Source organism: Dryobates pubescens, chromosome 6 (assembly GCF_014839835.1).
Source record: "Dryobates pubescens isolate bDryPub1 chromosome 6, bDryPub1.pri, whole genome shotgun sequence".
Classification (NCBI taxonomy): Eukaryota; Metazoa; Chordata; class Aves; order Piciformes; family Picidae; genus Dryobates; species Dryobates pubescens.
Genome location: NC_071617.1, coordinates 31321120 through 31465298, shown reverse-complemented (window position 1 = coordinate 31465298; position 144179 = coordinate 31321120). Strand labels below are relative to the sequence as shown.

The following is a 144179-nucleotide window of genomic DNA, read 5'->3' as shown; positions in this document are numbered from 1 at the left end:
ACAGAGAGAGCAACACCACCACCTTGCTTAGCTGATCTACCTTTTCTAAAAAGGACACAGCCATCCATGACCACATTCCAGTCATGTGAGCTGTCCCACCAGATCTTTGTAATTGCCACTAGATCATAACCCCTTGACCGTAGATGGATTTCTAACGCCTCTTGTTTATTCCTCATGCTGTGTGTGTTGATGTACAGGGAGCAAGCTGAGTACAGCAATTCCACCCTGGGGGGGTGGGAGGCCTTCTGGTCCACTCAAATACAAGGACACTGCCCCACTGGTGCAAGCCTTGAAAAAACACTTGCATTGTTTTACAGCAGGAACTGCATGGAAAAGGGAAAGACAGAGCATGGAATCTGGGGAGAACTGGCATGAATAATAACCAAGTGAATGCCTGATCAGGGATATCTGTTGTTTTCACGACTCTCTAGTTTTATTTCATTTCACTTTCTAAATCTTGGTGCCTTTTTGGTTTTTGTGTCTCATTATACAGGGCTAAGGGTAAAATATGCTGTTCATCTTGTTTATGGCTTGTTTACTGGTTTTTTTTGTTACAGTAAAGTGTGCTGCTACTTCTTTAACCTTCTCAGTCTGTATTTCAAAAATGAAGCAGCATGTTTTCTCCCTGAAATGAAGGATTACAGTAGATTTCACATATGAAACACCTGCACAGTAAGAAGTGAAGTAGAACTTTTTATCTCTCGCTGTTTCATGGCAAGATTTCTGTTGCCTTTCCTTCCTGTAAACAAAAGGACTCACTGAAAGAGTGGGAAATAAGCTGTTTACAGGATATTTTCTGTATGAAAGGAAGGAAAAGTGCCTTTGCAGAGATCAGCCTATTGTGTTGGGAATATTAGAAGTTATATGCAGTTATATTGAGTTTAGTGTTTGGAAGGGAAGTAAATGGCAATATAAATGTATCATTTCAGTTGCGACCCTGAGAAGGGTTAGATGTCCCCATTAGTTGCTGAAATCAAAGCAGGTTAGGATACAGAGTGGTTTGGATTGGTCCCATATTGTATGTATAACCTGTGGTTGGTGGAAGAACTTGGTCAGTTGTAGGTTACACTTTAGAATAAAAGCTAAGAGCTCAAGGAATGTGGCTTTTATTTAAAAACAAGGACTTTTGATACTTTTTAATTCAGGTGACTTTTGCACTTGGCTGTCTTTGAAATACAGTTGTCTTTGTTAGAGGTGTCTCTGAAAGTAGTGGTTTTAAATGGACATGTAGAGTGTACATATTTTCCAAGTTCTGCTTCACCTGTGAAATATGTTAACTATAAATGTGGTCAGAGTCGGTGTATCTTATTCTTGCCTGTGTTACAAAAGGAATTTCTGTGAATAGCTATTTAATTTTGATTTATCTTCTGTAGCACCATGAAGAACCTTTATCACGAGTAAGAATTGTGGATTAGATACTTAAATTTAAATTCTGCTTAAAGCATTATAGAATAACCTGGATTTCTTGAAACCTCAGATGTTATCTATAAGCTGATAGGACAGACAATAGCTTTGCCAATAAAACCTAGAAGGGTAGAGAAAAGTATGCATACAGTATTACTTGTCATTAGATGTATCTATATTTTATCAGCAGTTCTTTTACTCTAGTTGCACTTGAAAATGGAAACATACTGTCATGGAATATGTTTAATGAATTTATAAACTACATGGCAAATGGATATTAATAAAAATACAACTTTTTATTAATATGAAAAAATTGCCAAAACCTATTAAATAGGTTTGATGTACAGTTAGAATATATATATTTACAGTGGGAATGCACAATGTTTAGGCAAATACAACGATTTTAACAATTCTGTGCAAACCAGGATGAAATAACAGGGAAAGAGAGAATCCCTGGGAGTGAAATGGTGCTCGACCACAGTGGGGGGAGACTCAATAAGAACTGTTAAGGCAAAGAGGCAATCAAGTGATTACTCATAGCTGATTCCACCCAAGTGGGGAGCGCTGCTGCTGTGTATTTGCTGTTGAGGCTTTTGGGATGCTCTCATGCACCAGGCACAGCTGGTTGCCAGCAAGAAAGGCCTTGCAGTCTTGGGGCTGGTCTGGCTCCCGCAGGACAGTGGGCAGTTTATGATGCTTCTTGTGAAGGGCACTGAGCTTTCCTGGGTAAACTGAGGCACAGCAAAATTCTAGTTGCAAGGGGAATCCAGGCATGGCTCTGGCTCCATGGTTCGTGGCTTCTGTAGTTTTCAATATGTAAGCTCATGGTTTTATCCCAGGCTCTGGACCAGGCAACTCGAGGCCAGGCAACTCGAGGCAACTTCAACCAAGATAGGTCCAATCAGGATCAAGCAAGGCAAGGCAAAGGCAACTAGAAATTGGCTGGTATATATGTATCTTGCCTGAGATTCAGTTGGGCCAATAGGGCAGTTGAAGCCAGCACATAGTTACCCAATGTAAAGAGGTTCTGCCAGGCTGTGGCCATAAAAGGCATGGCCCTTAACCCCAGAAGGAGAGTTGTTTACCAGACGTGCATGGTCCTGTCCCCTTTGTTCCTTTTCCCACATTACCCCAACTTTCTGCATGAAGGAGGGAGGAGAGGGACCATGTCCAGACACATCAGGCCTTGTCTGGGTTTTGTGCTGGGCTGGTTTGTGCCCTACCATGACAATTGTAGCAGTTTTTGTCATCTTTTTTCCTTCATATATTAAAAGTAGTTAACTCCTTAATAGTGACAAAAGGCAATTGCAAGCTTGGAAATGAAGAAAGTGAAAAAAATGTTGTTTGTGTAATAGTGACTGGGAAGCCCCTTTTCAAAAATGGCACTTAAATACAAGAAGTCTTATCACAGGGCTTCCTTTTACAGAAATTATTTTATTTTTGTCCCGATTTGAGGCCAGGCAGATCCTGTCTTGCCTCCAAAGGGGGCAAAAGAATAACACTCACACAAATGGATTGCAGAAGTGATGGAAAGTTTAAATGGAAAAGTAATTAGTGTTTTACAGAGAGCTACAAGCACAGTGACAGAAGAGGTCCCAAAGTATACTGAGTCTCTTACAGCATACCCAAAAGCCTCCCAACATTTCCCTTCTCCCCACCTGAGGGTATACCCAAAGCCCCCAGGGCTCTTTCTTCCCCCTCCACTGTTAGCCTAATCTCAGCTGGCCAGATCTGAGACCACTCATCCCCCTTCTACTCCTGGCATTAGACCTAAGAGGCCGTGAGATTACCCCCTTCCATTACCAGATAGGGAGCATTTCCCATGGGAGCAGCGAGGGAAGAAAGCAAGTGAGAGACTTTGCAGATAGCTGTATAGGGCACAGGACATAATGGGTGTGAAATACACAGCTTCCTGTGTCCACCTACTGGGCTGAACCCTCGGGACACAGGAGGTGTATCTCATGTGGCAGCAACAGGGGGCACCCTGCCTAAACTGCCACAATTTTTAGTTGGTTTTTTGGTGTGGTTTGTTTTTGTTGGGTTGGGGTTTTTTTAGTTCAATTTTGGTTTTGCCCCCAGTGTGGTGGATCCAGTTCCTCACACAGAAATCCTAATGTCCAGGTATTTGATTCTAATTTGGCAAATAAGACTGGAGCGTATTGGGGGGGGTGGGGGGGATGTGTGTGTAAATGGCAACTGAATGATCTATATCCTGGTATGTCATCATGAGTAGAGCATGTGCCCTATCTTTGTCCTTACAGAAGAAATGGAATGACACTTTTTCTGCCTGTATTTCATTTTGTGTGCTTGTAGGCCCCAAGTATCTGTCTCCTTATTTTCTTTCTCTCTGTAGTTTTTAAATCCCTTGTTCATTCTATGTAGGGTGTTACCAAAAGAGCTACTACAGTCATGAATGTGACTTTTAAGTGCAGAGGAAGGCATAAGGTATGTTTTTATAAGTTAGTGGAGTCTTGAAGAAGCAAATGTCAACAGTATCTTACAATCTAGACAAAATGACTCAAGGCATTAGCTAGTCTTCATGATGCTGTGTGGAGTTTGTTTTGCTGGTCTACATATAATTATGAACATAATATGGGATCTCAGGTATATTTTACATTATTTCAGTTTTAGCTTTAGTGAGGTTTGTGGTTGATATTTGTCTTAATCAGACGTAATTTTTTGGTTAGGGATGAGATTTTTCTCTTTAATGTCCTTAGATTTCAATTTTCTCTTCTGTTGGGAAACTGATTGGTGATGCTGGTCAACACTACTGCTGGTATAGATTAGTTTTGCTTTAGGTTTCCTATAAAAGCTGCATTAGTGAAAGTGTTTGGTCAAGCTCTAGATTACAGCTACAGAAGAAGGTTTTTCCCTACTGTGAGCATACTGCAGAAGTAAACTTAAGTGGCTGCCTGGTTTTGGCTAGGCCTAAAATGAGGATAATAGTATAAGATATAGTGTAATATATAAATGCCATTTATATAGGTTTGTGTTGGTGTGGGGTTTTGTTGGTGTGGTGGTGTGGTTGGTTGTTGGTGGTGTTTTTGTTGTTTGGTTTTTTTTTTTTTAATGTTTTGTTTGTGGTTTGTTTGAATGTTACAGATTCACAGAACAGTTTGGGTTGAAAGGGACCTTTAAAGATTTGTGGTTGACTTAGGATTTTGAGGCTTTGTGTTCTTTTCCGTTGTATGCACTGTTCTGTAAAATACTTACTAGTATTATTTTTATCTCTGTGGTGGTGATTTAATACAGGAAATAACATTGGTTCCTGCTCTGTGTGCTTTCTTTTTCCTTTCTTTCAATATGAATGTGACATTGTATATTTTCAGGCTCGATTTTACTATCTGAGGTCATGCTAAAATGAACTCCCTTTGAAACTTTGTTAGCGCAGATATAAAATAGGAATCCAAAACACTATTGCTTCATGATGTCTTTATGTTTATATCTCTGTATGTTAATCAGAAATACACTTTTACTTCAGAAGTAGTAGTTTTAGGTACTTTACTGTCTGTAAGTGATCTCACAGATTTTCATAGAACGTTTCTAATTTTTTTGGGTGAACTGACTACTTACATTCCTTCAAAACATTTTATAGAACATCATTAATTTTTTCTCTATTTGTAGCTGAAAATATAATTAAGCTACTTGCTTTTTATAATATGATTCTAGGAATACCTTTGAACCCTTTATCATGACCTTTGAAGCACAGCCATATGAAAGAGTCTGGTTCAGCAGCTACTGGTTCATGACCTTTACCCCTAGCAAAGCTTTTTTCCTAGGTATTGGCAGTAACTTACACAAATAACAGCTCTGTTACAACACATACACATAGTATGTGTTACACTGTCCTGAATTTTAAAGCCATTGAGTTGTTCTTGATACTGTATTTTCATGTATAAATTCTCATTTTACAAAAGTTCTCATGTAAGTAATTTTTTACTTATGCTTAGTGAACAAATCAGTCTATAAATAAATGCAAAACCTTTCTTGTTTGACTTGCAGGTATCTCCGTTTTATTGATACCCGGGGGAAAAAAGTGTCTCAAGTTGGCATCCTTTGGGAATACTTCTAGCCAAAGGTAAGCATAATTTCAAACCAGGGGCAAATATATTTTTAATATGTTAGCATTACCTTACCTCTTAATAAAGGCATTAGTACACCTGTCATTTTATTTAATGCTTGATATCTCACAAACTGAATTTCCTTTGGTTATCTAAAGCATCTTGACAAACTGATAAGTGAATCATTCATTTGGCTCAGCATACAAGTGGAGTTCAGTCTTTTAAAAAATCTGTAACTTGCAGATGGCCTGTCATTAATCTCAAAGTATATGGTACAGGCATTTTGAGGCAATGCTTATTATCCAGCTGTTATTATACAGAAGAATGATTGCATTCCTTTACAGAGTGAATGAGCCAAAAATAAAATCATCATTTTGGTGATTTGGAAATTCCTATCTTGGTCTTCCTCTGGAAAAGAGCTAGTATGACCAGAAATAGAAACTGGCATAATAGTCTGAAAAAGTGTTCTTTGTAAGGGCTTAAATAGGCTGTTTGTAGAAAATCCTGAGCCTCCAGTTTTTGAAAATCATGGTATCTTGATATTTTCTGCAACAAGAATTAAGCATTGTAGTCTTTCTCCTTTAGCTTCTAATTCTGCCAACTCCTTGATCTACTCCGACTGAATTGTTCTCTAGTTCTAGCATATGGCTCAGGTTTAGAATACTTCATGCTGGCTGAACACTGTCATCTAATGAAGACATGCTGCCTGCAGCACCATGAAATGGTGAATAATTTATTGAGGGATGAATGTTTTCCTCTCCATGTGTGCAAGCATATTTACTTCTGAGTAAAAGCTTTTTTGGGTGCTTTGTAGATAAATTGTTTACTTTCAACAACGTGCAAACATTTGGTAAATATTTCAATTGAAACTTGAAAATTTTGAGCAAATTAGTTCTATTTTCACTGTATAATATTAATCAAGAATACTATAGAGAGAAATCTGCCACATAAACAATTCCTCAGTATATCTAGTAGTCTGATCACTGTCAGGTATTGTAAGTATGTGCTGTACCTGCTTTTGTTTGAGGAGTGGAGTATCTTACTGATAATGGTAAAAGGTTAAAAAATAAATTGTATAGAATTGTGTGAAACCTGAGTAAGAGTTTCAAAATTATGCTTGGTGGCTTGTGGTCCAGATAAAAAGCTTTCAGTCTTTTATAAACTGAAGAAAACTAACTTAAAAGAAAAGCAGTTATCTATATGTGAAAACAGCAACATGGATTTCTTACACTACAAGGTGAGAGAGATTGTAGTGAAAGGGAGAAGTAGCTGTGGGTGATTCCTTTTGTCAAGAGAAAATAGAAGAGTGTGGGGCCACAATATGACTTGTGGCTCATTCAACAATCTGTGAATGGTTTAGTGTCACACATATATCAGAGGCACATACCAAAAATTAAATGTAAGAGGTAGGATATGTTTGTAGACTTAAGGCTACACTGTGATACAACTTGGGATTTCACAATTTTACAGCTACTGTAAAAGAAAGTAGGAAAGTAAAATGCTGAAAACTGGTTTAAGAGAGGCTCTTGAAGTTTTCCATTTTCACATTAGTACTGAAGTTATCCTTCAATGGGTGTCATAGCAGAAAGTGCTGTACTTGTGTTGCTTCCTTCTGTGTAATAGGCAGATTTGGGGGACAGAAGGGGGAGTTGAGTTCTTTCTACCTCCTCTCTTTCTAAATTATTATATGATCATATGATACATAATATGCTGAATGTGAAATCTGGTTGGGTTAAAAACGGGGTCAGAGTGTACTCTCAGCAAGTGTCTTGATGATACAAGCTTTTGACACTGTCTTCCATAACATCTTCATAGGTAAGCTTAGGAAATGTGAGTTAGATTAGTGGATAGTGAGGTGGATTGAGAACTGGCTGAATGACAGAGCACCGAGGGCTATGGTCAGTGGTGCCAGGGTCTAGTTAGAGGTCTGTGGCTAGAGGTGTTCCCCAGGAATCAGTACTGGGTCCAGTCTTGTTCAGTATATTTGTCTTCAAGCTGGATGAAGGAAAACAGAGTGTACTCTCAGCAAGTTCGCTGGTGATGCAAAGCTGGGAGGTGTGGCTGACACACCAGAAGACTGCGCTACCATTCAGCAAGACCTGGACAGGCTGGAGAATTGTGCAGAGGTGAACCTCAGGAAGTTCAACAAGGGCAAGTGTAGGGGTTCCGCACCTGGGGAGGAATAACCCCATGCATCAGTAGAGGTTGGAGGCTGACCTGCTGGAAAGCAGCTCTGTGGAGAAGGACCAAGAAGGCCAATGGTATTCTAGGGTGCCATTAGGAAGAGTGTGGCCAACAGGTTGAGGGAGGTTGTCCTCCTCCTTTACTATGCTCTGTTGAGGCCATACCTGGAATACTGTGCCCAGGACTTGGCTCCCCTGTTTAAGAGATGGGGAACTACTGGAGAGAGTCTAATGGAGGGCCACAAAGATAATGAGGGGACTGGAGCACCTCTCTTCTGGGAGAAGACTGAGAGACCTGGGGCTTTTTAGCTTGGAGAGGAGATGACAGAGAGAGTATAAAGGGTGGAGGTCAAGAGGATGGTGCTAGGCTCCTTTTAGTGGTGCTCATTGATAGGACAACAGGCAATGGCTGTGTGAAGAAGGGTGTTGCCAGGAGGCCGAAAGAGGTAGTCCCCTCTGGACTGGTGAAGGGGTACTGTGCTACTGATACCTGGAATACTGTGTCCTGTTCTGGGTTTTCCAGTAAAAGAGATGTGGTCATACTAGACAATATAAAGTGTGGGCCACAAAGAAGTTGAAGGAACCAGAGTGTATCTCTCATGGGGAAAGGCTGAGTGAGCTGGAACTGTTTGGCCTAGACAAGGCTCAGATGGGTCTCAGGAGTGTAAAGAGGGTGGGGTGGAGCTAGGTTCTTGTCACTGGTGTCCAGTGACAATACATAAGGCAACAGGCATAGACTGAAATACATTAAATTCCATTCTTACATAAGAAAAGACTGTGAGGATGATTGGATTCTGGAACTGGCTTTCAGGAGAGCTTGTGGACTCTTCATCCTTGAAGGTATTTACCATGAGCAGCCCATCTATCTGACCAAGCTTGAGCAGAGGACTTGGGCTTTATAATGTCCAGTGGTTCCCTCCAAGCTCAACTATTCAGTGATTGTGAGAAAATTTATAGGAAAAGAGAATAAATTGATGTGTGCTTTCCAAGCAGAAAAATCTAGAACATACTGATAAATTCCATGGATTGAAGTTTAGGTCAAGGTCACTTACAGCTCATTATTAATCAAGTTGTAGGGAAAATACACAGATAATGTATTCCTTGGTTAGTGAGGTTGGGTAGCAAGGTAATACACATCAGACTTCTTTTTCAGGCTCAGTTCATTAGGAGGGAAAGATTTAATGAGGTTTTGGAAGCATTTTTCAGGGTCAAATTGTATTGTCTAAAAGAACTATCAGTGCTTTGAATTTTGTGAACCTGGGTATGCTCTTTTATCTTTGCGCTCTTTGTGGAATGCCCTAAGTGATTGTTTTCAGTAAATTTTAGTCTTAAAATATAGATAATATGATACAGATGATCTCTTGTTATATTTGGTCTTCGCTTGTGTAGCTTGTCACATCCACTCCTATTTAAAAAATGCAGACAGCTTAAAATAATCTCTTGGTGGCTGACCTGGTCTGGTTATTAACCCAGCACACTCTCAGCCCTGTCTGTTTGCAAAGATGGGGGAGGAGGGGACAGGAAATGAGGAAGCATATAGTTTCAAAAATAGAAATCTCTAAAGTACTCTATCTTTGACAGTCCTCTAAAAAAATATTAATTTGCTATAAAATAATACTTCATGGTTCTTCTCTGTTAGATTTTTTTTCTCAGTTGTTATCTTTTTCTTGCCGTCTCACTCTTGTCATTTAGCCTAGTAACCTGATTTGCTGCCTCATCACATTCCTCCTTATGAATGGAGTGTGTACTGTGTCATGCATGGCAGCCCAGGGAGGCTGGGGGGAGGGAAGGAGGAGGAATACAAAATCCTCCCAGTCCCTCTGCTTTATCTAGGCTCTGCTTGTATTTTTTTTTTCTGTTTCATCTTGCTGCAAATGGAAGAAAGTGAAATGCGTGGAGAGGATTCATACTTTAAAAACCACATAGGACAATTTTCTTCTTGAAATTTCTTGAGATTTCTGTATCATCTTTAAGACCAGTGACATTAACTACTGTGGACAGCTTCAGAAAGGGAATGGCTACGTGCCAGCAAATGCTGAGGATCAAAGTCGGCTGCTGAAACAAAGTTGTCCCAAATATATAAATGAAACGTTAAACATTTTTGTAAGTGATTGCTTCTAAGAGCAGGAACACAAGCTTCCCTTTCATGTACTTTTAAAGTATATATACTGACTGTCTCCTTAGAAGGAAGAAGTTCAGCCATTTCTGCAGGTGACATCTTTCTTTTTGTCATTTGTCTCTGGGAGATTGTAGAAAAGTAGTCTTCTTTATTATTAATGATAGGAACAGTGAATTATATTTGGGTGACTGACAGATTAGCTAGAATGTCTATTTCTACCTTGCCTGCCTCTATTTTTCAATTGGTTTCAGTGCATCATGCACAAATATTGACTTATTTTCACTTTCTTAGTAATGAATGTTCCTCTTACCATATTTTGAAGCAAGATACAAAGACACTGACTTTGATTTGATTTTTCATGTTTCTCTAAAGCAGGATTTTTTTTTTTAACAAGGGAGATATTTTCTGTATTATAAATTTTAAAATGAGCAGGAAGTTTCATTCTCTTTGGCAAGCTTTTCTGAGAATTTTAAAGGCTAGAGTGGGCTGTGAGTTTAATTCAAAACTATTTTTTAAGGAGCAGATAAACTGATGTCATACTGTAGCCCTTTTCCTTTACATATGCTAATTATTAGATTACATTTGGCAGTTGGTAGCTTTGTCTGAGGAGGAGGAAGAGTGTGGATTATATGACAGCTGTATGCATTTCAGCTATCTTGGTCTCCAGGGCAGACAGCATTTACTTTTAGATTTAGCAAGGTAATCTTGAGTCTCTCTTACTTTGCATTTGATACAGTTTGCCTTTGAAATAATGTTCTTAAACTACAGAATAGAAACAAATATTTGAAATACTACTTTTTCCTCAAACAGGTTAATGTATGCAACCACAATAGATGTTAAGGTACTAAAGTGTGGTGTTACTGGATGAGGTGGAAATGAAACACAGGATTATTACCACTATAGTGAGTTGTTGGGATTGACAAAGTAATGAAGTGATGTCACAAACAAAGTTAAAATTAAGTGTGTTTTTTGGTTTAAGCTTGCTTTCTTTTGTATTTTTTTAGTGGGGGTGGGTGGAGGGTAGCAGAGTATCTTGTTAAAGAGGTGTGAAAATACAACATTTGACACAGTGATACTGTGGTGTATTTGATAAGTGTGGTTTATGAAATAAAATTGCTTTGTCAAGAATCTCCTTATTTATATTCATGAGCTCTTGTGTATTTTGTTATTAAGCTCTCACAGAAAAATACAATACTACATTATGTTAGGTGTATGTGGCTTACTATGAGGTGGTGTATGCATGACTTCTAGAACTATATACTGAAGTCATTGTTTAATTGTTGGAAGCTTTAGATTTCCTAGTTTGAGAAACTAGGGTGGTTTGAAACCAGATACAGTCATGACTGAGGAACAACATGACAGTTGCCAGTGGAACAGCTGCAGGGCTACAGAAAGTATAGGGCCCACAGAAATTATACCTGAGACTGTATTTCTGAAGCAGAAATTGAAATCTTACGAGGATTTTTGGTGCTGCTGTGACAAGAGAGGTATTTAATAGCTTTTGTTTCAGAGATAAAGTTTGTTGGTTTCTAAACTTTCAATTTTTCTGGATGATGACTTTAAAATCTTAGTTTTGGTTCAAGGAGATTAAACTTAAAAGTTATTTTTTAAAAGAAGAAAAAATGAACTGTTTTAGTAGGATCTTGTAAAAAAAAAATATACTTTGGATGTAAGATGTTTTGCTGAGGGTCACATGAGATACTGACCTTTGTGTGGAGCATTATCAGAAATAGTGAGGTCTTGGAATATTGGGATAAAATAGAAGTTCCATTCTGGTATAGACTTCGTAATATCTCTCTTCTTTGTGAATATCCAGCTGAAGTGGATCATGTAGTATTAACACTTTAGTTATTTTAAAAAACCCAAACCTTTAACTAAGCTGAATTTATTTTTTTTTCTTTTGTCAGAAAAACCAGTCCCTCATACTAATCTCCCACCAGAGTGTTGGCCATAAACTGAATGGCTGATGAGGGGCTGCTGGTGATAGAATGCATTCTCCTGGGGACATATATTCTACTGTGTGCCCCTCATGACCCACATGCTCCCTTTTCTGGAGCTTTCTCGTGTTTTTTCCTTCTCTTTATTTCACTCACTTATGCAGTACTCTCCCCTGTCCTTTCTTCTTTGTCTAAAATAATTGTCCAACAGCTTCTTTTACTTTTGCTTCAATTAAATCACGCTATGTACATGTGATCCACAGTTGCTAAAGCGGAGAACTGAGCTCAACCAGCTAAGTATAGTGTAAATAAACATTTCTTTAATTATGTTTAAATCTGAGAATTATAGAAGGTGTCAAATGACCTTGTTTCATAGAATGGAAGGAGGCTTTAAAGGTATCCCGTACCTCCTGTGAAGGCTGTCAGTTATGATGGATTGGGGGTGGATGGATGTTTTTGTTTAAGGACTTCTAGTTCACGTGCTCCCTTACAAAAATTGCCTTTACAAAGGCAAGATAGAAGTCTCTGTATAAATTCTATGGAGTGTATCATTGCAGTGTATCATTCAGACTTAATTTAGTCAGTAATGTGCATGCTACCATCTTTATGTAGTTATAAGGTCTGCTTATTAATTGTATTGGAAGACTAATTTGAACCAGATTTTGATACTGATTCATGTTTTTTAAGAAAAGTTTCAGCAGACCACATATATGGTCTGTGATATTCGTTCCTTCTCTGGAAGCAAGCACTTCCACAAAAGTAGTACTTCCATTGTTTTAGCTAAAGTTATTAGATGATGATAGCTAGACTTGGGAATATTATTTTTTCCCCATTAAGGGAATATTTTGATCTCCAAGTCTGCAAACTTTTCTCAACTTCAGAGTAGCCTCAAGCTTTGTTGTTTCAGTATTTCAGTGGGGTGTTGATTGCAGAGGTTCTGTTTTGTAGAGTTGTGATAGGATTTAATTTATTTCCTTGCATTAAATGGAGAAGTGAGCACTTACTTCTAACTGGAATCTGAGTGTTACAACACAGGAGGAATACCTAATTACAAATACTACTTAGAAAACAAGCGTTATATTGGACAGACTGTAGTAATTTTTGTAATTACTAATTAATTAATTGTAATTAATAAAATCACTTCCTTCTAAAACCAAAACCCATAAATACTTACCACCTCCTCCAAAAGAATGAATGCAGCCAACCACAAACAGGTAAACAACAACAAAAAATCACCACAGACCCCAAACTCAAATTCAGATCCTTCTGAGAGTATTTCAGGGTGGGAAGATGTTGTACTGTGTAGTTGCTCTGGATACTCTTTTCTGTACTTGTGCTTTGGTTCTACAGTTTTCCACAAAGCAGCTTTTCTCCAGTAGGCTCAGAATTTTTATGTTAATGTGTACTCTTTCCCCAGTCACTTCACACTGTCACTGGGGTTCTATAGAGTTCAATGGAAATAATGCCTGTCCTGTTTAGCTAAAGAACAATATGCTACTGTAGTAGTTCTACCCAACTTTTTAAAAATGTGCTAAGCAGTTTGCATGGTGTATTCAATTCTTTCTCATTCTGCTATAGAGTCATTGTTTGTGTAGGAATAGTTAATTGTATATCAAAGTGCATTTGCTTTGTGTGCTTTTACAATAATGTGCAATTTCCTAACAGAAGTACTGCTGATGCACGCATTAACAGTCGGATTTATTAAAAATCAAAGGAGATTCAGCAAATATTCAAGTTACACAAATACGCAGTCAGAGCTCAGTTCAGGAGAGAACGTTTCTCTAGGTTATAAAGAAAATAAGATTTGTTTGATAGTGTCTTGAATGGGGAAAAATAATCTGTGTGTTTCACTGACAAAGCGGATGAGTGTGCCTTGGGTAGGAAAAGGAATGCCACTTACTTCTCTTATTATCTAAGAGGAGCTTTCTAAGAATCAGAAACTGATGTGATTGTTCTTAAGTTCATCTTTTGAAATAAATCTGTAGTTCCTATTACACAGGTATGTTACAAAAGAGAGGGAGATAATGCACTGACACCAAGTAAAAGACCGTTCCAGAAATGCACAGCCTGCCTGTTGGCTGACCAGAAATAAAATTTCGAGGCAGATACTTTTACAATGCCTGTACTGCATTACTGTGCTTCTGTGGGAACACTTTGGGTCTGTTAACTGTACCCTCCTTTTTGAACGTTTTCCTTTACATAAGGAGCAGAACTTTAATGAATATAAAATTCAGTGTCTGAATTGTTAGTGTGTTATTTAATCATAATTTTAGAAGCAAAAGTTAAATCAAAATTTGCACAGTAAAACCATTCCAGATGAATGTGAGTTTATAATTAACGTTCCCCATGCTTACCACAGCTATTTTACACCCGTTTCCTACTAGTGTTATTTCTCATTAGTGAAACTAATAAGACTTTTCTTTCTAAATTTTTTTTGCCTTTTGGCCTGTTATTATAAAGTAGTAAAATTAGGAAAATGATAGCACCCTTACAGTAGCTTGTAGCTATCATCTTGCTTGTCACCCCATATAAGATTTTTTTTTTTCTCTTTTACAGAATCCCAAGAAAGAAAAAAAAACAAAACTGGGCGGTGGGAACTAAGATTTCTGAATTACTCCTGAATCATTTAAATTATTATTTTTTTAGTGTTGTGCTTTTTAAAGGCTACTTCACTCCTTTGTTGTCATTCCTAGACTCAAGAAATTTGACAATTTATTGGATGCCTTCATAACAGGAAGGAATATAGCATTGAATCTGCATTCCATAACTGTAGTTGTAATGATGACTTTGTCTGGAAAATGTATAGAAGCCATCTTTTCAGTTTAAGAAAATGAAGTCTTACTAATCTGGCTCAGAATTTTGGAAAAATGTGTTACCCTACGATATTTTTTACGACAGTTTTCCTCCTATTTAAAATGAAAATACGTAGCATCTTTTCACAGCAGGACAATTCCAGGAAGTTTTCTGACATGCTTTAACTTAACAAACTAACATCAAAACTGTAGAGCAATGACTAACCGATCTTGTTTGGTTTGGTTGGAGGTTTCTTGGGTTTATTTGTTTGTTTTGGTTTGTGTGGTATTTTGTAGTTTTTTGGACTTCTTGTTTGAGGTGTTTTTGAGGAGTGGGAGGATGATTTCTCTAAAGTTTTAGGTAAACTTTAGCCAAAATATATTCTGGTTTGATGCTTTTAAGTATCATTGATAACAAGTTCTTTGGCTGGGCAGCAATTTACTTCCAGATATTGCTATCAAATTGTGCTGTCTCAGAAGTACTTGTTTGGCTGAGCTGTATTTTTCAGTGCTGTGTCATCCAGGCTCAACTGCATGTGCTTGGAAATGTCATGTGGATACAAGTTACCAACTTATTTAGTAACTACCAAGATAGTTATTGCATTTCATTAATATTATTAAATCTGCTTTGCAAATTTACATTGTAAAAATAAGAATAATGGTACTTTTATATAGTAAGACGCTGTTACTTAAGTTTATTATGGTTACCATAGGTTTCAACTTATGTTCTGTATGAATTTTCTATTATTTTGGTTTGGAGGTATAGGATACAAAAACAGTGAAATAGCATCGTAGAATTGTTAGGTTGGAAGGGACCTCAAGGATCATCTGATTTCAACCCCCCAACATGGGCAGGGACCCCTCACACTAGATCACGTTGCCCTGAGCCACATCCAGCCTGTCCTTAAAAACCTTCACGGGTGGGGCTTCTACCACCTCCCTAGGCAACCTCTTCCAGTGTCTCACTACCCTCATGGTGAAGAATTTCTTCCAAACATCCAATCTGAATCTACCCATTCCTCTTTTTGCTCCATTGCGTCTAGTCCTATCACTACCTGACATCCTAAAAAGTCCCTTACCAGCTTTCCTATAGGCTCTGTTAAGATAGTGGAAGGCCATGATAAGGTCCCCTTGGAGCCTTCTCTTCTCCAGACTGAACAAACCCAACTCTCTCAATCTGTCTCCCTAGGAGAGGTGCTCTAGCCCTCTGATCATCCTCGTGGCCTTCCCTTGAACATGCTCCAGGTATGTCCAGATCCTCCCTGTAATAGGGGCTTCAGAACTGGATGCAGTACTCCAGGTGTGGTCTCACCAGAGTGGAGTGTAGGGGGAGAATCACCTCCCTTGATTCATAGCCACCTGCTGGCTATGCTTCTCTTGATGCAACCCAGGATGTGATTGGCTTTCGGGGTTGTAAGTGTACACTGGTGGCTCATGTTGAGCTTCTCATCCATGAGCACCCCCAAGTCCTCTTCTTCAGGGCTGCTCTCAAGCCAGTCACTGCCCAGCTTATATTGGTGCCTGGGATTGCCCTGAACCTGATGCAGGACCCTGCACTCACTTAAGTCTTCTTGAACCTCATGAGGTTGTCATGGACTTGTCTCTCCAGCCTGTCAAGTTCCCTCTGGAGGCCATCCCTTCCCTCTGGCATGTCTGCTGCACCACACAGCTTGGTGTTGTCAGCAAACTTGCTGAGGGTGCACTCAATGCCACTGTCCATGTCGCCAGCAAAGATGTTAAATATCTTTTCACAAAAAAATAACTTTAAAAGATCTTTATGTGTGGTGATGCAAAATAATGCTTTGGAATTCTAAAACAATGCAGTAGTATGTGAGAAGTTACATTCTAACATTTGACACTGTGGAACCCCAGTCAGTTCAAAGGATTCAAAAAACTGACCAGCAGTATTATCAATCAGTGTTTGATATCTGACAACTTATGCCAGTTCATAGAGAAGCAAGGTCAAACTAAAACAGTTTCAGTAAAGAAACAATGAAGATAAAGGCTCATGTTTCCTTTTCCTTTAAAACTTACTTTATTTTAATCAACCACTTCCTTCATTACTACTAAAAATAATTCAGAACTATGACATGAGAGTCAGTCTACTACCAAATGATATGGCATGAAACTTCCTGGTTTATTTTCTTGAAAACATAAGAAATAGTAGCAAAGCTAGTATATCTATTTTTTCCATAAAATGTGCCTCTGTACTCTTACTGAATCAGTTAAATCACTTCTGCACTAGAATATTTTGCATGTTTGAACACTGTCTGCTGTCATAGGAAGTGTTCAATGGCTCTTTATTAGTTAGTGTGAGAGCATGTTCTTTTAGACTTCTGTTCATTGTTGTGAACTTTTATGATGGATGGCGTTATTCAAATTCTCCTTTGCTTTGACAATGAAGTAGGCCTAGGCTTTCTTCCCCTAGAAATGCACTAACATCTAAAACTGCATTTATCCACATTGTGATTCCCTTCCCTAGAGGCTGCAAAGTGTTGAAAAGGTGGTGTTAGCTGCCGCAGCTTGGTTTCTGAAGAGTGCGTAAGTGAATGCCTGCAGTGTCATTTAGTAATTACAGACTATTTTCATCCATCCTGGAGGAATGCGGCTGGTCAGGATGGCACAAAGACAGGACTTTTAACAGGAGCCACACTCTGAAAAAATTTAAGAAACACTGTGTTTATTGTTGTAAATACTTGGTAAGAACTAGGCAATAGCTGTCTGAAGCTGACCAGTTATAGAACTGACCTTTAGGCTGGCTGTCCCAGAGGTGGTTTTTGCCCAGGCTGCATTGTTCAGTGCCAAGTGGTGTTTGGAAATGTTAGGTGAATGCAATAGGTCTAGCAGAAGACGGGAAGGGGATTAGTATATTGCCTTTGTGCATTTCTTTGGGAAACTGTAGAATCGCTGGGTGATGATGCCTATATATGTAGAGAGGCTGTGAGTGTGTTTGCTCGGTCACATGATAGTAGCAGTAGCTGGAGGATGACCTTCTGCTGTCCCTGGCCTACAGTTGCAAAACCTGTCTGTAGGACTTCTCTTGAGCATTACCATTGTGGTGTTCTTCTGGAATAATATTTTTTCCAGAAGAAGCTACAGCAATTAACTTTGTGAGCCTTAGTACTAGATACAGAAATTTGAGTCCAGTGGTTGACAAACTTGAGTACCATACATGGTGTTGTTATTACAGGAAAACTCACAAAGAACGTAAGCGTGTCTTTCATACTGGGTAGAGGAAATATAAGGTAAAATCTAAGGTAAATCTAAGGTAAAACCTGTACTGAGCAAAGTTTGTTAAATATTATTTTAATCATTGCAGTTCTATGTCAAATACATGCATACAACAGGAAACAGGATAAAACAGTATGTGTAACAGAATAGTGTAACTTTGTTGGAGCTGAGCATTAGTATCGTATCCAGATGTTCTGTGGTACTCAAAGTTTTGTATAGTTGATGGATCTTTGAGAGGTCATCTCTAAAATATGTATTTATACATATGTCTGAAATACAAAATGTGATTATTTTGAGCCAGTGAGGTCTACTGCAAGGAAGTATATGGAAACCTCTAGGATGACATACCCATTTCTCATGAACACAAGCAGAACAAAAGTTAAGCCTCTTCTCAGTTAGAATTAGAGTCCTGACAGCTCATACCATTGAATCCACTTTGGAATGTCTGTTTCCCTTGGGCACTGACAGTCTTATTGATGATTATTTATCAGACCAGAAGAGTGGTGGAATGGAATAGGAAGTTTATTTCTGAAACTCAAGCTATTTTGTCCTCATGACTGAAATCTATGCACCATCTTTGGTTAGCTCTTTTACCATTGGATGTATTGGGTGTGTCTTTTGCTTTTAAGGAAGCTCACTTTTTCTACTAAGAAATTAGGTGGCTTTAAAAGTCATATGCAGTATGTCTCAAGATGCATTGCAGAAGGTTTTTCAGGTAAAAATAGCATGAGTATTGATCTAGTGCCAACTGTTTTGTTGTTTGGAGGAATTTGGTGGTCTTTGGAGATGATGTGCAATGTCTGGATTTGTGAGCCATAGAATCAAGTGTGCACTTAGGATAATAAAAATAATCTGACCTCTCCAATGTGAGCATGGTAGGTTTAATCTCTGTGACTGCTGGAAGCAGCATTTTACTGTGAAACACAGTTATAATAGAAACATATAAAAGAACTTTCTCATCTTGACAAAAGAATGGCTTCCTACACTTTGAAAGCTCTCCTGAGTACTGTGTCTGAATCTGGACTTTGCTTTGTGGAATGGGCAGGCTTATAGATTTATTGTTTTATCTTTTCACTGAGTAGATGAAAAAACTTTATTCTGGGCTTCATTGTACTAGACTCATAAAAAGCAGAATTGCTTCTTACAAACTTTTGTGGCATATTGATTCTGAAAAGCCAAAGCTTACAATCTTACTCTCTCTTACTGAATAATTTCTCCTCGTCCAGTACTTGACTCCTTATTCAACTTCAGTGCTCACAATTTCCACCTCCAATGTGAAATAACAATCAAAATGTTAACACATCTCATCTTTCAAGTCAACCTTTAATTAAACCTTGTTTCTTCAGATATCCTAGGTAGTGCTAACTCCACTATTTGTTTTACATTTTTTTTCCAGAATAATCAAATTGTATGCAAAAGCAAGCATACACACATAACCCCCCAAAAAGTTTGAGGTCATTTCTCTAGAAAATACAGTGTTACCACATTCAGTCAGAAAGAATTCTGAACATAATTTTCTGTTGCAAATCATCCTCTGTTCCTGAAGTTTTGTGGTTTTTTCTAGATTGATAAGTATGGATAGTGATACTTAATGGCATCTAATTTTTCTATCACATCATTCCATCTCTACTGATTTGTTACATATAGTGAGGGCAAAACCCATTTTTTCCACTGTGCTAAGAATTGTAAAAAAAAAAAATAATAATTTCTGATGTTCCTAATTCTGGGAGAAGGTAGAATATGTTCTTGCAATGGTTTTAGAATAATGGAATATACATCCATTATTTCTTGTAAATCACTGAGTTACTTTTTGTGACTTAGAATTCTTAGTATTCGTTAATGTGTATTAAAAACTTGAAGGTAAAAAAACTCTTTTGAAATTAAACACATGTAGTATGTTCCTTTCTTAATATACAACATTAATATTCTTCTTTTGATATAATATTCTGCTGGTTGGTTTACAGCTGCTGATTTTCTTTCTTCAGTGTTATCCCAGTGCATACAGTTGGTTGGCTGAAGCTCATTTTCATGGGATAGATTATTCAGCAGCTACTGACTTTCTTTTTCCATTATGCAAATGGTTCCTTGTAGTCAGTACAGGGTAGTCCTTTTCCTTGTTTGAATGATGTGAATGTGGTGTACAAGTCCTGTCTTTTTCTTCCTAAGCTTTGCCTCTGAAAGTGACTTTCTACCCTTGTCTACCAACTGTATTGTTGTACTATTTAGCATCCCATACAGCGGGGCCATTGTATGAGGATCCTGTTTGAGCAGGACAAAGAAATAGTCCACGCCTTGCAGATTATACAATTTAAATGAGAATATATGCGTTCAAGCAGGAAAGGGCAATTAAAAAATCAGTGGGCATATGAGTCTATAGATTGTACTGTTTCTGCTGAGGATTCAGAGATTGTCAAACTTGCTTGAGAAGAATGCTGAAAATTACTTTTTTGTTGATTTTTTTGAGTGGATCTTGTTTCAATGCAACGTTTCAGTATTGTAACTCAATGTGAATCATCTCTACTCTTCCAGAATAATTCATGCTTTGTCTAATCTGAATTTTCTCACTGAATAGATTCTACTAGCTGAGGAAAAGGGCATGCCATGCAAACAGATTTTTACTTCCTATTTTATAGGCTTTTGAGCTATGCTGAATATATACAAAGTTTAGTTGTGTATATCTGCTGACTGATAACGTATTTCTTTGTATGAATCTTGTTTTTGACATGCGTTTATCATTGTGTTAAAGATTCTTCATTCTCAAAGATGAAACTTAGAATTCTTCATTAGTATTTTAATGATAGATATATTTACAAGGAAATTGTAATTACTGTGAAATGTTGGAGGCATAGAGGTAAATGCATCTAAATAAATTAAGGTAGAGAAATGTCTTAGCCATCCAGTGTTCCATACTACTTTCTGTCCTGGAGAGATAATGATGTGGTGGTTTGGCCCTGGCCTAGGGGCCAGATGGCCACCAAAGCTGCTCTGTCACTCTTTTCTTAAATGGACAGGGGAGAGGAGGAAAAATATAACAAAAGCCAGAAATAAGATAGAGGCAATTTAATAATAATAAGCAAAGGTAATAGATCACGTGGAAGCGAAAACAGAGAGAGAGAAGTTAGTCTCTACTTCCCATCAGCAGGATGAAGGTCGGGCTCAGGAAGCAGGACTCTCTAAGCTTGGTGGTTCCTTAGGAGGATAGACACCAGGGATGAATCCCCCACTTCCTCCTTTCACTTCATTCCTGTATCTGAGCTGACGTCGTATGGTGTGGAATAACCCTTTGGCCAATCTGGGTCAGCTGGCTCAGCTGTGTACCCCTCCAAGATCTTGCCCAGCCCTTGGCATACTCTTGGGGCAGGGAAATGTTGAAAAGACACAGCCTGGATACTTAATCAACAGTAGCCAAAACACTGCTGTGTTACCAACTAATGCTGTAAAACAACACTAGAAAGATGCTGTGATGAGAATTGACTCCAGCTCAGCCAAACCAAATACATGTCCAGACATGTAAATTTATGGTGTAGTTCTAGGCTCCCTGTGGAAAATTGATTAGTTAATGCTCAGTAAGGAGGTTTCTTTTTTGTTATCCTGCCCTTTGACACCTAGATTCATCAATGGAATGAATAAAAGGAAGTGGTCACAGTTTGGATTCTGATTATTTAAGAAGTTCACAGGTATATATACTTTCTATTTGCAATTAGTAAAGCATACTAAGAAATGGTATTTGTTAATAATAATCTGAGGAGGTTTATTAAATACCAAATCTTACTCCAGTCCCAAACTAGTGCAATTCCAGTGTTTTGATAAGATATGTGATGGTCTTGTGCCAACACTGAGATGCATGTAGATTGTGGTCAGCCTTGGTTGTAGCTCCTCCTTCACAACCACCACATCAGCAAAGGTTGTGGTGTCCTTGGTAGATTATTTTGTAGATACATTTCTGTTACTATAGTGCTTCACAGAGGATTCTTTTCAGTTTCTACTTTTGCCTTTCTCTCACAAGCAATGTCAATATGAAGAAATACAGCACAAGTAAGGAAGTGTTGCACACTTCCTTAAATAGACACTGCACAGCAGTTCATATGTATTTCTGTTACTTAAATGAGGGGCTTTGCATCCTCCTTCTGCCTCTTGTCTATGTCTGCATATTAATTATCTGAAATAGGCATGAGAGAAGTACCATTTGTACTGTAGCAGTTATTTCTGTAATTGTAAATCTGATGTATAATTTGAACTATTTTCCTCATGAGCTCTGCTCATAGTTTGTTCATTTTATTATTTCCAGTCCATTTTCCACAGATGCAATCTGAATAAGTGGCTCAATTATACTTTGTGTTATCCTTTAAAATTCAATGTGGATTACAAGAAACTCTGAAACAAATACTCTGTTTAACAACAATTATTCTAAAAATATTTTCATGAAAACAGACGCATGGAGACATAATTTCCCTCTTCCATACTTTTATCCATACTAATAATTCTCCCATGTGACATCATAATCAACTGTCAAATAATATAATTCCACAGTTAACTGTGACCAGAATTTTTTGGCTTGGACACACCAAATAGCATGGCTTGAAAACCAGATGTAGCTCTCTTTTTGCTTCTTCAAATTGGATAGTTCTGGTTTAGGTCTCATGAAGAAATAAGTGTGGTTAATAAATATACTGAAAATATGTAAAAAAAAAAATTTTTGTTGTATCCTGTTTTTAAAAACAAGGAAAATGGAAAAAAGTTTGAACTTGCACAAAAAAAAGCTTTTCTTTTTGGTATGATTTTCTTATTTGACAGAAGTGTGTGCTTTTTTTCTAGTGGCAACTTTTGTTTTAGGAAATAATACCTAGTAACAGATTTGTTCAGTGGGTTACGTGGTTCAGAACTTAGCATGTTTCATAAACTGCCTCTATTAAGTTTTTCTTTGCACCGTTCTCTTTCATTGCACTTAAAAGTATGGGCCTGAAGGCAGAGTTTTCTTGCAAACTTTGGATTCCCATCAAGTAACCATTGTGTAACTGCTATACTGGTAAAATTACATACACTAGAGCCCTACTATGTGTTTCTTTGAAGGGTGGAAATTAATCAGACTGAGTGCACAGAATATTTTGTGTAGAATCAATTGAATGCAAATTAAATGTCTGAGCTTTTGGCATATTATTCCTGCCTATACTCCTATTTTATCAAATTGCACTTCCTATTTCTTAAGATTAGTAGAGCTTGAGAGTCATGGTTTATAGAATTGTGATCTTGATAAATAGGAGAGATTAATGCTTTCCTCCAAATTATGCATTCTTTTTAGGATGATAACATTACATAATAATAGGGGCAGATTTCCAAAGTCTTGATCAACAAAATGATCACAGAAAGACTTCTTAAATAATTCATTTCCATCTATCAAGGCTGACGTGAGGCACCGTTACCAAACAGCCTCCTTTTGACAGGATGGTCCAATAGTACAGTTCTTATTCATTGCTCTGCTACTGGCATAGGAACATTTATGGGCATGTGTCCAGGTCCCCAGGAAACTTGGAATCATTCCATGTTAAAGAACTGTAACTGTGGCTAACAAACCAGCTGCTGTATTGAGCTCAGAAGGAAGTCTTTGTAGCTGCGTGGAAGGAACTTAAGTTATTTGCATAATATCCAGCAGCCTTAGTGGGATGGGTTGGCAGGAGCACAACAGCAGGGTAGGCACTCAGCTTTTCTTTTCTGACCATGTCTGTCAGTGATTCCATTCTTAAATGCTAGGACGAGACAAAAAGAGGGAGAAGTGAAGAACTTTATCAAATAGACTGTGCAGATCTGAAGAGCAGGGTACTCGTGATCGTATTGACAACATTCTTTGTGGAAACAGTAGTTTATTAAATTCTGAAAACAAAGTCAGTTTATTATAAGTAGTACCAACATCTATAGAGGATTGTTTGTGAGTTGTTAAATTCTTAGTATGGACAGAGAACAACCTTAAAGAACAACAAACACCAGGGAAAGTAGTGCTAACCTTCAGTGTAGGATTGCTGTCAAGCAAAACATACTGTTGTACTGAGTTACAGCAATTCACAGAAACTGTTATTTATGTTAGAAGCAGGCAGGGTCTGTCAATGAGGACAACTTCAAATATTCTTTAAAAATTACTATTGTACCTTAAACATACTGCATCAGATCTTCAAATATTAATATTTCAAATGTAATGCCAGTCTACAATTTGAAAACAGGCATTGCTTTGGTATTTTCTCACACCAGCTTTACACTGTAATGAAAAATAATTATCTTTTAAGTTCCACCTTTTACAATGTAATTTTTTTTTTATTTAATAATCAGGTATTTAAGCTACTACAACCAGAAGGGGGGTGGGGGGAAATCATTCTTCCCTGTGGCATTCAGGCTCTCTCCTGTTTTCCACAACTACAGCTTTTTGTGAGGCCAAACAGCAGATCACATTGTGGTTTTGGATTGAAGGTAAATGGGATTGTAGTGTGCATCTGTTGCTTGTTCCCAGTTGAACTTCAGCCTGGATTATGTTCTGGTCCAATTCTCTACTTTTGCAGTTGTGACATAAAAGGGGTTAACACGGGGCAAGAATGAAGTTTTTGCAGGATAGCATTTCCTTACCTTATATGTGTGTTCCCATTTTGTAAGAGATTTTTTATTATTATTTAAAACAATTGAATTTGCTAACGATTGCTATGAATGTCTGTTGTGTAGGAAAAGCAAAAAGGTTACAAGATGTAATTAGGTTGGACTCGATGATCTTTGAGGTCGCTTCCAACCTTAGCGATACTGAACTGAATTACTAATTCACCATAATTTCAAAGAAAATGGAATTAATCTTCAATGAGATGTTAAATAAATTTCCTGATATATGAAATCTACCTTTCTGTGTCCTCACTTTGTGTTTTTGCAGAAACATCAAGATGCTTCTGGAATAGTTTAGTTTCCTACAGTGTTTTTATTTGGCAAAGGTTTGCCACACTTCTACGGTGGGATAAATAACACTTTAAGAGATGATTTTAAAAAGCCATCAGCTTTTCATCTTAATGATTATCCCACAAAAGATTTCTTGTATTTCACCTTTGTAATATCACTTGTGCCCCCAAAATACTAAGCATATTGACATATCTGAAAGCAGCCCTGTGGAGAAGGACCTGGGGGTACTGATGGATGAGAAACTGAATACTAGCCAAGAGTGTGCATTTGCAACCCAGAAAGCCAATTGTATCCTGGGCTGCATCAAAAGAAGTGTGGCCAGCAGGTTGAGGGAAGTGATTCTCTCCCTCTATTCCCATGAGACCCTACTTGGAACAGTGTCCAGCTCTGGAGTCCTCAGTAAAAGAAAGACATGCGCCTGTTGGAGTTGGTCCAGAGGAGGGCTGTAAAGATGGTCAGAGGTATAAGAGCACTTGCCCTGTGAGGAAAGGCTGAGACAGTTGGGGTGGTTCATCCTAAAGAAGAAACAGCTCTGGCTAGACCTTATAGCTGGCTGCTAGTACTTAGAGAGAGCCTTCAGGAAAGACAGATTATAGAGACATGTAATGATAGGATGGCGGGTAATGCTTTTAAACTGTCAGAGGGGAGGCTTAGATCAGATATTAGGCAGAAAGTCTTTATTATGAGGGTGGCGAGACAGTGGAACCGGTTGCTCAGAGAAGTTGTAGATTCCCCCTCTCCTCTCCGGAACTGTTCACAGCCAGGCTGGCTGAGTCTTTGAGCAGCCTGGTCTAGTGGAAGGTTTCCCTGCCCATGGCAAGGAGGTTGGAACTTCATGATCTTTAAGTTCCCTTCTAACCCAAACCATTCTATGATTCTTTGACTAATATTTTCCTTTTTGTGTTGTATTTTCATAACCTACATGCAACTCTTGCAATTTTTTTTTCCCCTGAATATATAAATTTAAACAATCTTTTGGATCCCTGTAAGGAGGAAACAAAAGCTTTGCTTTAAATGTCAGTGTTGGCCATCAAACAGGAGTTCTGAGGAATTTGTATGTAGTGAAAGTAAGCTGCGTTCATGTTATTATCAATTTCTAGTAGCAGTCATTTAGAAACTGTATCAGTGATGATGCTACTGTAACTCTAACCTGTTTATTAATGTATGGTGGTAGAAGAGTCCAAAAGCTTGCTCTGTCAAACACAACTTTGTGTTGATTTCTAACAGAAAAAATAATCTGTCAAGTTTTCATTTATATTCTTCCCTTGCCCTTCTCTTCTTCTTTTTAGGATTTCAATGGTATTAAATGTGCAGGGCAATAAAAATCATCTTCTGAGCAACTCTTTGCACCTCATACCTTGACTGAAATAAGGGGAGAATTCACATTACAGGCTGGTTTTTATCTGACCTTTGTTTCAACTCTGGTAAATTTATATTATGCTTATTAACAGCATCTTAAAAGAGCACACTTTTGGTGGTTTTGTTCAAGGAACAAAAGCTGAAAAGGAAGTACATAATATGCTGTCTTGTCTCTCATTTTAGTCTGGTTCTATGTGATGGGTTAAAGGATAGGTTCTGCCTGCAAATGAGCCTTTACAGTATGAAGCATGGTCATTCTCAAGGCCATTAAAGCCATTGAATAGCATTTGTGTATGCTGACAACTCCAGTTTTGTAAGCAAATTAACACTTATCAATGGGACTAGTGTCTTTGCTTTTGTGGAATACAACAGATGTGATCTTTAGCACAGTACCTGAGTTAACGGTCTAGGTTTCCAACCAGAGGAATATAATGTAACAGAAACAACTGTAGCTGTTTTAGACAGTTAAATAATAGTATTAGAAAACAGGAATGTCAGTAATTCTCCCTTTGAGGAGAGAGATGTAAAAGAAAATGCTAAATGCATTTGTTCAATGAATTAATCATAGTGGAGCGATTACTTGCCTTTAAAATGTTCTTTTAAGTGAGACAAAATATTTTTCTTTGTCTAGAGTCCTATCTGTTTCATATATTTCACTTAAATTTCTACCAGTCTTGCCTCAGTAACTCCTATGTGTTTTGGCCAGTTTTAAGCAAATTTGAAACAAGTGTCTTAGGCATGGCTATATGCTTTCATGTAGTGTAAAAAGCCCCGGTGATTGGACAGAGAATAGGTATCTAAATTGCTGTCAGCACTGAAGGAAATGCAGAGAGATTTACACATGGATGTTCTTGGCAGGACCTGGTCTGCTGTTCTGTTGTGTGTGTATTGGTTAGCCCATGAGAGATAGGCAGGTTCAAACTGCTTACAACCTGTGAGCACCATGAGGGAAACTGGAGTTACTGCATTTTCTTGGTTTTAAGGAGGCAGAGAATAGGAAACCAGGTAAAGCAAGTCTCATTATTCCCAACTTTGTGGAATGTTGTGTATATACAAAAAAACATTGAAGTTTACTTTATACCATTATTGACTATAAACATTTTAATATACTCTTTCCCCCCCCCTTTTGTTTTTTATGAACAGATACAAGGAAATTTTCTGGATTAATACTGAACTGAATGCATCTGAACTGACGGAAATGTTTTAAGATTGCTCTCCTGGCAGAGGCTGTACAAAAATGGTACACTGAGGTTTCTGTTTGCACTTCTCAGAAGACTGTATTTTTATATTGCAGTTTATTGACCACTAAGAGACAATGTAAAAACAAAAGTAGCAGTGAATTTATGCAATTGTAGCAATTCCTCTCCCACTGACTGGACATGAGCGATCAAAGGTCTTTGCAAGAAGATAAGCACAAAGTTAGCAGAACTCCCTCAAAGTTCAGGGAGTCTTCAAGAAGCATGCAATCTGATGATTATTTTGCTAGAAAACTTAAAGCTTTGAATAGTAGCATGGGTCCTCCTATTCCTTCAAATGCGTCTAGCAAAACTGAAAATAATCAAACAAATGGTACACCAGCTGTGCCTAAAATGGGGGTTCGAGCAAGGGTATCTGAATGGCCTCCCAAAAAGGATTGCTCTAAAGAGCTGAGTAAAGCTGCTTGGGAAAACAGACCTCCAACCAGTTACGAAAGCGTTGGCTCAGTACTTCCAAATGGACAGAATGACCAAAGCGATGGACAGCAAGAAGAGCTGGAATTGGAATTTACGGAGGGAAAATATTCGATTGGAGATCTTTTTGTTCATTCCGCTCAAAGGGGACTTCATCCCATAAGGCAAAGAAGCAACAGTGATGTGACAATAAGTGATATTGATGCCGAAGATGTTTTAGACCAGAATGCTGTTAACCCAAATACTGGAGCAGCTCTTCATAGAGAATATGGCAGTACCTCTTCAATTGATAGGCAAGGCTTATCTGGAGAAAATATTTTTGCAATGCTAAGAGGATACCGTGTGGAAAATTTTGAACATAAACCACTTGCTCCATTTGGATTTTCTGACTTTTTCCACTGTGATCCTACAGTTTCTCCAAGTTTACGTGCTGCTACACAGATTTCCAGGGGAGAATTTGTCAGGATTTCTGGCTTGGATTATATGGATAGTGCCCTACTTCTTGGTCGAGACAGGGAGAAATCTTTCAAGAGGAGACTAAAATCAGAAGCAGTAGAAACATCTCTGTTTAGAAAATTGCGGACAGTTAAAAGTGAGCATGAAACTTTTAAGTTTTCATCTGATCTAGATGATAGACTTGACAGAAGTGTTCGTTCTTGGAACTGTCAGAAATGTTTTGCACATTACGATGTTCAGAGCGTTTTGTTTAACATAAATGAAGCAATGGCTACCAGAGTAAATGTAGGGAAAAGGAAAAATATAACCACTGGGGCTTCAGCTGCGTCACAAACTCAGATGCCAGCAGGTCAAACAGGAAACTGTGAATCTCCTTTGGGAAGCAAAGAGGACCTCAATTCAAAAGAGAATTTAGATGCTGATGAGGGTGATGGGAAAAGCAATGATTTAGTGTTGAGTTGTCCTTACTTCAGGAACGAAACTGGTGGGGAAGGAGATAGACGGATTGCACTTTCTAGGGCAAATTCAGCATCTTTTTCATCAGGTGAAAGTTGTTCTTTTGAGTCCTCTCTGAGTTCCCATTGCACAAATGCTGGTGTTTCAGTACTGGAAGTACCAAGAGAAAACCAGTCCATTCACAGAGAGAAAGTGAAGCGTTACATCATAGAACACATTGATCTTGGAGCATATTATTACCGCAAGTTCTTCTATGGAAAAGGTAAATTTTTCTTATGCAACTGTTCTGAGATATTCATGCCTTAGATTTAAGTTGCTTAGTAAAGGTTGGTTTGTTTCCACCACCACCCCCCCCCCACCTTCCTTTCCCTTTTTCTCTATGGAGAGACCTAAATATTGCAGAAGATCCTGAAATTCTGTGTTATTCTTGCTTTCCTGGAGGGAAATTCAACAACAGTGGGTTATATGTAAAGTTATGCAATACTTGTGTTAATTCACCAAGTGTGGGGTAAATTAAATAACCTAACTTCTTGGAACCAAACTTTCTTGGTGGGCAGGAGGAAGAGGGGACATTTATACCCAGTAAATCCTTGGAAATGCTGATATACAGAGTGGAAATCCTTACTATCTAAAAGGTGTCTCCAAAAGAGAAGGCTTTATTATTGAGGCTTCTGATTCCATTCTTCTAGGTTCTGCTGTCTTCGAGTGTCTCTTGGAGCCTTTCATACTGTACACACATATATGTAGTTCTTAAAGAGCTTCTGATGATACTCAATTTTTCAGCTTAGAGAAGGTTGTTTCATGCCTGTCTCCTAGCCGTTTACTCTGTTCTTTTTTGGTATGTTCACACTACAAAGTGCCAAAGTACTCTCATCAGAGTAACTGTCTTGGCTTGAATCTTTATTCAAATAAACCGTTTCCACTTCGTGATCAACTTTACCTGTCTATTCAGTACTGCATTGTGCACTGTTTCTGTGAGAAGAACCCCAAAACACCTGTCTCTGTCCTGCCTGTATTATCAATTGCAGCTTAGTCATCTTGCTGTTAAGAGAAGAAAACAAATCTGCTTCTGTCCTTAAAAGATTGTTACTGCCTGAGTATTCTGGAAATCATAATTCCTCTGCTTTCTAACTATATTTGAAACTATACCAGGTAACAAGCACTGTACTGTACCCCTTTTCATTGTGACCTTTTACAAGGGACTCAAAAGAGAATCTGGTACAGTGGTTGTTTTCACTCTATACCAGAGAACTGGAACGTATTGTCTGTTAAAACCACTGTATTTAAAAGGCAAGTAAAAAGAAATCTAGATCTATCATGGAACAGAAAGAAAAAGACTCAGAGCTAAGTAAGGAGTGGGCAGTAAATTCAGAAGTTCCAAATGGCTTTTAAGATAAGTATGTTGCAAAGGATAAAGTGTTGATTGATGCAGATTAGAAGAGAATGAAGGAAATTTGTAACAGAAGTGTGGCATAGTATTAGAACGAGGAGAGAGAATAAATGATCGGTGTAAATAGAAAAGCAAGAAGGACTGTCATTGGACAGAAGTGGTTGCAGGTTTGGGGGGTGAGGAGGGAGGGTAGGGAAAAAGCCAAAATTAAAGAGGTCTTGTTTGTGGAAAGCTTTTTTTCATGGATGAGTTACAGGTTCTGAAGGGATGAACATTCCAACCCAAACCAGTCTGTGATTGTATGATTTATTTATTTTTTGTGTGAATAAAAATCTTGTCAGAGATTTAAAAAAACCAAAAAACCCAAACCAATCATATACTACAAACCATCCTAATGACTCTTCTTGAAAGTTGATGCAGATGTAATTAGTTTTATTTAACTTTTGTTCTAGTATTTTTATATATGTGTGTGTATATATATGTATAAGCTTTTGGCTAAAGATGGTTTTTTTTATATCGGTATAGTATTAAAAAGTTAAGAAATTGTCTGAGAGGTTTATCCTGCATAGTGTATGTGAACTGTTACTGTCCTTGTTACTTTACAGTAGGTAGAGTAAATGTGTGATGCATTTAATATTCAGTGATAAATTGTTACTCTTTTACCATTACAATGGTATAAAAGCTATGCTCTCTTCCACATTATCTTTTGGTAGAGCTGTAACAGAACCTACGTGAGAGCTTGGATGGCTCTTACGAGGCAGATAGTAAAGGCAAACATACTGACAGAATTAAATCTTTATTTTTTGATACCAATTGTCTCAAGGGATCAAGCATGTAAGGAAACTCCAGATTACTTCCAGCTGAACACAGTTCTCACCTAAGCAAAATTCATTATGGATAGTGGAAAGGAAACAGGTGTTTTGCCTTGGGCACCAAAATGTCCTGCTGCTGGGCTGATCTACCATATAAGAAAAAGTTGTATTTGTATGCATACTGAGTCTTTTACTTGATGCTTTTCCATGACAGTGAGCTCTCCTAGCTGATTGTTCATTGAATTGTATATTTAACAGCACAGCTGAATTTAGCCAAATAACTGTGGAAGGATGAAATAAAAAATTAGCAAACATTACTCACTTGTATATAGATATATATGTAATGCCATTGATTTCCATTACCTTTAACAACATCTCTATGAAAAAGAAATAACTCTCTGAACATTTGATTTAGTTCACAGTTTTATAATTGGCACTTGTCAGCATGCAATTTTTATTTCTGTTTTAAGATGCACCGAAGAAACACCCTGGCATGTGTAGCACTAATTATTCCATCCCCTTTCAAGAAATGAGAGATTTGGAATTCAGTGTCTTCTGAAATGAGCTGTAGTCTTATACTGCATATTTATAAGCTTTGTAACTATTGTTAAAGCCAAATCCAACACGATTGATGTAAAATATGTTAATATTTATGGAAAATAACATCTCGGTTTTCAGTTAAGATTTGTAAAAGCCAGAATATTTTATCTCATGGTTTTAATTTATTAATGGTGTTCTTTAATAAACTATATTTTTGTGGGATAAGAGGGGATGACAAAATAAAGCGATGTTGGTTTTTAAAAAGGGTAATTGAAATATGCCTTTGTTATCAACGATTTGTCCTTTTCCCCATGTCAATTATCCTCACAATACCTTGAGACTTGGCTATTACAACCATGCTTTTTATTTGAGGAATCCTTGCCACCATTTCTTAATACATTATTGTGTCTATCTGCTACAATGAAACTGAATAAATGTCTTAGAAGAAATATACAGGCTTAGCAAGCTTTTGGAATTGACTCTGGGTTTGTGTAAGAGTTTTGACTTAGAAGAAAATTTGACAGTTCTTTCTCAAAATGAGAAAGTAAAAACTTACTAATATTTTACCATCTCTCTATACATACCTAGAAAATGGCACTTATTCCCTTCTCTCTAGTCAATACTTTTAAATCCATGTAAATACAATTAAATGAGCTTAATGAGTTTGCATGTTATGAGATTTTTTAAAATTTAAATGTAATTAAAATTTAAATTAAATTTTAAATTAAAAACATTTTCCCTAAGTCCCAGAATATCAGTAGCCCTACTATTCTTTAATTTGCTTCTTTAATTCCCCTTATTGAAACTGTTTTATCTGTTTCCATGAATGTAAACAATTCCATTTTGTGTTTTGTCTGCATATTTTACAACAAATAAGCAAGTATCTGCCAAGCTTGCATTTTTCATTCAGTAATACTTTAGCCAAGATGTCTGATAACTGTGTAATATCCTTTTTTAGATTTACATTGAAATGGAACCCTAATGTAGAACCCTAACTGAGAAATGTACTTTTTGACAAAGTCTGAATTTGTAGTTGTTAGGAGTTTTTGTGTTGTTGAAAGTGTTTGGGCTATGAATCTCTCTCCCTGCCCCACTTTTTCACCCTTTTAGGTCCTGTCCTATTGGACAAATTTGACAATTAAAGTTCAAAGTCAGGTGTTCCGTAGAGTATAATTTATCCTTGAAGGTATAATGCTTGGGCTTGGAAAGGAATGTAGTTGGTGAGCATGAGCAAGTGTTCCTTGAAAAAACCAACCCAACCAAAAAAACCCAACCAGCCAACCCCCCCCAGAAAAAACCCACAACAAACCCAAACCCCACCCCAGCATTTGCTACCTGTGCTGCTACTGGGAGATGCACTGTAGCTACCAACATAGTTTTAGGTAGACAGATTTTATTTTTTTTTAAAGGTTACTGGAAAGTTAATTTAAACTTGGGTTGACAAGATAAATTGTATCTTTTTGTCTGTATTTTAAGACTATGGTTCACTACTTAGTGAAAGAAATTTTGCAAAAATTTCTGTGTTTCTATAAATAAATTTTAAAAAATCAAACTAGCTCAGATATGGCAGCAAAAAGTTTTTAAAATCTGATCTTAAAAGAATTCAATTAATTGCTATTTAAAATGTAAAGTCATAGCGTAAATTGAATGGGAAGACATTTCTGCAGGTCATCCAGTCTAATTCTGTTTAAAGCTTCCTTCAAAGGTAGGTTATGAATAGGTTGCTCTTGAGGTGCCCTTTAACTTCTGACTAACTATAAGGATGGAGATTTCACAAGCTCTCTTGTTCCTGTGTTTGATACCATGAAGGGCTGCATCTTGTGATGCCTTCTATGTATTCTTCATCTTGTCTTGTCTCTCTGTATAGTGGTGAAGAGTCTGCCTCTCACTTCTCTGTAGCTCCTCATCAGCTAGTACGATACTGTAATTATTTCTCCCTCTTAACCTACTTTTCTCCAGGATGTACAACTGACCTCTTTTAACCTCTCCTCATCTGTTACCAGCTCCAGCTCCCCAACTGTCTCGGTAGTTTTCTGCTGTCCTTGTTCCGCTCTGTCCAAAACCCGACACTGCTCCTTGTTATGCAGTTTCAAAAGTGCCAAATAGAGAGGCACAATGTCTTCTGCTGATATACTTGTGCTACTGCAGCCCAGTGTGGTTAGCCGTCATCTCTGCTAAGGGTTTTGCTGATTGCTGTGCAACCTGTTGCTCACCAGGGTCCCCAGTCCTTTTCTACAGAGCTGTTCCTGAGTTGGTCGCCATTCTGTGCTATTGGATGAGCTTGCTCTGTTCCACATACAGATTTTTGTTGGCCTTCATGAGTTTTTAATATTTTTTTTGGTCAGTTTGTTTTTTTCAGATTGTCAAAGGGAGAGGTTTTTTTAACATGTCAGGTTGAGAACCTCGATGAATTGCTTCACATGCAGGGCAACAGTACCATCTCAGCAGCAGCTGCCTTCCAGGGAAGGGGAGTGGGCAGTGAAGCACAGGCACCTTACACCTCTTAGACTCTTCTTGTGTGTATGAGTTGTCTCCTTTACCTGTTCTTGTAAAATACTGCAAGACTTACGCGTTTCAGTATCTGCCTTGTGCCCATTTCACAGATTTGAAAGCCTGCCAATTGAGGATGCATTCTATTCCTAATTTAAGGCTATTGAATTAGGTAATTAAAACAAACAAACAAAACCAAAAAACCCCACCCCAAAACTAAACAGTAGCATCTCCATTATCAACTTTTGATAAATCTTTTAGTAACTGCCCAGTAATTGGAATTTGTGTTGCTGATCACAGTCCTTTGAGGCCAGCTGTCCAGCCACTTTATGGCCGCCTTGTATTTTCCATGTCCATGTTTTCAGTTTAGCTACAGGGATGCTATGGGATACCATGTGAAAAGCATTGGTAAAGAACAAGTAGGTGCCAGTCAATACTTTGCCTTCATCCATAAAGCCAGTCATTTTATTTTAGGAAACACCTGGGCTTGTCATGTAGGATTTGGTACATCTATGCAGGCTGTTTCCAAGCATCTTTTTGTTCTTCATGTACCTGGAAATGTCTTCCATAAGAATTTGTTCTTTAATCTCCTTGGGGACTAAAGTTTATCATGACTAGTTTATAGCTTCGCAGACCCTCTTTCATGCCCTTTTTAAAGGTGGGTGTAACCACTCACTGACTTTTCAGAGGTGATAAAGAGTGGCCTTACAGTGACACTAGCTAGTTCTGTCAACATGTATCCTGTTTGGTCCCATGGAATTGAGTGTGTCTAGTTTGCTTAAATGGTCTCTAACTTGATCTTTCTCTTCTCTTGGTAGTTCTTTACTCTCCCAGGCTGGACCAGTTAGCTCAAGGATGAATTTTGCTATTCATCGAAGACTGAAGAGTTACTAGCTTCAGTTTTCACTTGTTAAAACTGAATTGCTGCTTTGAACATAAAGCTTCAAATAAGAATAAATTGAATGAAGTGAAGGAAGCTATACAGCACCTAATGTGTTTGAAGACTGTTGGCTTTTGTTGGAGACTTTATGCAGATATAGCTTCTTTAAAGTAGTTTCTTACATCATCAAGTAGAATGATTCATTTTGTAGTAAAATCTATGTAAAAAAAATTCACAGTAGCAACAGTTGCAGTAGACTTACGTGGTATGAGGACTGTTCTGCTAATCAAAATTGGCATCTTGTGATTTATGTACTGTAGAATTTTTTTAATGCAACTTGATGAATGTTTTCTAGGAGACTCACATTTCATTATTCTCTTCCCTCTTCATTCACTCGTGCGCAAAAGAGCATCAGAACTACTTTGGAACAGATGAAAATCTTGGACCTGTAGCAGTCAGTATCCGGAGGGAGAAAGTTGAAGATGCCAAGGAGAAAGAAGGATCTCAATTCAACTATCGTATAGTTTTCAGGACAAGTGAGGTAATGTTCTCTCAGTGATACTACAAAGGAACTGAAAAGTTAACTTGGAGCCTGCAGTACCACTAGCTCACTAACTTTGAAAGTGACTCTGTTAATGGGAAAAGGGTGTTTCCTGTACCATTAGTAAATGTAAATTCTCCTGACACAAAACTGTCTTCCTTTGTACTGCATAAAATTAGTTTGAGTGGTCACCCAAAAGGAGGTAAATTGGCTGAGGGCAAATACTAGGGGCAAACAAGGGAACAGATGATAAGAACAAAGCCAAAGATAAATTTGGATTGAGCTACTTTGATTTTAAGTTTCTATGATAGAAGACTAAGAAATGTAGGGGAAAATATGAATGTTAGTACTATGACTTATTTGTATATTTGTGTTTTGTTTCAAAATACTTTCTTAGAAGGCTTTTTTTCTGTGAGGTGTTTTTATATACTTGCACATCCCTGATTTGTGGAAGAAATATCGATATGTTGATTAAAAAATTGTCTTAATTGAAGGAACAGATCTCTTGTGAAGAAACATCTCAAGGTCTGTTTCAAGTAAAATACTTGATTCTTTGTTATAGCAACTAGCTTTAATTTATATGAAAATACACAATAGTATTATTGTGGCAGGCAACTATGAATTTTCATAATCCTTCAGACTATTGCTTGTTGTTATGATTAGGCTGTAGAGATGTTAGCTAGATCTCCTGATATCTCTCACTTCACATGCTTACACAAACTGATGTAAAACCAGATACATAACCATTGACTTTTTAATTATTATTATTATTTTTTGGCTAGGTTTTACTTTTATTGCCAAAAAAGGGATATCTGTATCTATGTGTGGTGTGGTGATTCAGCTAACTCACTTCTAAGAAATTATTCTTTTTGTCAAATCCAATATCAGTAAAGCAACATGGTTAAAAAAAAATAGGTGGGTGGGTTAAATGAAGGTGCTATTCACTGTTGCTTACCAGTCCAACCTCACCTTGAACAATTGTGTTAGGGTAGTATTGCCTCAAAGTTAACAGTTTGTAGTTTACATAGTGTTTTAAATATTTAATTTTTAAAAAAAATAGGTTTTTTACCCTTTCTCAAACAAAACAAAAGCCATAATCTTAGGAATTGGAATAAGTAAATCAATGAGTTTCTTTTAAACAAAAGATATATTTGTCACAGAAACTGTAAGAGCCTGTCTCCTCTTTAAAAATTACTTAGTAATCTTTTTCTGATTAAAAAAAAAGAGATAGGGATCTTCACATTCTTTCTTCTATGCCTTTGCTAAAACTTGAGGTTTATATCTTTAAAAATCATCGTAATACTAGAACTAATTTTTTGTGTGTGTGTTTTACCTTCACTCCAGCTTACTACACTTAGAGGAGCAATTTTAGAAGATGCTATACCATCCACTGCTCGGCATGGCACAGCAAGGGGTCTGCCTCTCAAAGAGGTACTAGAGTATGTGATACCGGAGCTGAGCATTCAGTGCCTGAGGCAAGCTTCCAACTCTCCCAAAGTACCTGAACAGCTGCTTAAACTAGATGAACAAGGGGTATGTAGCACATGACTTTTCTTTGAAGAATAGTACTCATTAAAAAAAAAAAAATTCTTAAAGGTTTTTCAGACAATGCTAATAAGTATGGATTTGTAGTGCAAACCATTCACTTCCTTGGTTTTGGATGTGTATTTTCATGGGCATGTGTACTTTCATGGACAAAATGAAGTTTGCTGTTGTAGGCAACCTTGCAGCTTGGGGAAAAAAATTGGTCTGTAGAGATTCTCTTTAGAAAACTGAGAGCGTGATTAAATTTTTCACATCAGTGAAAAGTGATTTTCACAATCCATCTATATTTGCACTTTTATGTGTACAAATGCTGACTGCAAATGTAAATATGTGTAACATTTTATTTCTCTTCTATATAGATGAGGCAAAAGGATGTAACATATGAAGTCTCTACATCTATAATTTCGTGTTTTCCACAATAACATTTTCTGATTAACTTGTGGTTAGTCTTACTACAACAGAATCCTTCTGGATTCAAATAACTTAAATTGTGATTGAGACTAATGAATTAACTACGTGAAGTACTTGTGTGGGTTAAATTTGGAAAGAATATGGTGAGACTTATTTGGCTTATTAAAGTTAAGCATTAGTTTTTAATGAAGCTGATTAAATTTATAGCTTCTAAATACTTTGTAAAGGACAGACTTGTGATGGCTTTTAAAACAGCTTTTTTAATAAGTCACTTAAATATTGCACTTTCTAGGCAAAAGTTAGTACCTATCTTTTGAAGATGAATCAACTGGTGGATGCAGTTATACTTGACATCCTACGTTGAGGACTGAATTTAAATGTATGAATCATCATCTAGAGGATTAATGCTGTTAGCAGAATAATATTAGTTTTGCATTAGCAGGCTGAAGACTGTTTCAAATTAAATCAAAAGATACAGTTTTCTATCTGCTTAATAGTTTTCAGTGAAATCTAGTATGGATTACAGAGAGACCAAATTTTAGCCACACATTCCAAAATAACAGTAGAAAATATATGCAAATTGGATGGTTGGCCTAATTTGAACATACAAACAAAGAACACCCGTTTGTTCCAAATTTGTTCTGGTGCACAATGATCAACATTAGATTTGGCTGTAAATTTACAAGGAAAGTCAACTATTTATCTATGATCTGGACAAAACTTTATTTTCTACCCCTCTGTTGCCTCACTAGATTCCCCCCCCACACACCCCTCTTCTGCTACTCGTTTTACTTCTGCGATGGTTTACTTCTGTCTAGGCCAAGGGCTGAAATAAACAAAAAGCCTAAAGAAAGTCTATAGCTGGAAAGTTGGTGTGAGTTTTAAGGGAATCCTGTGTGACTGATGATCACTGACAGTTTGTGAAGTTCTAAAAGTTGTTGCCAAAGAATAACAAACCTAATCCATTCACATGGAAGTTTCCTATTTGTCATCTGAAGTGTGCATAAAACCTAAGAAAAGAAGACATTACTGAAAAAGTAATAATCTGTTTTTCTACTTAACATTTTATAGTTTTTAGACTTACTCTTTATGGAAGTAATTTGTCATCTTTTAATGTTCTAGAATTGACACTCTAGTTTGTTTAACCAAACTATATAACTAAAATCTGATTTCTAGCTTAACATGTGCTCTTGAAAATGGTGATTAATTTTTAATGATGCACACTTTTATGGGGAGGACAAAGATTACATATAACAGAAATTACTGTTCTGAGGGCCTGTTTTAACTGAACTGCACTGAAATAGAAGTAAGATCACCTTGTTTTGAATCTGAGAAAGACAGTTATGCAAAAATCTCGTATTAAAGTCCCATACCATTATAAGAAGTAGAGTGTGCTTTTGTAGGTGACTGACTGAATTAGGTACTCATGTACTGCTCTTATCTGCATTTGGATAGTGACAATCCAGTTTCCTTTCAAGATAGTTAATAGAATTTTCTTAGCTTTTTGTTGTTGTTGCTGCTGCTTTTTTATTAATTTGCTTTTATTTTCTTTTTATTTCTATTTAAAAAAAAATATATTTCTATATTAATTTCCCAAATCAGTACTTCTGTCAGGGGTTATAACAGTGTTAGTATGTGATCTGGTACTGACTTTCCTTCTGTAATTTTTTTCCTTTCCTGTCTTTGGTTGTTTTTGTTTTGGGTTTTTTTGTGTCATTTGTTTGTTTTATTTCAGCTGAGTTTTCAACATAAGATTGGTATCCTTTACTGCAAAGCAGGCCAAAGCACAGAGGAAGAAATGTATAACAATGAGATGGCAGGACCAGCTTTTGAAGAATTCCTTGATCTGCTGGGCCAGAGAGTACGGCTAAAAGGATTTAGTAAATACAGGGCTCAACTAGATAATAAAAGTGAGTTATGTTTTTGACCTCTAATAGAAACTATAATTATCCAGCTGATGTCCTAAAAATATTTGTCAACATCTTTTCTAACCTGGTTAATTCTATTCTATTCTATCCTATCCTATCCTATCCTATCCTATCCTATCCTATCCTATCCTATCCTATCCTATCTTGATGTTGGATTTTGGTGAATAAGATTATGTGGAAGTGAGGAACATGAAGCATATGATAAAGAGCATGTATCACACCCTGTCTGAAAGGTGATTTACTTTTCTGTGGCATTAGTAGAACTGAAAGCCAAAGCAGCTTCTTTCATTTCTTTGCAATCCTACTACGTGAGTGATATTTTTTTTTTTTTTTAGAATTTCACAACTACACTTTAACATCCTTAAAAAGGCAAAAGAGATTATTTCAAAATATGGAGTCATGAAAAGAGACCACTTTCTTTATTTCAGCTAAACTCTTGTACATCTTTTTAATCATCATGTGTACTGAGGTTTACATTTGAGGAGTAATCCAGTTTTCTCAGTTTCCTAGTTTTTCCACACACCCAGAAGTAAGCATGTTAACATTCTATGGTTGATAAACATTCGTTTACCAAACTGCTGTGCATTTACTCAGGACTTTCAGTTTCCCTAAGTGCAATTGTATAATAATGGAATTGTACAAATGTATTGGGTTTTGTATCAAAAATAGGAACTGAAGTATTGCTGTTAAAAAATTAACACACTACTTTATTAGCACTACTTTTCACTGGCCTTAAATTTAATTTAAATCATTCTTAGTGTAATGTAGTTTTAATGGGATTTTTATAACTAGCATACTATTTTTCTAGATTTGAGGACTAGATATAAGGGAGAAGTTTTTTACAGTAAGGGTGATGTAACACAGGTTGCCCAGTGAGATGATAGATACCCTAGAAGCATTCAAGTTCAGGTTAAATGGAGCTCTGAGCAACCTGATCTACTCCAGAGGGGTTGGACTTGGCAAGCTTTGAAGGTCCTTTCCAACCCAAACAGTTCTATGACTCTGTGATTTGATTTCCATCCTTACTTTTGCTGTAACTTGCATATTGGATCCTGAGAGTAGAGCAGCACTCTGCACTGGGTTAGGAACTGGCTGGAGGGCTGAGCCCAGAGAGTGGTGGTGAATGGTGCCACATCCAGCTGGCAGCCAGTCACTAGTGGTGTGCCCCAGGCATCAGTGCTGGGCCCCATGCTCTTTTTTATTGATGATCTGGGTGAGGGTATTGAGTCCATCATCAGTAAATTTGTAGATGACACCAAGCTGGGGGTGAGTGTTGATCTGTTAGAGTGTAGAAGAACTCTGCAGAGGGACGTTGACAGGCTGGACAGATGGACAGAATCCAATGGCATGAGAGTTAACACATCAAAGTGCCGGGATCTACACATTGGCCACAGCATCCCCATGCAGTGCTACAGGCTGGGGTCAGAGTGGCTGGAGAGCGGCCAGGCAGAAAGGGACCTGGGGGTACTGGTTGACAGTAGGCTGAACATGAGCCTGCAGTGTGCCCAGGTGGCCAAGAAGGCAAATCGTATCCTGGCCTGTATCAGGAATAGTGTAGCTAGCAGGAGCAGGGAAGTCATTGTGCCCCTGTACTCAGCACTGATTAGGCCTCATCTTGAGTCCTGTGTCCAGTTCTGGGCCCCTCAGTTTAGGAAAGATATTGACTTGCTGGAACGTGTCCAGAGAAGAGCAACAAAGCTGGTGACGGGTTTGGAACACAAGCCCTATGAGGAGAGGCTGAGGGAGCTGGGGGTGCTTAGTGTGGAGAAGAGGAGGCTCAGGGGAGACCTTATTGCTCTCTACAACTACCTGAAGGGAGGTTGTAGCCAGGTGGGGGTTGGTCTCTTCTCCCAGGCAACCAGCACCAGAGCAAGAGGACAGAGTCTCAAGCTGCACCAGGGCAGGTTTAGGCTGGATATTAGGAAGAAGTTCTTCACAGAAAGAGTGATTGGCCATTGGCATGGGCTGCCCAGGGAGGTGATGGAGTCACCATCCCTGGAGGTGTTTAGGAAGAGACTTGATGGGGTGCTTTGTGCCATGGTTTAGTTGATTAGATGGTGTTGGATGATAGATTGGACTTGATGATCTCGAAGGTCTCTTCCAACCTGGTTAATTCTATTCTATTCCATTCTACAATGTATCCTGTAAAAATTTGATGTTTTTTAAATGTCTGATCTGCTGTATGTGTTTTAATACCAGCTTTGAAGTAATATCGTCAGTTTATTTTTAGTATAGTATGGGATTAGTCAGTTGTCTGTATTAATGTTTTAAATACTACAAGTATGTAAAACTATGCTGAAATAGATAAATGTTCTTTTGTTCATGAAATGTAAGTATGTTCAAAATTATTTCAGTTCAAAGTTATTTCAGTCTTGTTGAAAGTAAAGTCTTTGTGCAACTTCTTGCAGAACTCTTCTCTGTCATAATAGGAAACTAAAGAGTAGATCTTTAGCTGATGCAAACTGTTTTTCTTCTATTGAAAACAGTTTTAAATTGCATGAGTAGTTTTAAACCATAGCATGCAGAGTGATGTTTTAAATAATATGAATGTTGTTTCACTGACCTTGTGGTTAAATTCATTTTTAGCTGATTCAACAGGAACTCATTCCCTCTATACTACCTATAAAGATTATGAATTAATGTTTCATGTATCAACAATGCTTCCATACATGCCCAGTAACAGGCAACAGGTAGGTTTTTTAATTACTCATTCTAATTTTACATTATGAATGTTTGACATTGAGGTTTGTTCTCTTAAAGTGACACTGATTTAAAAATTGCATTGCTTTATATAATGTATTGTAAATTTTTTCTTGAAATATTATAAGGCATTAGAAGTCTCGTAGGATTTTTATATTATATAATTCAAGAATTTGTCCTATTTCCCCTATTTAATTTTATTAAAAAGTCATATTGCCTGTGGTGTATGAGTTATTTTCACTTTCAACTTCTTACATATGTTTTAAACATTGGAAGAATGAAGACTGAAAATAGTCTTATGGTTAAAATGTGCATGTAATATTTTTTTTTTAAAGATTCCACTTAATCCTTATATTGCGTATCTTGAAATGTTTATTCATGTGCCAGCAGAGTAATAAATGATTAACTGTATCCTTCAAAGTGTCTGCTTCTGAAGACAGAAAACTGCAGAATACTTACTTTGTTTTTGGAGAATTCTCTTTGCTTATGTAATAGTACAGAATTTATTTAAAGCATTAAGGATGGCTAAAAACCAGCACAGCATCTAAAGTATGTGGTGCACCAGTAAGGTTACTGTCTTGCCTGCACTGAATATTTCTTGTGACTGAATTAAAAAAACAAGCACATTTGGTATAATATATCAACATTAATGCTGTAAAAAAAAAAAGGGGTGGGGGGAATGGGGCAGTAGAAATAAACACTAAGGCTTAAAAAAAAAAAGGCAGTAGAATTACTCATAGGTCAGACAAATGATAGTTCATTACTCTGTGTGCTACTGCTTTGCATTTTTCTAGGTCTGCAGAAATCATTGTTGGATTATTTAGTTAGATTTAGAATATTCTCTCATGGTCAGGTGCGATCTAAAGACATCAGTTGTTGTGAAGGATTGTCATGAAATAAAGACACCATCTCACTCTTTTTGAACAGCATACAAAAGACAGTTGCTGATTGTTAAACCGTATGTGAGTTGTATCTTTTATATCTGTTCTATCAGTAGGTCTTGTGGGAAGAAGAGATGGCGAGGTAGCAAGAAAAAGATAAAATGCAGTTATTAAAGTTGAGAAAGGATAAGTGAAAATTGAAATGGAAGAAAGAATATTATATACTTATGCACTTCAAATAGTGTATATATTCTGAATGTTTTGAAGTGAACTGTTAAGACAATTGCAAATATTACTCTATTACACTTAGGATTTAAATGTGATAAAAGAAACCAAATTAGGAATCCAAATACAGAAACTCTGCACCATATGAATAATATGAATATTTAGGTGACCACATCTTAAGATGTGCGGCTATATGACATATTAACTGTGCTAATAGCTAGTAATTATGTCACTAGATCATCATCATCACTTGTCTGAGATTGCTCTGCTCGTCTAAACTTTAACATACACCTTCTTACAGTACAGCATTAATTCAGTAAATGCACTAGGAGTTCTGTCTGTGGTTAGTCATAACAATGTTTGACTGGAAAGTACAAAGAAATAGGGAAAATTGTACACTACTAAGAGGATATAATAACTGAATGAGCTTGCCTTAAAAAGGGGAAGAAAATAAATTTCATAGTTAATCACAGGCACTGACAGCAAATATGCCCTTACTTGGAGTTTATTACTTCTGTTGTCCTTCATGACTTTCCTTTGTTTGTGAGAACAAGATATCCTCTTGCCACAATCTGCTAATTTTCATAATTGTTGTTTGTTAGCATCACGGCAGTGTTGCTCAGCCACCTCCTGTTACTGTCCTTTCACTTCTTTCTGTGCCTTCCTTTAATTCTCATCTTTTCCTTATGTCTTCCTTTATAGTCAAATGCCAATTCTTGTGTATAACAGTCTTCCAATTTTAACTCCATGGTTTTCCCCAGCCACAAACACACCTTTCCATTGTCACTTCAATAGGTTCAATATCTAGAAGCACCACCGTGTTGTTGTTCATGGCTTTCTAGGCATGAAAATAATGTGGCAGTTTTCCAAGTTCAAGTATTGTACCTATCTCAAGACCCACCACATTATTTTATTTTAGATGTTGATCTAGTACAGCATGGACACTGTCTTAAGGAAATGTGACAAATGCACCCAAATGCACAGAATTTAGCCAGCCTTAATGTGCAGAAAGGATCTAGAATCATTATTTAATTTTCTTGTATTACTGTTTAGCTCCAATATACATACTGAAGCATGAAATGTATCAAAACTGATATTTCTCACAAGCTAGGATCTAATTCTGTGGGGTCTTTTCTCTTGAGGCATTTTAGATGATGAAGACCACAAATTCAGTTACATCAGTTGTGTTCAAGACAGAGAAACTTACAGGTGCTATGGAATATGAATGTAGTTTGTCTCTTCAGGATCTGGCTCAGTACTTCTACATCCCCAAGTAAGGGGAAGTTAGACCTGATGGAATTTTCTTTTTAGCTAGGTTAGCAATGAAGTTCCCCATTCAATAGTTATTTTGTGCTAGCATATTGCATATATACTGGCAATGAAATTATTGCACTTTATTCTTATGTGCCTTGTTTGATGATAACTGGGCAAGGTATTCAGTCATTCTTCATCATCTAAGACTACAGCCTTCAATGAGCAAGCACTGAGCGTTGCTTAGATTCCAAATATCTGTGAGCCAAAACCAGGCCACACCAGAAATGTTTATTGCTTCTTCCAGGACATAACTACGCCCTACTCGGTCCCAGATCAGGACATCCCTCTAGTTTTAGAGCCAGCAGGAGATCCAAAGAGCAAGGTAATTTTCACTTTGGTTGCAACATAGGCTGGGAACTTTCAAGTCAACTGGTCCTTCCCTCGGACAGAAAAGACTGCCAGCCCTGGTGTGGCCAGCATTTTTAACTTTACTGGCCTCTTAAAATCACAGTTCAAGGCTTTCCCCTTTAAACTTTACCTTTACAACATCCCTTTCCAAATCATTCCCTTGCAAGTTTCCCATTTACACATTTACAGTCTGCTTGTGGTCCAACCTGATTAATCCAAATCAATTCAAATAATCTGTTTTCACCTGTTTTAATGAGAACTTGATAACAGAACAGATATGCAATAATGAAATAAACTTACTGGATTTAAGCTACTGCTACAACAGTTGGGATAACAAGACATGGAATTCATGTGATCATACCAAGCTGTTTAACCAGTTCTGATGAAATATCTTTTTGGCATTTGGTTTCAGTTTTGGTACTTGTTAAGAACACAAATTGAAAATGAAACTTTTGGAACCACTTATTTTAGACCTGTACTAACATAAATTTGAAGGTTTTCTTCTTTGACTCTTAATATTTCTTGTTTTAATTGAATGAAGACTATATTTCACAAAATTTCTTGTTGTGTTGCAATTTGACCAGGACAGTAAATTCCACAGAATTGGATAGATTTTTATTCCTAGGCATAACCTGTAAATGTCCTGAATTTAAAGACAGCACTTTTCTTTGCAGATGCATATCTGAAAGCATTGAGTAGTTAAACTCTCAATTAATAACGTAATTATTAATTGGTAGAAATAATTTTAATCTCACAGATGCTGCTTTTCTAACATATTTTACTTTTTGTCTTGTCTTCTTACACAAAACTTCACTGATTTCCTTTTGGCTGCTCATCATGCTTGATTGAGTTCATCTTCAAATTCTACCTTGCCAATTTAGAATATTAGATACTAGAGTGATGTAGAATTGTGTTTGATGTCTCCTTACTGAAAGTAGTTCTCTATAATCGTTCACCCTGTTGAGAGTTCCTATTGTGCTGCAGATTGGCATGAGACTCTGGAGTATGTTAGAAAGGCAGATTGAAAAAAAAATTATATGACAACCCCAAAAAAACCCAAACCTGAGCAGACCTCAAAATGGGAGAGGAAGGGGAAACTGAGAACCTGGAAAAAAACAAACGAAACCAAAACCCCCAAAAAACAACCTAGTAAAATCTTGGAAGAAAAAAAAAAAAGTAGGTTATAGAATGGAAACTAGAAAAGGGTTTCTTACAGATATTTTTGCTTAGTTCTGGTTTCCTTCAATTCCTTTTTCATTTTCAGTATGCTATCCTTATCTCACATTTTCCAGGGAAGTATGTATTCCCTCCTCCTTCACCATCTAATACTTTATTCTTTTCCCGTTCCTTTATCCTATCCAAAACACTTCTTTCCATATTCCCGATCACTCCAGTGTATGTTTCTTCCTTTTCAAAGTTCTTTGCATTATGATGCTCTGTGCACAGCTGCAGCTGTGCTTTGCCCTTGCATTGTGTTGAAGTTCACTGATCACTTATGCATGACATTTATAACAGTGTTACACTAATTTTATTCTAAAATGTTGAAGAAGCCACTAAGATCTCTGCAAGCTGGTAAGGCTCTTAAAAATTATAACCTGACTTCCCATTTTCTGTTTTGTGCCTCTTAATTTAAGCTCTTAAACTGATAGGATATGGGAACTGCTTTAATTTTGAAAATACTTTTTTTTTTTTTTGCTAGTAAAATTGCAAGCATTTCTACAATTTAACTTTTCTTGGGAGACAGCTGTTCTTGCTTAAGAAACCTAGAATGACAAGCAGAATGTCCTAAAGAGATGTACAAAAGCAGAGAAATGAATATAACTTTAATCAGGATGTTGCTTCCTAATTTTTGTAGTTTTGCTCTGTGGAAATATATAGGCATAGACATGAACCACTGTAGCAAGAAAGAGTAATTGAGCAGTTAATTATATAACAAAGGCAGAAATTAATCACCTTGTACTTCACAATTGGAAGGTTTCTTATAAATTTGACTGCAGTGTAAATTCCAGCCTGAAATGATGATGATAACCTCTAAACACAAGCTAGTGCTTTGCTAATATGATGTAATTGTATGGTTCACTAGCTGAGTAAATGAAAGTATACCTGGCACACGGAGTTCTGAGATCAGTTCCATGTAGTGTATTTCTACTGTAATTTATACATAACAGGATGTGTATCTTAAATTTCTCAAATACCCAGTTAATTATTTTTAGTCTCAAAAATCTGAAAACTTGACTGAGCCACATAATAACTTATACCAAATACTATTTTCTGTTCTTACACCTCTTCTAAAGATTCATGAGACCTCTTATTTCTTTAATCTGTAGTTGGGATTTTGATTATGTACAAAACATACTGGGTGCCTTTAAAATTGTGGCTTTGGCCTTCTTACTATCCTTTGTGTTACATGTAATGAAACATATTTATGGGTCTTAACATTTAGAACGTGCAGCTTTACTTTTTTGTTGTTGATAGCTGAGATATTAACACTTAATGGAACTGAGAAAATACAAGCAAATACTCTTACAAGCTTATATTCTGTAAAATCACTTCAACAGAACAATTTTTACTTGTTCTGTCAGAAAATTTTCACATTTATTCTTGTATCTTTTCCAGTTACACATGAGCTAAGGTCTTTGGCAGACTTTGAATGGGTATTAAAAACATAGCACATGCTTGAGTACTTTTTTCCATACAGTAATATACATCGATGTTTTATAAGCAAAGATGTTTAAGGAAAAAGTGTGAGAAATTCATGAGGTGCAATAGACATTCATGAAGAAAGTGAACATCATTATACTGTGCTGTCTTGTTGAGGATTTTGAGGGAGAGAGAAGAGGTCTCTTATTGCTGAATGTGGTTTTTAGTTTTTTTATTAAGTTTTAGCCTGAGGAAATTATTTACTACTTTAAATTATTCCTTAAATATACTTTGATGATAAAAGGTACCAATTTCAAGAAAGTTTTTGATTCATGAATTTTTAATAACTATTATTTTTCAATGAGTTTCAGCTCTGTTTCTGAAGTATGCAGCTGTTAAAAATTTTAATGATGCATGATTTATTTTAATTATAATATTAAGGATAGAGTTTAATGAAAATACAACATAGAAAAGGAAATTTTTTTATTCACAAATAACAATATTAGGTTTTTCCTATAGAAGCAAATATTGCACATGCAAAGAGATAACTGAGCTACTGGGTTGTGAGAATTGTCAAGTTGTGTAACATTTTTTTATTACTAAAGCGACGCACAAAAGTAAAGGAAAAGTATTTTTCTCATAGAATGAAAGTGAGCAGAGACAATGCAGAACCAGTGTGATGATGTAAGAGAACTCACTAGTATTTTTGTTAGCCCAGTTTTCTTTCCCTATGTTTTTGCAGCTCAGTCCAATATCCTTTATCTGTAGCTATCCAGGATATGATTAAGTAAGTTATTTCTGAAAAATCAAGCTTAATTTATTTTTGTTTAGTTGGTTCGTGTGGTGGTGTTGGTTGGTTATTTCCCTCTAAAATTAAGACCTTTTTTTTAATGTAACTAATTTTCCAATGCATGTTTCTTGTCTAGCTGCTCAGGAAAAGGCATATAGGAAATGACATAGTTACCATTGTCTTCCAAGAGCCTGGAGCACTGCCTTTTACTCCAAAAAATATTCGTTCCCACTTTCAGCATGTGTTTGTCATAGTCAAAGTGCATAATCCTTGCACTGAAAACGTGTGCTACAGGTGAGTAGAGCCTTATAACTATTTAAGTTTGTTAGTAAGACTGCAATGGAATTTCATCTTCTAAAATTTTGTATTTCCTAGAGATATTATGTGTATAGTTTTAAAAATTTTGCTGCATTCTTTGCAAGTTTGAAACCCTAGGGTCTCACTTGCATGCATCTACAGTTATGGGCCACAATGAGTAGACTTAAATGGGTATATGCAGAACTCTGTGTTGCTGATTTATGGGTACAAAATTGGGATATTTTGAGTTAGTGGAAGTAAGATTTCCAGACCTAGTAATAGAAGTTGTTTTAGAATTCATATTATATATTTCCTTTTCCATGGAAAGTGATTTAAAATGAACTATTTCAGAAGGCTATTTACCTGTGTAAATCCCTGACTATGAGAATACAAGTAGGATGAGTCATGGCCTTTTGAGCACATGAATGAGGACTTAAAGAATGTATAATAACATCTCAAATTTCAGATGACCTTAACGCTCATATTTTGGTTACTGCATCATGAATATGAGCAAGGTAACTAAAGTGGAAACATACTTCTGAACTGATTGGGAATTGTGAAATTAATGATAAGGACTTGGAGCATAATGGTACAAGTTTAGCATGTATAAATGTTATTTAATTGTTTGAAATGAAATGAAAGTACAACTTTAAACAGGTGCAGAATGCTCCTCTTATAGACACACTCAACATCACGCCTTTTCTTTGTCTTCACACTTAATTGTAACAAAATGTCTGAGAATTAAAATAAATTCTCTTCCTGATTGTATATTTCTTAGTTTTAAAATCATATAACTGAGTGGCAGCTGAAAATGATAGCCAGACTTACACAGAAAAGTATTTAAAAAAATTTCTTGCTCATTTGTGTGTCTCAAAGCATTTTTGTATTTATTCCATTAAAGAAGGGAGGCTGTGGTACTGTAAGATATCATCTTGATTTTTTTTTTTGAGATACATTATAATGGGCTTTACATATTTAAAAGATAAATGGGATTTTAGAACAGACAATTCAATCTGTTTGGTATGTCTAAAATGTCTAAAAATTGACACGTCAAAGCTAAACTCAGCTGTGTAAATGGACTGCATAAATCACATTTCTGCTTATCAACTGATTTGTTTGTTGGGGTTTTTTTTAACTTTTTTTAGGAATTAAATATTGTATTTTTTTCTTTCCATTTCCAGTGTCGGTGTTTCACGGTCAAAGGATGTACCTCCATTTGGTCCACCCATTCCCAAAGGAGTCACTTTCCCCAAATCGGCAGTCTTTAGGGACTTCCTGTTAGCCAAAGTTATTAATGCCGAAAATGCTGCACATAAGTCTGAAAAATTTCGAGCCATGGCCACAAGGACACGTCAAGAATACTTGAAAGATCTAGCAGAAAACTTTGTTACCACAGCTACGGTGGATACTTCAGCAAAATTTAGCTTTATTACTTTAGGGGCAAAAAAAAAAGAAAAAGTGAAACCAAGGAAAGATGCACATCTATTCAGTGTTGGAGCAATTATGTGGAATGTTACTGCACGAGATTTTGGCCAGTCTGCTGACATTGAATGTCTCCTTGGAATTTCCAATGAATTTATCATGTTGATTGAAAAGGAATCCAAAAATGTTGTATTTAACTGCTCCTGCAGAGATGTTATTGGATGGACATCTGGACTAATGAGCATAAAAATATTCTATGAAAGAGGAGAATGTATTCTTCTGTCTGCAGCAGATAATTGTACCGAGGACATAAGAGAAATTGTTCAAAGACTTGAAGTAAGTATGCTTCTAAACTGGAATGCCAATTTTTTTATGATGAATTGCTTGTATACATTTCCTTTAGGGTAGAATTTAAACTGCCCTATGTTTATACTTTGGGAGTGTTTTCATTCTTCAGGGAGCATTACAAACAATAATTGTCACAACAGCATATAAGTGTTACCAACCCATTTTCAGGGATGAGGAAGCGGATACAAATAATCTGGTAGACTTGCCCGTGGCCATTGATAATTTCAATATTGAAATCAGGATGGAAAAGTTAAGCTTTTTTGTCTTCTCATGCTGTAGCCTTTTCTCAAATTGCACATTTTTAGGAAGAAGTATTCCTTAATTAAAAAAATATACAAAATTCTAATGTAAATGGTAAAATACACTCACTTTGACTTTTTATAACCACTCATGTGAATGGTAGCAGAAAAGAATAGTGCAAATGATTCTGATTCTAAATGATAACCTTTTTCTTCCGTAGTGCAATTAATCTTTCAATGGACTGTCCTTAAACTCTTCTGGCAAGTGTTCTACTATCCTTTCCATTATAATCTTTGGTTTCTCTTTATTTAGACAGGAAAGGTTCTGAAAAATAGTTTGCATGTAGTTCACTTCTATTAAGTGTTGCTAACAATATAAATTGAGTGTTGCTAACAATTTAAATTGGCTAACACAGGTGAAAACAGGATTCAAAGTTCTAGTGAAAACTTCTGTTGTCAGCAGTGCCAACAATTTCTTTTGCAGTTTTCATTACTGAGTTCTACAAGGTATGGAAATATCCCAGCTGCTGAGCACAGATCTTTAAAATTTAACAATTAAAAACCACAAATGAAATTATTGTATATATTGACTTGAATGCTTCATCTTTATAATGGTCAGATTTGGAGTTAAATAATGACAAACTAAGACTGAAAAAATTAGCATCAGTTAGTGCCAAGTTAAACTGAATATTGGCTTCAGGTATCTGTTCCAAAGAACTCGAACTGACTTCTGGCCACCATGAGCCACTAGTGCTACCAAGAAGGCCAATGGTATCTTGTGATACATTAAAAAGAGTGTGACTAGATGGTCAGGAGAGGTTCTCCTTTCCATCCACTCTGCCCTAGTAAGGCCACATCTGGAGTATTGTGTCCAGTTATGGGCTCCCTAGTTTGAGAAAGACAGGAAATTACTGGAAAGAGACCAATGGAGGCCTGGAGCACTTACCTTATGAGGAGAGGCTGAGAGACTTGAGGTTGTTTAGCTTGGAGAAAAGAAGACTGAGAGGGTATCTTTGTCAAACTGTAGATGAGCTTGGCAGGCTGTGCTTGAAGGCAGAAAATGGAGTGGTTCTGAGCTTTATGATAACAGAGAATGGCAGAGTGATACAATTATATGAAAATGTTGAATGGATCTTTAGACAAGAGTCTGAATGGAGAAAATTTGCTTAGAAATCTGTATACTGAAAAAAAAATATCTGTTTTTATGGGACTTTGAAATGATCTCTAATCTTTTAATTTAATCTGGATTAAATGCATTCAGAGAAGCTGGCTCTTAATTCATGCACAGCCAGGTGTTCCATGAGGCAGCAATCAAGTGAGCAGAATGGCCTATTTTGAAGTAGAGCAGCACTCTTTTTCTGTGTTACATTACTGTGTAACATGTGGTGTCACCTTTTAGGGGATAGCTTGTGGAGGACTTGGTCTGCTGGAATCCATTCCACTGAGAATAGATGAGTCTTTGGCAGGAACGTTTATCTTCCTTGTCTTTTAACTTCTGAATAGTTAACTAACTTGAAGACATTTTCAGGGAACTGAGTTGGGGAAATCCATACAATGGATGCTGGTGCATTCACTCTGCAATATTCTCTAACTGTGTCATAATCATAAAGACTTGTCTGTAGACACTTGGCAGATCCTTGCAAGATCTTTCTCCAGTCTTTAACAGCTCATTCAACCACAAATGTACATTAAATGTATGTAATGTCAAGCCGTACATGGCTTTATAGTGTTTGACAAGACATCTATTAAAGTGTCCAAAGAAGAGAGTGTCTGGATAATAGTGTAACAATCTGGTACTTCTTCAGATAGTGACAAGAGGATGTGAAACCACAGAAATGACCCTTCGGAGGAACGGTTTGGGCCAACTTGGATTCCATGTAAACTTTGAAGGAATAGTGGCAGATGTGGAGCCCTTTGGTTTTGCCTGGAAGGCAGGTCTACGGCAAGGGAGCCGCCTGGTTGAGATCTGTAAAGTGGCTGTGGCAACTTTGACTCATGAACAAATGATTGACCTTTTACGTACATCAGTGACAGTAAAAGTGGTGATTATTCAACCACACGAGGATGGAGCACCTAGAAGGTAATGACCAACAGTTCTCAATGTGATATTGTTGAGTGGGGACTTTTGGGTTGTTGTTGTTTTTGTTTGTTTTGTTTGTTTGTTTTCCTTGCTACTGCATAAACAATAGCTCTTTTATTGGAGGAAATGGATACTGTCTCTCATGCTTGGTGGTAATGTTATTGAGATGCTTAAAGCAATCTTTTCCCCCAAACCCCTGTTGGCTTGTAATAGAAGACTAAATAGGATCCTTTAAGAATTTTAACGGGAAATGTGCTTTTATATGGTTTTGAGTAAGAAGTAAACTTTACTGTGGCTTTACAACTGAGCTCTCCAGAGGAGAGTTTTAATACTAAACTTGAAAATTGCTAATCCTTCTGTGAAACTGCACCTTCTCTGTTTGTGATGTTTCTCTGACTCCTGTGTATTGAAAAAAGATAACTTTTTTTTTTTTTGGTCTTTCATGGAAATTTTAGCAAAAAGTAGTGAAATGCTAGGTTGTAGCCACATGGTATCAAGTCCCTCCTCACATGGAGTTCTCCTCACTTTCTACAGATACCTAATTTAGTCATGTTAAATAATAAGAAGTATGAAATGAATGCTCACACACTCAGCAAAAACTATTAAATATTAATACAAGTACGGTACCATTGGTTTCTGGGATTAAAAGCAGTTTTCTTTTCTCAGTGTTCTTTTTTGGTGACAAAATATTTTTCTCTTAATTTTCAAATCTGATAGAGAAGTAGGAGGAAACAAATCAGAACTTTAGAATAATACGGTGTTGTTTCTCACATACCGTGTCTATGCACTGTTAATTTGGCTCATTCTGAATGAGGACTGTACCAGAGTAAATTGAATTACTTGTCTTCTAGTAGAAGGCCAACTTTAAATCTCGTATTGATTTTTAATTTAACAGAAAAAACATTAGATGTGTTGCTTTTGGCAAGACAACAAGCCATAAAATTTTATGTAGCATGCAGCACTATGAAGTTGGTGCCAACTGTACACGAATACTGTTTAATTGGTGGAAATTCTCCAAGTACTCATTGGCCTGATGAATGACACAGAAGTGCCCTCCCCTGCCTCAACCTGCATGTTGATACAGTGCATTCCTTTCTGAAGAAAATGACTGTGAATACCACTGTTTTGCTTAGATGGATAGAATTTGCAATTAAGCCTCTCTTTGCTTAGCTTTGCTATTCTCACCATCTGCTTCTGGATATGAATTTTCACTGATTTGTTTGGTATACATTTCCAAGCTGTTTACAGAATAGTAGCCTAATGAGCTGATCCTATTATGGGGAAGGTAAAAATATGTGTTTTATGGGCCCTGGTGGAAACATACATACTACATGAACTGTTTATATATTCTTTGATATATTTTTAGAAGTAAAATGTTAAATCCCCAAATCAATGTGAAACATGGCACTCAGTGTATAAGTAGGAGTTGTTTTAAGTGAGTGCCACCAAACTGGGAAAAACCTGCAAAAGCTGTTCTTGTTTGTAATTTTTTTGTGTTTTTAATACTGCATGAGTAATTACTAGGAAAATGATGTTTCTGTTCTAAAATACAAACCCACCAAAGCGTTTATGTTTAGGTTCTTTTCAGTTTCATTTCTCTAATCTGAAAAGAAATCCTCTTTCTTTCAAATATCAATTTGTCATTGAAATAGAAAGCTCCTCATTTTCCCTTTCATATTCACAAAATACGATTAATGATTTTGATTACCCAACTTGAAAGGGATCTGATATCCAGAGAGTTTTGAGCGTGCCTTTCTTGGTATTTATAATCTAAACAGAGCAGACAGAGAGCAGTATAGATATCAGGTGACAAGACTGAGCATTTCAGGTGACAAGCATGACCTATGACATTGTTTGTAAAACACATGAATGAGTGAGGGAATGAGAAGGCAGCAGTAAGGCTTAAATCACCAGAGGTTTGGAGAAAGAAGATGGTCTATGACAGCTACTTAATAGCTACAACTTGAGCAAGTATGGCTCCTTGTCTCTTCAGTTGCTTGTTTTAGCCATCTGCAATGTCTTATCTTGCAGAATCGTAGAAACAGAATAGTAGAGGTTGAAAGGGGCCTCTCAAAATTGTTGAGTCCAATTCCATCGCTCAAAGCAAGGTCAGCTAGAGCAGATTGATCAGGGACATGTTCATTGGGTTTTGAATGTCTCCAATGATGGAGACTCCCCAGCTTGAGTTCTGGTGTTCAACTGCACTTACTGCAACAAATGTTTTATGCTTAAATGGAATTTCCTGTATTTCAGTTTGTTCATCTCGTCTCCACTTTTATTGGATACAACTCTAAATAGCCTTGATCTTTTCTCCCCATCACCAACAGGCATTTATACACATCAGTAAGATGCCTCTGAAGCCTTCTTTCTCCCAGGCTGAACAGTCCCAGCAATCTCAACTTCTTTTTGTGTTTCAGATTTGCAGATCCATTAATCATTTTTGTGGTCCTTTGCCAGGCTTGCACCAATGTATGTACAGGTCTGTCTTGTACTCTGGTATCAGCCTTACCCAGAAATTTACAGGCAGTCATTTTGGAAGTAAAACAGGAGTATCTGGAGACCTGGAACACACTTCATCGTCATTTAATGAGAAATGTCACTGTCATAGGAGGATCCATGTGTGGCTATATAGGGTAGAATCAAGTCTCTATGAGTGATTTCCAACCATATCTGTGAGCAGCACTTAAGGAAAGTGTGCTAATGTATCAGGAGAGAGCTTCTGTGCTGACAGTAGCTCTAATAATTATCAACACTCAAAACAGACATACAGGGTCCATCAATCCTTGATCAACACACTGCATGTGTCTTGAATGTTGGTTCAGAAGCAGGAGAAAGCTTCAAATGTATGCTCCAGTTATTGCTGGTCCTATTTAACAGCTGGTTTTAGACATTTTCTTCCAAGAAATTGTAGTTCAGTCTCCAGTGTATATTGAGCAGCAAATTTGAGGTTGAGCCTTAAAAATATGACTCATCATACAGAATGTGTGATCATTTGGCAGTTGAGTGGGGGTTTGGTTTTTTTTGGTGGGTTCCCCCTCCCCCCAGTGTATTTCAGCCTTTTTTCTCAAGGTAGATATTGGCAAGGGTTAGGGCTGGGCTGGCTAATAAATGAGTGACAGATGCTGTCTGTTAACCCTTCTCACTCATATAGACATCAGAAAAGGAACTTGGACCTTGCTGAAGTGAAATGTAAGATCGTTGAACAGAACTAATTCTGATTTAAATTCTAAAACATGTTTACTTTAAATACTATATAATCTAGGGTTTTAAGTTTAGCTGCAAAATTTTTGTCCCCAATGCATAGATACAAAAATAGATTAATCTTTATTTCTACAGGAATCAGTTGCATTAAATGCTGACATTTACAAGAGCATAAAGATAATTTTAACAGCAATAAAAATTTTCATAATTTCATGAAAAATCCCCACATATCATTTTATTAATGCCTGTATTTCATTTACTGAGATAATCACCTGATTTCCACTCCTTCAAAGAGTAGTTTCTACTTAGCTTTTTCTGCTGGGTTTTAGGAATATGTAGAAATGAGGACTTTCTCTTTAGGTTGCTTATTAGCACTGGCTCCTCACTGGGATCAAATTTTGAAGTGAGTTCTCACAGTTGAATTCTCATGACTGAAACTGGCTGTGAGCCATTTTTGAGTACTGCTACATTTCATTTGAGGTTGTTTTATTCTCTTGAAATTTCCAAACTTTGATACAAATTAAATCAGTGTCATTACTTTCTGTATTTTCCAGTCCTGATGCTTGTTCTTAAGCAATCACGATCATTAGACGATTATGTTTGTAGAGCAGAGTATACAATCATGGAATGGTGATTTGTTGGAAAAGACCTCTGTGGTAGTGAGAAAGTTCAATTCTCCACACACACACAAACCACAGCTAACTCAATAGGAGAAGCAAATGGAAAAGGCTGTATTTTTACAAGCAGAATGAAATGCAATGAATATATACAAAATAGACAGTATTTACAGTATATACAAAAACATACAGGAAAGAACATAACACAGAAAACTCCCTCCAGAGGAGGGTTCCCCCGCAAACCCCTTTTCCCCCTTCCTCCCTTTTTCCAAAAGGGATTAAAGAGAGAAAATGGATATTAAGGGAAATTCTGTTAGTTCAAAGCAGATGTTAAGGGGAAAAAAAGAGTTAGTTTCTTATCTCATTAGTTCAAGGTCAGCACCGCCAAGAACAGAAGAAAGAAGGCAAATGCGCAGCACAGAAAAAGCTGAACAGCCTGAACTGAAACTAAAATCCTTAAAGTTACATTCCTACTAATCTACCAATGAAATTAGTTTAGAATTATCTTTTCCTTTTTACACCAAAACATTCAGCTAGAGTATTCAGTAGCTGTCCTTTCCTTAAAGGCACAGCCTAAAACTGTCACAACCTCAAAGATCACTGAGTCCAGCTGTCAATCTGTCACCACCATGGCCATTAAACCATGTCCTGAAGTGCTATGTCCACATGTTTCTTGAACACCTTCAAGAGTGGTAACTCCACCACCTCCCTGGGCAGCCTATTCCAATGTCTGACCACTCTTTTAGCAAAGAAATTTCCCCTAATATCCAATCTAAGCTTCCGTGGCACAATTTCAGGCTGTTTCTTATTGTTCTGTCACTTGATACTAGGGAGAAGAGACTGACCCCCACTTCAGTACATCTGCCTTTCAGGTAGTTGTAGAGAGCAATGATGTCTCCCCTCATCCTCTTCTCAAGACTAAATAATCCCAGTTGCTTTGGAAAAATGTTTCTATAAAGTTAAAGGGTTTACTGTGTGGAGGAGTTAAAATCTTCTTCTGCGGGTGAAAGAAGTCAGATCTAGAATTGCTGTCTGCCACACTAACAACACTTGAGGCAAGTTAAAGCAGAAAAACCTGAAACTGAACTTTTGGTTGTAAAAGTAGAATTTGGATATACCAAAGCTTTTAATTACCAGCCCTGTTACTAACTTAAGAAGGCTGAAAACTAGATCATGATGTTTTCAAAGAGGTAACTAAAAGAACTAGCACTAAGAAAATGCAATGAAATTAATTGGAAGTCATATTGCTTGTTGATCCCTTGTATCCAACATTAAAGACAATGGTATAAATGCTTAGCTTTCTTTAGTCAGAATTACTGTACTTTTTAACAGCTGTTAAAGTCAAGCAGGGGAAAAAAAAGGCAAGGCAACGCTCTGATTGTCTCTATGGAGATATGTAAATATGAATTGCAGACTTTTTCCCTCTCTTCTCTCTATTATTTAACATGATTGAAAAAATCAAGAGAACCAGATGGTTTTGCCGTTTTGAAACTTAGTATATTGCCTACTTATGTCTGGGTCAGTGTGGCAGTTTAAGGCTGTGCATGGGAAATTTTCCACAGATCTTGAACAGAAAGTAGTAGAATGTAAATAGATCACCATTGGATCCAAAAGGAAAATAATGATAAGGCCTAAGCAATCCCACTGGTCTGAAAACCAATATGAAGTTATTTTGGTAAACTAACCATCTCTCTTTTTGGCTTCCTGTGCTCTGGCAGATACAAACAACTACTTCTGCTGGCTTGCTGACCTTGGCAGCATTTCTTTGTTGTGGCTAAGTACTAACAAGCGACTCTCTGCTCTCCTCTTGTCCCTTGTACAGGGGGGAGGAAGAGGGGGAAGCTGTTGGTAACCCTCTGGTTTTGTCCAGGGGGTTTCTTGTGTTGTTTATAAATTGTAAATATATGTAAATATTGCATGTTTTGTACATATTCATGGTATTCATATCTTAGATTGTAGTTTTGCTTCATTTGTAAATACAGCTTCATTTGCTTTCAACTGAGCAGGTCTGGCAACTTTATGTTGCAGGGGTATTTCAACCCACCACAATTAGCAAAGAAATTTTACATAGTAGATAACTTGCTGTGTATATACTCACATGTAGGAAATTGGACAAGGAGGGCAAGAGACCACCATGACTTGCTGGTCAAACTAAAAGGCAAGATGGGGCTACACAGGAAAGGGAAGGAGGGACAGGCATCCTGGGAAGATAGGGACGTTGCCTGTCTGTGTAGGGACAAGGTCAGGAGGGCCAAGGCGCAGCTGGAACTGAACTTGGCAAGGGGTGTAAAGAAAAATAAGAAAGGTTTCTACAGGTACATTAACCAGAAAGGGGAGGTTAAAGAAAGCATAACCCCCCCAGATGAGCAGCAGTGGGGAACTTGTATCAACAAGGCTGAGATTCTCTAAAACTTTTTTACCTCAGTCTTCACTGGCTCTTGTGTTTGATGGCCCACAAGTTGGAGACCAAGATGACAAAGTCCCTCCCACTCTAAGCAAAGAGGGTGTGTGATCATCTAAGGAACCCGAAGATTTACAAGTCCATGGGACCTGATGAAATACATCCCAGAGTCCTGAAGGAAGTAGCTGATGTAGTTGCCAAGCCACTTTCCATGGTATTTAAAAAGTCATGGCAGTCAGGAGACTGGAAGAAAGGAAACATCACACCCATTTTTAAAAAGGGTAGAAAAGGGAACCCTGGGAACTACCAACCTGTCAGCCTCACCTCTGTGGCTGGGAAGATCATGGAACAGATACTCCTAGATGCCATGCTGAGGCACATGGTGGACAGGGAGATGATTCAGGAAAGCCAGCATGGCTTTACTAGGGGCAGGTCCTGCCTGAGTAACCTCGTGGCCTTCTATGATAGAGTGACTGTCAGTGGATAAGGGACAACTTCTGGATATGATCTGTCTGGACTTCTGCAAGGCCCTTGACATGGTCCCCCACAACATCCTACTTGCCAAGTTGAAGAGATGGATTTGATGGGTGAACTGTTCAGTGGATAAGGAATTGGTTGGATGATCCATATGGAGAGTTGTGACAAGTGGTGTCCCTCAGGGGTCTGTACTGGGACCTGTGCTGTTTAATATATTTATCAATGATACAGACAGTGGGATTGGTTTCCCTCTAGCTCCATTCCTTGTCTATGGGAGGAGATTGTTGAAGTAGTCTTACCTCTACAGGGAAGCTAAAATCAGAAAATCATTATTGTGAAATTCTCTGATGCTTTCAGCATGTTCAGCTATGATTTGTCAGCAGTTTACACATGCTGAATTTTAATAGTGCCTTCAATACTGATATTTCTGATCAAGGAATAAACTTGAAAAAAGAGAAATTTTGAGTTCTCTACTGAGTTCTGCAACATTGTAGTGACCCCTTTTCAGCTCATCTTCATGCTGTCTTCTGTCCTACATAGGCTACAAATCTCCATTCTTAGTACTTTATCCTTTCTATTTTATAAGTCTTTTTTTTTACCTTTTTCATATATTTGAGTGCCATCAGGGTCTGAGATTTAGGATTTAGTGCTATAGGATAAACAGTCTGCTTGTTTGCTACCACAAAATTCTGTGCCTAAAGGATTTGCCTCGATCAGACTGGGCACATAGAGAGTACCTAGAATGTAACTGCTACAGATGCACATGTATCTTCTCTTCATCAACCTTGAGTAATGTAGTTAGCATTTTTATAATACCCTTTTTTTTTTCTTTCTTTTAAAGTATTCTTTCCAGAACACTGACAATTAAAAAAAAAATGCTGGTTTGATGTTCAGTTCAGAAGCTTTGGGGTACAGTAATTTAGTGTATGAGAATCTATGTGATTTATTTGAACTGCACATTTGTATTAAGCCATCCATTTGTGTCAGAACATTTTTCAGGATTAAGATTAAACACTTTACACACTCCTTATTACAGTTTTGCTAGGTAATTTTACCATAGTTGGAAGTTTATTGAGTTTTCAACAAAAACAGAGGTTGATCAAGACTCAGCTCAAGGGGTAGAGTAGTAAATGAGACAGAGAAGAAAATTTTCCCTATTTTGCCCTTAAACTTGATTTATTGCATTGGAATTACTGAGGATGTTTTCTTTATAGATGTTAATTTAGTACACATTGCATATCAGACAAAAAATGAAGATACGTGAGAATATAATCATAACTAGTGCTGGTTTAAAGCAGGTGTGCAACTGCCATCAACTAACTTCTTTGTCATTAGGCAAACTGTCAATACGTTATCCTGAGTTTAAACTCCTGGAAATACTGTTAGTATTTAACCACACTGTAAGCTTCGAGCGGAGGTTGTAAGGCAGATTTGTCTCCTCCTTCCACTTCCCCATTTCTCTTCCAGGCATAGGGACCCATGGGAAGAGAGAAATTAGAAAGTACATGTGGAAAACAAATAGAAAAATATTTAGATGCCACCTAATCATTTTCATCAGAGCATATATTCACTGTCACTTGGTGAGGACAAGGCGGGATTCTAAAGGAGTTCTCAGTACTACTAAGAAAAGTGTAATTTGCTGCAAAGCAACAAACCTGTCATGTTATTTTGGCTATGCACACTTTTGCACTAAGAAATCATTAGTATTTATGAAATCTAAACAAACTACAGGGATTTTAGAAGTTGATGCTTTCTGACTTCTGAATGCTTTGTTTCTACTACTTTTTATTAGGTAAAATACAAGCTGGAGATTACTATATAAGAGCATGGTATTTTCTCCTTTTTAAAGGAGCATGAGAGCAAATCTTTTCTTTTGAAATTATTAGCATTATAGTTTTGAAACATTCAAAGGGTTGTATGAACACCTTTGGGCACCTAGAAGAAAACTGTGTATGTGCTTCTGACTGTAGAATGCGAGATGTCTTTTTCTGTTCGCAACAGTGAGACTGATCAGCATTGTTATTTTCCACAGGGGTTGTTCAGAACTTTGTCGTATACCCATGGTGGAATACAAACTTGACAGTGAAGGCACCCCATGTGAGTATAAAACCCCTTTCAGAAGGAATACCACTTGGCATCGGGTGCCGACTCCCGCTGGGCAGCCTCTCTCTCGTGCCTCTCCAATCCTAGGAACATCTGACAGACTGCAGTGCCAGCAGCTTCTCCAGCAGGCTCAGACAGCCATTCCTCGCAGCACTTCCTTTGATAGAAAACTGCCAGATGGTGCAAGGTAATATACTCTGTTTTAATTCCTGTCATTTCCTCAGTGTGCCATAATTTAGGTGTCTCTGCTTTCTAGAACTTGGGTATACTTAGTTTTTAAACCTTATTTTGCAGTAATTTTAATTCTGAGGCTGTATTAGAGAGCATTCACTGAGCCAAGTTCCCTCTACTTGAAACGAGTGACTTTTGTTTGTGATGGAAGCGCACAGTGCTGAGGTTCCTACCATGGAGGACAAGTGACCTTTTTGTTTAGTCTGAAATCAGTGAAGTGGGAAACTGCCTTGTAACTTTTTGATCTAAACAATATCCTGTCCCCCACCTTTGGGTAGCCTATTGAGGCAAATAATGAATGTAAATAGAATTAACTCATCCCTTTAATAATGAATTATTTAATCTCATTACCAGGCTATTGGCGTAGTTTCAAAGGGTTCTGTAACTCATTACCAGTCCTTATGCTTTGCTTTGCTTTTAATTAAAGAAAACAGAGCTTTTGATTTGAATATGTAACACTTCTTAGATGCTGGGACAGTATCCTTAAATGCTGTCTCTCTTCTAGTTTAATCACCATTCTTCATAAGATAAAAAATATAACATTAAGTTACAGACTTGTAAATACATTTGACCTTTGAATTATTTAGGGAAACCATACATCTTGAGCAGAACTCTGACCTTTATTGTTTGCAATTATTTCTGCTTATGTCCTTTTCCCATTGACTAATGGAGCTATTTCCAAGGAAATAAATACTACATGTTGAAAATATCTAACTGATACAAAAATATGTGTCTTAAACAGCTTTTACAAATTCTGGATGAAATAATAAGAATACTTCTATTGCTATACTATATCCCTTATTTAACAGAAAAGAATTAGTAACTTTTTACATTGTTTGAAACATAGACAGGTAATAGTAGTACATATTTGAAAACATGTCTATGCCCTGGTCTGGGAAAGGCAGACTCCTAGCTATGAACATTTGATCATGTATATTCTCCTTCTGCCCTGTGTTCCTCCTTACCCCTTCAAAAAAAGGAGATGTGCATTTCTGTAAGCATGTATGTACCTTTACAGGGCTTAACTTTTCCTAATGCTGTGTTACTGAAATTCTCTCTAACATCTAGCAAAAGCCAACACTGTATCAAATGTCTAGAAATACTTCAGGATTTATGGAGCTTTATTAAGCATACTGCATGCCTATGCAGAGAAAAAAAGGAGAGCTTGCAGACATAACACTCATTTCTAAAAGACTTCACAAACTTAAGTTTTGCTTCTCCTATAACACTCAGTGAAGCATATGAAAAAATGCTGACAGAAGCAATCACTTGTAATGAAGAAATTCCTGTATCACTTAAATAAAAGAAGTGCAATGCAGAAGTGTTAGTCTGAAGAAGACAGGGTACAAAGTGTAAGTCATGAAAAGTAAGAAAAATGATGAATTGTGGGTCTTGAAGCATGAAGGTGATGATAGGGTTGAGTCCTTATGGGTAAGAATCAGGAGTAAGGCCAGCAAGAGTGGATGGGAGGGCAGAGGCCAATGGGATGAGATTTAACAAGGCTAACTTCAGGGTTCTGCACTTTGGCCACAACAACCCCGAGCAGCGCTATAGGCTGGGGTCAGAATGGCTGGAGAGCAGGCAGAAAGGGACCTGGGGGTGCCAGTAGATAGTAGGCTGAATGTGAGCCAGCAGTGTGCCCAGGAGAGCCAGTGGCATCCTGGCCTGTATCAGGAATAGTGTGGCCAGAGGGACAAGGGAGGTTATTCTTCCCCCATACTCAGCACTGGTCAGGCCACACCTTGAGTACTGTGTCTAGTTCTGGGGCCCTCAATTCAAGAGAGATGTTGAGGTACTGGAACGTGTCCAGAGAAGGGCGATGAAACTGGCGAGGGGCCTGGAACACAAGCCCTGTTAGGAGAGGCTGAGGGAGCTGGGGTTGTTTAGTCTGGAGAAGAGGAGGCTCAGGGGAGACCTTATTGCTGTCTACAGCACCTGAAGGGAGGTTGTAGCCAGGTGGGGATCGATCTGTTCTCCCAAGCAACTGGGAATGAGGGGACATAGTCTCAAGTTGTGCCAGGGGAGGTTCAGGCTGGATGTTAGGAAGAAGTTCTTCATAGAGAGAGTGATTGGCCATTGGAATGGGCTGCCCAGGGAGGTGGTGGAGTTGCTGTCCCTGGAGATCTTCAAGAAAAGACTAGATGAGGCACTTAGTACCATGGATTGATTGGATAGGGCTGAGTAATAGGTTGGACTGGATGATCTTGGAGGTCTCTTCCAACCTGGTTGATTCTATGATTCTATTCTATGAAGAGTGATATCCTGGTGGGAATCTGTTATAGACCACTCAACCAGGATAAAGAGTTAGATGAATTTTTTACAAGCAGTTGAGAGAAGCTTCACAATTGCTTCCCCTTGTTCATGTGGGAGACCTCAACTTCCCAGATCTCTTCTGGAAATAAAATACAGCAGGGAGACAACAGTCCTGGAGGTTCCTGGAGAGTGTGGAGGATAATTTCTTGACACAACTGGTGAGGGAGCCAACCAGGGAAGGTGCCCTCCTGGACCTGCTTCTTGTGAACAGGGAAGAACATATGGGGGAAGTAAAGGCTGGAGAACATCTAGGGCTCAGTAATCATGAGATGATCGAGTTCTCTATCCTTGGGGAAACAAGGAGAGGGATTAGTAAAACTGCCACATTGAACTTCAGAAGGCAAACTTTGGCCTGTTCATGAGACTGATGGACGAAGTCCCTTTGGAGGCCACTCTGAAGGATATAGGAATCCAGGAAGGTTGGGCATACTTCAAGAGGAAGTCTTAAAGGCACAGGTGTAGGCTGTCCCTGTGTACTGAAAAATGAGTCAGCAGGGAAGGTGTCCAGCCTGGCTGAATAGGGACCTTTGGCTGTACCTCAAGAACAAAAGGAGAGTCTATGGTCTTTGGAAGAGGGGACAGGTCTCTCATGGGAACTATAAAGATGTTGTGAAGCTATGCAGGGAGAAAATTAGGAGAGCTAAAGCACAGCTAGAGCTCAACCTAGCTACAGCCTTTAAGGATAATAAAATTGCTTCTATAAATTAATTAACAACAAAAGGAAGACTGGGGAATCTCCATCCTTTATTGGATGAAGAGGGAAACATAGTGACTAAGGATGAGGAGAAGGCTGAGGTGCTCATTGCCTACTTTGCCTTGGTCTTTCGTACTGTCCAGTTCCCTGGACACCCAACCTCAGGAGCTAGGAGTCAGGGATGGGAATCAGAATGAGGTCATCACAATAAATGAGGAATTGGTCAGTGATCTGCTGTGCTGCTCAGACACACACAAGTCTGTGGAGCCAGATGGGCTACATCAAAGGGTGCTGAGGGAGTTGGCAGATAGGCGCACCAAGCCACTATTCATTATTTACCTGAAGTCCTGGCTAACTGGGGAGGTCCCAATGGACTGGAGGGTAGCAAATTTAACACCCATCCACAAGAAAGGAAAAAAGGAGGATCCAGGAAACTATAGACCTGACAGCCTGAACTCGGTATCAGAGAAGGTCATGGAACAGAACACCTGGAGCGCCATTGCATGCCATATAGAGAACAACCAGGGGATCAGGCCCAGTCAGCATGGGTTTATGAAGGACAGGTCCTGCCTGACCAACCTGATGTCCTTCTATGACATGACCTGTATATTGCATGAGGGAAAGGCTGTGGATATTGTCTACCTAGACTTTTGCAAAGCCTTTGACACTGTTCCCCACAGAATTCTCATGGACAAACTGGCAGCTCATGGCTTGGATGAGCACCGGCTTTGCTGGATAAAGAACTGGATGGGCAAACAGGCCCAAAGAGTGGTGGTCAATGGAGTTAAATCCAGCTAGCAGCTGGTCACAAGTGGAGTTCCTCAGGGCTCAGTATTGGAACCACTTCTGTTTAACATCTTTATTGATGACCTTGATGAAGGCATGGAGTGTGTCATCAGTGAGTTTGCAGATGACACCAAGTTGGTTGGGAGTGTTGATGTGCACGAGGGTAGGAAGGCTCTACGGAGGGACTTGAATAGATTGCATCCATGGGCTAACATTAATGGGATGAACTTCAACAAGACCAAATGCCAGGTCCTGCACTTGGGTCACAATAATCCCAAACATTGCTACAGACTTGGGGAAGTGTGGCTGGAAAGCTGTCTGGCAGAAAGGGACCTGGGGGTTCTAATTGACAAGCAAGTGAATATGAGCAAGCAGTGTGCCCAGGTGGCTAAGAAAGGCAATGGCATCCTGGCTTGTATTAGAAATGCTGTGTCCAGCAGGAGTAGGGAGGTGATTGTCCCCTTGTACTCAGCGCTGGTGAGGCCACACCTCAAGTATTGTGTTGAGTTTTGGGCACCTCAATACAAGAGAGCTGTGGAGGTGCTGGAGTGAGTGCAGAGGAAGGCACCAAAGCTGGTGAAGGGCTTGGAGAATAAATATTATGAAGATTGACTGAAGGAGCTGGGGCTGTTTAGTTTGAAAAAGGGGAAGCTGAGAGGAGACCTTATTGCTCTCTACAACTACCTGAAAGGACATTGTGGAGAGGCTGGTGCTGGTCTCTTCTCCCAGGTAATTAGTTATAAAACAAAAGGGAATGGCCTCAAGCTGTGACTGGGTAGGTTTGGACTGGGCATAAAGAAAAATTTTCTCATGGATAGATTGGTCAGGCATTGGAATGTGCTGCTCGGGGACATGGTTGAGTCACCAACCCTGGATGTGGTTAAGGGTCATTTGGATGTGGTGCTTAGGGATATGGTTTAAAGGTGAACCTTGCAGAGTAGGGCTATCAGTTGTACTTGGGGATCCTGAGGGTCTCTTCCAACCTGAATGTTTCTGTGATTCTGTGAAAGGTAACTAATTGACAAGGTCTTCCATGTGGGATGAGGCACAGTTTATGGCTTGGCAGAGAGATGGGCTTTAATCAGAGGAGTTTGAAGTGTGATTGATTAGTACTTATAAGTTGTCTTGCAAGAGTGAACATGTATACTCAGCCTTGGAAAACAACAAAGAGATTTTAGAGGGTCAGAAACCTGCTATCAGTTTAGACAAATTGAAGAGTGCAACCAGGGAGAAGCAAGTTGTTAAAACAGCAAGGTTATAGAAACTGACTTGAAAATGAGCTAACGTTGAATTCACTGATAAAGTGGTTTGGGTTAGATATAAAAGGAAGCAGCAGCAACAGAAATATGGGCTCGATATAAGAAAAGACAAGGAGCAATAATTAATCTGCTCTGTCTTGTAACTGTTAGGTGTCCGGTTCCTGATGTGAAATTAAAAACTGCAAGCTGGACAACTATGCTCTAGTATACAGTTCCTGAGGAGAGCTAAGCATTGTGAGAAAAATTATCCAAATGTTTTTTCTTCTAATCCTTGTACTCAGAAGTGCAAGGATATCCTTGAGCTCTACTCCTGTTTTTACAAAATGCCTTATTCAGTGACAACTGCTCATAGTGAGTTCCCAATATTGACTCTTTAAGACTTGCTCTTCTTTTGTTTACTCACTGTGTTCTTGAGTGCTTGAGTTATACTTGTAGGCGAGTGTATGCTTTCACCTAGAGTCTGGAATCCATTCCTGAGAAGAGGAAGCTATAACTCTTCTGTAAAGCAACTGTGTTAAGCATTTGCTGATTAGATTACTGTGGTTAGACATTTTTCCAGAAATGGGAGGCCTGGGATCTAGACATTCTTCAGCCTGGGACAGTACAAACCAATGTCCCAGTTTTGAGGACAATGCCCTAAATATCAGTCTGAACACTGGAAACCCGTGGAGTCTTAATTTTTCCATACCTTAGTGCTCATCAACTCAATCTCTGCAAGAAATATGAAGTTCTTTGTGATAAGAAGCAAGAACAGGCAACTGAATTCAACTATAGACCATAGACTATTTCAGTTGATTGAGAGAAGCCTGGTTCTGTCAGTGCACATCAGAAAGACATGCTGAATAACTGGGCACTACACTCATTCATGCATTTTGTATGTGTCTGGCTGCGAAATAAAATATAATAGCTACTGTCTCTAAAATTTTCAATCTGAAGAGTGAAGCTGCTTATTGAATGTCATGTCCTTGGGAAAGTGCATAAATCCTAAACTACCTCTTTTTACCTCTCCCCTGAGTTTCAACAAAACAAAACACAAACCCACGATAAAACCAAAACAAAACCACAAACCCACAAAAATACCACCAAAAATCAATAACAGAAAAAAAAAAAAGAAAAGAAGGGAAATAGAAGGAATTCAAGGTGATATCATTGAAGGAGTCTGTATTACAGTTATGGACTGAGATACACAAAAGTGAGGGATAGGAGGGTGACCAAAACCCAAATTTGAGCATTGTGTTTCAACTGTGTGGCAATCGAAGAAGAATTATAGACATTGTTAACACATCAGGCTCAAAGGTTTAATAAAAGTTTACTGCTCTAATATGTTAAAGAAGTAATAAAAAAAAAAAAAAAAAAGTTTTCCTATTACTTCTTTGAAGTTAGTAATTACTATATTGAAAATTGGAGTACTTGCAAAGCAAGTAATTTCTGATCCATCACAAGCTTCCCACACATAAGTTTAGAGAAGTAATTCAGCTACTTTGACTTCTGAGTAATCCCACTTGTTCTGAAGTAAAACTAGATGTGAGGAAAAGATAATTTGGCATTTAATGTCTCTCTCTTTGTGCCTTTTAAAACATACAAATATAATAAATAGTATGCTTGTTCAAGTTTTATGAAAGCTAAAACTGTGAATTCCAAAAATGTGCACAATTGAGTGTCCATACTGCATCTGCAGTATTTATGAAAAGGAATATATTTTTCACAAGAAGCACAGCCCAATTCAAATCTGAAGCCCCACAAGTAATTCAGTACAGTGTTAATGACTGTAGTCAATGTTGCAGAAGTTCTCCAAGCAACCAGTCCTCCTCCAGTGACCCAGGACCCAGTGGGAGCAGCCAGTGGAGACAGCAAGTTGGATATGATGGGTATTGGTGATATTTATTTTTTTGTTTGTGTATTTTAAATCTTGCTATAGCTCCCACACGTCTTTCTGAATATCGAAGTTCTGTGTAAACCATAGATTTATTTTCAAACTCCAATAGTATATTTTAAGATGTACATTTTCTTGTCCTAAATGCTGCATTTTAAAGACAGACTGCTTTAACTCTTTAGGACCAAATTGTTACAATTGAAGTAAATAGGAAACAGTTCTTAGGTTTGCAGAACTGGAATAAAATAGCATCTTCTCCTATTGCTTCTGTGGCAGAGTATTTGGTTAAAACATTACCTTTCTAGTTCTGAAAGGTTTTATTTCCAACTCTGCTTATTCTGATAGCATCCAGTCCCTAGCATCTCTGCTCAACAAAGTACTGCTCTTTCAGAGGTCTCTTCTCTGTAAAAGGCTATTGAAGTATATAGGTGATTGTTTCACATCCCTGTTAATCTCTTCGTGCTGAAGTTTCGGAAGTAGGCTGTGTATGGAAAAAACAGCACCCCAGTATACTGTCATTGTAATAAGAATATTATGCAATACATCTGTTCTAAAACACTTTAAATGTATCTCCTTCTTGTATAAATATAGCTGCTAAACCCACTCTTGCTATAAAATGTATGGCAGTATCCACATAGCACAATACAGAAGCATTCTAGATTTGCCACACAGCTTTCAGAAGCTACTTTTCAGAAAAAAGAATATGAATATCAGCTTGATTCCTTGTCTGTAAGCTTAATATTGCTTTGGCATGACTGTGGATAAGATACTCCATGTAAGAGCTGTATGTGCAATATCATGGAGATTCCTCAAGGAATTGCAGAATATTCCATGAAATCTCTGGCAGGTGAACAGATACCAATAATAAAAATAAAACTATAGCAATTTATTTTTTTTTTGCCAGTAAATGCATGAAAGTGCATCTTGTGTAATTTTTCCAGCACAGCTATTTCTAATAGCAACCTTGGTTTTAGTGTGTTGCTTTGTCAAATAATTTAACTTTCACAATATAATGCAATACAGTGGATCTGGCACTAGCCTTATGTGTTCCAAGAGTGAAAACCTCAAACAGAGCTACTTTCTTTGGGGCTTAGTTCAAAAAGTGGTGAAGCATATATATATATATATATATATATATATATATATATATATATAACCATACTTCTTAAGTATAAACACTTTTGGGTATATAGCCTCAATGCATTTCTTTCTTTAAAGTTCAATGTCTTTTTGGCCTGTTCATGCTTAAGTTATAACAGTGTGCTGTTGAATAAAAGGATGTAAATATTTGCATGCAGTGTTTGGAAATGTTAGTGTACTTGCTTCGTGGGAGGGGATGATGATTCTTTAAACAAATCACTTGCAGAATATTTGGGTTGAAGACTAAAAAGTGTTGTTACTCATCATGTAACTAGTTTCCTGGGGCTAGGGGTTAAAAAAAAAGCTTAATTTTCTGCTTACATTATAAGGTGTCAGTCCCCTTTGCTTCATGAACACCATCAAGGTTCAGGCTCACTGGAATGTGAAGGAGGCAGGGAACGAGATGAACCTTTGGAAGGATCCAGACATTCTGGTAATAAAACCTACAGTATCTTAAAAATAAATATTCTTTGCAACACAGTGCCAAAATGCAGGGGTTTGATACACAAAAAGCATGTAACATAACACTGAAAACAGGGGCTGTTGGAGACAGTCTAACAGAATGTGGTGTGGGATACTGAGAGTACTTGGAACAAACTCCTGAACTTCAGAAAGCCTCATGAATGATGAAGAGCTGTTTGAGCTTTGTTTAATTATCATTGAAAAATTAGATCTTCGTAAATGCTGTAAAGATATACATCTCTGATTCCAATGAGTGTGCAGGCTTGAAACCTGATGCTAAGCCATGTACATTTTTTTGTTGTATGGTATACTTATCTTTTTAGCATTCAGAAATTAAAACACAATTATTTATGGCAGAAACCAAGTGGCATGCACCATCGACAAAAGTCCTGAGCTCCTACAAAGACCGGGCTTTACAGAAAGAGGGTAGTGGCAAGGAGTCACCAAACAAACTTTCACATGTAAGTCTCTTACTTTGATGTCATTCTAAACTCTAAAAATGTGAAAACCAAAACAGCACCATGGGCTTAAAGAAATACATCTTAAAAATACATTTTAATAATTTGTGAAGAGAACTGCGTGTTTTGGGAAGCAAAGTGTAGGTTGACCCATATGTGGGGTGAATTTGGTATGTTAAATCTGTGTTTTTAAACTAAGAACTCCAAGAATGCATGGGTCTGGAGTGTTAAAGAGATAAAACTAGTGTAGTCTACACTCAGCTGTGCATTTACATCTTCATTTATACTGACTTTCTTGATCTGTATTTCCTATTTTTTAAAAAATAAAATGGTATTTACCATACAGTTTTTCATGTTGTGCAAAATACCCATCAGTAAGCTCTACAAAATTGTACTTTCTGTATTGAGAATTCTGCCCAGATTTCTAGGCAGCCTCACTTAGTGGCTTGTCTTCAGTAATGGCAAACCCCTCAGTGACCAAGTGGTTGGAAAGGACCCTAATGACATGTGCAGTCCTTTTTTTTAATGTTCGTTACATGGAAAAACCTGCTATATAGAGTAGGAATATGTACACTGTTTGTAGCCTTACATTGGTAAGAATATGAGTCTAGTTTCTCATGTCCATTTATATATTAGGAGAGTCTAGCTTGATTCAAACACCCCAAGCTATCATAAGCAGAATCATGCTGTAGAATTACGCACACGAGGACAAAAATACTTTCTTTTACTTTAAGCCAAAGGTGTCAGGGAGCTACAGTGTCTATAACAATGAGCACAGAGTACCAATACCAGAGTTAAGTGATGAGTTCATGTAACTTACAGTTTTATGCTAGTGGCCGCTCTCATGCTTTTGGGATGGTGGCGATCAGCACAGAAAATCTCATAAGGGGCTTTTATTTGTGTATGCCTGCATATACCTCTATGTAGTTCAGGTGCAAAAGAACTATACTGTAAAAAGAACCAGCATTTTTATAAAGATAATGCAAACAAAATGAGACTATTTGTTTGATGGTGTAAACCAGAAAATTGGCCATCACATTGTAAAGGATCTTGTGTATCCCCTATTTTGTTCAGCTCAATGTGCCACATGACCCTGACAACCAGTGAAATTCACACTGCAGCCTACAAGCAAATGTACAAGAACTCTATTTAACCATTCGAAAAGAAGTCTATGCTCTCTCTTTTATCAGTTTTAACTTGGGGGAAGAAGGGAGAGGGAAAGGAGCTTCACTGGCTATCTTCAGGTTTCCTTTGTTCTCCTGGAATAAATACATTCCTGCTTGTTTTGATTTTACTTGGTTTTGTTTCAAATCTTGCTCCACAATACGGTCTTTAACAACATGTAACAATTAGAGTCATAATGAGCTTTCATGCAATAATTTCTCTTGGCACAAGGAAATGTGTAAAGTGATCCTAAGCTATGGCCACAGTGAACTTCAAGCAATTCACGATATCTGTATAAATAGCTGTTGTTCAGATTCTCTGCTACCTGCAGCATCAGGAAGGTGCAATTTTGGGGGGATTCATACATGCAATACATCTTCTGAGACTCATGTTATGCCTTGGAACTCTTTCCCCCTTGAGTCATTCCACTTTGGTTCCAGTTTTCACTTAGAGTACAAAGTGACATCTGTCTTACCCAGACACCTTTCTCCAAGTCTCTCTCCTTGGAGAAACTGTTCAATGTATTGTTATCAGTTATTCTGTTGCTTTTAAGGCAACAGGCATCTTGTAAAGGTAGCTCTCCTCAGATTTTGAAACCTGTTAATTTTCATATGGAATAGAACTATCATTTCTGGAAAGGCTGTCATGTCTAATTTCTTTACTGTCTGAGCCACAGCTGTGTTTATATGCATCTGCTAGGAGGATGATCTCTAAGATAGTCACCCTTGCATTTATTTTGTACCTAATAGATGTCTCATGTGCCCTTATTCTGGCTGTTCTGTCAAATAGATAAATTAATTCAACTCTATAAAATTTCTTTAAAATGAAATTCACAGAACCCCCCAACTTCATTGACACAAGTGCCAGATGTAGTTAGCCAACATGCTTCACTTACAGCCCTCGACTTCAGTTACTTTCATCTGGTACACATATGTTGCAACTGGTTTCAATTTAACTAGCCACACATCCAAATGGATTTTATCCAATAAGCTGCATGTTTTACACACACTGAGAAAAAGCCAGTGATAATCCAGTGTTTGATGGTTTTGAGATTTGCTGTAGCTCTTATTGAAACAAATAGTTACCAGTGCTTCTAGCTTTAACAAGTGCTTATTTTAACTGTTCAGAAATTGAATGCTGAGGACATTGGGCAGGTCCTGTAATCAGAAAATTCAAGTGTGATCTTAAATTTACGATAGAAGATGGAACTAGAGCCTTCTTATTCGCAGTGGCATCAGCCTTTAATATGCAATTAATTCCATAGAAACGGATGGTGTAATTAGCTCTTTTCATAATTTGCAATTGCAGCATGCTGTAAAAAATAATGAAATGGTCTTTGAGTAGCACAACTCCAGTAATATTAAAATAAATATTTAACTTGAGGAGGCTCTTTTTTTGCTTATTTTCTTGTTAAGATTGGAGACAAAAGCTGTTCAAGCCACTCAAGCAGCAACACGCTATCCAGTAATACCTCCAGCAACAGTGATGAAAAACACTTCGGTTCTGGAGATCTGATGGATCCTGAGCTGCTTGGATTAACATATATAAAGGGGGCTTCTACTGACAGTGGAATTGATACAGCTCCATGCATGCCTGCTCCCCTTCTGGCCCCTTTGCACCTTGCTGGCAGCAGGTCTGGAGTACATTGTCATCCTGAGCAGTGGACTGAGTCTTCTGAAACTCCTGGACCAGATGATGATCCAGCTAAAATATATGCTGTTCATACCTATGCTTCTGCTATGTCTACTAGTCATACAGCTGAAGGCAGTATGGGAGACCTAAGTGAAATCTCTTCTCATTCCAGGTATGTGTCTATTAAAGATCATGGGCTATAGGCTAACATATGGAGAACTTTTTTGTTGTTGTTATTTAGAAGTGCACTTACCTGATTTTGACTTTCTGCTGTTTTTAAAGGCCTGTTTGAGCAATTTTGGGGCAACTTTAGATCAGTCTGTCTCAAAAGTGTAACTATTCCCCGCTCCCAAATCTGATGGAGACTTTATATGTGACCTTGTGCATATTGCTTTGGGTTTTAAAGTTGGAAAACATCCCTCAGCAGATGTGAAGATATTTTAGGAAAGTGCAACAGATTGCCTGGGGGTTAATGCTATGGGAAATCAGAGAAATTGCAGTGGACAATTATTACAGATAGTGATGGACAATTTTTTCCTATAGTAGAACTGCATTACATACTATTCCCCCTAATTTACATCCTTGTGATGATGTATGCTTTATGAGTTTGTTTGTTGAACTTAATCTCTGGTTGGTTTTCAACTCTTTTTGTTACCAATGGAATGTGTGCATGGTACTTCTGTTGTAAAGCAAACTTGGAAAGTACACATTTACAACTGGTTGCCTTCATCTCCCAATTTCTATTTTGTTGTGAATTTGAAGTTGAAGCTTTGGTCTATGTATTAAGATTTTTATTCTGTAAAACAAAGAAGGAAGTTGTTCTTTCCCTCTGATTCTTGTTTGCCATGTCAATGAGTACAGGAAAATAACCAAATATCTTATATTCTCGTTTTATGTGCTTGGCATGAGTGAATTAATCTTGTGTACTTGCTCTAAGTTGTACTTTTTTTGTACACAAGTTATAGAAGAATGTATAGACCCAGGCTTTCACAGGCATTTAATTTCTTTACATCAAAAATATTCCCTTATTTGAAACAGTTACAATAGAAGTCTTAAAATCCATTGCTTAATGTCCATATTGTTCATCTGATACATATGTCCCATTGTGCTTCACTGTTTGCTTCATCTTTAGATTTCAGTTTTTCATAGCAGAATTATTTTCTTCATCACATATTTGCAAGGATTGTAAGCAAACAAGCTTTTAACTTCACTCAGCTAATTTTTTTTCCTGCAAAACTTCATAATCTTGTTTATACTTCTTAGGGAGGAAGAGTGAGGAAAGGAGAGTAAATAAATTACCTTTAAGATTAAATGCACATACTAACTGTGGTCAGAATTATTGATCTATTGCCTTAATGATTCATCTTGATTCCACAGTAGATATTTTAATATGATCCAGAGACATCTATGCATGTTCATTGCTTGTATTTGGCTCTGCATGGTCAGCAAAGTATCCATATTTGTTCTCTGTGAATTGGGATTTAGATTAAAAGACAGTACTGTGTTTGATTTTTGTAAACTAACAACAAAAGTTAGGAGCTGATACTTCAGGTTCCAAATACAGTTTTAGGCAAGGCACTTGGTTTCTTAATGCTTTACTTACTTCACATCCAAGATGGGAAGAAATTTATTCTTCAGGGAAGTGTTTGTTTTAGTTAATTTTAAATAATTTTGAGAGTCTTCAGTAGAGGTTTCATTAGTGCTTACTAGTGTTATTATTGATAATAATAAGAGGTATTAAAATTAGCCAGAGGACTGTTTGAACTGAAATTTACTTCTGTTAAATTCTCAACAACAATGCATGAAAACACAGATTAAACGGGTGTGAACTGGCAAAAGAAACGTGAAGTTAAAAAGCATTTAATTTTTATAATTAACAGGCTATTTGAGGTAATTCCCTTTATAGTTCTTGATGAAAATTGAATTATGTCATTAGTAACATACGTACATTAAAGTTCTCAAAGGGCGTATACTCTTGCCAGTAGATAGAAAATTACTGTACCAGTATCTGCATACTAAATATGAAGCATTTCTGATTCAACTTTTATTTTTGTGTTTTTTCTTTGTTTTTAGTGGGTCACACCATTCAGGAAGTCCATCAACACATTGCTCTAAAAAGAGTGGCTCCCTAGATACCTCCAAAGTCTACATAGTGTCGCAGCATAGTAGTCAACAAATTTCTGGGTCAGTTTCAAAACCATACCATAGACAAGGAGCAGTGAATAAATATGTCATTGGATGGAAAAAATCCGAAGGAAGCCCTACGCCTGAAGAATCTGAAGTTTCTGAATGCCATGAGTAAGAGCTATGTTTAACTTTATGGAGCAAGAAGGGTAATGACAATGAATTTTAAAATAGGATAGAAAAGGCGAAAAATTACAAATTCTGCTTCAATTTTAAATGTATGCTTGTTTGGTTTTTTCCTCTCTCCCTTTATGTAGCAAATGTACATACCAAAAAAAAAGGTACAAAAGAGTGCACAAGATGCTGTTTTGTCCTCTGTTCTATCCAGCTGCATCTTTTCCACATGTCAAATAAAGCAAACTGGCAGAAATTTCTGAAAGTGCGTGTAGGCAAAAATGTATGGCTATGTCAGACAGCCTGAATTCCCGCTTGGAATCTCTAGGGAACAATTGGAAAGGTACAATGTTATTAATGCCCTGAGGACTTTTTCTACAAATCTTCAGGAGCTTTAATTATTTGAAAAAAAGCTTACTTCCTGATGTTTCTATATTAAACCTTAGTACCATACTGTCTATTACATCACCTAATCCGCTACAGAGGAGAAACATGGCCACAAAGGAGTTGGTGACCTATGGTAGATAATTTTTTTTAATTTATTGCCATTTAGGGGTATTTTAGTGATTCTTTGGTATATTTTCTGACTTTGTTTTTAATTAGTAGGTACAAACTGGTGGTTAGTATCCCGTAAAAGATCAATTAAGTATGGGTGTATCCAACTCGCTCTTTTTACAAGACTCTATAAAAGGTGCCGACTTCAATAAAACGGCACATTTTTGTAACGACTGACATTTAGAAAAAAGGAGCAGTTCTAACAAACAGCTAATTGTACAGCTTAACCCAGCAATAGCTCATAAGAAATGTGTTCTTCTCAGGTGGAAGAAAAAGTCTCGCAATCATTGTGAAAGATGCAGTGTCCAGTTCTGGGCCACTCAGTTCAAGAAGGCCCCTGTACACTGCACTGGTTAGGCTGCACCTTGAGTACTGTGTCCAGTTCTGGGCCCCTCAGTTTAGGAAGGAGGTTGACTTGCTGGAACGAGTCCAGAGAAGAGCAACAAAGTTGGTGAGGGGTTTGGAACACAAGCCCTATGAGGAGAGGCTGAGGGAGCTGGGGTTGCTTAGCCTGGAGAGGAGGAGACTCAGGGGTGACCTTATTGCTCTCTACAACTACCTGAAGGGGGGTTGTAGACAGACGGATGTTGGTCTCTTCTCCTAGGCAGCCAGTACCAGAACAAGAGGACACAGTCTCAGGCTGCGCCAGGGGAGGTTCAGGTTGGATGTTAGGAAAAAGTTCTATAGAGAGAGAGTGATTGCCCACTGGAATGGGCTGCCTGGGGAGGTGGTGGAGTCACCGTCATTGGAAGTTTTCAGGAGAAGACTTGATGGGGTGCTTGGTGCCATGGTTTAGTTGTTTAGGTGGTGTTGGATTGGTTGATAGGTTGGACACAATGATCTTGAAGGTCTCTTCCAACCTGGTTTATTCTATGTATTCTAATGGAAATTGAGACTCTTGAACGTGTCCAGAGAAGGGCAACGAGGCTGGGGAGAGGCCTCAAGCACAAGCCCTATGAGGAGAGGCTGAGGGAGCTGAGATTCTTTAGCCTGGAGAAGAGGAGGCTATGGGGAGACCTTACTGCTGTCTACAACTATCTGAAAGGAGGTTGTAGCCAGGAGGGGGTTGGTGTCTTCTCCCAGGCAACCAGCACCAGAACAAGAGGACACAGTCTCAAGCTGCACCAGGGGAAGTTTAGGCTTGAGGTGAGGAGAAGGTTCTTCATTGAGCGAGTCGTTCGTCATTGGGATGGGCTGCCCAGGGAGGTGGTGGAGTCGCTGTCCCTGGAGGTGTTCAAGAGGGGATTGGACGTGGCACTTGGTGCCATGATCTAGTTGTGAGGTCTGTGGTGAGAGGTTGGACTCGACGATCCTTGAGGTCTCTTCCAACCTTGGCGGTACTGTGAAAACCAAAAATGTTGTTAGCCATTGGAACATGCTGCCCAGGGAGGTGGTGGAGTCACCATCCCTGGAGGTGTTCAAGAGGACACTGGACATGGCACTTGGTGCCATGGTTTAGTAGTCATGAGGTTGTGGGTGACAGGTTGGACTTGATGATCTTTGAGGTCTCTTCCAACCTTATTGATTCTGTGATTCTATCTGATATATAGATAGAGGTGATGCTTTTCCAGTGCTGCTGCAATAATAAGTGATGTTTGAATCTCCTGTTAAAAGACTGTTAAATTCCTGTTCTCTTCAAAATCATCATCTCGGATAACCTCTTTTCTTTTTCTGCATAAGCTATCTAGTTCTACCTCTCAGTAAATCATAGTCAGTCCTATGTAGCTCGATAAGTTGACAAGATGACATGCAGTACCTGACTTTCCGATGTTTAATGTAAGATTAATCTTTGTTTAATGGGAATGAGGTATTTGCATCTAGTATCTCATATTGCATATATGCTCATATTTATGCAAGTTTCGTATTTTTAAATAGTAGATATTATTACCTTCCTGTCTTGGTTATTTGTGTTACTTTCTGTTATTTTACTGGTGAACCTTGTGTGTGTGTCCCAGTGTTTTAATTGCTTAAATTGTTCAGTCTTAGTAGTAGTTGTACTTAAAGTGGAAACTTCACTGATTTCCACAAGATTTTACATTTGTAATTGATTAACTCCTGGAACAATTTCTCTTTATTTTGAATGGAACTGCATAATAATAAAACTGCATAATGAATTTATGAATGTATTTATACTGAAATCACAGCAATTTAGAAAAGTTGTAGTAGTTCTGTTTAAGGAATTAACTGGATATGGCAGAACTTCATATAACAAAAAATATTTTCAGATTTTTCCATGCTGTGCATCATTGCTTCACTTCTCGTTCTAGTAAAGCTTTCTGTACATCACAGGGAGGAAATATGTCTCTGAAGATAATTACGTTGAAATAAAATAACATCTGTAATTAGCGATAATAATGAAAATTAGGTCAGTTGCTGAATGTTGTGCCACCATAGGATATAATTCCCTAAGAATTATGCTTTACCATAGCAAAGTTTGCCTTCTCAGTGTTGAAGACAGTCACTGGTAATGCTGCACTTGGCAGAAAGTACTGGCTTCAAATGTACGTTCTGTGTGACTCTTTCAAGTGCATATCAAGAGTAAACTTGTTCAATTTCTCTCTCCTTTCTCACTGAAAGGAAGCTGAAAGATAACAATTCTGTTAGACAGTCTTTTGTTGAATGTAAATGCATCTTTATATGCTGATAATTAAGGAAGGTAGCTTTTTATCTTCAGAGCTTTATGACATTTCTGGTAACAAAACACACTTGGCACGTGGCACAATCAATTACCAGCACACTTCAAATTGCCTATTGATGACCATAGTAATTTTGTCAGACTGTGAAGCCGGATTTAATATCATGCTACAAAATATGCATCTTATTTGGTAAAGATGTAAAAGTTAAAATATTTGGTACTGAACTATTGGAAATGTTAATATAAATACATCTTTAGTAATAGAGAAGTGTGGTGTGAAGAACTGAAGAGAGAGGCAGGGTAGGAGAAACAAGCATTATGCTTTTTTAAATTGTTCAGAATTCCTAAAATAGATTTTTTTTCAGTGATTTAAGAATTTCACTTTGGACCCACAAACAGTTTCATAAATATAAAATGTTGGAGAAAAGTGTTCAATTTAAGTAAGAGTATGCTGTGTCAGGAGACAAGAGCACTATTGGTTCTCTTGCTAAAAACATCAATTCTCTCAACAGAGTGTATGATGATATTGATGCTGTGTCTACATCAAGTCCACTCCAAACTTCTGTGAGGAATGCCATTGTTGAAAACCAGCAAGTCTTGTCCAAAGAAGATTTTCTGAAATTGATGCTGCCAGACAGCCTCTCTGTGGAGGAGGGGAGAAGAAAGGTTAGCTACTTGCCTTTTCATCTCTCTGTATCTTAGATAGTTACCTTAGAAATGAATTTCTGATATTCCCAAAATTATTATAGAGAAGGCAATACCATTTTGTGCAAGCTAAGTATAATCTATAAGGGTGCTATGAATACTGATCATGAGTTCCAAAATATAATTTCCAACAATATAAAAATGATATTCAGTTTGAATATATATGAAATAGAGTATTTGTTAGAGATCCCTTCCAACCCCTACCAGTGATTCAATAATTCCATATATCTTTGCTTAGCTTGAGCACAGGCAGTTGCAGTTGAGCAATTTAATTATAATTTCAAAGATTAAAAGTAACATTTTCAAGCTTGGATGCCTAAATATGTACACATCATATGATATGAAGGCACATGAATAGAAGCCCACTTTTTCCTGCCTTTTGATACTCAGTACCGACAGCTCTTTTTGAAGTCTGAATCACAATTTAACATATTGGTGGTGCCTATTCAAGAAACATAATTGTCAGTGCTAGTGGAGAGCATACATCAAATCTTTATAGTATGAAGACAATTGGTAATACATAAAAAGTTCACAAAAAGTGGATAGAGAAATTAAAATTTAATACTCCCCAAAGTGTACATGATTATGAATTCTGTGCTTAATGTGGAATAAAGCACTGAGCAATTAAATGACCTGTGATAACTGTCACACTTTGGTATTAACTAAATGCTCTCTTAACCCACCATGTTTATACAGTGTGTTAAACAACATAATCATTGTGTCTGAACAGAGTACTGTGTGGGAATCCTGGAAGAGCAGAGTTGAATTTAAAATTCAGATCATGTGTATTTTTAAATGTGCACTATGTTAAGCATGCATTTTATGTGTTCGAATTCTCACGAGTAATGTCCTAGAGGGCTTTATGATGTATGATTGATACAATAATTGGTTTTCTGTGATGATTTCAAGAGCTGCTGATGTTTCTGTCTACCTGAATAAGAAACAACAAGGAATGAGGATGTGTAGCCATCCTGAGATAAATTTCTGCTATCGTCTTCCCCTTGCAAGACACCCAAACAAAATCTCCCTAAGTGAGAGAGACTGTAGGCCCTGAATCACAGAGGATCTCCAGTTCCAGGACTCAGTAGTATCCAGTCTTAGATTATGCCTTCACGTCTTGGTGTAGATGAGTCAGCTGTCTTTGACAGCAAAGCTAGGAAAGAATTTTCTGAATAGGTGAGATTCTTCAGAACCAAATGGCATTCTTAATTTGACTTGATTTTACCTTTTTCATAGACCAAGGAATAATGAGCCCTCTTGGTAATGTTTAATTTTTGCTGCATCCTGAAAGGAAACTCTGTAAAGGTGCAACAATTGATATTCAACATTGTTTGATAGCTAATGAATACTTTTCATAGACAGAAGATGTGGTGTAAGGTGGAGGAGTCTTGAGTAACAGCCAAGAATTGCAGCAGGCTGCTTTTTGGGAATCTTGAGTGCAGAAAAGAGGATCACAGACCCTTCCATTTGGAGGGCGAAGGCTTTTGCCCAGTGTGGTCCCTAATTAAGCTTGCAATCTTCTGATAATTCTTTAACCACTGCTTATAGAAGGACACATATATCCATTCATTTAAGGATGCTGTATATGTCCTCATTCATTTAGGGATGCTGCTTGTGTTTATTTTTTTGGTCATTGTATGAATGCACTAAAATTAGGTTTTGTCTAATTATTCCCACACCTCATATATCTTTCAGGCTGATGTCTGGAACTGACATAGTATTGTCATGGGTTATGTTGAATCTTCTGCTGTTCATACCATGCTGCCGTCACAGCAGCTCAAAACTAAAGTTCTGGCTAGAGCAAAGTATCTTGGGTCTTGAAGTTCAGATTGGAACATGAGAGGTTTCTTGTGCTGGTATCTGGGTTTGGGGTGTCAGTCTCTTCTGCTAGATTTGGCATGGGATGGCAGGAGTGAGAGGTTAGCTTGCTGCCTTCTGCTTACTGCTGCTTTGTACATTTTGCTGCACTGTTTCTGCAGATAGACAATCTGCAAATTATGCATTGTTACCTCATTTTTCTCATTAAAGCTCTTTATCTCAAGCCACAGGTGGTTTTATTGTGTGTGTTACTTTCTCACACTTCTGTGTTGAAGAGAAACAGGTGGTGAACCCATTACAAGTATTTTGATGCTTGCCTAGATTAGAATCTGACTATCTCCCTCAGTTTTCTCTGGGACATAGTTAAGCCTTAAAACAATTGAACATGTTCTGTATTGCCATCAAGGCAGATGCTTTCCTGAACTAGCACTATGGAGTGTATTTAAGCATTCCATAAAGACTGCATCTTGTGGTGTGACTGAGTGTATTCCTTTTTAAAGCATTTATAACTGAGCAACTTTTGTCAGAAGTATAACAATGTAAATACTTTCAAACTTACATTATTTACTGTTTGAAAAAGCTACTGCTTTTAAACATGCATCCTGCATAGGAAGTGTACAACTCATAATTAATTACAAGGAAAACAGGTCAGGACACTAAATTGTTCTGTGCAGAATAAACCAGTTAAAATAATGAAGGCAATTACTGGTTTTGTAGATGTGAAGTGTAACTATTTGCAGTGCTGATGGATGACTTATGAAGTGGAATGACCCAGTTTTACAATACAGTAACATCTTGCTTTACTACAGCTATTTTTTGAAATGTATAAACAGTTTTCATTGAACTCTCTCCTCTTTTCTAAGCCTGTTGTATGATACTGGGAGAGGAGCCACATCTCCAGTCACTTTTGTCATCCAGTGAATAATACTGTGCCATATACGAGTTCAGAATGTTTTACAGTAAAGCATAGTCATTTCAAATGAAAATCAAACACTTCTGTGTATAGTCTTGAATAAACGTTGCCAGACTGGGTAACCTTGTATGTATTTCTGAAAAACACTGCTGTCATAAGGCTATGGAGGTTTCATTTAACATTTCAGAATTAATGAGACTATACAATTTCCATAAATTTATGGTGATACATTTCTAAATGTGATGAGGAAGGATGAAAATCCAGTTCAGTAACCCTTTTGAGGCCCCAGTAGATCTGATACAATGGAATAAAACTCTGATCTTACTGTATTAGCTCAAGAATTCCAGAATGCCTGCCTGGAAAAGTAGTACCAAGAACTGGTGATGGGATATGACTGTGTGAATTATTTTAATATGTGGCTTTATATCTTTTTATTTTGATGTCTAGTTTTCATTTTATGGAACCCTTTCTCCACGGAGGACACTTTACCGTACCCTGTCTGATGAAAGTATATGTAGCAATCGAAGAGGATCCTCATATGGTAGCTCTCGAAGTTCAATGCTAGACCAGGCCTTGCCAAATGATATCTTGTTCAGCACTACTCCACCATATCACAGTACATTGCCTCCCAGAATGAGCCTGACACCCGGGATGGGAAATCTGAGAAGTAAGTGATTGCTCCTGTCATTGCCGGGTTTGGAATGTTTGTTGCAAACTCAAACAAATCATCAAGTATCGTTAGATTTTTGTTTAAAGTGAAATTATGAGATGTCAAATCAATATTCTGGATGTCCCACTAAAAGCATATTTAGTCAGCAGTATGTGCTTATTCTTGCCACAGTGATCAATTCAAATTTATCATGTTTGGAGATAGAATTTACTTCCCAAAAGCTTTTCATGAGACTAGTGATAGGCAACAAACATTTTTCTGAAGATATTTCTTGTTACCGTTTTATTCTCCAGTGGTGACCTAATTAAGCTAGGTATTATTTATTTGGGTTTTGTGCATCCAAAATACTGAAATGTTCACAAATATATTCAAAACAACAGCTAAACTGGACAGCTTCTATTTTAGATGATCCTTTTGATAACATCTTGGAAGGAAATGTGCAATAGTTCTTATCTCCAATTTCAAAACTGAATTTGCCAATACTGCTTCTTAATCATGCTAATGTTGACTTTTTGTTGTTGTGGTGTTTTTTTTTTTTAATGCTGAATTTCTTCAACTCTCAGTTATTTTGGGTTGATCAATCTAGAGGGAAAAAAAAAAGGGGAGGGGACACACACACACTTCTTAGTATTAAACTTTTTTAAAGTTTTAACTTTAGTATTGAATCAGAGCTCACCACAATTACAAAAATTGTAGAGTGCTTATGGACTCTGAAGTCCATAGTGAAGAAGCAGTGGGTAGATTACTTGAAAATAGGAAGGACTTTATTAGGCAGATTTCTATAGAGAAATAGTAATTAAAAAGGGACCTATTATTTATCCTGTCCTTCAGGAACTAGCAGTCACTTAGCTTTCAGAAGTCATAGTGGCGGCAGCTATGAGACTGAGTTCTGGCCAGTAACCACTGGTTAATTTTAAACTGATACCATTAAATTGCTGCTTCAGATGGGACTACAAGTTTGGTGTACCTTTTGCCATTCTAGAAATATTCCTTTATCAGAGTAAAACTCTACTATAAATACAATACTACAAGATCATTTGCTTCTACTTAGAGAATAAAGACCCATTTTCTTCTATTGAGATTAATTCAGTAGGTTTTGTAGTCTGCAACATATATAATCAGGCATCCTGAATGCATTTTATTCTTATACTGTGTTAGACCTGTGATTTTAGAGACCTGTCTTATAAATATTAGTGTGCAGTGGGATCAAACCTTCAGCATGCTTCCATTCCAGGGATTGACACAAGAATTAATGGTGTACACTCAAGCTGTACAGTGCTCATCCAGCAGTGAAATTTTATTGTTCAGTTTATTAGTTCTGTCTTGAACACCTTATTTTCCATTCTTACTGCTTCTTAGATACAGAAAATTATTTATACACATAGCTGGGAAGGAACATGAAAATAGTATCCTGTCAATCAAAATGAAGCTGTTTTGTTGGTATCTATGGTAGTTCATGCTATTTTCCAGTAAACCCCTTATTTTGTATTACAAAAGTGCCTTTCAATGACAGCAATATAGGATCCTTTGTAATGGCTATTTCAAGGATGATTTAATTTGTTTTCCTAAATACACTCTCAAAACAAACATCATGACTTGCTGACCTTTGTTTTCAAAATAAAATTAGTCAGTATCCTCATATAAAAAAACTAACTGTGGCTCTTGTGAGGAAGGCTTTTTTGTAATCAGTGCATAGCAGGTATTTGCATTCTGTAGCAGTCATGATGTGAGAGGTTTATTTTTCATTTATAATTTGAGCTTGAGGTCTTAGTTTCATGTCTCAGGATTCTTAGTTGTCATAGTAAAGTCTTTTGCAAAATGCATACATTTCTGATCTTTAAAGGAAATTACTGATATTTAAGGTTTACAGAAACCAGTGTAAATAGTGTGGGTTTGGCTGGAATTAATTTCAGGAAAGTATGTTCTTGCATGTTATTACCCAGCACGTGGTACACAAAGTATCATGGCAGCCAGCACCTAATCTTGTGAGATACCTCTAGCAAGGCACCACCAAAACTAAAGCATAATAGGTAACCTCAAGGGTCTCACCTTACTAGGAAATCAGTCAAACAGTATGAGCATGCAAATATGGAAGAATAAACTTTAACTGTGTACAGTGTTGACTGTTAGGAGGACATTAGGAAATGGAGCTATAGGGGTGTTTGGTTTTTGTTTTTTTATTTTTTTTTATTTTATCACTGGAGTTAAAGTGAAGTGAAAGAGGAGTTGCTTTCAGTAAAGCTTCAAATGCAAGCCCTGTTGCGTGCTGTTGATTGCACACAGTACACAAATGCGGCTGAGGACGCAACCTCATTACTCTCTACAGCTACTTCATAAGAGGTTTGAGTGAGATGGGGATCATTTTCTTTTCACATGCAACAAGTGACAAGACAAGGGGAAATGGTCTCAAGTTGTGCCAGGGGAGGTTCAGGTTGGATATCAGAAAAAATTTCTTCACAGAAAGGGTTATCAAGCAGTCGAATGGGCTGCCTAGGGAGGTGGTGGGGGTCACCATTCCTGAAGGTATTTAAAAGATGGATGTAGTGCTTAGGGATGTGGCTTAGTAGTAGTGGTCTGACTGCAAGCTCGAGGCAAGTGGCTGGACATGATGATCTCAAAGGTTTCTTCCAGCCTCAACAGTTCTGATTCTATGACTTCTAATTTAGCAGAAGTCATATATCTGAGAGCTCTAGAATTTTACATTAAAGGCTAACCAGGGACAGTAAAGATTCCCTAACAGAGACCACACACTTCACATTGAGCGATTCTAGCATGCCATACATGATTGCAGGTTCAGATCTATCCCCGTTTCGCAAGCTCACGGCATCTTAACTAGCAGGGAAAGAACGAGAAATACTGACACTGAACTACTGTACTAACACAAGTCAGAAACTTGGGAAAACACATGGAGGCTGTCTGGCTGACATCACAGGCACAGGTGGTCCTCTACTATTATGAAATACAAAAAGCAGAAAGAAAAATTTGGGAAGTGATATATTGGCATGACATGCCTGTGCTGTGAGGAACAGATGTAGGTGCAGTATAATTTGGAGAAGAGTCATAAGGAAGGGAGTATTTTGCAATGGTACACTAACACATTCAAAAAGTTCTCATATCGTAATGCAATAGGGAACAGGCTGCCAGAAGTGCAGGCAATGTATCTTCAACAAAGTTATTCAAGTCTGGCTTACTACTAGTGATGTAGTCACTCTATTGTAGAAAGTCACTAGGTTGGTGAGGCAGGACTTGTGCTTGCTGTCCCAAATCACCTCCCTGTCCTCCATGTGCTTTAGCATACCTTCCATGATCTTCCTGGCCAGAGAGATGAGGCTGACAGGTCAGTAATTTCCAGGGCCCTCTTTTTTACCATTTTTAACAATGGGCACAATGTTTACCTTTTCCCAGTGATTTCATCTGACTGCCAGGACTTTTCAAATATGAAGAGTGGCTTTGGACTATGTCAGATAATTCCTTCAGGACTCTGAGATGCATCTCATCGGGTCCCATAGATTTATGTATGTTCAGGTTCCTCAGGTGGTCCATTACAGTGTGAGGGACTTTACCCTCCTGGTCCTCCCCTAGTGGTTCAACAGCTTGGGCGGGGTGAGGAGCGAGGTTGCCAGTGAAGACTGAGGCAAAAACGTTGAGTAACTCAGCCGCCTTCTCATCTGTTGACACTTGCTCTCCATTCCTGCTCACTAGAGTGGGTATGCTTTCTTTAATCTCCCTTTGCTGGTTATATAATTGGTGATTGCAGAAGGAAAGAACAGAAAGCAGACAATGGGATTTATGTCTGCATGTGACTTGATATGTTTGTTCATCTGCAGCATCTTTTTAGATGATCTACTTGTTAAACGACATCTGTATTGAGCACATTAAGTGAGGAGTACTTAGATCATTTTTCATGGTCTGCAGTCTACATAAATGTAGCAGTTCCAGTTGAAGCAGGATACTTGCCTTGAAAGTTGAAATGGTTAAGTTAGGTGAATCTTTCTGTATAATTAGTTAATCCTTGATCTTGTATAATTAGTTAATCCAGAGATCTGGGGGACTGATGGTAGGCGGATTGAACTCTGGAAAATGAATTGACCATATATTTCTAGCACAAATAAGGGCTGAAAACTACCTTATAGTTTTACTGCCAACCATAAAAATAAGGACAGTTCCTGAGTGTAGGAAGGGAGTAGTGGACTGAAAGGATCAACAACCACGAGATGCTTTTCTGCCAAAAGGAGTACAGAAAAGAAAACAATCTTTAAAACTGAAAGATAGCGCTTACACTGTTTCTCCAAAGGAAGTAATGGGTAAGTCTCTGTTGCTTCAAAACCAGTCTTGTGGGCAATCAAGATAGCAGCCTACAGGATTAGCTGTATCCTCCTGGGCGCACAGAGGTGGACACATTCAAGCATAATTTGCCAGCTTTGTACAAATCAGAATGCAGCAGTCATACAGAGAAGAAATAGAGGTAACAGTAGTGTAAGAGGATCAGGGAGGAAATGCAAATACAGGAGACAAGAACGCTTCTGAAATGCAAGCAACATTCTCTGAAAATCAAAAGTATAAAGTGGTCTATGTTAGTAGAGCTCCTTTCTTCCCCTTCTCCCACCCCCATGCATGAGAACATGTAATTTTTATCTTGAAAATGAATTATTCTGTGGTGACACACTTATGCCTGTTCAGGTATTCCACTTACAGTTTCAGTCATCAGCATGAGCACTTGCATTTTCAGAGCTATCAGTATTGAAACCTCGACTCTGGCAGGCTTTCTGCATTGAGCTGCTCTGCCAGGTCTTATAGAGGACCAAATAGGATCCACCCTAAAATGAACTGAGGGTCTCACAATGACAGTGCATAATGAAGGATGACTACTGGTTAATGTATCATTTCTACACTTTAATTTGGAAAGCCAGCGGAATTCCACTGGGAACAGGCATCTTCCTGACAGGTTTCACAATCAGCGTCTGTAGGCTGATCACACAAAAGCAAGGGCTGTCCCTTGGGGCCTGCCTACTGGTCTAGAACAAAAAGCTGACTTGCCAGCTTTTCAGATAAGGCATTCTTTCTGTTTTCCACAACGGTGGTGTGTAAAGCATCTGTAATTTCATATATAAGCTTTTTATAATTCCCAGGTCATATGCAAAAGCACAGAGAATGCTCTGATGTTGAGCTTCCAATGTATTTGCAACCTAAGGTAACCTTAGATACTATTTTTGTATCTTTATAAGGAACTGGGAAAAAAAATCTTAGTACAGATGTATGGGTAGAATATAGTTTACATTACATTTTCCATTTCATACAACATCCACTTTTGCATACTAATAGTGGGAATCAAGAAAGATGTTTCTATACCTGTTTGTCAAGCTACTTCCAATAGCAATATAACACTACCACATCTTTCTTGTAAGTTACAGCACAAGATAAATTCCACAGTAAGCAGGATTTCTGCTTCGGATTTTTTTTTTTTTTCTAGTTATTGTTGGACTCCTACTGAGCAATTTCTGTTACAAATACATATTTAATATGTGCTGACAGAATATTGCACAACTCCTTTACTTTCCTGTTCCTGATGTTATTTTTACAAAAATAAAAATCCAAGCTTTCTGCAAAGAATATGAGATGCCGTAGTCATTGCTCTGTGCAGTACAATGCGCTGTTACAGCCTACAGGTTTGGGATTTTTAGCTCAAAATCTGAAGTGCAAGTGGGCTTCAGTTTTCTTTTTCACTGGTATCAGGACAATGACAGCATGCCATTTTCTTAAACTACAGTGTCTGTTCCACTTGTACGTGGGCATTTTTTCCTTCATTGACTTCGGTGTTAGGTGTTTCCCTGGGAAAAAAATATTCCTCAGGAATGTTACAGTCTGAATCAATGGAATATCTAGATACAAATGTCCTTCTGAAATGTTTGAGGAAAAATTTACTATTTTGACCTTTCTATTTAATAGAAATAGATACATCTGAAGAAAAATTGTACCACTAACTTAATGATTAAGATGAAATGTCATTACAAATAACGTGTCTGGTTTATGTGGCTGTTCAGCGGTTTTCATTTTAATGTGTTCACATTGATCAGAGTGAAGATTGCCATGGATAATAAGGAGAGCATAAAACTGTTCAAGATGTATGTTTGTGGTACCTTTCTAAAAGACTGCATTAAAAAAAAGGGCAAAACAAGAGAGCTGTGTTTGAACTAATATTATAGTGTATACATTTCAATTAATATGCAATCTGTCTACAGTATACAGTGCATTACAGCCCTCTCTGGAGCTTAGAGATTGGCACACAGCTTATGTCCTTGGATATACAGCTGCAAATATTAAACTGATAAGGTAGTATTTTCAATGTGGAAGTGAGCTTTGGATATAGCCTAAAATTTATCAATGCATTAAAATTAAAAAACAAGTGATATTTTTAAAGCTGCTTCTGAAACTGAAATATTTGTTTCATTGTAAAACTCTCCATATGAATATCTCGTATGTTATTTCACAGCCTGTGTCTTACAACTTTTCTGCTCAGTGCTTAGGTTTAATACGATATGCTTTAAGAATGGATGCTGCTCCTCAGACAGCATTCACACAAAAATGTAAAGACCACCTTGTGTGCAAAGTGGCATAAAAATTCTTTAAAAGCCCTTCCCATCTTACTCGGACAAAGTCTGAAAATTGTTCTACCCATATTGAGTATTGAACAGAAAAACACAGAAAAAAGAGGAATTAAATAAGCACTCTTTTTTTTACAGTTCATTGTAATAGCTTCAAAATTAATTGTACGTCATTGTTATAGGAAGACTAATTATTGTGTTTATTGTTTAGATGAATTCTGGTTCTCAGATGGGTCCTTATCTGATAAAGCCAAATTCAATGATCCTGGCCTGATGCCCCTGCCAGACACTGCCACAGGGCTAGACTGGTCTCACCTGGTAGATGCTGCACGAGCGTTTGAAGGTAACAGGAAAATTTGATTACAGATCAATGTTCAGTATATGAACTTTCAACTATCTATATATATATTGTATAGCCACATTTTGAATTACAAAAATCCAGTGTTTGCCTACGTAGCCCTTTAGGGTTTTTTGGCAGTATCACTTATCAGTATGGAAGATTGTCACTGAAAATTAGGTTATTCATTCAGCATCTTTCTTAGATAGAGTTCATCCATTTAGGGGCAGATTCAAAGCACCGAAGTTAGATGTTTAAAATGAAATTAGGAGTAACACTCCCCTGAGTTTATTGTGTTTATGAATTGGTATGTGTAGCCCAAATGATACTGCAATCTCTCTGTTTTCATAATAAGCCCTTGAAAACCAGCAAAAATGTACACTATATTTTCCAGTAGCACAACTTGAGATGCAGGATATAGACCAGGCTTGCATTATGAAATTATAAGACCAGGTTAACTAAGAAAAATTCTTATTTGCCTCTCTGAGAGCTACCCCTGCACAATGTATAAACACAGAAAGGTGAAGGTTGGCTTGTGTGTATATATATGAATATATACAGTTAAATATTTTTGGCTTATTGTTTCTGAGGAGTGTTTTGGCTAGGTCACTGTGCTTTTCTGATTTTTGTGACATTTCTCAACTGATATTATTAGTGAATGTATGAGAAATCTGAGGTATCTGTGAATAAGTATGATGTTACCACAGTCATCAGTATATTAAAATACAGGTCTTCAGTTTGAATGATGGGATGATGTTCAGTTGGGTTTTTTAAAAGCAGTCACGAGTAATCAGTTTTCTGGTACCTGATTCTTTCCCTAAGTATTAAGAAGTTAAATTTCAATTTGATTCAATACTAATGTAAATGACATTGTTAAAAACCCAACCTAACAACAATGATTAGGAATCTAAAGTATTGTTTCCTAACCTGGTCAACTCTGTGTGCATTCATTGCTATTCAGTATTATTCAAACGTGCCTGTTGGAGCTGTCAGGAAATACCATGCTGCTGAGAATCTCAGGGAACATCCTGCTATTTGTTATTCACCTATTAACTGAAAATAGACTCGGATCAGTGAGCAATTAAATCTGCAATCTTACACTTGAAGAACATACACAGTACCAACAGGAGTTCTAGAAAAGTCTAACATCTGGATACTGCTAGTGCTAGTACACAACTGATTTGTTTGTATGCTTTAACATTTTTAACTGTTCAATTTGAAATGAACATACATCCTGTTTTCTTTCAATAAACCTGAATTTGTGCAAGGGCAGGTTGGATGAGGCCTTGAGCAACCTGGTCTACTGGAAAGTGTCCCTGCCAATATCACACGAGTTGGAACTAGATGATCTTTAAAGTTCCTTCCAACCCAAACCATTCTATGAATTACTTTATCTTGTATTATCACTGTCATAAGTGATTGTTCAAGTTCCAGTTCAGCTGACAAAAAGATCATTCTGTACTCCTGTATTTTTAGCTTTCTTTGAAAACTTCATGAGAATTTCATGAGCTTCACTACTTAAGATCATGATGAAAAAAATTCCACTTTAGTAAATGCTATGTGATAGTTATTTCCATGTGAATTTGAGAGCAAGGGTTAGAATATAGCTGTCCACAGTAGACTATCCTAGAGAGGAGCAGTATTAACTTGCTGGGTTTTAATTGCAAAATCTTACATGTATGTACATTTTGCTAAAGAACCGATGGTCTGAGCTGCAACACAGATAATTTTAATTGGTTTACTTTTTTAATTATTAGAAGAATTTCAGTAGTAGTAATAATCTGTTTAGTATGAAGGACTGTAATTATTTTCTGGCTGGGACTGCAACAGATACGTCTGTGTATTTATGTTTTGGAAATGGTGTTACTAAATTCATAGTGCTGTAATTTGACATTTTTACAAGGAATGGAAGTCTTAATCCCTTCTTCAACTTCCTTTCTCCTGTGTCTTGCGATTTGAAAGGCATTTAAAAAAGAATGACTGGTTTGAGCTTCTAAGGCTAAAGCCCCACTGTATGTAGGTTTACACCTCTCTACCCCATAGGGAATAGAGGCAGGGGAAGGTAAAAGCGGCCAAGAAGTCTTGAACTGAATTGGAAGTTAAAAAGTAATTTTAACAAAAAATAGAAGGTTATAAAAGAAGGGATGTACATGGATATTGGGGTAGGGAATAGATACAGAAATAGATGCAAAACCAGAATTGTCAATGGAGTAGGCCCCACTGTGTGGCAAAACGGTTCCCAGCCAGCAAGAAGCTCTCCACCATACAGCAAAAGTGAAAGCAATAGAAAGCTCTCTAGAAGTTCCTGCCTCTTAAATAGAGGTCCAGTGGGTTTTCAACCCACTGGAATTGAATTCCACCTTGGAGTTGAGCAGTTAACCTGTAACCTACAACACCATGTTGTAAAAAAAAATCACTAGGAGGGAATGTGTTATGATGTGAATTAGCAGATGCAGTTCCCTCACATATTTCAGTGTTGTTGACTTATGAGTTGCTTCAGCTTACTATTTAAAAATAGCTTGGAACTAACATTCCAAATTCTGTCTAGTGAAGAGACTGTGGACAATATAAGTTTGTCTAATTCTGAATATAAAACTGCTTTGATCTTTTTATTAAAATGGGTGAAAATGTGATCACATTTTATGTAGGACCATCTATAATCTCGAAACCTCTCAATATAAACAATGCCATCCTTGCCTTCAATGAAAAAGATCAGAAAGAGGATAGGAATTGTTTCATACTGGTATTTCAGAATGTGTTCTCTTGTAGAACTCAGAAATAAGACTTCAATTTTTCCTTTGTAAAAGGTCTTGTCTTAATACCAGTTTTACACTTACCATTCTGATTCCAAAGTTATCTCTCTGTGATCTCTCTGTATCTCTCTGTATGTTGATCAGTACAACATTCATAATGTGGGCCCCTCAATCCTTCATCTGTCTTAAAATACAATTGTATTGTACAATTGTAGGTGCTTGTAATGTTGGCATTATTTTGATTAAGAATTAAATATATTAGCATGACTTTTTGCTACCATCATCTGTACTCAGAGTTTACTCACGGGTCTACTAAGAATAGAGGTCTCATTTTTGAGCATTAGACTAGGATGTTTATTAATTAGTATTAGCTTTTATCCAACAAAAGCTTTGGTGTTAGGTAGAGCAGGAGATTTTAAACTGGGGTCTGTGAGGACAGAGTTACTTTTTTGTTCTTGTTGAAAGTATAATGATTCCCCCCACTTCTCAGGGATTTAATTTTCACTACCATTGCTTGGTAAGAACTTTTATGGGCAGTGGAATATTTACTTCAAACTTCCCCTGAAAATTCTGTTATTCCTAAAATAGGTCTTCATTGTGCAATGGTGAGTTATGGAGATGTTAACTCCATAATATTCAGAACTGCATCAGTAATGGATTTTACTTAAGCTCTGTTGTCGAGGATCAGTGTCCACAAGCTGGAGCACAGTGCAACATTAGGTCTTCACACTGCATAGGAATAGTTATGACATATTTTCTCCAGAGGTCATCTTTAACATGCAAGCAGTCAGTAATAAAGGGTATGCTTGTTCTTTCATATGTGGATGCTTCTAGTTCTCTTACTTTGGTGGCAGCTGCAGAGAAAATAAGTAGGGAGCATTGACATTGGCCTTGACCACAAAAGCACATTGCTGGCTCATGGTCATCCTTCCATGCCCTGGGACCCCCAGATCTCTTTCCCCTTCACTGCTCTCCAGCAGGTCAGTCTCCAGCCTATACTGGTACATGGGGTTTTTCTTTCCCAGGTGTAAGACTCTATCCTTGCCCTTGTTGAACTTCATTAAATTTCTCCCTGCCCAGCTCTCCAGCCTGTCTAAGCTGAATGGCAGCACAACCCTCTGGTGTGTCAGCCACTCCACCCAGTTAGGTGTCATCAGCAAACTTGTTGACAGTGCACTCTGTGCCCTCATCCAGGTTGTTGATGAATATATTGAACAGCATTGATCCCAGTACTGACCCCTGAGGGACTCCACTATATACAGGCATCAAATTAGACTCTGTCCCATTGACCACAACTCTGACATATTCCTTTCAACCAGTTCTCAATCCACCTCACTACCTGATCATCCAGACCACACTGGCTCAGCTTTGCTGCAAGGATGCTGTGGGAAACAGTGTCACATGCCTTACTGAAATGAAAAGAAACCACATCCACTGCTCTGCTATCATCTATCCACCTGGTTGTGTCCTCATCAAAGGCTATCAGGTTGGTCAAACATGACTTACCCTTGGTAAAGCCATGTTGACTGCTCCTGATGACCCTCTTGTCCTTGATGTGTGTAAGGACAGTGCCAAGGATAAGTTGCTCCATCACCTATTCAGGGATGGAGATGAGGCTGACCAATCTCTAGTTACCTGAGTCTTCCTTCTTACCCTTTTTGAAGACTGGAGACATATTTGCCCTCTTCCAGTCCCCAGGCACCTCTCCTGTCTCCCATGACTTACCAAGGATGATGGAGAGTGGTCTGGCAATGACCTCTGCCAACTCCCTCGGCACCCTTGGGTGCATCCCAACAGAACCCATGGATTTATGGACATCCAGATGACTTAACTGTTCTCTAACCCAGTCCTCATCAACAAAGGAAAATGTCTCATTTCATTGCCTCTGGTCTTAGCTTTTCTTGCAATGTTTTTGAAGAAGCCCTTTATGTTGTCTTCGACATCCCTCACAAGGTTGAATTCCAAGGAGGCCTTAGCTTTCCCAGTAGCCTCCCTACATCCTCTGACAGCTGTTTTATGTCCCTCCCAAGTGGCCAGCCCCTCCTTCCATGATCTGTGGACTCTCTTCCTCCAGCTGAGTGTGCCTAGCACTTCCCTACTTAACCATGCAGGTCTCCTGCCTCCCTTTCTCAATTTCTTACTCTTTGGGATGCTCTGATCTTGAGCTTGGAAGAAGAGGTCCTTGAATGTTAATCAACTGTCTTGGGCCCCATTGCCTTCTAGTACCCTGTCTCATGAGATTTCCCTTAGCAATTGCCTGAAAAGGCCAAAGTTGGCCCTGCCGAAATCCAGCTGTAATCCTGCTTGATACTTTCTTCCTACCACACAAGATCCTGAACTCCAGCATCTCCTGGTCACTGCAGCTAAGGCTGCCCTCAACCTCCTGAACTGTGGGAGGATGGAAAAGTCACTCCACACATTGTACTTCATTGCAAGCACCCATGTTTTTGTTGTGTGTTGAAACAATATGAAAATACTGTGAAATACTACATTTAGAAGTGGCTTCATGTGATTTCATTAACAGCTCTGTGTACCTAGTTTTGCATCTGCTTATTTCTGTCAAGAAAAAGATGCTTTTAAGTACTACTGCAAAGATCAAACTGACAAAAACATTTTCTCAGCTTGCAAAATAAACCAGCCAAGTGCCCATTTTCTTTAATTAAGTTTGCTCAGCAGAGAGAGAAAAATGCAGATTTTTTTGGTTTTAATATTACAGTGGAATTGCCTCTGAGACATGTTACATGTCTCATGTTGCTGATCATAAAAAAAAAATTGCAATAACATAGTATTTGTTTCTAGCTTTGTGTTCTCCAGTCAAGTGGTAATGAAAATGTGAACAGTATAAAGGTGAAATCAATAATTAGATATGCTCTTCGAGCTGATTGTTTGCACAGTCTTGTTTCTGGCCTACATACTTTGCTTGATCTGGGAAACTAGATTTATTTTTTCTAAACTAATTATAGCTGTTTAACTTAAGTTTCAAATCTGTAAGTGATGTCATTGATTATGTGTTTGCAATTGTATTTTTACCTTGTCAGCACATATCAAAAAGTAGTTTATGTTTTCTGCGATCCATCGCTACTCAGAAATAAGTATTAAAGTAGGGACATTGAACTGTGATCTTTAAAAGTGGACAAAAAATTGCATACAGCCTTTCTTCATTATATTGTGGAATGAATTGTCAATCTTAGCTATTCCTAAAACTGTTAGTTTAAAAAAATCTCTTTAGAGAGTTTTTTAGTGATTTCCAATTTTTGTTTGGTAGAGCTTTCTAAACCAAAATTTCCTTTCTAGTTAAAATGACCTGGTCTTTATTAGTTGTTTGGGTGCAGGGCTGTCTTTTATGTATTGTGCCAAGGTCTTGTGCCAGCTCACAATGCAGGGTATTGCTATTAATAACACTTTTCATGGCATCTCGTGCTTTTAATGTTGACGTTGTGTAAAAATGGCATTGGGTGGCTGGGAGTGAGAGCCAGCGAGCGTTGCATGGGGAGCATCCCACCGTGTGCACTGTATGTGAGGGCCACAGCTGCTGCAGTGGAAATGGACCGTCTTGTTTATAGGAACGTTCTAAATCTTATTCCAGGTTTTGACTCAGATGAAGAATTTGGGCCGTTCTGTCATCACACGCCGTTTCTAGGTGATGGTCTGGGATTGATGACTTTTGCCTTTTGTAAACTTTCTTTAATATCTCCTATGTTTGCACGTTTGCATGATAATGCAAGCTTTGGGCCTGCGGGGGGGTAGAGCAAGGGGAGGAAGGGCAAGGCAGGCATGTGTCGCCAGAATTTATGCAAGCCTATAGATGTGGATTTTGTTTGACAGAAGTAAATTAAATCAACCTCCACAGAATAAGTTGGGTTGTGTTTGTTTTTTTTAAAGAAGAAAAATTTAATGAATGCATCATTTACTCCTGTTCTGTGCAATGATGATCTGCATGGCAAACTTCTATTACGTGGTGACTGACATACTTTGGCAACCACACTGTATATCCATAGGTAATTACATCTGTGCTCGTTAGATTATGTTCTAATGGAACCCAGTGTAGAAAACAGCCTGTCTTAGTAACATATAACAAAAACTCAATTGATAAAAATGGTGTGAATTTATTGTTTTTCAAGTATGCAGATTGCAATTAGGTTCTGCAAATCCTTGAGACGGTAAAACAGCCCAAGATGAAAAGTGCAGATTTCTGAGCAATCTGGTGGCTTTTAAGTCCATGGAAAATGCAAACCATTTCAATGAATTATTATTGTCATTGTTTGGGGCCCTGAATTCCTCAATGGTTTCCTGCAGATTTCTTCAAGACCAATTTACTGTTCATACTAGCATTAACCGGTCCAAACAAATATGTCTTATTCTGCTGACAGACACAAAAATTGTCTTTGGGGTTGCCTTTGGATGCAGGTGTGGGGAAGCCAACTAGTCGCAATATACTTTGTATCTGCTGATTATCTCCGAAGTTGTGATGTAGAAACCTACATCCATTTCTCTGTCTGAACCAGGATGATAGCTGTAGTGGAACCTTTTATTTTGTACATATGTCCAGCTTTAAGCGTATCCTGATGTTACTTTTTTACAGATCAGAGAGTAGCATCTTTTTGCACCTTGAATGACATGCAGCAAGCTCAGGGCTTGGAAGGAGCACAAGAGTTACCTTTGGATGAGAGTCCCCCGGATGGAAAAGATTTCCTTGAGGCTACTGGGTATTTCAGAATTACCATGTATTTCTTACAATAAGAAAATATTTTTCTCTTAATGTTGCATGTCAAATTGTCTATATGCATGTTTCACTGATACTTGATGGCAGACCTGTTACCTTGACCGACTATGTCTTTAATTTTGAAGAATGTTGTTTCTTCTTCTTCTTGTTTCTCTCAGCCAGTATAGGCAGATAAAGCTCTCTCCCTAGAGTAGACCTCTAATGCAGAGTACAGTTAGATGCACAGCTTCAGCTAATCGAATGAAAAGAGAAATAAGCATAGCAAATTATTATTACAAAGGGGGAATACGGTGAAAAATTTGACTAGAACTGAAATCAATAATTTCTCTTTTATACACAGGTAAATTAATCAAAAGAACCTGTAACTGAGGACTGCAGGAAACTTTTCTGCCAACCTGCCTAATTTTTCAAAATCCTTCAAATTCATCCCAGAGTTCTGAGGAAAATTATTCTTTTTTTTCTTCCTCCCCCCTGCAAGCTATCATGCTTTAAAAGAAATACACATCTTGATTAGTTTTGTTCTTCAGCTGTAGGAGTACAGGAACAAGAAATGGAAAGAAAAATCTTGCTTGTCAGACTAGCATATTTTGATTTGAACCAATTTTATACAAATTAACTTATTTACATGGCAAAGTGCATTTGTTGTAATGACTTGTAAGTTCACATCTTTCCCCAGCCTAGTGATCAGTAACAATTGCAAAAGACTGTTAATGACTGTTAATGTTTGGGGTGACCTCATTGCCCTCTCCAACTACCTGAAAGGTGGTTGTAGACTGGAGGGGGTTGGTCTCTTCTCCCAGGCAACCAGCACCAGAACAAGGGGACACAGTCTCAAGCTGTGCCAGGGGAGGTTTAGACTCGAGGTGAGGAAAAAGTTCTTCACTGAGCGAGTCATTCGTCATTGGAATGGGCTGCCCAGGGAGGTGGTGGAGTCACCGTCCCTGGAGGTGTTCAAGGGGAGATTGGACGTGGCACTTGGTGCCATGGTCTAGTTGTGAGGTCTGTTGGGACAGGTTGGACTTCATGATCCTTGGGGTCTCTTCCAACCTTAGTTATACTGTGATACTGTGATGATGTTCCACTTGGAGCATTGGCAAATCTGCTGGATTTGTGCACTTGCATGAAGCTGCTGATTCAGCTTTGTATATTAAGCATCTTTCTGCTAGACAAAATTACTCACAGTATGGCTGATTTAATCTATAATGTATAGGAAACTGCCCCCCATAGTGCTCATTGTCACATAGGAAAGGGAAGTTATTCTCAGTATTTCCCTTCAATCGTGCATTGATTAACCTGTGGCAATAGTTTTTATGTCTTGATCTTTAAAGAAAATCTTTGTTTCCATGAAGACATATGTCTGTCCTTTACTGGAAATTATATAACTGCAGATCAGACAAAGGAACCCTTGACAGATCTTTTGGTTTACACTAATTGCTGCTGCAGCTTGCTTCAGGTTAATCTAGTCCTCCTCAGAAAGTACTTGTTAACACATGGGCTTGGCATACCGCTGAGCAGCCAGTTTGACTTGCATTGTGAGGGTATGTGCAAATAAATCCTAAACCATTTCTTCTTAAAATGAGGATAATTTCTACCTGATGTTCATGAGAGGCAGTTTCATGTTTCAGATGTTGCAGCAACGGGTTTATGTTCCCGTAACAGTCTTGTGCTGATGTTCATTTTGTTTGTGTTTGCCTAGCTATGTCTGAAATTATTTGCTTCCTTTGCTATCATTCCTCTGCAAAAGCTTGGGGAGAAAAATCTTAACTAACCCAAACTGAAGATAGTGGTTTCCTTTACAGGGAACATGCTCCAAGTACTTTGACTGGAAAAGTAAACCAACTAGAAGTAATCCTCCGGCAACTGCAAACTGACCTGAGAAAGGTGAGAGTCATGCATTATTTTATTACTCCTCAGCTTTAATAGTTACATCTTTATGTGGAGTTCATCAAGGCCTTGAAAGAAGTACATCAGTTTACCTAGATACTGTAATTAATGAATGGTAGATCCCAGTGGTTGATCAGAATGAGATATAGAAGATCCTCTGGGAATGGTTACGTGAACAAGCTGCCCCAAGGCTAGCTGGCTTATAGGTCTTTAATCCAGAATAACGGTCCTACATAGAATCATACCCTAGAAAGAATTGAGACACTTGTTCTCCATTTGTGGTACCTTGGATTTAACACAGAATAGGGATATCGACACGGGCTCTATTGCTCTAGTCTTGTCATTCTTGTTGCCTTGTAGTATTTTGGTCATGTAACAATTCCTCTGCATTTCACTCGCTGTCTAATTTCTGAGCTGGAGACAATGCCAGAACTGGTAGAAATGAGACTGCTTTTGGCAAGATAGTAATCATGTAAGGAAATATTTTGAAAATAGATGCTTTTTTTCATTAGTGTATGCTTGAAATCAATTCCTTACAAGTTAGACTGTCACATAGGATTGCTAATAGCTAAAAGCTCCTTATGTGCTTGAATATTTTTGTTAAATGGAGTAAACTATAATTTTTCTATTAAGGAACATCTAATTTTCTTTTTAGTTTGCAGTATTTTCTCGGAATGAATGACGTAGTTGGAGCATATTTGGGGAATTACAGTAGTTGTCAGGATGAGTTGGGGAGCTCAGGAAAATATGGCTCTATGACTTGCACAGAAATATGAACAATGAAAATAAATGCTGGCATCACAACTACTCACTTTACCCAACTTGTATCTTTGTTAATCAGGAAAAACAGGACAAGGCAGTTCTCCAAGCAGAGGTACAGCATCTGAGACAAGATAACATGAGACTTCAGGAGGAGTCTCAAACAGCAGCTGCTCAACTGAGGAAATTTACAGAATGGTTTTTCAACACAATAGACAAAAAATCCTAACGTATGGGTCCCTGGAAAATACTTATTCAAACAATGTAACAGCTGTACTTCTTGAATTAGCAGGGTAATACTTTCACTGTGTTCACAATCCATTTTAGGTGTTTCTGCCACATTCTCTATCCAGCTTTGTTCATTTAAAAAGGAGAGTGGACTGTGGTAATCCGCCTTTAAATTCATATGAAGAAAGCAGAGAATAGCAGATATTTGTTTGTGTGCAGATGAATGTAAAAAATCTTTAGTGTCATTTTAGACATTTTTAGAAGATGCTCTGTCTGGGGCTTGCCTGAAGAGGACTATTTGGGGTTTTAGTTCCTGCATTTCAGGTGCACTGGTGAAGATGTTAAAGCAATTTACATTAGCTTGGGCTTCAGTATTGTAAGGAAAAAGAATAACCAGACATATACTTTAATGTTTAAAAGGTGCTCTATTTTTTGTATGTACAGTAGTTTTATTTCCACAGTCCACATTGTCATAGCAATAAGAAGTATAGTGAATAGTCACAAAGCTGTGTTTATAAAATGTTAGCACTGATGTGTTTAACACTAGTTTGGATGCAGATACATTAGAGATTATTTATTTGCAGGAACAAATGGTGCCTGAATATAAACAGTGTTCTGGTTTTCTAAAAATACACATGCCTTGTAAATGGCTCACTGGGGTTAGCCTGCTCCCAACTTCAGTTACTTTTGTATAGTTGATGTTCAGCTAAACAGTTACACTGCTTAACTATTGAAACCATGTATGGTGTGAGCCAGCCAATCTATTGTACAATGCCAAATTTGTTTATCTTTGTACAGAAGCTTTGATCAAGTGTCTTGTATTTAACACCCTTATTTAAGCTTATTTAACCTTAAATTGTTGTTTTTATAAGATTTGATTTATCTGCACTATGGTGAGGTCAGTTGGTTGCAAGTTGTAATATTTTTAGCTTGCCAAGACTGTACTAAGGAGTTCTAGAAAATTCTAACAATTGGATGCTGCTAGTACACAATTGATTTGTTTGTATGCTTTAACATTTTTAACTGTTTAATTTGAAATGAACATACATCCTGCTTTTTTAATAAACATTAAAAATCTAAACCTGAAACATTTTACCCTTGTATTATCTATAATTACTGGCCTAAGTAACAGTTTGAGTTCCTGTTCAGCCCACTCTTTTAAATTCTCAATCCCAGGGACAGTCCAGCCCCCACAATCCCTTGGTACCAATGAGGGACCACCAGCATTATCAGAGTTAATGTCTTTGGTATGCCCTGCCCTATATCTGATGAGGTAGCTTCACAAGTCAAGGAGCAAAAGCTGTTTTGACTGTTCGCAGGCGCTCAATAGTCACAGGGGGAAAAAAGCCAAAAAATTAAACCAAACCCACAACTAAGCAAAAAAAAGCCTGCTCTACCCAAAAATGCTTCCTGAAGATTTTTTTCAAAAGGCATCTAGTTTTCTCATATTGCTTTATGTTTGTTGTAGCAGCAAATAGTTTGTCGTCATCTTGTGCCTGCAGTCAAGGATTTGATTGCAATGTCGGCATGTGTGAGATGTTTTGCGTATGGTGCCGAGTTTAAATTCTTCATCAGAAAAGTGTAGTTCTGCAAAATGAGATTAAACTAATGAGCAGGTTTGGGGGTGGGGGGGAGGGAAAAGGGTAGTTCAAGGTCATGGTTGTGTCCCAGTTTCCTTTCTGCTGCTGAATGCAATCCTACAGAAAATTGTTGAGTAGTTTAAAAAAGAGACAATATTCAACCAGTGCAAGTTAAGTTCTGTGTCCATCGCTGGTGCATGTTGGCAAAGAAATATTTCATGAGTTGAACAAATGTCTGCCTCTGCTGTAACAATTTTTCTGAATGACTGCTCCTGGGAAAGGTTATACGTGGGCAGATAATCCAGCCTTTGTTCTCCTTACTTTCAAATGCAAAAGGCTATTTTGTCTTTGTATTTTTCATCCAAAAAGTCTGACTTGTACATACAAAACAATATCCATTAAGCTGCATTAACAGAGTAATTAAACATGGCAGTCATGTGTTACACTGGATTCTGATTTAAAGCCCCTTACAGGAGTCATTAGCAAACCCATCTGGCTGGAGACCTTGCCAAGTAACAGTGCTGAACAACCTGGGCAATTTGGCTGTGAATGTGTTTCTGTGAGGACTGGTTTGCCCACTTTGAAAAGCCACATTAACTGAAATGAGCTTGAGAACAAGCCTGTTCTGAAGGGACGCTATTCGGTTTGTACGAGTTTATAGTCCCATGTTTATTTTAGCTCTTTATCTCTCAGCTATTGAAGACAAGTAATAGAAGCAGACAAACAGGTTATTGAAAACTACCTACACAAAGGGGATTTTCAGTAGTTACCTTCTTTTTTTACCCAGTAGAAACATTTTCTTTCCAAACCTGACAAAAAGCTTTGTCTACAAATCTCTTACTCCCTTTGCTGACAAAAACAGTTGTCAGAGGCATATGGTTGTTCCTTAATAACTTTCACCATGGGAAAAAGCTTTTGTTACTGTTTTGTTTTTGTTAGAGTTGCTTTAGTAACGTGAATACAATATTTATCAGAGACCGTTTTTACAGTTTTGACATAGGTAAAGGACATTGAATTGGACATTGTAATTCACTAGTTTTTAAGAATAATCTTCCCAGAGATGTTTTGCTAACAGAAACGCCTCCCCTGGACATGTGGAAGCAAAAGCTAAGTCTATATAAGCAGCTAGTGTGGAGCACTAGGGAAATGTAGTGTTGTTAACCCTGGTTTTGGAGGTGGGAGATCTTTCAGGTTCTTTCTTGTCCAGTCCAATGCCTGGACACCTTTCAGGGGCTGAAGTGGCATGTTAAATGAGCTCTTGCTTACCTTCCTCTGGAAGCTCTGTGCTCTAAGACCAACCCACATCAACCAAAGTGGAGAAAGTGCAGATGACTGGGAAATTCACTTCAGAGATGTATTTGCAATCTGAATTAAACCAGTAATATGGGAGGGTTTTAAATGTCAGCAGAGTCTTTCCAGCACAGCAGGCTGTGCTGTGAAATACTGAGATGCAGAAATAAACATCTGAGCCAACACAGGTGTTTGCTTCTGTAAAAGGGACAAATAAAAATCATGGCAAAATTACAGAATGTTTTGCTTTAGATGTAGATCTTTATTGAAAGGATTCTTACTGAGACAATTCTCGAGGTATAGAGTCCTTTTCATCCTTGATTTCTATTTTGAAACTAGTGTTTGAGTGACTGAAGGTGTTAATAAGAGAATAAATAAGTGACCCTAGAGTTGTGCAGTAGTCTGGACAACTAGTCTAGGCATCTGAGCTTCTTGTTACCACTATGTTGTAGTCTTGCTTTCAGCTCCAGTGTGACATTGTTAGGTAATGTTTCTGAAGAATTTTTTGTGGAAACCTGAGATATCTGTGTTCACATCAATGCTGTGTCCTCTACGTAGACATTTTAATGAAGATGATGGATGTGCCTTTCACAAACCCAAGACACAGCGTTTCAACAAGACATGTTTCTCTTGTGTTTTTCTTACACACTCCAGGAAGTGTATTCTAGCACTAGTGCAACTTTAAAGCTGTTTGCACTCAAAGTTGACTATCTTCTGCCACACAGCTCCCAGATTCTTGGTCTTCCCTCCATTTGCTCATAGCTGACTTCCTCAGTAGGGGTTTCAGTAAAAATAAGCGCAAAACAAAAAGCTATTTCACACTTGCAATGTCTTCCTTTTGTAGCAAGTACAGTGGGGTTTTTTAAAGGTACAAATGTCCTGCCTTTTCCGTGCCATTTCCTATCAGAAAGCTTAAAAAGGAAATGTAGGGTGACTAGAACAATTTAATGCTTGTCTGTGAATATGGGATCTTAAACATAATCACTGATTGAAAGCATGCTGAACGCTAATTCTCCAAGTCTGAATATAGACCAGAGGCAACCTTGTCTCCAGTGAGGGAAATGCCATTCCATTAATTCCAGTCTGCATTGGCTTGGACAATGAGAAATGTCCTTCAAAGGTGAAAGCAAAAATTGGGCTCATTGCTCTATACTTTGATGTCACAAAGCCAACACAAGGTGTGTCATGCAGCCAGAAAAGCTCCTAATGGCACCATTCAATAGACCCGTGCTTTGTGGGCTAGGTGGCTAATTTATTTGAAAATACCAGCAAATGTATTCAATTTGTCTGGTGTAAATCAGGTTTAGTATAATGGAAATTACTGAAGAGAGTAAAAGTGGGAATCAGTCTCTTTGTGTAGAATGGTGAATTACATCCAGACCATGTTTAAAAATGAGCTCAAATGATTAGACCAGAGCCAGGATATTAAAATTGAAGAATTTCTTTATTAACCATGACCTCAGTAGTCCACAGTTTTTTGGCTCATTGATTTCTAATGTTAATGTGGTTTAAACTTCTTAGTAAGCTCTGAAGAATGTTCTTTCAACAGAACCATATCTATTAAATGAGTCATTTGCTCTTTAAAACTAGATGGCTTCATAGCGCAGCATGCAGTAAGCCTCCTAATGTCTCGCCAATTGTCCAGCAAGATTGTTGGTATTTATACAGAGAAACTTTAAAGGGATGCTGACAGAATTTCATCATCTGTAAATAGCCTTATGAAGGTTCATGCATAAAATCCTCTTAGATTCTTGAAGTATGAATTCTTGCTAAGACTATGTGTGTCAGTACCTTCCTTTCCAGTCTGTGCTAGTCTGTTATTACAGAGCAACCCAGAATTGTTCAGCTGCTGATTATTTTTTAAAATTATTAGTTTTTTTAATATATAAACCAAACATAAAGACTCTGAAAGAAACAGACAGAAAGAAAGAAAGTGAAATCAATCTTTGGACCAGCACAGATGAGCATCCTTTTAAAAATGGTTTTGTAATGTCATAGAAGTGCTTTAATAATCCTCTTAGAAAAAGAGATAAATAACTGGGTTTGCATATTTAACAGACCAGTGTATAATTCCTGAATGCACCACAGATTCTCTGTCAAGCTGTGCAGGCAGCAAACCACATTGCAGTGAATGACTAACAATATGGTAATCACGATTTGTCCATATGTTTTACAAGAAATATTACAAATGAGCTCCATAAAAATCACCGGTTTTCATCATTAGGAAAGTTCTCAGAAATACCTTTAAGTGCCTTTTTTGAAGTGATGTGGAAATACTCAATGGTAGGAGCCCCTTAGACAGTGTTGTGAATGTGAGTGGGATTGCTAAACTGTGCCAACAGGAACCTGAGATGCTCAGCAGCATCAGAGGCACAAAGGTACCTTCACCTTTTCCTTGAAAGGAATACGCATGAAATATCAAAAGGTCATCCAGTTTTTAATGCTTTGTTTGATGAGAATACAAAAGAGAGCAAGGTAATTTCTCCCAGGTGTTGTGATCTTCTGGTGAAGATCTTTCTCCTTTTCCCAGTGTTCAAAACTCCTACTGTTCACAGCTCCCCGCCTGTTGTTACGGTTTTTTGTTTGTTTGTTTGTTTTGGGTTGGGTTTTTGGTCTTCACAGAATTATTATGGTTGGAAAAGACCTTTAAGATCATCAAGTCCAACCATTACCTGACACAGGACCTCTACTCCATCATATCCTTTAGCACCATATCTAGACAGCTTTTAGATATATTCAGGAATGGTGATTCAACCAGTTCCCTGAGTAGCCTGTTTCAGTCTTTGATAACCCTGTCAATATACAAGTTTCTCTGTCTAACCTAAACTTGCCTTGGAGTAATTCGATGCCATTTACTCTTGCCCTATCTGTTGTGGCTTGTGAGAGGAGACCAACGCTCACCTCATTTCAGGTAGTTGTAGAGAGCAGTAAGGTCTTACCTCAGCCTCCTTTTCTTCAAACTGAATAACCCCAGTGGTCTCAGCCCCTCCTTCTAAGACTTCACTGGCTTCATTGCCCTTCTCTGGACACCCCAGCACCTCAGTGTCTCTCTTGTACTGCAGCACCCAAAACTGAATACAGCACTCAAGGTGCAGCCTCACTGGTGCTGAGTACAGTGGGACAACCATCTCTCTAGTCCTGCTGGCCACACTATTGTTAAACCAAGCCAGGATGCCACTTGCCATTGTGGGCACCTGGGCATGCTGCTGGCTCATGCTCAGCCAGCTGTTGATTCCCAGGTCCTTTTCGGCCAAGCAGCTTTCCAGCCACTCAGCCCCAAGTCTGTAGTGTTGTGTGGGGTTGTTGCAGCCCAAGTGCAGGACATGGCATTTATCATTGTTAAATCTCATACAATTGACCTTAGCCAATCAATCCAGCCTGTTAAGTATCACAGTACATTAGAGGTTGGAAGGGACCTCCAGAGATCATTGAGTCCAAACCCCCTGCCAGAGCAGGATCACTGAGGATACTCTGCACGGGAATGCATCCCAGCAGGTTTTGAAAGTCTTCAGAGAAGGAGACTCCACAACCTCTCTGGGCAGCCTTCATAGTGCTCCATCACCCTCACTGTAAAGAAGTTTCTCCTCATGTTGAGGTGAAATCTTCTATGTTCAAGCATGAACCTGTTGCTTCTTGTTTTATTACTCTGCACCACTGAAAAGATACTGTCCCCTTCCACTTGACACTCACCCCTCAGATATTTATACACATTGATCAGATCCCCTCTCAGTCTTCTGAAGACTAAACATCCCCAGGGATCTCAGGCTCTCTTCATAGGGGAGATGCTCAAGTTCCCTAACCATCCTTGTGCCTCTCCATTGGATTCTCTCCAGCAGGTCTCTGTCTCTCTTGAACTGGGGAGCCGAAAACTGGATGCAGTATTCCAGGTGTGGTCTCACCAGGACAGAGTAGAGAGCTAGAAGAATGTCCCTAGAGGACCTGAGGGCCACACTTATCTTTCCTGGCATCTAAGGCAGTCAGTTGTATAACTGAAGACTTTGAAAGTATGTTTAACCCTCAATATGTGTAAGGTATTGTCTAAAAAATTCCCTCCCCTATGAACCTTGGAAGTTGGCAGCTTTATCTTCCAACTCGGGGTAGGAAATACGTAAAACTCCAATTTTTAGTGAGGCTCTTTTTGTTCTCCTTGTTGACCTTAAACTTGCTAAGGCAACATTGCCAGAAAAGTAAGCACTCTCCTTCACCTCTAACTGCATTTTCTTAATTTGGCCTGTATGGATTTACAGAGTCCGAAGTCCATTTTTGATATGTGCATAGACTTTTTTTCCTTCCCCTATGCACAAACCACATTTCCTTTTGAAGCTGTTTTAGTTACTGTCAATTAACAGAATTTACAGAAGTTTGTGACAGAAATGTTGGCTGGAAGGAGTGTCTGGTGGTCATCTTGTGCAACCTCCTGAGCTAGCACTGCCACTTGACGAGGATAGGTATGGCTTTATTTAGCCAAGTCTTGCAAACTTCCAAGGAGGGGGATTCTGCAAGCTTCCTCACTACTCTGTATTATCCTCCAGTAAAATTTCTTCCCTTTTTTTCATGTCTACCCAAGCCACAATCTGTTTTTGTTGCCCCTTGTTATCATCTGGTAGTACCAAAATTTGGGCTGTGCTGAGTTTATAAACACCCTACAAACAGTTTTACACTTGTATTAAATCATCCCTTAAGTTCTGCTTTATCAAATTAAGGAAAATTAAACAAGCCCAGTTCTATCAGCTATTCCTTTTTTGGCCTTATGCTTAAGGCAATTGACCATCTTAGCAGGGCTCTGTTCTGCTCTCTTTCCAGATTTTTACCATCCATCTCATACATGGAGTCCCTAATTGACCACAGTGTGTTCCAGGTGAAGCCTCACAAGGACAATTAATCACATCCAGGGATGTGCAGCATACCTGTAGTTTCTGCCACTTTCCATCATTTTCCCACCAACCCCAAAGCTCTTTGGAGATGTAGCTATGCTTCTTCTCTCTATGTTGCATATGGGATTTTGTCTGGCTATGATATGAGAACAGGAAGTGCTTTGCTATTTATGTCATCTGTGGAGGTGGCGACAAGAGGAAGGACATACACAGCTGCACATGTGGTCCTAATAGACACAGTAAAAAACAGTGATGTTGGGCAGAAGCTGAAGTGAAAACCACATATGTACACCTTCTGTGAGATCCACATTTGCTGTAACTCCTCAGACTACTGTGGTTAGTGAAAGCAAAATAATCTTTAGTTTTAGATTGTTTTCAAACACACTGTTGCTATTTGCTGAAAATCCACGGAGAGTGTTGGGTAGCAGTCCTCTCACTTGTCTTTCTACTACAGAAGGAAGATCTGACTGGATGAAGCCTCCTACATCCAAAATCATCATATCCATTTTCTTCACAGTTGAAGAAGGAAAACAAGGGTTTGCAGAGACTGGTTCATCTGAACAACATCACAGAGCTTCTGTGAAGTGAGTCACACATTGGTAGGCCCTCTTTCTCTTCACCATGAGAGGAGCACTGATAAAGAAACTAAGGTGTAGAGTTCTGCAGTATAGTCTGATTTCCACATTTTTTTCTCTGTTCATATTTATTTTAATGTTTAAAATGAAAGTTTATGAACATCTTGAACAAAATGAGAAATGCCCTGACCTGCAGCATTTGGATTATTTGAAGTCAGTCCTGGTTTATGTTGTATGCAAGGTATTATTTTTCAAAGGTGACTTTTCATTTTGAAAAAGAACAGGAGATGTGAGATGCACTCACCTAACTGAGACAAGATGAATGCCTCAGTAAATGGCATGAAAATCTGGAAACATATTTTATAAACCAGTATTTCTGTCCTTTTTAGAAAGGTGGTTATGAGGAGCAGAATTCAGCTGGATTCAAGCAGGTGTTAAGGTAGGATCTAGTAGATACTTTAGTATAGAGTAAGCAAAGATATTTGAGCCTCATCTACCAGTGTGTTGTTCTAGTTCACTTATACAGTAGCTCAACTCACTTAATGTTATTATATCTTATATTAGCTTCAGATTAGACCTGCTCATTGTTGACTCAAGTCCTATGTTTTGATCAAGGCACAGAAAACCGTGGTTTTAAAAGTGCTGAAGTCTTTGTTTTGGAAGATGTTAAAACATGTTAAAGAAAATTAGTTCTAAGCTGAATATTTGTATGACAAGTTCTGCCTACAGCAAATATCCATGACTGAGCTGAACAACTCTAAAAATAAGATTCAAAATTGGAATGTTCATGCAAGTCTTAACACTTGTGGTACCAGTGCATGTTGCCATAACAGTAAGGGGAATAACAGAATGTTGCCACACTGCGCTGAATATCTGGCCTCTGTTTCATCTTGTGAGAATAACTAATCCTCAAACGTTAAGGCCATAAAGGATTATCTGAATAGAAATGTTTTCTGGATACTTGTATCTATAAACTCAATATGCTACATGATTCAGGTAACTAATACATTAATCCAAAATTATATCAGTCTGTAAAAGGCATTAGCAGTGAAAGAGTAGCATCATCAAAGAAAAAAGTAAAGCAGGCAATAACAGGGATTTTTTTTTTCCCTATGCCTTTGCCTTACACTTCATAGATGAAAGTTTATAAAGAGCAAAAGTATACAACCCCCAGTAACTGTGTGGGGAAATTAACTCCTGCTGTTCCAGAGGGTGCTATTTCTAATGCACAGCAATGTGCAATAGTGAAACACTCCTGAATTTGCCATCTCCTACAGAAGACATTGATGGGCAAACATAGCAATTTTAGGAAACGGGTTGAGGCGCTGTGTTTTCTCTGTTACTGCAAGAGGAGCTGGTGCTCTGCAGCCCTTCGGCTGTGTGGGAGACAGGGGAGAATGGGGATGGCTGAGACATGTCAGTATATTTATGCCTCCGTGGCATCAACATACTGAATCACCTCTGAATCTTTTTCATAATCTTTTGATTGTGCTACTTGAGTTTGGATCATTCTTAAAGGTAATGGAAATTATATTAGTGAACAGAGCCAGGATCTCAAGAGCCAGAGTAGCTGTAAGAGCAACAGCTCTGCTTGCCTCTGGGCTCTCTTACTGAGGCCTGGAATATGTGCCATAGATGTGAATCCCAGGTGGCTGGAGTGCCTTATACACTGATCTGCAGAGAGGTCGAAGACTCCTGGCCCTCTCCTGTTTATACCTATGGAAGAGTTTGGCTGAGAATGTTGTTATTTTGGCTTATTGAGGCTGAGTTTGGGGCAGGCCACACTGCAGGTCTGGCTGAATTTAGCTGCTTTTCTTCAGAGCCTGGGGAGAACTATATTCATTCCCTAAACAGAAACAGGTGTAGAAAAGCACTGCCTTCAATCTGGCAGGAGAAACCATCCTGCTTCTGATGCAAACTGTTGCTGTAGCAGGAAAACTAGCCCAGTGCTATGGAGTCTGGCGTTCTGTCACTCCAGAAACCACAAGGCAGAGTGTCTTACTGTAGGTGTGAATGTACTGGTGCCAGTTACTGTCTTAAGGGGTTACTGTCTTAATCCAACAGTGATTATGGGTACAATGTGTGTGGTGTCCCCCAAGAAGACATTTTTGAGTTGCTTTTTACAAGACTACCCTTAGCCTTTAAGTGTATTTCTCCAGTAGCTTGCCCAGGTTTAGGAGCAGTGATGTTAAGAGACAGTGCAACTGTTTGTATGTCAAACCTCAGAGGAGGATCTCCTGTTGGGGCTCTCCTGTATTTCAGGTCATTCAGCCTTCCTTCCATGTGCTCCACAGACTCAGAGATTGAGGACTCTTTTGCCCTTAAAGTTTTCAGTGGCTGGAGCTGACAATTAATATGGAGAAGATAATTTCATATTAGGTGAATGTCTTAATGGAAGTCTTACATAGTTTTAAGCAACCAAGAACAGAGACTTCTGTTATTGTCTGTTTTCTCTGATAATGTCTAAGACAGAGTTGGGAGTTTCAAAACCAGAGGAGCCTTTCTTTGCTTGTTTTGCTCAACACTCCACAGAAAAACCTTCACCTTTTGTCCTTACTCCTCAAATGAAATCCCAGTGGTCTGTCAGGTGATCTACTTTGATTAGCTTGCAAAGTGAAATCAATAATCTCATTTGAAAAGCTTGCTGAAGGCAGGGAATCTCCCACATATTGAACATGCTATCAGAGGAGAATCTGCCATTCTGGGCGCAACCTGACCTCCAGACTGCAAGGATAAGTAGCCTGAGAATGCGTGAAGGATTTAGTAGCAGAATAAAATGAGTGGAGAGATGGTGATAAGAACTATGTAGGGTTACTGGGGAGTTATTAGGTTTTCAGTCACATGCTTTTTCTATAGATTTTCTAAATAATTGTGGTTGAGCCAATATACACAGGATGGTGGCAGGTATGTATAGGCGAATATGTTGACAGACTGAAAGCGTAAGTAGCAGAAGACGTGCTGTTTCTATTGTTTGCCTCATTATACACAAATGACAGTCAAAGTCACAAGCCAACTGTAGCCTAAATGCTATATTTTGGGTTCCCAAAATGATACCCCCCCCCCCCCCCCCCCGATTTTGTTGTTTGATATGAATACACACTACTAGTTTCATGGCAGAGGAGACCTGTTTTCAGAATGGGTAACTACACTGTCCCCAGCTTGTAGTCTATATCTGGTTCTTATGCTTTAGGGAAGGAATACAAGAGTTTTCCATGTGTGTTTTATTATAGTCTCTAATCATGTATCAAATGTCCTTTTAGGTTTAAAGAGTGTAGGATTTCATAGCGTGACTGCATCTCCTGAGGCCTTAAAAAATAAATGCTCATTTATAGTTTTGGAGTAAGTGGTATCACTGCTGAGGGAAACAGGACACTCAATGATAAAAGAGAGTGTGAATTATAAAGAACCCTGCTCTATGAATCTGTAAATGATCAAGCAGATTTAGTGAGTTGCAGCCTTCACCACTTCTGTATCTTGTGTGAGGGTACAGAGTCCTATACACTTCCCATTCTGCACTTGCAGCCATGTAGCCTGAGTGGCCACAGGTGAGTAGCATCACCACATTTGTCAGCTGGCAGATCTGAGGAGCTCCATGCTGATCCTGAGGAGTTGTGTAAAGCCATGTAGCACATGTTATAACAGGAGCATTTGAACTCTGTGGTCTTCCTTCCCACGGATTGTAGTAGAGTAGGGTACCTTCCTGCTTGCTTTGACTTGCAGGTCTTCCGTGCACCCTACTAGTTCTCAAGATATGGGGACAAACTGCAACTGATGCAAACCAGTAGAGACATTGATGGGTGTGCTAGCAGAATGCTCATCTTGGAGTTATACTTACATGTCCTCTGGATGTTCTGCAATGAAAACACTCTGCCTCTCCTTTGCCTGTCTGAAGGGTGCTCATTTGGTTTTTTTTTGCTGAGCTGCTCTTGTGTTTGTTCATGACTTGAATGAATCAGTTCTTAGGCAAGGGACTGAAGGCACTGAAGGGTAGTCTGTGAAGAACCCACAGTTTGGCAGGGAATGCGGATTATCCCACCTACAAACAGCTACAAACAGCCTGAGACCCTCTGATGTTGCCATCAACTGGGAGAAAGTTGCAGACTGACGCAAATAAGGAGCGCAAAGCATGATGTAAGACTCTGGAATAGATTGCCCAGAGAGGCTGTGTTCAAGGCCAGGTTGGATGAGGTCTTGAGCAACCTGGTCTAGGGGAAGGTGTCCCTGCCCAGGGAGGTTAGAACTAGATAATCTTTAAGGTCGCTCCCAAGCCAAACCATTCTATGAATCTATGACATTCATTACCTTAAGCATTCTTTCACTCAATGTTGTTCATGAATGAGCAAAGCTTGAATATCTGGTACATGAAGAGAAGTAAGAAAAGAGTATGAAGAATCCCTAAACTGTGATCTCCCCCTGCAGAATGAGGAGGAATGATATTTTCCTGGCAAGAATGGCATTTCCCTACCATTTAAGTAGAACTGCTGCAGTGAAGACTTTTGACCTGGCTGCTCACACTGCAGACCACTGACTTCTTCATTTCAGAAAGAAGCAAGAGTTGTGCATGAATAGGAGAGTCAAGGGAGCTTCAAAGGCAGGTGGCTGTGAATGTCTAGAGCTTTTTTAAAAAATAAAAAGTGAAAGCTAAAGGGACATGAATGCAGATTCAGCAACAGGGAGGTGATGGAGTGACAGGCTCCATTCAACTCCTGGAGCTCTGGGCTGATGTATTTTTACATCTGCTTATGGTCCCATATAGCTTCCCATCCCAGGTGGAGTAGGCTATTATACCTCCCAGGAGTGCTCTACATGCACATTGCCATGGCCAGATGTGACTCAAGCACCATCACTGTACATGAAAGCATACCAATTTTTTGCTTAAGAATGAAATCCCAGTGATACAACTCATTAATTTTGGACATCTGAAATATTTCTGGTGCTATACCTCTTTCCTCAGCAGCTGATTTCTGCTGCTTCAAGCCACAGGCAGCTGGGGTAACAATGGTCTTAAGACAAGTGTTGTCTGTGTTTTCTCTTCTTGTGTCACAGCCCTGGGCAGCTGGACCTGGAAAAGGGAACAGGTTAAATGAAGCAGAAGATGGAGACAATCTGTCCTGGAAGTTGTAATCACTGCATTCTACACCAGATATTCCATTGATAGCCTGCTCCAAGCCTGGTTCTTAGGGCTCTCTAGACCCTGGAGAAGCCTTGAGACAAACATAGGTTGTGTCAGTATGTCATTAAGTCTCAATCTATTAGCAGGTTTAAAGGTACTGTGATGTGAATTAGAGCCACAGAAATGTTTATTCCTCTTCCCCACTGATAAAAGATGAACCATGCACAGAGCTTTCTTCCTTCTCTAGTGCAGGAAGTGAACAACAAACTCAATTTCACCTGAGAGTAGCCAAGAAAAAGGAGCTGAATTTGTCTCTGAAGTGTAAACATTGATCATATAATATATGATACTATTACAGTGTGTACTTCCTCCAGGTGCACAGAGGGAGTCTCTGCAGCCACAATGTAAGGGATGTCCTGTTGTTTCCTCATAATTTCATTCTGTACAAGGCAACTACTCCTATTTATAACACGTGAAATGTTCAGCCACTGGAGTGTTCTGCCTGGCTGATTCTGCCCTAATTTATGATTAACATTAGCCTTGTGATTTATGGAGTGACAGATTCCCTGAGTAGGAAAACTCCCTTGAAGAAAGCTTCTCACCTACAGGATGGCTCAGACAGAGAGTTTCACTGCCAGCTCCAGTCTGGGATCTTCCAAGGAGAAAAGAACAGGTAGGCAGGCAGGATGTGTCAAGCGAAGCGGCAGGCTTGGCACAGCAGATAGCATTTGCTTTGGCTGAAAGGTCTAACCTGGATTCACTCCTCCTCTCTCATGCTACTTATTTCCAGCTGCCTCCCTTGAGCAGCTGGGTTCTGGCCAGCCCTAAAGTACAATTTCAGATCTATATTTATGTCTTCTGAAGCTTTTTTATGGGAGAGGTCCTTGTACTTTGATAGCTCTAGAACTTGCACCTGCTTCTCCTAGGAGCCAAGGTTAAGTATTTCTGTTCAGGAGCCCAGATGTAAGGTCACTCCCACACAGGCATTACTATTGATTTACACAGGGGTATAAAAGCAGAGTCAAATGCCAGATTCCATAGCCTGCAATTTCTTGGGAACTAGTTCCCCTGCCTGGTTACCTGGTGTAGTGTCAGCATTGTGCTTTGAGAAGGCAGTGCTTCCATGGAAGCACTGCTCAAAGGAACTCCATCTTCAGAGAGCAATTTGGCAGCTGCAACATCTTTGATGACTTAACATTGTGCTCAGAAAGACAGTAACTACTTCTGGCTTAAGAATAAAGGACAGGGAAAGATGAGAACTCAAGGATTTGTTTGTACCTTACATGCTTAGAACAGCAGTTCTTCCTCCTCCTCTCACTCCCTGCACTGCTCTCTTTGCTGCAGGGAGCAAAGAAAGCAGCATTTTTTTTGGTAGCCTACATGTGGTGAGGCAGTATGTTGTGGTGTCTCCAGAAGGTATTAATATCAAAACTGACTCTAGCAGGAGCTTTTGTTGTTGGTCTTGAAAGAGAGGTAAAAGGCTGAGTTGGACAGGAGACTCAACCCAGGCATGCTTCATCCAATACAGATGGGAAATGTGATTGTTGAATGGAGTGAGGGAACACATACCCTTGCTGCTCAAGGTCCATGTGTCCTGTGTGGCTGTGCACAGTGCTGCTGTGTCGGGGCTGGCAGTGGGGAGGCTCTCTGAAGGTCCAAATCCATGTCAGTAAAACAAAGCAGAAATGAAGGCTGATGGTGTCTTTGCCAGTCTAAATTCCCATAGTACTGGCAACCAGAGGCTCTGATTAGATGTTTATGATGGTTCATTGTAAATGCATGTAAAGAAGTGAACAACACATGTGTCAAGAAAGATTATCTGGGATAGTTTCTCTTACTGATCCAGCTGGAGGCAATCATGTCGTGGGAGTTTCTTCCAAAGCAAATTGATCTGGCTATGACAGATGCCTGGGGTTCATGGGACTAGTTTGTGGATGAGAAGGCCTTGTTCAGTAAACTATCTCACTTCCTCTTGGAAACTGTTGAATTCTGAAGGGCAGTTAAATTATTTTGGCCAGCTTATGTGTCCTCTAGTTCTATGTACAGTCTGCCCAGCTCCCTACTGGGAAAAAGTTGTTTGTGATGATCTTTTGCCACAATCCTGATAAAACATAATTATAGGCCTGGATGCTGATCAGGTTAAGGGCTAAAATGCAGACTCAGAATGGGAGTCAGAAACAATGAGAATATACTCACTGCTATCTTACTCAAACTAAGCCAAAAAACTCTGTGTATCTTGGAGGAAGTTCTATTTACAGCAGTTTTTCTGAACCAGGGTGCTAGGGATGCCTTGAATGGAGTTAGTGGCTAACCTTTAGACATTTCACCCTTCTCTTTAGCTTGTTCTTTAAGTGTGATTTTATTATCTGGGTAAGTTTTCATAGCACGGAAACTAGAATTTGCTAGAGTGACTGACTCATCCATGCTAATCTGTAACTTCAGTGAACTATCTCTTGTCACTGGATTGCACTTTGATAAACTTAAGAAATGTGCTGCTTAACAGGAGGAGCTCAAAGACATCTCTCACATTGCCTGTTGCTAGGAGAGTTTTTCTCCAAGTGCTAATTATGAAATTATTTTCATTGGTGTGAGAATGTCAGGAATAAAAGTTTTCAAACAGGGCTCGGCTGAGCTAGCATTGAATGAACAGGTCGGTGCTGAGCACATTCTTTATAGCTAGTATGTATGAAATATCCAGAGGTTTAAAGCAAAGCAATCAGACACACACACAAGCCTGTTGTGCTGGACTTCAGCCACACCATTAACATAACAAAGAAAGTATGAGCTTATTCATGATCCATATTTCAAAACTTCTGAAGAAGGAGGTGCTGGAATAATGGCAGTAATAATACATTAGTAAAGTTACATGCTGTAATCTTCAGTGTGATCTGACAACTATGGAAAAATACAGCATGTATCGGGGGGGTGTGTGAGTGTGTGCTGGGGGGGACCAAGGGGGATATGCAAAAAGTTGGATCTGCCACATCCATCATAGGAATCCTTGCTAAAAATACTGTTAAGTGCTTAGTGATGTACAAATTGCAATAGTTATTTTTTTTTTCTTTTTCCTTAGTCTACTTCACTGCCAGCCTCAAGAGCTCCTCTCCAGTTCAGCACTGTGAACTCTGTCCTTGAACATTTCTTTAACAGTGAAAACTGAACATGAGGGTTTTGCCGCCACTCACACTTGAATACTGCCCATCTGGGGTCAGCATGGAGTAGATGCCCAGCACCTAGTGTATAGCTAGCGCAAAACAGTATCACAGTATAACTAAGGTTGGAAGAGACCCCAAGGATCATCAAGTCCAACCTGTCCCAACAGACCTCACGACTAGACCATGGCACCAAGTGCCATGTCCAATCTCTCCTTGAACACCTCCAGGGACAGCGACTCCACCACCTCCCTGGAAAACAAGGCTGTTTAAAAGAGCCAGCAATGAAAACATTCACATCTACATGGCAATGCCTTGCAATAATGTTTGTTTTCCAGCAAAGACAACACTTCCACTAATTTGACCTGCATTTCTTTAAAAATAAATATCCAAGTAACTCTTCACTGACAGGTTTTCACATCATTCTTCTGCCTGCTACTGGAAACAAAGAAACAAATAAAGCAAGACCTTTGTGATGTGCTTTATTCTTCTGTTTCCTAAGTTTTATTTTAGATAGTACAGCCTAGGTGTTGCTGGTATCTATCTGTTGCCAGTAGCAGATGGTTAGAATTAGGCTTCTGGAGAGATGCTGATCTACAGATAGACCCTGTCTTCACCCACAAAAATCTAGTTGGCATCATTCCAAAATAATAAGTGAATGTGGCCTTTGCAAGGTTCAGGTTTCAGCACCTGCAGGTGCAAGGACTGGTGAAGGATGGAGAGAGAGCTAAGTCTTCCTACACATCTCATACCTTCTAGGCAACTGAGATGTGGCTTGAGCATCTGGGCTGTCTTTCAGAGGTAGCAGCCTTTGCTGCAGTGGGACACTGCTGTCAATGTGCTGGCTGGGAGAGCACCACTCTGACTGAATACAGGAGCCCAGACCCATAGACAGAGGCAAGAGGAGGGTGTGGGAAGGAAGGCTCACTGCTGTCTAATGGAATAAATTGTTTGAACCCTCTTTTTAAAAAAATGTAGAAAGCTAGTAGGGTTCCCAGAAGAAAGGACTGACCAGTTTAAGTGACTTCTGCCTGCCTGGAGTTGTGGGTGCACAGCGATCTGGTCCATGGACAAACACAGTAATTTGTCCCAGGACCTTTGCCTCCCACAGTGCAGTGGCTGTCAAGGTAGAAGTGCAGAAATAACATAGTTAAGGACAGGCTCTGTGTTTTGTTTTAGCTTTTAATGACTGTGTGGTACAACACTAACTATTGTCTTCAACATAGGTTAACAGCATGTAGCATGGTAAAGGGGATGAGAAAGACAGAATGACCTCAAAAAATAATAATTGTTTTTCCCAATCAAGCAGCTTCCTACATGATCCCTGGAGACATATCAGTGAGATGATGGATATAATCATTGTGAATCCTTCACAGTTGCAATTTATCATGCACTTTAATAAATGTAAATGTTCTTTTACGGATTCAGAATGCTGTTTTCTTCATCTATAAGTTATTTAACCTTGGACACTGTGCTTCTCCTCAGGCTGGCCTCTACCCAGGGCCTAGACCTCTTACTGTTCCAGAAAGACTCCCCCAGGAAACTCCATCTGGTTTAGTTTGTGCAAGATCTGCTTAATCATTCCTTTGTTAGAATGGGTCCACAGGAGAGCCACAAAGATGATCTGAGGGCTGGAATACCTCTCCTATAAAGAAAGGCTTGAAAGGGTTTGGGGTTGTTCAGCCTGGAAAATAGAAAACACTGGGGAGACCTTATAGATACTTTCCAGTATTTGAAAAGGGACTACAGGATAGTTGGAGAGGCACTTTTAAAATAGGCATGTAGGGATAGGATGAGAACTAATGGTTCCAAACTGGAAGAAGCTAGATTGAGATTAGACAACAGGAAGAAATTCTTCACCATGAGTGTGGTGAGGCACTGTGACAGGTTGCCCAGCAAAGTTGTGGAGGCTCCAACCCTGGAACTGTTCAAATCCAGGTTGGATGGGGCCTTGAGCAACCTAGTCTACTAGGAGGAGGTGTCCCTGCCAATGGTATGGGGTGGGAACTATATGAGCTTTAAAGTCCCTTCTGATCCCTATCATTCTATGATAGGAGAGGGAAATATAGAGAGTAGGATTTGGGGTGATGTTTGAAACAGGGATCAGGGTGGGCTTAGTAGATATGAAGACTCAGAGAACTTAAAGACACCATCTTAGACTCTGAAGCACCCCAAAAGAAAAAGTAAGACCGTTGGCAAGGCACTGATGGCCACACTCTTTTGCCACCTGGTGTAATGGACACATGGGAAAAATGGGCATGTGGAAAAAGTAGGCCTGGCTAAAAGATCTTTGTTTTATGTTCAGAATGGATGTAGTGATCCTGACATAAGCATTTACTAAGCTCTAGGCTTGGGCTCTGATTCCAAGGAACAAAGCAGATACCACATTTGACCTCTCCTGTCAAACAGAGCCAAAGAGTTTATCTTGCTTCAGGTTTGATGACTTATGGTCTGTTAAGCTTCTGCTTAGCTGTGCCTGTGATGTCATGGCATCTTGCCATTTCTTTTCCAAATTCGTAGAGTCATCTTCAATTTCTGATGTGTGGTATGACAAGGCATGTATGTGTATGAGGAGACTTGCAAAGAGGGTAGAGGTACTTGAAGCCTTATGCTTGAAGGCATGCCCATCCAGAGCAATTACTTGGGAAATCATGTGTACCAAGTCCATGTAAAGCACTCTGAAAACTCTGCCTGATTTGAACCATAAAAAACATGATCAACTCCATTTGATGAGGCAGAAACAGTCATAAACAAAATCAAGTCATATATCAAAAATGGTAGTGGGGGCATAATAAACTCTTCAGAAAACAGTGAATGCAGATGATAACCATTGTTGCTCTTGAAAGAGTCAACAAATTCCTGTGCATTCAAGGATGTGATAAAGGAAACTCAAAACTTACAAGGCCAAGTGCTGGGCCAACTATTTTGCAGTGAACCAAAAACTACTTTTTGTTCCTGGCTGCATTTAATGAAGAACAGCTTCAGAAACTCAATTTGGATCCCCCTTGCACTAAACAGTTATACATTGGGTTATACATTGCTGGTGTTATTATATATTGCTAATACTGAGTTCTCTGAATATTACAGTTGAGCGAGTGCATTAGAGCATGAGAAGAATTGCATTCAGAAGCACGTTCTTCCTATTTAAGTTAAAACTTAATAAGTAATATAGCATTTTTCAAAGCAAGGACAACGGAAAGGATTAAAATGTTTAGTTACTACAGCCTCAGTTGTGAGGCATCAGGATCAGAACACAGAAGTAACAAGGTTTTTTTCTGTCTTCTAAGTTTCCAGGGTCATCAGTTGTGGAGCTGATCCTCCTGTGTAGGTGGGAAAGGAGCACTGGGTAGAGGAGTGATTGGCATCACTCTTTAAAACTACTACTGATGGAAAGAGATGGCAGATTAAGATCTGGCATCCATTTGCCAATACATCAAGTGCAAGAAAAGGCTGGGTGCTACTGCTGCAGGAAGTTTTCAAGGTATCTAGCTTGCCTGAGAAAAACAGGTCTATGTCTAAGGGAAGTATCTCCCCAAAGTGAAGGTCTGGATTAGGTCAGCCATTCCCAAAAGGCAAAGCGGCTGGCCATGAGGATATGCAGCAGTTCCTAAGACTCATGCTATCTCTTTTGAGGTTAGTAATCAACAGGGTGGGGTCAGGTCTTTCTGGTGTTATCTTTCTAGTGGTGTTGGGTAAATACAGCTCTGTATGATTAGTGACTAACAAACAATAACCAAATGTATATTTTTCTTGAGTAATTAATCAATTACATGCCTCAGAGAAGCTCTCAGAGTGGAGGATGTGAGCAGGCTGGTGTGTACATTTGAGCTGGCTGAGGTTTGAACTGAGGCAGCTGCAGCAGCATGCTGATGCCTGCATTACTTTTCTCACATCCTCACACATATCTTGTCCTGATCCAAGTACTTCAACATTCCAGTGTCCTGCCTCAAAGCTAACCAAAGCTGACACAGCTGAGATGGTTGTGTGTCACCCCACCAGCTGCAGAGCATGCGGCAGCCCAGGCATGAGGAGGCTTTCATCCTTGTGCTCCTGCATTCCTCCTTGTGTGCTCAGGGTGAGGGTCTGGGATAAAAAGCCTTTGCTCATTCAAAGCTGATTCAGACCACAATGTGGACTGAAAATTAGTTCCTCCAAATCTCAGATTTCAGCCTAGTATGAAACAAGTGTATCTTTGCTGAGAAGAGGAGTGCAGCAGGCACAGTAACTCTATATGATAAAGATCTGCCATACACAAATGCATCAGGCCACAGAGGTATATTTTGCTCTCTGTGCTAACCCTCTGGATTTACCATGATGCTCTCCTTGTCACTTTTTGCTGACAGGAGTCAGAGGAACACTACCAGAGCCTTCAGCTCAGGCTGTGGCTGTACATCTGACAGCAGGCCAGCTCAAATAGCCATCAGCTCCATCAGTACACCTGACAAGACATGCATTGTACAAACAGGTAGCACAATTCAGCATTTTAAACAAACAAGAAGGAATGAAGCCTGTCCCTGTCATGCTGAACAGGACCTCTTATTCTCCCCAGCACTAACTGGCACCTTTGCTCATGCACTCTCCTTGATTCTGCCCCACATCACCATGATGTCAAAGCACTGATTAATGACACCAGTGGAAGTACAAGATCTTGCATGGTGTGGAGCTGAATATGGAACTGTCATGGGTTTTCTGTATCTTCAGAATTTTTGATGTCTCCTACTGATGGTGTTAATAAATCAGAAGGGAATTGCGCAAGCAGTGCTGCCAGACATGTGAAAGGAAATGCTACTTTGGAGGAAAGATGTGTGATGTTTGGATACATTTTCACATTCTTGTCAGTCACCTTCCCCACCTTCACATGTAGTATTGACTGGGTAAAAGACTACACATGGAGGAAAACAGAAACTGGGACAGAGGAAAGGAGAGTATCAAGACAGCTTCTTCTGTTTGGACCATCATTTTTGCCAAAGCCTGGCAGACAGGAGAGGTGCCTAAGGACTGGAGGAGTGTCAGTGTCACTCCAGTCTTCAAAAAGGGCAAGAAAGAGGTTCCTGGGAACTATCAACCAGTCAGCCTCACCTCCATCCCTGGAAAAATGACATAGCAGCTCCTTCTGGAGGGCAGCTGTCTCAGTCTAGAGAGGGTAAGAGACTCAGGTCTTTTGAATATTCCCATGTTATGAAATTAGAGGCACAAAGGAGGCCAAAATATCAACAGTTAGGCTATTTATTAACAGAATAAAGTGGATGGATCAGAAGGAGAGAGAGAGAAAAGACAGAGAAAGAGGAGGGAGAGAGAAGAGGAAAGGAATTATATTACCACCCCCCACTCCCTGAGATGGTTTGGGTCTGTGGAGGAAGGGTGCTGCCTTGTTGTCTGTGCTGTCCTCTGCTGGAAGAGGGGAAGGAGAGATCCCAAAGTCCAAGTCCTTCTCAGAGAAGCCTCTTCAGCTCCAGGAGTTGCAGAAGGCAGAATTTAGGACATGGGGAGGGGGTTCCTCCTGGTCTGCTTCTTCCAGGCTACATGGTGATGTGTCTCTCCCTTTCTCTCCTGGTATTTGCTTCCTTTTTCTTCAGAATGACGTTGCCCAGCTCTTTTCCTTCTTCTGAGCCAGTAGTTGCTCAGGTCTTTTATACAGTTTTTTTAGGTATGTGTCCAGGTGGTGAATTCATTTTCCTTTCACCATCCTCCCTTTCTGGGGTACCTGGTGGAGATGATCTTGTCTTATGCATATTCCAGAGAGTATCGATAGCAGTGGCATCTGCCCATTATTTTCAGGGCAGCCGCAGTCTGGTGAGCAATCTTTATCCTTTGTTGGGGCACATCTCAGTTCATGATACAATCACAAGGTGATTTGCATCCAGGATTTGTAGACAGGATTCCTACAGTATTCCTACAGCATCTCTAGGCACTTGGAAGAGAAGGTTATCAGGAGCAGTCAGCATGGATTCACCAAGGGGAAGTCCTGCTTGACTAACCTGATAGCATTCTATGATGCATTTGTGTGGTGGGGTCATATGGTTTTGTTCATTTGCCACCATTGCTGCGAAGATAACTTGAGCTGAGAGAGCTGCTTCTGGCAGCTGAATTGTAACCATTGGAGTAGTAGGGCAGCTGCATCTTCAAGTTGCTTACCAAAACTACTATGAATTATAAAATGTGATTGATTTCAATCACTGTCCCTCAGAAGGCATCAACTGCTGTTCTCAAAGACTAGATTCTCATTTCAGATAGCATCTTCAGGATAACATCAATAAACCAGGACCTGGCCATTGTGTCAGAAAAGATAACAAATGTCCTTGCTGTCTTTCCAAACAGTATGTCAGTTACTGTTAAAATTGTAATTGTTTCTCTTCAAAATCGCTATTGCCTTCTTAATTTAAATTGTGTTTTCTTCTCTCAGTATCTGTACAAACCCCCTCCTGTTTGGGATGAAGATGCATGTAAATATACACACAAAAGCATGCACAGATAGGAAAATATCATCAGCCAGCCCACCAGAGGCAGCTGTCCCAGCTGCTGAGGTGCTTGAGCCTCAATTGCTGGGCTATGGGGAAGAAAGCCATAGCACTTATAGCAACAATAAGTTCATCCCAGGCCTCCTGTGAGTGAGCCTTGAGTGTCTTCCCAAAAACCAGAATGTCAGGGATGGCAGGTCAAAGTGCTGCCACATACTCTAGCATGGTGTTACCACACAAGTGAAGCCACGTCCACAAGCTCAACTCAACCCCAGGAAGCCAACAACGGCTCTTCATGGAAGCTGCACACAGCCCATTTGCAACTGTGTTTGTTCAGCTGTAGATGAAGGCTGCAGTAATGAACAGTGTGAAATTAATTAACAGTTGCAGAAACCTGAACATTTCATATGTGGTGCTACAGAGGCAGCAAGTACTATTTAAACACAGCATGGACATTTTTTTGATCCTCTGAAGCCATCCTCCCTTCTCCTTCCTGCTTGTGCTGCCTCTCTGCAGAGGAGCTGAGTACCTTTGAGGTCAGTGCTCCTGCTCTCTTCTGGAGTTTTCTGAGCTGCTTCTTTGACATGAGGTCCAGAGGGACCTCTTCTCCTTGAGTCTGATGGCTGGGCTGACACTCATATCTTCACTTTCTTATCTGCCTGTCCTCTGTGAAACAAGACTCTTGTCCCCTGAGAGCTGCCAGGCATGGCTTGTCACTCTCCCCTGGAAAGCACAACAATCCTTTGTGTTCTTAAGTAAATGGCTCTTGTAACAGCAGCAAAGAAAGTCCTCAGGAAACAGATGACTCAAAGCACCAACTCAGCAAAGTTCAGGGACATAGGTAGGCTCTCTGCATTTCATTTCTGCACGAGTGAGGAGGAGCTGGTGAACATTAGTGGAAGCTCTGCACCATCTTTGTAGCATTGGAATGAGCTGCCATTATCTACAGCTGGAGGCACAGGCCAGCTCCTTCAACAGAGTTAACATCAGAGCAAGTAAGGCTCTGGCTTTTTTTTATAGTTTGAAGGTGGAACTTTAGCCTAGTTCCTAATGCAAAATAAGAGTAGGGATTTTCCACAGACTTAGAGTAAAAAAGGTAAATAAATTACCATTGGACACAGAACAATAACAATTGATAGGTATATATCATTCCATTCATTTGCTGAATGGCTTAGACTTGGGTGCACAGATAGCTCTTTCTTCTTCTGTCGCTCCTGCTTGCAACTTTTCTCTCTCTCTCTTCCATGGCCTTGCTGGGATAATCTCTGTTTTGACTACTGTGTGTGAGGTGCTGGGAAGAGAAGGGAGGGAGGGGAGGAGTTTGCTAATGATCTCCCTGGACTGCCCAGGGGGGTACTTCTGATTGTTGAATTGTAAATATGTGTTAATGCATTTTGTACATATTCATTGCATTTTATACACCTGGATTTTAGCTTACCTTTTGTAAACACAACTCTCATTTTGCTTCCGGGTTCTGAGTCTGTTTTGGTTCTTTGTGGAATTTACTCTGGGGGTAATTTCCAATTAGTCGGGGGGGGGGGGGGGGGGAAGGGGGCAGTAATTTCAACCCACCACATTCTTCAACCCTTGTTGCCTCCTGGGAACAGCAGAAAAAAGGAAAAAAGTGTTCTTAATTTCTTTGAATTCATCAGTAACTGACTACTCTACCCAAGAAGCAGTTTATGTAGTTTGCCCTGCTTGTCTCTGGGACAGAGGGGTGCCCACAGTCAGTCAGATGCTGTCTGCTCACAATTGCAGCCTGCCTTCATCTGCCTGCTGTGGGACTAGTGGGGGCACACTGCAACTGCCCTTCCAAACACTGCCTTTGCACCACTGTCCTCCTCTCTAGGGACATTCCCACAACCAGCACTTACCTAACTTCTGTTGTGGTGAGCTCACCTTTCATCTATGATGTTAAAAGCTTTCTAAACCTGTTGTGCTTTTTTCCCTTTCAGTTTCCCCTAAGGTAAATGCCTCCATTTCAGTCTGAGTCATATCCCTTTATGCCTCTTGTGCTGACATGCTGAGGTAAGTGGTGTGAAGTACCTGTCTCTGGCTAGATGCAGCAGCCTGGCATCCCACAAGTGTTAGAGCCTTCGAAGTGATGTAATGACCCAGGAGCTGAAGCTATCCAGTGTTTTTAAGACTGAGATGCAAATAACAAACTTATCATTACCATTGTAGTCATGGTGAAATGCCACACTGGCTTACATAATGCTACCAAGCACTGGTCTCCCACCCTGCTCTTTCTGCCTGACAGTCAGGATTTCCTTTTCTTGTGCAGTATTACCTGCTGTAACTGCTTCATGGGACTGTTAGTAGCCCACAATACATTATAACAGCCTTCAGGTAGCGGTGACTTATGCCAGGGCACAGCCTTTGTGCAGCATGGAATCAAGGGTACACAAGTCAGGTGGCCTTTGCAGTGTGAACTTTTCTTGCTTTTCTCTATTTCACTGGTTTTGTCCACCCATCAGCTTTCTCTTCCTTGGTTCAACTTGTCTTTCTTAATCAAGACCTTATTAGTTCCCTGCAAAGTCACTCTTTAACTGTGTTGTAGGTGGGCCTTTCTCATGGAGGGGTTTGCAGATGTGCCCAGGACATACCCTAAATGCAGTCCCATGGAGGGTAGAGAGAGAGACAGCACATGCTGCTCTTCCCAAATATCCTGCACTATTGACCCTTAGGAGGGGGCAGAAGAGGGAAGCTCCCAGAAGTATGGTGAAGAGGAGAAAAGACTATGTCACCACCAAGAAAGGCAGATGGCCTGTTCTGCTTGCATGTCTGCACTCAGCAGCAGTCCAGTGAGAGCAAAATTTGATGTAGCAAAACTGTGCTATAGAGTAAGTATTAGGAGTCCAAAGTCAGAGAGAAACATTAAGAAGCAGCTTTTGCTGCCATACTGCCTTCCACATGACAAATAAGTACTCTATGTGTTCAAAGCCTTGTTTTTCTCACCTCCAGTTCCTGAGCCAGCTCTTCCTAGGAGCATCTCAGTGGTGTGCAGACCAGGAGCTGGTCCACACTGCCTTACAGCAGCTCTTCTCCAGTCCCAGGCACAGCCATCGCTGGCAATACTTTCAGAAGCGCAGTATTATTACATTAGATCAATATTTTACAGCTTAACTCTGTTCCCAGGGTCTTACATAGAGCAGGATTGAGAAGATTTTTATCCTGGCTTGTGTTTCTCACAGCTGGTCCCTCACAATCTGGTGTTTCTTTTGATTCTTTGCTTTCCTTGTGCACCTGCCAGGTTTTCTGTGGTACCTCAGAAACTAATTGGCCTGGATTTTGCTTTTCTCCCCTTAAGTAGGCTTACTGCTGACCTTTTACTGTGCATGCCAGTGTGACCACAGTAGTACTGCTAAGCCCACACCTTTTGCTGTCCTGTCTGAAGTCTGTCTACTGTGTGAAGCTATTTTCCCAAGGCAAACAGAAAGCCTATCTGTCTGTCACTAATACCGCAGGAGTCTCAGGGTTTCTAGCAAGCAGAACAAATTAAAACCTCTTCTCTTTTCCTTGCTATTTATTTGATTTTGCAGTCATTTAATTGTTCTTCCCTAATTTAGAGGAAGTGAAGAAGAGAATTAGATGCTGGGCCCCATGCTCTTTAATATCTTTATTGATGATCTGGATGAGGGTATTGAGTCCATCATCAGTAAGTTTGCAGATGACACCAGAGGGAAGTACAAACAGGCAGAGCTGATGAGGCACTAGTGCTTTCCCCATCTCTCATCCTATTGTCCCATTTCAGTGACCCTACCCCTCCTTCCTTTGCTGTACTACTAGTATGTAGCCTCAGGAGTTTGTTTACCTGCCAGCATGGTAGAGATCCTTGCAGGCTGCAGCAATTACAGATCTTTTTGTAGCTCAGCACCAAGAAATCTAGACAGTAATTTCATTCTGTGAGGCTTCAGTTGTGTTTTGTCTGTGATCATAAGGAGGAGCCATCATTTATCCAGACAGCATATTTACCTCCTGTTTGAGCTATGCACATCAGATACTTGCTGAGTCATTAATTTGCCAGGCTTGTCCTGCGGTCCCATTTGATTCAGTTGCCATGCCTCCATTGGGAAACTTGGTGGCCCCACAGGGTTCTTGGTGGCTAACAATGCTTCCTAGGAGCCCTGTGCATTCTTGGGATGATGGAGGTGGGTGACTCCAAGCGGGGCAAAGATATATATAGGTCTGTGAGTGCTAGAATCCAGAGCCTTTCAAGAAAGTAGCACAGTGGCACCACTGGGCTGTACAGAGCACATATGAAATCTGGATAGTCAAAATTAGGAAGTGAAAAGGAAAAAAAAGTTCATCCTAAGGAGGTACCATGACAGAGCACTGATTTTACTCAGTTATCTTTCTCTTGCACTCGTCTGTGTAACAATTCATTTACTTTGTCCTTACTGAGCCAGGACTGGAGGAGATACATTTTCCATGCAGTGGCTCTCTTGGGGTTTGGAAACATACTTTGTTTTCCTGCTCTCTTCCTGCCCACCTCTCAGAGATTCCCATGGGCCTGATTCTGTGCCATGCTGTAAATCTAGATTCTCTGGGGACTAAAGATGCTGTCCTTGCCTGAGTAGCATCAAGATAATGCAGGAACTTTGATGCACACCTTTAATGAATGGTGAAACAGAAGTAGCATTTGCTAGAAATAGTTCTGTGATTCAGGTATCTCTTGTATATTTGACTCATACCAGCTACAATAGTTTAATAGATATTTGCCAGTAATGTATTTCTGCTAAGGAGATTATTTTTATAAGCAGATCTTGCAGTTTTCTACAATTCTCTGCCAGCCACTTTAATTTGATCCTACTGGGGCACTGCAAAACCTCATTGCATTGCATTGTGCAAGGCCAGCCTTACTGCAAAGACAGAGGAAAGCAAAACTCCTTTTCTTCCTTTGCTCTGACGTTAAGCAATCCCAGTTCCCTTGCCTGGCTTGCCTGTCTCTCTGTTAGCTGAAAGCTATAGGGTCGTCCTGGTTAGGAGAGCTGCTGTAACAGCACCTCTGGGAGGACAAGCAAACACAGCTGGATCCTGCTAGCATATACATACACATGCATACATGCATTTGTGTCTGGGGACATGGTCTCCTGTTGAAGACTTCTTTCCACATTCCTCTTCTCCTCCTCACCCTCTCACGAGATGTGTGATATGTGACAGGACTGCCACTTTATTACATGGTGGTTATCCCTTCATCTCAGCTTCCCTTCTTCCGTTCTATCTTACAAACTCTTAAAATACTTAGTTGGGAAACAAAAAAAAAAATTAAAAAGGGCCTTTTTGCTTGAAGTATACAAATTTTGGTCTGTAACTAAAGGAGTAATTACATGTGTGCAATTTGTGCATGACCTAACCCAGAGAATCTCTGTGTTGCCAAAACAGTCCTTGCTTTGACTGATGTTCTCAGCTGCTGCTTTGTTTCCTTAAAAATCTGAGCCTGGGCAACACATTTCAGACCATTTGAGAGCTGCCAAAGGTCACTTTGAGAAATGCCTGGAAGCTAGTTAGGGGAGGTGTGTGGGGGGGTTGCTGCTGTTTAAATGTCTCTGGGCCAGTGTTTTCAAATGCATTTAGAAACCTTAGAGTTCGGGGCAGGTAGATGCCATGGAAATGTTCAGGAAAACCTGTACTTCTTAGCTGTGAATGGTAACCTCTAAGCAATTCTGAAAAATCCATCCATAAGTTGTGGGCTGAATGAAAGCAGAGCCATCATGACAGGCATTGACAGAGTTCTCCGTGATGCCTGGGGGCAGCACCAAAAGGCACACCAGCAAAATTGTTTTCCAGCAGAGCTGTAGAGCTGACTTTGCTTTGGCCTACTAGGATGAAGCACCACACCCAGGAGGCAGGGAGCAAGGAACTGCAAGGAAAAGGCTTTTATTGATAACCTGGAAGGCAAAAAGTGTTTTGTGTCAGATTGGATCTGTTGTATTCCTTGACATAAGGCTGCACAGGAAGTGCAACTGTGTATTTTTAAAGATATACAACGAGTACACCAATTAAACTGGTGCCCGAGCAGAGCAAACACAGCTGTCTGTGGTTGCTTAAGTGCAACACAGAGATCTCTGGCGGGCAAAGGGAATCCCGCCTCTTGCTGCTGTTTTTCTTGTCTCACATATTGAGGAAAGGCAGGTCTCTGACTGGAAGTGTCACCCTTCCCACATCCACAGCATGGTCCGTGTACATCACCCAAGAAACAGGAGAGCCTTGCTGGATCCATGCACTACTACTGAAGCTGTGACACTTCGCAGTATCTCCCCCCTCCTGCTTTGTCCTTTCGTCTGTACTGCAATATTCCCAAATATCCCATCCCACCTACTGTGTCCTACCGAGGTGTATCTCCTGGTTATGTCTTTCCCTCCTTTCTTCTTCTTTTTCTTTTCTTTTCTTTTTTTTTTTTTTTTTTTTTTTTAGGAAGGGCCAGGAGCTGTGTATTGCCTCAGCTTACTCTCCTCTTTAGTGAAAAAGCTCTCACTCCACGACACCCTGGGAGCTGCAGATGAAATGTAGTTAACACTTCAGAGAACACACAGGGCCTTGAAATATCTCCTTGTCTGTCTGGGGCATTGTTCAGAGGAGGCTCTTGGGATGTTGGGGAGCATTGGAGGACATAATGGCCCCAGGTGTTATGTGAAGAGCCCTGAGCCAGGCTGCATGCTCAGGATGAATTCTGCAAAATGGAAAATAATTTGGAACTTGTTATCATTCCCAAAGGCCAGAATCCTGGATTCAGCACTGGTGAGCAGCTGCCAAGCTGTGCACTGAGAGGAAGGTGTCTTGCTACTAAGTGAAAGAGAAATTGCTTCACCACTGTTAGGTCAGCCTGTGGACAGGGGAGTAAAACAGGTGCTCTATTTAAGCACCACCAGCAAGATTTTTACGTGCTGGCAGGTGAAGCACATCAGAGCACTCTTATCCAGGTCTGGGCCTCTGAGAGCACCTCCAAGCTATCAGGTCTTCATTTGTTTTCTGTAATGGGAGGAGTTGCCTCTGACATCCCTCAGTCATGGGCTTTTGTCTGGTCTGATGTGTAAAGCCACTGTGAGGCATATCCTGCTATTCTTCCTAAAGAAAGGCAGTTTCCCAGTGGGCTGTTTGAGGGTGAAGAGGCTTATCCCAAATGTGCTGCTCTGTGTGTGGGCTGCAGAAGGCCTGTCTCTCCCTTCCATGAACTGCTCACTGCAAAGTGGATAGCGTATGACATTCCCTCACTGCCCAAGTGAGCATCCCAGGGTACCATGTATCAGGGCATGACTCAGCTACACATTGTCTTTTTCAGCAAAGAAACAAAGTCCTTGTGCTAACTGCAGCTCTCCCAGAAGAGTGCTGGTGAAAGGTAGGCTGGGGGAGCTCTCACCGGCACTTAGCAGAAATCAGCAGGAGGGCACCCTGCCTGTGGCGATAAGGGGAGACCTGGAGCCTGGGAAAGGAAACTGACTTGTTGAAACACACTCTCACAGGTGGCAGGGAAACATGGTGGGGAAAAGATTAGGTTGCTGAAAGACAGAAGTCAACTCATCAAACAGCAAGCAGCACTAGACAGCAAAATCCATAGCTTCTTGCTGGATAGGGGTTCCAAAGCATTTGTAGCCCTGGCTTGGATATTTCTGGCATGAACATGTTCCCATTGCCCATGTCGTGTTGGCTGAATGAGCGGAGCAGGGTGGGAAGAGCAAGGGCCCCTTTGTGTACCTGGCTGCTGAGTGTGAGAGCCCATTTTGTGCATGAAGGCAGATAGGCTTCAGGAAACTGGGAGAAACAATGAGGTTCTGCCTTGCCGATGTGTCAGTTTGATGAGTGGAGGAGAGGAAACGCTCCGATGACAAGGGCAGGGTAAGCCAGGGGCCAGAGGGCACATTTTTCTCACTGTGAGGGCTTTTTGGTGTTAGCATTGCACTCATTTAATAAAGCTCAGGACAGGCCAGTGCTTGGCTTGTGGGGTCAGTGCCTCTCAGCTGGATGGGGCAGGGGGTTCCCAGTCTGAGAACCAGAGAAGACAAGAGAAAAAAACTTTAAGACTTCTACCTGAAAAAGGACAAGTGGCCCTGTGAGAGGTGGCATTGCTGCCTCTTTGTGCAAATCTGACTCAGAGAAAAATAGCCTCAGAAGTCACCTTCCAGCAGAGGGAAGGATGCACTGCTGAAGCCCACTGCAAGTCTGGAACTGCCTTCAGTATCCATCTGAAAATCTGACTCATGAGGAGACATTTCAGGGAGAACTAAATACTTTAGAAACTCTATCCTGAGTTGCACGTGCCCATCTCCTTCAGTGCTGGCCCTTCTGATCCTTTAACTTCCCCATCCAGCTCAAGGTAGTGAAATCTTTGACATGTATTAAGTGCTCTTAAAACAAACAAAAGATATAACATTCTACTGGGTCAAGATCTGAGGCCCACATCTAGTCTTCCTTGAGCTGTCAGATGCAAATCTCACTCCAGGAGTTTACCACGTACTGCTTGTAAGCAGCAGAAGGAGCTGTCCTGCTTCCCATGCCCACCTCTCTGCTATGGGGCAATACCCTGTCAGCTCTCTCATCACAACTCTTTTCCAGGGTGTCTGTAAGCCAGGGCAATGAAATGATCCAAGTTACAACACTACAGAACTGCAGCTTCATTAAAACAAAGAGTGAAAATAGGAGGCAAAGAGGAAGCTACACAAAGAACATAGAAGACTTGCATGAGTTTTGTGGACATGTTTATATTATCCCAATCATTTACAATACACATTGAAGCAGCCTCTGAAACAGGTTTTCGGCTGGGGCTCCCCTTATGCTCAGAGAGGTATCCTCTGTGTCCTTGCTCCAGTGTGGTAGATTAGGTAAATGATGGATCCAAATACACAAGGGAACAGAGGAAGAAATCACCTGTCAACAAAGCAAGCCAAATGCCTAGAGCAGCAGCTTCCTTATCGCTGTCAAATTTCCTGCAGGCTTTGCAAGGAATAGAAGTTTTAAATTGCTTTTACACACCCCTGCCTGCTTGAGTGTGCAGAAGAAACAAAATTGGGTTCAGAAGCAACTGGCTGGTCTTTTGTTCGGTGTGTGGCCTCATGCCTTATTTGCAGTTTGCTGTGTAAGCACTGTTGTCAAGCCAGAGCTATATGTTTCCTCCAGGCTTCTCTATGGGACTCATCACTATGACATGGGATAACTTCAGACATCAATTAAATTCTTCCAGAATAACCCTGTGAGACTGAGTGGGGCAAAACAAGAGGAAAATCTTTGTGTCTCTGAGGGCTCATCTCTGCTGCAAACCAAGCCCAAATTTCAAGTTAGATACACAGAAAACAAGGAACTGTGATGACCTCCGGGATAAGTAACTCACCCAGCTTTGCATGGCAATCGTGAAGCAAAAGCTGAACTAAAATCCAGTGCTGCTGGATGGTATTCAGTCCAGTCAACCTCCATGAAATTGCTTCTTTCTCCTCCTGAAGATTCTTTCCTCGCTCATTCACTATGCAATTTCTTCACCAAAAGAGACCCTCATTACTCAGGCATGATGCATCCATAATGTATCCCTATTCCTTGTGCTCCAGGGACACAATAAATGTCTCTAAAGTCTGTATGCAATTAATGGGGGACGTAAAAGAAAAAATGGGTTCATGCGTGCATCTTCTAGATTTTGAGTATCTGGAACTTGCAATCCAAATCTTTTTCTTTCTGCACTGTCCGTGGGGAATGTGTGTTAAGGAACATTTGTTGCAGAGTGTGGACTCTTTTTAGTTTTTCTGGCTTCCCTTCTTCTTCTGTCAAGTAACTTTCCTTGAACATTTAGATTGGAGTTGGGCAGTACCCCCTAAGCCTTGCATTGCCTGGGCGCAGCAGTAACACCACTCAAATTGTATCAATGCAGCCTGGGGAAATCTCCTGGTTCCTGAGGCTGTGAGATATGGCACAGCTTGTATTGCCTGCCAAAACTTTCTCTTGTCTCTGTGCAGGCTTTGCTTGTGGAGAACCGTCCCTATGTACCAACATCAAGCCAAGGAGCATGCAAATTTATTGTTCACAGGTGATCAAAGCCTGGTATTGAGCCTACACCCTGACCTTGTTTCATACACTGGCATAAAACTAACTGGAGGGGATAGGAGAGGCAAGCTTCTGATTTCTAGTGACCATGACCCAAAGAAGGATGCTACTGAAGAGTTAAGCTGGAGGATAGGGCTTGTAGAAATTGAGGGTCATCTGCCATAGCCCAGCCCCCTGATTTTCTCCTCGCAGTACTGTGTCTGGGTCTTGAAGGCTCTTCCAGAGCCTCAGAGGTGCAGTGGCCCAGCACAAAACCTACTGTGCAGGAGCTCAGCCCCATCAGCCCTGCGGGGGTCACACAGAGTAAGGCAGGGGACTCAGTGTAGGACACAATGCCGGCATAAGGCAGCCAGATGTTGAGACGGACAGGGCTTGTTGCTCCTTGCCAAAGTTGTGAGCACAGACCCACCATGGCAGGAATGTCACGCTAGCAGCCTTTAATGACCTTTGTCAAACTGAGATTATGGTTAAACTGAGGTAGATTTTTATGGAAATGATAAAATAAAAGTTGTTCCTGACAGAAGGCAGCTCCTGCTGAGGGTTTTGGACTTTGAACTATATTGTTGTGAGTTCTGTATGCAAACCAAAAATAGGTAATTTTTGAGTTGAATGCTTTTTCTTGACTATGCTTTTTTTTTTGGGGTGGTGGTGGTTGTGTTTCTTTTCTGAAAACAGGTAAGATTTTTTGACCAAAGGTCTCCCTTACTGTGTTGAGGACACAGGGGCATGGAATTTTTCAGGATCTAAAGCTGTAAAGCATTCACTGAAATTACAATCAGTAGATAAAAAAAGCCTATACTGGGAACCACCAGATGGTCTCAATAATAAATGACACTACCACTTCAGCCTAAAATACATCTAAAATGTACTTTATTAGGCCTCATATACTCTTTAGGATTGTGTTTCTACAGGACTAGTGTACTTCACCCCTTAGGGATGTGTGTGAGTTTCCATCAGGAGAAGAAATGAGCTAGGAGGGACGGAGGTGAAAGAAGAACGAGACACTGCCCTGCTTTTCAGTGAACCAACTCTCCCTTGTCCATGCAGCTGCCAAGAACTTTTGTATGACAATAGCAATAATGCAAAAACCTGTTAAATATAGATTCAACAGAATGCAAATTAAGGAGAAGCATCTATAGTAATCAAAGTTTGGTGGAGGTGTCTTGAATATAGCATCATTCTTTATTATTGAGCTCTGCCTTTCTGCAGCAAATATTTAAAAAACAAAACAAAACAAAACAAAACCCAAACCCTTTCCAGCACACTGCTGCTTGCTAAGCAAGATGAAAGCATGACAGCTCTGCATATTTTTGTCCTTGTAAACATGACAGTGAAACTTTACCAGTTCTGTCTCCAGCCTTTCACTTCCCAAGATTCCGGTTATGGCACAGGTCTTCAACACATTCCAAACGCCTTTGTGCTCTGTCTTTAAAAAGCCTTCATGAGAAGAGGCACGATGGCTTATCCAGGTGTTGTGAGCTGTGACTATAGAGTCTGGAAACTTGAGCTGAATAGATGTGAGAAGATCATTTGGCAAACAGCAGCTACGGACAATACCCAAGGTAGAGCTGTATGCATACTTGAAACTCTTCCCTGGGGCTTTGCAATGACCACCACAATGTGCTGAGGAGCCCCAGCAGTGTTGCTGGATCTCCACACCAGGGGCAGCTCATGAATGTACTGGAGGACAGAGGGGTGGAAATCCTCTTCAAGCTGGTGTGCCTCCTCTATTCACCTGAAGGTCACAGCACAAATTCTTTCCTTGCCTCAGTGAGTGGGGGAGTTGGCTATGCTTTTCCCCTGCTGCTATAGCCACAGTATCTTGAAGACAGTCTTCCTCTCACCTTTGATCTGGGAAGTCCAAATACCTGGTGAGAGTGTGCTCCTTGTGCCACTGTGTGCTCCTGCAACATCTGACTGGGGCTGGTAGCACCTTCAGCTGTATCCATATATATGGCCACAGTTTAGTGTGCAAATTCCTGAGCCAGGACTAATTTGACTGGATTTAGCAGTGGCAATTAAGTAGCTGTGATGACAGAGAGCTTGGTGCAGGCCAAATCAGCCCATAGAGAAGTCTGTTGTATGGCATCAATGCAGGTACACTCTTACTTTAGAAGTAACCCATGAATACATTTAAAGAAAATAAAAAAAATCAAACCTAAGCACAAAACCAATAAAACCCAACTGAAATACAATATGCTAAAAACCAAAGGTTTACAGTAAGGTGTTATCTCCATAAGGTCCCTGAAACAGCTTAAGGTATCATCGACAAGCATGTGAACTCATCGCTCCTCCCATTGCCAGTGTGACACAGTCAAAATGAAGCAGAAATGCTCTAGGTGAGAAAAATGATCTAGGAATACCCAGGCCTGAAACTGGCTTGCTTCACTGGATGGTGCTGGGCATGGAAATGCTTGGTTTTGTTTCCCCCCAATTTTTTTTCTTTTCAGTCTTCATGGGTGACAGCAACAGCATTGCCTGAGTATTCACAGAAGCATATACTTATCTTAGCACATGGACACTTTCCTCAGAAAAGAGTTCCCTCACCTTAGTCTGTGATGTGCTGTATCTGGTTTCAGCACTGTGGTTGCTTCTGCAGCTCTCTCATATGATGTGACTGGGGCATAAGCTTTTACTATGCTGCCGGGGAGGAGAAAGCAGGGTAACTGCTGGATGGGCTTGCCATTCTGATTCCTGGTTCCTGAGCCTACCACACAGCTGGGCTGGGGGAGCAGTGGGGAATGATTTGGAATGTCTTGACTGATGTGTTGATACTGGCTACAGCATTCAGCAATGCTGAGCTTGGTAGCTGAGCTTGGTTGCAGGGCTGAACAAAGAGGAAAGCTGTTGCTACCTGGCCAAGGACAGTTGCAGAGTGGATCCTCCAGGGACCAGAGGTAACTAGAGAGCAGACTGTGCCTTGGGGCACTTTCTTACTCTGAATAGCCCAGGAGGAATTGGGAGCATTCTCCTGACCTCAGGCAGGAAGGATGAACAAGAACAATGCCTTTAGTGATTCCTTTCAGCCCAGCATCCTATTTCTGTTATATCCATATAGCAGACTTTTCACATGTGGTTGCCTTTTACTCCCATCTGTATGCCAGACCATCTTTTATTTTGTATCCATATGGTGCTAACAATGTGGGATTAATGAGGAGAGCTGAGGGACAATGCAGACATACAATAACTGCATAAAAGTACATCATAATAGCAGTGTAAGGAACTGTGAGGGTCTCTGCTTTGTCAAGCTGGGAATTAATACAGCAGGGCAATTCGGCATTTCCAGGTTATTTACAGGTAGTACTGAAAAACTTGTGTTGGTCTGTGTTGTTAACCTGTTTGGATTCACTTATGGAGAAGAAATATGAAGCCAGAGCCTGGCACAGCTGTTATTTAATTTCTGTGTGTGGTTCCTGAAAACAGGCACTGAAATTTGCATTCAGGAGTACCTGGTTTATGCTACCTGTGCACCTCCAGTGCAGCAAAGCTTCATATATTGTATGCTTTTGTCATGGGCACTTATGGGCAACAAGGTAAGCCATGTATAGTCTTTTCCACCAGTTGAAAGGAAAGGTGATGATCCCTGTGCTCTTTATGATGATCTTATTTCCTGGGTCCCCTAGGAAAAAAATACAAGAAATAAGGAAGGGACACAAGGATGATGTCCCTGCCCATGGCAGGGGAGTTGGAACCAGATGATCCTTGAATTCCCTTCCAACCCTAACAATTCTATGATCAGAGGGCTGGAGCTCCTCTCCTATGATGACAGGCTGAGAGATTTGAGGTTGTTCAGTTTGGAGAAGGGAAGGCTCTGAGGAGTCTTTATTGTGGCCTTCCAGTATCTGAAGGGGGCCTGCAAGAAAGATGGTGAGGGATGTTTAGTGTGTTGGGCAATGATAGGATTAGGGAGAATTGATCCAAGCTAGAGGAGGGAAGATTTAGATTAGAGGTTAGGAAGAAGTTCTTCATCAAGGGTGGTGAGACACTGGAACAGGTTGCCCAAACAAGTGGTGGAAGCCACATCCCTGGAAGCTTTTAAGGCTGGGCTGGATGTGGCTCTGAACAACCTGATCTAGTGATCTTCTCTCCATATATCCACATTTTGTGCAGGTCAGCACAAGGGATAGAGAGCAGTGTCAATGATCATAAAACCTGGCTGCAAAGGCCATAATTAACCCACAATCCCATCTTAGTGGATGTCCTGAAGGGACAAGCCACAAAACATGCCCTAAACCAGACAATGGGCCATGCACCTGCGAATTTGCAAACCTGTACATTTGCTGGGGTCCAGATAGTCCAGGTAAACGTGTAGTACGTGACACGTGTGACTGACCTCGTAACACACCTGTGAACTGTGCGCCCCTCTGGCCATGTTTGGACTTGCCTTATTCTATAGGTTAAACTATCAGATTTGTCTCTTATCTTTCTCTGTTACCAATGGACATTAATTGTCTTTGGACAGTATTTAAACCAGCTGAGATGGTAGGCAAGTTGCCTTGTTCTCACCAAGAAAGCAGCGAGAGCCAACATGCTGCCGAAGTTGCAGCTGAAATGCTTTTCCTAGCAGGCAAACTACACCATGTCTGAGCCAAGAGCTGCAAGGAGATGAGCTTCTCCCAGTGCCCAGAAGCTGCTGCAGCGAGAGAACTGAAGGAACCCCAAGCTGCAGCTATCTGGCCAGACACATCAGCCGTCCTGCCTAAAATGTGCCGAGGGACACAATCCTAGAAAGAGCCTCTGCAGCCCAACTCGCGAGAGAAAGTACCTGAGGAGCCACCTGGAGAAGCCCTGGCAGCAACAACCTCCCTAGCTGTGCACCCAGGATGTGACCTTCATCTACAGAGCAAAGTTACAAACCCAGAAGCCTTTTCCAGGCACGGTGTGGCACCCAGGGGATGCCATCTTTGCTTTGTTTACACCTGTGAATTCCAAACATGCACTGCACTTCCTGGGTTGTAATTACAGAGCAGGGAAAGATACCGGAGTAAAGCCACAAAGCCGTGAGTAACCCAGCTCTTTTGCTCTGGAGTCCCTTGGAGGGGAGATGGACTGCAAATCACAGCACCTCTCTGTTCTGTTTGAATGGCTGTATTGCAGTCTCAGATTTTTACTTAAACAGTTTAAATTGTCTTCATATTCCTTGTATGTGAAATATATTACCCACAACCAAGTATCAGTACCTGTACTTTGTAAATGGTTATGGTGGTGTCTGAAAATATCCCCACCTGAAATATTAAAAATATAATATTAAATATAAAATATATAGCTATATATATATATATATATATATATAACAGGGCAACAGTTGACCTTGTTGACTATTAACAGTGCATTATGCAAGGGATGACATTCTGCCTCCTGGGACCAAGAATCTGTGCTTATAAATGAGCCAGTGAGGGTGTATCCTTCTGCCTAAGTGTGAATAGAATAGAATAGAATAGAATAGAATAGAATAGAATAGAATAGAATAGAATAGAATAGAATAGAATAGAATAGAATAGAATAGAATTAACCAGGTTGGAAGAGACCTTTGAGATCATCGAGTCCAACCTATCATCCAACACTGTCTAATCAACTAAACCATGGCAACAAGCTTTTTTTTGCCTGACCCACGGATGTTTCTGATGTGTAGCTGGTTGTTGAGCCAGCTGAACAGTGAGAATTACCTTTTTGGTTTGCTTCATTTCAGAAAAGAAAGAATTTGCAAAGAGGTTGAAGATGTTGTTGCGTTCATGTTTTATTTTACAAAGTGACATGAAAGTAATGACTCCTCGCTAGTGCCAGGCATTTAAAAAGCTTGGGATTGGAACTGTATTTGACTTTGAACCCCTCATGTTGTTACAGACTGTGACCCTGGGTAGCTTAATAAGGCTTTTAAATAGCAACTCTAATATCTGCTTCATCAGAATGCTGCTCAGAGGAGATAAGGAGGCAAGATTCAGTCCCAGGCCTCACATTTGATGTGAAAAGCAGTAGCAGACAGCTGGAGCTGCTGCCCTTTGGGCTGATGGGAAGGTAGTGCTTGGCTCTATCGGAGCAGCACCTTCCTCTGTTCCAATACAGCTCTGGCCAGCACAACCATCAGTACCCTCAAAACTGCTTGGCAATGGCTGAGCCTCTGACATGCTTGTTTCCACCCTCCCCATGGCTCTGAAACCTCTGGGAACTCACTGCTCCTGGCTCAGGGGGTGCAGTTGGACCATGGTGGACAATCAACAGAGGCTGTCCCTGGAGATGTGCAAAAAGGGATTGGATGTGGCACTTGAAGCCATGGTTTAGTAGTCATGAGGTATTGGGTGACAGGTTGGACTTGATGATCTTTGCTGTCTTTTCCAACCTTATTGATTCTATGATTCTATGATCTAGGATCCATTAGTCGCCCTGGCAAGCAAGGACAGGCAAAGCTGTCCTACTCAGTATGTGTGAATTGAGCCCTTGCTTCCACTGAGAAGGAAGAGCAGCTTGGATACAGGCATCTCTTGCTCAGACAGTGCTCCACCAGATATCTACAGCCTCTATCGGCTTTGGTGAAGGGAATGGACACCTGCCTTTGGCCAGAGTAACGGACACCAGCCACGTCTTCTTCACGCTTTCTTCTGCATTTCATTCTCCTTTGGTCTGGTAGCTTCTGCCCACGTGGCCAAAATAGCCAATGTCATCCTGGCTTGTATTTGAAATGTTGTGGCCACCAGGAGCAAAGAGGTGATCTTTCCCCTGTACTCAGCACTGATAAGGGGACACCTTGAGTGAGTATTTTGTTGACTTCTGGGCCTCTCACTGTAGGAAGGATATTGAGGTGCCAGAGCATGTCCAGAGAAGGGTAACAAGGCTTGGGAAGGGCCTGGAGCACATGACCTACAAGGAGCATTTGTGGGGGCTGGGGTTGTTCAGTCTGGAGGAGGCTGAGGAGAGACCTTATCACTCTCTACAACTACCTGAAGGGGCCATCCTCTTCTGCTTCATGACAAGCAACAGGACTAGAGGAAATGGTTAGAAGCTGCACCAGGGGAGGTTTAGGCTAGATATTAGGAAATATTTCCTCACTGAAAGGGTTATCAAGCATTGTAATGGTCTGCCCAGGGCAGTGGTAGAGTCACCATCCCTATAGGTGGTCAAGCAGTGTGTAGACCTGCCACTTAGGGACGTGGTTTAGTGTTGACCCTTCAGTGCTGAGTTGAGGGTTGGACTGGACAATCTTTGAGGTCTTTTCAGACTAGATGTATTCTGTGTTTCTCCCCTTGAGGGCTCTATCCCATCCTACTCCATTCCATCTCTAATTCAGGCATGCTTAAGCTACTGGTGTAAGTGCATTTCCTCACCGTGCTCAGCAGAGATGAGGACTGAGGTGCTGCTGGTGCACTGTGAAGGAGGGGAGGGAGAAAAGAGTGCAATTTCCATCTGTTTCTCTCCTTCTAGCAGTTTTCTTCTAGGCCTTATCAAAGCAGCAAGCACTGGGTACTGGCATTTTTTCCTATGGTCGGAGGCTGCCACCAGGCCTTGGGAGCAGACCTAGATGTTTGCCTCAATGCTCTCCTGCTAAGCAGCACAGGCAAGTCCCACATGCCAGGGCCACTCATTTCACCCTGAGCCACTGCACTATTAACTGTCCCATGCTGCAAGGTAGCACAGGATGGCACGTATCGGTCTTGGCAGTGCAAACATAGCACAAGCATGTGTGCCCTCTGGTGTGTGTAGGTCTGGTGTGTGTAGGCTGGTAATCAAAGCCCAGTTCTTGTTGCTCAACCAGTGATGATTGTTCCTTTGTATCAAATTAATCTAGTGCCTGATTTGAGTTTTGAGGTCACACAAAATTGCAGAGCCCTGGGAAGAAAAATACTGGTTCAACTGATGAGCAGTAAACAGCTAGATTGGCTGGATGAGGACAAGCAGACCCCAGAGCCTCAAGCTCAGGCACTGAGCTCAGCTGTGGTCCATGTGACTCCTCATCTCATGTCCAAGCTCCAAACCTGCAGCAACGAGTATGCCTTGTTATGGTGAGGCAAATTTAGAGATTTTGCCTCTGGATGCCCCAGGCTTGCAGGTAGCTGCTAGGTGAGCTGACAGACCACAGCTAAACCTACTCTTCCTGTGGTTAAATGAGTTTGGCAACTTCCAGCAGAACCTTGCTTTATAAGACAATCCTGGACCAAGACAAGTTTAACACCTTTTATTGGGGTGAGAACAAATGGTTTAAGTCTATCAAGATTTTCAAAGTAATCTTTGCAGTGAGAAGGACTGAAAAGGTATTATTATTTGTCATGTGTGTCTTTCAGTGGAACACATTTAACATGGTTTTCCCTTTCTCTGTCCCACATGGTGCTCTTTGCAGAACAACCTCTTCACCTTCCTACCAGCTCACAGGCTGACAACAGTGAGAATAACATCACTCAAATGGCATGGGAGAAGAAACAGGGCTGTTACTAACCATGCCTGTGTTTCTCATTGCAAAGCCCCAGGCTTTGCTATTACTGTTTCTTTCCTCTGCTCCTATTTTGAACATATTCCTCTCTTCCCAGCTTCAGTACAAATCAACATTGTTTCCCATGGTGCAAACCAGCCTCACTTAAGTCACAGTCAAAAAGAGCCATACACAGCAATCCCAAGGCACTGAATTGTCGGGAAGAAGGGCTGAGCTTTGCAAGGAGTAAAGGTCTGAGTGTGTTGCTGTGGGAGAAGAATACCAAATGCAGTGATTTAAAAAGAAAAGATTAATTCTGACAGGTGATCTGAGCTTAGGCAGTGAGTTCGACTTCCTCCTTACTGGGGAGAGAGAGCACCATATGACCAAAATCAATGTTCTGAACGTTGTGATGTAGTTATTTGGATTATTAAGATGACTGGATTTGCCCATTGGAGTGTACAGGACAAAGCATATGGTACTAAACAAGTCAACAAAGTCAAGGGGCTGCTACATGAAGAGATTTGTATGTAAACATAGTGGGGCAAGGTAAAAGCCACACTCCTCTAAGTTAATTTAGCTGTATTTGCTGTAATGGTGATGTAATTAGTGGAGTGCAATTCAGGAGATTTGTCTTTTTAATCAGTAAACTCTTGTGTCCTTCAAAAATTTCTTTTCATGCTAAGGAGCCACCTGCGTCAAAGGGCAGTGGGGAGCCCTCACTTACTCATGGCTCCTGTGCTCCAGCTCGCCCCATGCTGCAGAACTGCCACAGATCTAAGCAGATGGTCCCACATCAAATGTTTCCTTCCCATGTCACTTACCATTAATTAATTAGAATACTGTTAGTGTGCATCATCATTTCCTTGGACATTTTCTTCATGTTAGCATATTTCCTTTCAGTGGCACTTTAAATACATATACACATAGACCTATATTACCTGGCAGCGAAAGTTTCCTAGTGGTACTTTCAGATTAAATGATTCTTTTCTTCCTGAGAAAACTCAGTGTGTTAACAGTGCTCCCTGAGCATGCTATGCAGGAGCAAGCCAAACTCTAGGAACAAGCCAAACTCTAGGAACTCTGCCAATAGCCAGAGCCCACCCCTATAAAAGACAAGGTGTGCCCAAGCACCATACCTCCTTTCACAGAGAAGCAGATGCTGTCAGAAGGGGACCGTCACTCATGTACATGGGAAGCCAAGAGACATACAGTCTATCAGAGCCCTGTCCTGGCCATTTTTGGTTTTCACAGTATCACAGTATCACCAAGGTTGGAAGAGACCTCAAGGATCGTCGAGTCCAACCTCTCAACACAGACCTCACGACTAGACCATGGCACCAAGTGCCACGTCCAATCCCCTCTTGAACACCTCCAGGGACGGTGACTCCACCACCTCCCTGGGCAGCCCATCCCAAAGACGAATGACTCGCTCAGTGAAGAACTTTCTCCTCACCTCGAGTCTAAACCTCCCCTGGCGCAGCTTGAGACTGTGTCCCCTTGTTCTGGTGCTGGTTGCCTGGGAGAAGAGACCAACCCCTTCTCAGCTACAACCACCTTTCAGGTAGTTGTAGAGGGCAATGAGGTCACCCCTGAGCTTCCTCTTCTCCAGGCTAAACAATCCCAGCTCCCTCAGCCTCTCCTCATAGGGCTTGTGCTCAAGGCCTCTCACCAGCCTTGTTGCCCTTTTGTGACCATGCACTTCCTTCCCTCACTACAGTCAGTTTAACTAGACTGTGTGAGACCTGCTGGAAGAAAAGGCTAACAAAACACTCAGAAGTAGAAAGATGTTAATAACGGCTGTGAAGTCGCCTTCTCTGGAGACTTTCAAAACCTGCCTGGATGCATCCCTGTGCAGACTACCCTAGGTGATCCTGCTTTTGGCAAAGGGGTTGGTCTCAATCTCTGGAGGTCCCTTCCAACCTCTAACATTCTGTGATCCTGTATTTTCAAATAATGGCTATGCATTTTTCTGGAGTTACAAAAGTATAAAGGCTTGTGACCATGTCCTTGCTGTGTTTCTGGTAGCACCTATACCCAGGGTACTTGCCAGGGCCCTGGTGAAGCCAATGGGAACTCTCTACACATGTGCTGAAGGACCCAGCTTGGTAGCTCTGCCATAACAAGCTAACAGGAATGACGCTATAACTTGGCACCAGTGTAGAATTGCCTTGGTTAGAAACACAACACTGCCATTTTCCTTCTTTTAAAGTGCTGAGGGGGAAGGAAGAAGTTCTACAATGTACAAAGATCCAAAGAAACCCTACAAAGGGTCTGTGCCAGGGCAAAGCAACACCTGACTGCCCTTGAGGAGTAGGTAGCCTGGACAATTCACATAATGAACTTGTTCCTCCCATGCCTCAGTCCCCTCAGGAGAACTTGAGGCATGGGTTCAGGTTCAGTGGGTCCCAGCTGGCAACTGTATGAGAGCTGGGAAGGTAGGCAGCCACTGCTGCCTGTGTGACAGCTCAGGGCCCTTGCTGGAGGGAAAAAACACCAGGACTGGAAGGCGAGGGAAGGTGCATGAGCTGAAGTCACTGAAGCTTGTGCTTCCCCTGGCTTCACAGGTTGCCAGTGTGCCTGTGTCCTTACCAACAATTGCAGCCCAC

The 144179-nt window shown here is 39.6% G+C and overlaps 1 protein-coding gene across 2 annotated transcripts; it reads left to right on the top strand.

Annotated features, from left to right (window-relative positions):
• Positions 1–27157: 27157 nt before the first annotated feature.
• SIPA1L2 (signal induced proliferation associated 1 like 2) lies at positions 27158–101186 on the top strand. Of its 2 annotated transcripts, XM_054162258.1 has the most exons (22): positions 27158–28854; positions 35112–35245; positions 36590–36778; positions 38937–39111; positions 41716–41819; positions 44494–44571; positions 48164–48321; positions 49506–50082; positions 52139–52413; positions 61142–61399; positions 68280–68363; positions 69838–69941; positions 70328–70431; positions 73008–73396; positions 75298–75522; positions 79225–79378; positions 82596–82815; positions 89632–89763; positions 96097–96150; positions 97093–97216; positions 99033–99114; positions 99959–101186. In XM_054162258.1, exons 1-22 carry the CDS (start codon positions 27390–27392, stop codon positions 100103–100105), a joined length of 5232 nt encoding a protein of 1743 aa, XP_054018233.1. In that variant the 5' UTR covers positions 27158–27389; the 3' UTR covers positions 100106–101186. The 2 variants fall into 2 exon arrangements, with proteins under 2 accessions (XP_054018233.1, XP_054018234.1); XM_054162259.1 differs by lacking the exons at positions 44494–44571; positions 96097–96150.
• The last annotated feature ends 42993 nt before the right edge of the window (positions 101187–144179 follow it).

What these genes read in the sequence shown, in the direction of transcription:
- SIPA1L2 (XM_054162258.1), top strand. Translation starts at nt 27,390, where the DNA reads ATGAGCGATCAAAGGTCTTTGCAAGAAGATAAGCACAAAGTTAGCAGA. An exon ending in TAGTTTTCAGGACAAGTGAG is followed by an intron (nt 35,246 to 36,589) that starts GTAATGTTCTCT and finishes CCTTCACTCCAG; the next exon opens with CTTACTACACTTAGAGGAGC. An exon ending in GGAAGGATCCAGACATTCTG is followed by an intron (nt 69,942 to 70,327) that starts GTAATAAAACCT and finishes TATTTATGGCAG; the next exon opens with AAACCAAGTGGCATGCACCA.